Raw genomic sequence first — 144179 nt, 5'->3', positions numbered from 1 at the left:
TTTATAGCATTCGAAAAATGTAGCAGGATGCTAGCTTACCCTTGGGGAAATGAATCATTTTCCCTTTTATAGTGAGGAGATACCAATCTGTCTTCCTACATAAATTTTTATACTCATTTAACTGTTTTATGATGTGCTTTGAAATCATTTGGATTCGGAGAATACTGTACATGAGTCAGTACTTTGTGATAATATTTTCTAATTTATATATTTTTCTACTTTTTTAAATGTAGTTTTCAGAATTACCTAAAAAAAAGAAAAAAGAAAAAAGAAAAAGTGGCTCAGGACCACGCTCTACAAAACTGTGTGTTTAAAAATAATACATTCCATGCTCAATTGCATAGTAATTCTTAGAATTTTTAATGGAAGGAGTTTGTGAGCTATAGACCGAAAAATGATCAAAGAGCTATCTGAGCTAACCTTACTTCCATTAAGTCATCGTAATGGCCCCCAGCTCTGACTGTTTCTCTTGTTCGACTTCAGTCATCCCAAACCCGTCACTGAGTTTTCAATAGATTGGGTTATTTTCTTAAAGTTTTACTGATGAATGTTTTTCCCTATTTGGTGCCTGCCTTTGGAAATATAGCTGCAAGCAAGGAATACTCATTAACTCGGTTATACGTGGGGGAAGCGCAGAAGAAAGAAACTTCTCTTACTGATGTAAAGTCATTTTTGGAACTATTAAACCTCTAGAGGAGAAAATGATTTTTCAGTGCATATTCCATGCCTTGTAGAGCCTGTTACAAACATAGCCACTGACTTTTAAATGTAAAAACAGCTGGTAGGCATAATATTTAAATATTGCCCCAACGTGATGCCCAGCAGCTGTCCCTGAGTAGCATTTGAAGTGCATGACAGGTAAAGTTAGAGCAGTCTCCGGAGAGGCGTTCAGAGAGAGTAAACGGAAACTTGTTCTCTAGTCTGTTTCTCCTGATGAAAAGCAATGGCAGCAGGAGGAAAGGGCAGGAGAAGAGATGTGAAAGGTAGATTCTTCTGTGTAGGTGAGTGGATGAGATAATGAAGTAAGTTAATTTGGGCTCTGCTGACTTATTTATCTGTTCCTGACACTTTTCTCTGTACAAGCACAGAAAGCCACCTCCTTTGTGAGGTTTTAAATGAAACAATTTACTTGAAATAATAATAAGAAAAGAGCTTCACATGCTGCTTGCATTTAAATGAGAGTCTTTTCTCTACAGCATAGGTCTGTATAATTGACTGGTAACACTGGGATGAAAAGATCCCCATACTCTCTGGAAAAGCTGGGTTAATTCACTTGTGGTATACCATATGATGTGGATTGTTTTATACCTTTATTTAAAATGTGACCAGGACAGACTTTGAGAAGGATAATGTATAAATCGTACTTACAAAAGAGAAAAGCAATCCGAAAAAGCAAAACAGAGAAAAATAATATTGGTCTTATACAACTGTGAAAAATGCTCTTCCCAAAAAGTTTTATAATTTCGACTTTAAAACAGATTTGTAATTCTAACTTTAAAATGAATAGAGATTGGCTTTTTATAATATTCATATAGTACCATTCTGTATGGAATGTGGACTCAGGAAGGGCAAGGATTTTATTTTGGGACTGTTTTTCCTAGTGCCAAATATTCTGTGAGTACGAAGTGTTAATTTATGTTCTTGACATCATAGGGACTTAGACGCAGGCTTGGAGTTTTGAACATTGAGTGTACCTTAAAAACCATTTTGGATTTAAGAATATATCTTTTCTGTTTAAACCTCCAGAAGGACGTTCTTAATTTTTCCAGTGACTTGCATCACCCACTGAAAATCTCCAGTGTTAGAATATTCTTTATCATATGTAAGTATAATCACAGAATCACAGGACTCCTGTTTGAGGTTATTTCTTTGAGCCCAGGTCGTCCTTAGAGAGCCCACTACCTGGAAAAACTTAAAATCCTAGATGCAACATGGCAATTTTTAAAATTATATTCCAGTGTCAAATAACTTCTACAGTTGAGAACTTTTTTCTGCCCAAACTAAATTCATCTCCTGAAATTTTAAGCCTATATATCGGAATCTAGAACACACCTTGTACAAAGTTATCATGCTCTCTTTCTCCTGGTTCGATGGGATTGAAAAAAACGGTTTGGGTTTCACTTAAGGGACCAATTTTTCACCTTGACAAACTGCTGTATTTACTGACATTGTTCCATGGCCAATCTTAGAGTCATTCATTCAGAGATTTTATCACTTATGACTATAAGGGGGAAGAAAAAGTTATGTGGAACTATTGTTCCAAGAGCATCAAGTACTTGGAGAACAAAAACTGGAGAATAATAATTTCACTCAGCAGGCTCTAGTATACTAATAACAGCTGTCTAGGTGATTAAAATTCCACAGGACACAGGTAGTCATTTAAATGTAATGGGACTGAAGAAGAAAGTGCTCAGGGTGTTTGGTTAATTCCTTAGGATCTAGCCTAGACTTGTTATAGCTAATGTCCAATAATGGGACAATGTCCATTATCAGCCTAAAGCTTTTTCTCTATTTCCATTTTCAATGCAAATCTATCACGAACATATTAAACTATTGTTTAATATGTTTAATATAATTGTTGCATAATAACCCTTGTTTTTATTTACAGACTGTGCCTTGTTAGAGATCAAAAGATACATAAGATAGTGTTTTTACTTTTAAAATACCCTGCAAGGCACAAAATGTAAGTACAAAAGCATGTTTTTCACAATGTCAGAAGAAGTACAAAAATGGAATGGAAGGAAAACAATAATTATTGGAGAAAGATTAGTAAATCCAGTCACAAGGGGTGAATAAAGTGCTGAGCATACGGAATTGAAGAAGAAAAGATATTACTCTTATTAGAGATCTAACCATTTCGAAAAACAGCAGGAGCTGAACAAATAACTCTTAAAGTGACATGAATGAGAAGACATAGCCAGGTTTTTATAAATTATATTCCAAGTCTTTCTTTAAATTTATAATGACTAGTTTTATTACTTCAAGATTTAGGTCTACTGCCATATTGAATGAAATGAGAACAAAACTTTTTAGTATTTTCAGAATATTGTCTGGAGGTAGAAAAATAAGCAATAAGTGAAGACAAATGAGAAGAAGCATTAAATGAGTTGACGTGGTAATAGAATTTTCCTACTATTTTATAGTTAAAGCTGGTTAATATCTTTTGTATTGCTTGTTTGTCTTAAGAATAAATCATTTAATTTACTTCTCAACTAAAGGAGAAGTAAATTAAAATGTGATCAAAATGTGTACTTTCATAGTATGAATTCCCTAAAACTTTTATTTTAATTTTCATATTCTCAGTGAGGTGAAAGCAGTTAAGACATAACATGGGAGGGAGACCTGTTTGAAGTCGTGCCTCATTACCATGCTGAGGCGTAGTTTCCTTATCTAAGACGTTTACGATGTTTTGATAGAGGAAGATATAGCACGGGGATCTGAACAATTTACCAGATGCTTATTGTCACCTTGGTTGCCAGAAAATAGCTGTGATACAAAGAACAATCACAGCAAATGCACATGATATTTCTCACTGGGGACCATATGCCATATCTTATTCTGGTGAATGGAGTGAACTTAAGCTACAAAGGATCATTTTCCTCTGTAGTTTAAGGCCTAGTTTAGAAGCAGGCTGGTGGCCTCTTTATTTTCTTCCTCTGGTCTCCTGTAGTCTTATCTCTCTAATGGCAAGAGAAGAAATATAAAGGTGACTACAAGGTTAAAAGAACATTTCTTTCTTAAGCCCTACAAGAAGAGATAGCTTACGCCATCCAAATGATGGTTCTTTATTCTTGGACCCCACCATGGTCTTGCTAGATTTCCCAAGAGTGTCTCACCTCCTTAAGGAAGAATTAGGTCTCAGTTACAAGGGAAGAAAAAGGGGGACAAAAGGCAGCATACACACAAACTAAAACAGGTGAACAACGGTGCTACCTAAATAACGTATATTAAAGACAGGGAATAATCAAAATAAAGAAAGAATTCAGACCGGCCATTTCAGTTAGATGGTTGTTTGGCTGATTCAGTTTTTCATCCCGTTGTTATAGAGTGTCTTCCAAGTATCAGACAGTCCCTTCTTTATAGACTAAGACAGACAAGGAGCTTTTATTTATGGAGCTTACATTTTAGTGGAATTTGAACCAGTAAATGCATAGCTGACTAATGTAATTTTTTATTATGGTAAGAATTATAAAGAAAATAAAATAGGATACCGTGACAGTAAATAGAGAGGGGTTGAGTTAATGAACGTGTCACCATTTGGTGATATTTATTTAGTGTCTGCGGGGAGCTGAGCATTGCCCCTCACCAATTACTTCCTCTTTTATCAAAAGCTCTTCCCCTACTTCCTGATTGACTTCCATTTCTATGATACTGCCTGAGGTGTATTCTTGGTCTCCACCTTCACAGGCTAACACATGTGACTGGTGTCTACTCTTCTAGACTACTGGGTCAGGTAAGATCATATATAGAAAATTTGTTTATAACTCTATTTAACAAATATTTATTGTACACCTTCTACATGCCAGCCATTCTTCAGTGAATAATGCGCGCGCGCGCACACACACACACACACACACACACAGCCTATGGAGTTTACAATCTCTTCACAGATCTGTTGTGATTCCTCTTCTTTTTTTATAATAGGCAAATTTAAGGCCAGAATTCCCATACCAAAATCAGTTATGCTTTATTAAACTGAGGTTTTAAATATTTGTAAAGCAAGTGCTATATTTTATTTATTTAGAGGCATTTTCACCCAACATTCCTACACCTTTCTATTTGCTTTACTGTTAATCATGTTTGGCCACTAAGTGAAGTGAGACTGCTATTTCAATTTGATCGTTTAATGTTTTACATTTCCATCCTTCTGGTTTATTTCAAGATTTTATTTACAATTTGTCTATTTTTGAAGTTATTTATTATACTATAAGCGGGCATGAAGCTATCTCTTCCACATGTCTTATAGTTCTATCCACAACTCAAAACAGCTACAGTTAGGTGGGCCTATTTATCTTTCCTACTTTTTAATGTATTTCGGCAGACTAAGTAATATTGGTTGAAGATGTAGAAACATATATCTTCTGAGAAAATGGGTCATCTTAACATCTTTCATTTTGAGATGGGCATGCTGCCCAAAACATTCACAACAATAAAATTATTTCTTAACTTATAATGATTAATGAGCAAAAGGTGCCTTTTTCTCTCAGCTAAATTCTACAAATGATAGATCAAATAGAAGAAATAAAAGATTTTTATTTTTTTTATGACTCTGGTGGAGATTAGAATAACCAGAAACTGATGGTCATAGAATGTTCATTTTCCACTAGGTGAAAGAACCTCATGCCTCTAGCAACTTGGAAATTGCTCAGAGGCAAATGAATAGGACTCAGATTGCCTAGTTAAGTAATATCCAGGAAGCAAAGAGAATTTTTTCTTAACATTTACCCTGTGATAAGTGCTCATGATTTTTGCAGAGGAAATGAGTTAAGGGATGTAAAATTAACACTGTACTTTAGGATTTCCTTAAAAAGTATTTTGCTCACTTGTGAGAAAACACACGGTTTTCAATTAGGAAAGGAAATCAGAATAAGAAATAAAAAATGTCAGATAAAATAGTTAAAAACTAAAAAAAAATCTTTAAAATGAATCTCACATATTTTTTTCCCAGTGAGAACAAATTAAGCTATGAAATATTTTGAAATTCTCCTAAATCCATATTTTTTAAATGGGTAGTACATTTATGGTAATTCGAGATTGAGAGAAAAGATCCTTTTTTGGAGATCACAGTGTGACCAGGCACTTTGAGATTCTGGCTGTCAGGCTGCATAGTCTCTAGATAAGGTCCAACGGGTGCTCGACAAAGGAGCATCAGAGGGTAAGGACCGGGATGGTAGTGACAGAACATAGGAAAAGGGTGAACCGAAAAAATAATTCAGACAAGGATCTTTTTATTTCAGACAATGGTACCTATTTTGTAGTGTAGTTTTTTGGAAATATCATTTTCTAATCTTATGTGTCAAGATAAGCTGCTGTTGTTTTCTGAGCTTCTCTAGAGCTATTAGGCAGGTGTGCGCAAGAATTCTCTCTCTCTCTCTCTCTCTCTCTCTCTCTCTCTCTCTCTCTCTTTCTCTCTCCCCTATCTAACCTATTTTCTATTATCCACAGACAGTTCAACCAGGCAATAAACCTCCAATAGGCAGATATATGATTACAAAACATTATGTTTTAGTTTTAGCGACCATAGCATTAGTTTTGCTGATGTTTTTACCACTGTGATAACAACTATATTGAGAGGAGAAGTTATGGCCAATAACAGAGTTGTTGCTGAATGAGTTAGAAATTAATCAATCTGAGGGTCTGTGCAACTTAATTCAGAAACTGCTGGCTTTTTGTTTGAATTTTGATTTTTTTTTTCCTTCCAGGGTTATTTAGCAAAATTTTCCTACTCAAGGACAGTAATTAGCCCTTCCCTGTCAAAGATGGACTTTTCTGCTTCATTAGTAGGCTCAAGAGAGGAGACTCTTTGAACTAATTTTAACACTCAGCTGGAGTGAAGATTCAGTAGGGAAACACCTGGGCTGCTAAGGGATTGGGGAGCACTTCGGGGGTTTTCTCCTGAGGGCTAAAATACTGATGGCCGTGAAGATTTCTGGGGCAAGGGAAACAGCAAAATAAGAATAAGGAATCAATTCTGAGCAGCCAGAACCTTATTTCTCCTACTGGCCCAGGCAGTATGTGGCAATTCCTATGCCTAAACATGACTTGATGAATGCTTTCTCCATTTATCCCTATTGCAATTATATATGAAAGAAAGAATTCCATCTTTGTTCAAAGATATTGAGTTCCAGATTAAGATGCTCCTAACACCTAACTATTCAAAAGATGCTGCTAAGCAAAAATCATTTCTGTGAGAACATAGTAATAAATTAAGGCAAAGGGCAATTTCTATGTTTTTTCTCTTCCCCCCATTTTCTGGTTTGCTAGTGTAATGGGGCCAGCATATCTTAGTCAATGCTATCCAATAAAACATTTTTGTAATAATGGAAATATTCTATATCTGCACTGTCCAATATTCTAGGCACTAATCATATGTAGCTATTAGGCCAATGAAATGTGCCTAATGTGACTGGGAAGTCAATTTTAAATTTTATTTAATTTTAGCTAACTTAAATTTAGGTAGCTACATGTTGCTAGTGGCTACCATATTGATGGAGAGATCTGGGAGATAAAATAAAACCATGGGTGATGCATTTACCTTCATTGACTAAATTTATTAGATGCCAGAGTTAGAATTATTAAAATGTCGCATAGTATTGTTACTTCAGAAAAATGAATTTACTTTGCTTCCTACTTTTTAAACCAAGAAAGGAACACACATTTTCAGATAGGGTAAGCAGTTCATTGACTATGCTTTCATGAATAATTTTACTTCTGTTTTGTGTAGGAAATTGATCTCTAAATCACGTAAAGGGAAGCATTTGCTCCTGGAGAAAGTACCTCACGACACTCGGTAGCAATTGAACATGAATGGTCTGAAAGTTTTAACACCTCAGCTTTGTTCAGGATTAAATTTGCTTGCTTCAGTAGGTCAGGAAAATTGTCAAGATGTTAGGTGGTGGGTTTTAGGTGAAGTTTTCAGGTATGGTCAAACTTTGTATTCAATTATATTTGTATCAGAATTCAAATAACAGATATTTAATGTTTTTTACACTGATTACTTATTTTTCTAATGGGTTCTGTTATGTGATCTTTCACATTTATGTGTTAACTATATATGGCAAACCAAAGAGTCATCTCAAATCAAGAACCAGAAACATCTCTCAGGATGATAGAATATAGCTTATTTTAATCTTATGAAGATACCACCATTTTTTACACCATGTGAAGAAAGAAATAAAAGATGCAGATATAAATAAGAGCTATCGAAATGAGTTTCTATTCCTATTAACTTCTTTAATTATGCACCAAACATGTATTCTGCAGCTATTTGCAGCATTTTGGCATTGTCTAGTGATTATAGCTTGCATTTCACAAGACATAAAAGTAGTTTTTATGTAAGAAATGTGACAAATTATAATAGCAAGCATTGTGATAATTAACAATTAGGTCTTCTCCTTTATCCTCCCTATCATCCTCATTCTCCCTGTTGCCATCCAGAGAATTTACTATTGATGGTGTGTTGGAGTACTCCCAGTGGTTGACCAGAGATGGTTATATGCATCACTTCCTAACTCTGTGTTCAATGACATAATGTTGGGATCTTGATATTGGCCATGTTGGGAGTATTTACACCAACTAATTGTCAAATGTTACAAACCAAGGCTGTTTTATTTTGGGAGAGCTGGTTGTTAAACACTTACCAGCTATGGAGGTGACGATTTGCTGTTAATGGAAATGAGGAAAATTGAAAGTAATGTGGATGGGAGATCAGAGAACTTCGCTCCATTTCTAATCCTGTTTCCTCATTTCCATATCCCAAACAGGGAAATAAAATGTGTATATCAAAATGTTCCACACTTATTTGTATAGCCTTTATAGTAAGCTTTGGGTAATTACTTATGAGCCTCTTAGAGAAATGAAGCTCCCAGTATGAAGAGATGAAAGAAATTCGTAACGGAAATGAAAACATCCCAAAGCTGCAGGTAAGTCTTGCCATGGAACCCATCTTATTTAGCATCTTCCAATAATTACAATAGTTGCTGAGTCCTATTGCATTCATGGAGAATATTGAGATGAGTAACTTAAACATGACATTGTATTAGAGGTCATACGAATGAAATCCTTTAGGACTTTATGGTGGCAGCTGGAAAACAGAGAAAATTACGTCACCTTTCCCATACTACAAGTTTGGTGAAGTTCATTACATCCTATGCGGGGCTGTGTGCTCCTTTCTGCTATTAGATATAACCTATAATTTTAGTCTCAATTCTGATTTTGTTTTCTTCTACAATTGTATTTTTTTCTTATTTCCGCAGATTTCAATCTCCTCTTGACTTATGAAACTGGGAAAATTGAGGGTCTCTAGAAAAGTTAATGAATAGATTGTGAATATCTATGAAATTTTCATGCCCTCTGTTCCTTTTCCTTCTTGTTAACTTTCTTTTACAAATGTGTTACTACGGTAGAAAAGCCAGTCAATTTTGATGTAAGAAATACATAAAACATTGTTAGCCTTAAGATGTTTTTATAAAGGAGAAGTGAAATGGCACTCAAGGTTTCTCAGAGTGAGTTGTTACCATGCTTTCTACTAAAAGGAACTTATTTTTTTCTCTCTGCTTTCTTCATTTTGAACTTCGTACAATTTACTAAACCCTCCCATGTTGTTTTACCATAGCACTCCTCCTAATTGGATGAAAGAAAATCTTAAAACTCATATTTTCTAGAATATTTGGAAACTACCAGACAAAGTTACCCATCTTATCTGAATATATTTCATATATATTTCATAAAAATCTCTCTCTCTGGGCTGATCATAGAGAATCATCCTAATATACTTCAATACTTTCCATTATGAACTTCTTCAACAGTGGACAATCATGTTGGTCAAAAGATTTTGGGGTTGAGAGTGTGTTTAGGGAGGTGCAGTACCAAATTCTGAACCTGATTGTTTTGTTAAAGAGACTAGGAATGTTGGCAGGGCTGAATTAAATTTTCTTTGGAAGGTTTTTTTTCTTTGCAACAAGTTATCCTGCAGTGCTTTGTTTCCGATCAGGACTTAAGAGACTAAAGGAAAGGCAGAAAGAAAAAAAGAAAAAAACTTTGATAATTTATAAGACTTAAATAAAACAAAAACTGGAGATATTCCATATAACAAATACACAAGAGATGCATACTGAGAAAACATTTTGTTAGGTTTGGTTTGATTCCAGACAGGCTGCCTTAATAAGTGTTAAAGTGAATGCAAACTCTTTACACAACTACACTTATTCTAATATCTAAATGGCAAGAGTCAGAAATTCTGTGCTCGACCCCTAGCTCCTCTTGGGCTTAGTTTTTAAATTCCATGAGCCTTAATTTCTTTACGAAATTAAGATAACTGTCATACCTATTTCACAGACTTATTACTGTTATTATTTATTTTTATTTTTACCTCCAAGTCACTTGACTTACTTGTTTTCATATCTATTGCCATTATCCTAACCCTTCTGCCTATCATTTCTTATCTGGACCCCTGCAATAATTTCTTATTGGTCTTCCTTCCCCTCTTGATTTTCTCCACTTCCCATTCTACCACAAAGAAACCAAAGTGATTAAAAAGAAACAACCTGATCAGGTTATGTTACCTTGTTCCTAAAAATCTTTATCATAAAATCTAAACTCCTTTTCATTGCCGACAGGCACCTGGCTCCTCTTCTACTTCATCTTCTCTGGGATTTTCTACTTATTGTTCCTCCTGCTTCTTCCCACTTTCTGGTACAGATGGTTCATTGTCATTCCGTAGTCCATCTCAATGATCCCTCTGCACACTAGCTTTCTTTTCTTCTTCATCTAAATTGTCCTCTCCTATGTATTGTTAATCCTTATCGCAATATGTTATCTTTTTAAATTTTATTGTTTTTTGTTTGTTTGCTTATTTTCCCCCATAAGGATGTGTCACCGAGGTAAAGAACCTTGGATACCTTGTTCACCATCACATCTTCATGGCCCAGTGATCATGTGGAACACAGTTGCATGCATGATAACAGCTACATTTATTGAGAGCTGTGACAGGCACTCTTTCAAGGGTTTTACACACATATACTTCTATTTCTCACAATCTGTGAAGTAGGGTTTTATCTCATTTTATACATGGAAATTTAAATATATAGCCAAGGTCATTTAGTTAAAATTGGTAGAGCTGAGGTCACAACCAGGGAGGCTAGCTGAACAGTCTAAACCCTATAATTATTTTAAATAAAGTTAAATGAATGTTTGGTAAATAGTATGTGCCTAGCATCTAGCAAATGTTTAAAATAAAGCTATTATTAATGTTTTTTATGTTGGAATAATTTTATTGCAATATTGGAGTTGTAGTGATTAGAGTATGAATTAAAGCTCTCAGAAAGTTGAATGTCTGTCTAGTCTGTGAAACTTCTCTAGAGCTTGCTGTCTGTCTGTAATAATTCTGTGGCAGGCATATCTTGAATCAAATCAGCTGACTTGGTTTAAGGCTATCTCAAAAAGCTGTGTGGAATACAAATCTTCATTTTAAATGTGAGGATCTAATGCTGCTTGATGTTTTACAAATCTTACTTACAATCAGTGTTACATGTCTACGGAAGCCATAAAAAATATTTCAGCAACTGGAAGCCATTCAAAAGATTATTCGGAGACTGACTACTTTTAAATTGGAATCAGAACAAGTGCAGTGGCTGAGCAACAGAGTTGAAACTTCAGGGCCAGCTCTTTCTTTGATCCCTAGCACTATCTTTTGTTGGTGTTTGCTCATTTGACTCAAAACTGACCTTTAATAAAAGATTTATAGTAATGAAAGGAGGTGAATACTCATTTAAATTTAAAATGGTTGTACTGATTTGGGCTAAGGACACATCCAAAGAATAGATGACGTGCCAGGAAATAGAAAGAATATTTGGACAGAATTCTGTTCACAGAGTGGTGGGTTCTTTGCCTTAACTCTAATGGTTACATATGGGGTCCCGATGACTTTTGTCTCACAGGATTATTGTGAAGATTTGGAAATAATGTAAAATACTTGTGCAATGCCAAATACATTTACTAATAGTATTATTTTTCCTAATTCAATTATTAATATAAAAATATCTTGAGGGCTCTTTTTTTTTTAATTGTTAGAGACTCCTGGAGACCTAAAGGAATGTCTTGAAATGACTGAACTTCTTTTTAAAAAGAGAATAATATGCAAATTATTGTATATTTATGTATATATAGCAATATATGAGTGCTATGTGTGCAGAAGAGGTGTTATTTTTTTGTTACAAATCTCTAAGAAATTGTCGATGCCCTTTAGCCTTAAGAAAGGAGCCTTAAAAACCCCAGAGATTGGTCTGAATTTCTCTTTTGTTTGCATGCAGTCTTGCCTCGACCAAAAGAACTGCTTATTACATGAAGTTCTTCACTACGTAACACAAATTGATTTAATTCTGACTCTTTAATATGTCAGTGCTGTGTCTGATTAACTTGAGTACTTAATACCTGAAGATTTGTTTGTTTTGTTTTTCATGTATGGCAAGTAGAAGATGAAAGAGGATGAAAGAGATCATTGAAGATATATGCAATAGTGTGATTATAATTTATCACGAAGTTTCAACTGGATAGGAGGAGAAGTAGGACGCAGAGGTGTTCAAAAATAAAAGGTAGTGGTAATCATGAATTGAAGATTCTGGTGAGGCCTAAGGACTGTTTGAATTGAGGTGCTAGAGGAAGTGAGATAGAAAGATCCAAGGTAATGGTCAAAAAATGGTAATCTTAAAATTGAGATTATGGAGAAAAAATTGTTATTGCTGGTGATAAAGTTCAGATATGGCCATAGGAATGATTGACAATTCATAAATTGTGTGTGTGTGTGTGTGTGTGTGTGTGTTTTAATATACTCTATAGACAGAAAGATTAGTCCTATATTACCAACATTACTATATCAGGGAATTTTTGAACTGTGTAGAATTTCTGAAGGGTAGGTAACAAGAAAAATAGTACATGATTTTATCCCATCTCTACTGAAACATGGTTTTGATGACTAGTACTGATTTTTAAAAAAAGTATCATAAAGAGATCCATAGCTGATAATATTGTCTCCGAATCTATAAAAATGCAAAACTCTAAAAAGTTTTAATTTCAACTAACTTTCTCACACACACACACACACACACACACACACACACACACACTTCAAAGTTTTGTAATATGTGGTCACTGTGCAGATCACTGCCCTCTGGAACTTACACAATTCATAGACATTTTCATCTGTTTTCTAGGCAGTTCTCTTAGCAATGTAACAGTATCTCCATGAATACAAAATGATTTATGGATAAACTGGAACCATAGCTTTTCTGCTATTCTTCTGATCTTTGAGAGTCAAATGCAAAATCCAGTACCACAGACAACAAATTTTTATAGGACCAAGAGATGGCCTGGAATTACTTCATTGCACTTAAGTAGTTACATTCTGATCTAGATAATCATAGTTTATTCAGATCAATGGATTTCCATTATTTCTTGCTTGATATAACTGGTTTAAATTCAACTTTAAATAATCTTATTTGTTAGGAAGTTGTTGATTTTTAATTTTGCTTATCACAGTTAGTATTATTTCAATAATCTTTTGATGTTACCAATATGTGTTTGTAGTAATCATATTTTTCAGACCAGAGACCTATATTTAAGATAAAATTTGATTCAATTATCCCCTATCTCACAATGATGGCATTTAAACTTTTAAAAAATTCTCTCTCTGTATCTATCTATCTATCTATCTATCTATATCTATCTATCTATCTATCTATCTATCTATCTATCTATCATCTATCTATCATTTATCTATCTATCATCTATCATCTGTCTATTATCTATGTATCTATCTTCCTTAAATCTATAAAAATGCAGAACTTTGGTAATTATTTTAATCTCAACTAACCATTTTACAGAAGACTTGAGGCAGTATATGGCAATTTATACTTGGTATGGAAACTTCTTTGCCTTTCTTTTGTACTAAATTAGTGCTCATTTACCCTTAGGTTTAGACAGCCTTCTCCACCACTTAATTCTACTTTCAGATATAATTCTTTGCTTCCTGAGAATTTCAAGAGAAGTTCTGGGTCCATGACTTTAACTCTCCTTTTGGACCTCGGCTCTAGTGCCAGCCAGGTCAAGCTGGACAACAGTGCTCCACGGGGACAAGTGGCATAGTATTTATATTTATTTATGCTGTCATGTGTTATGTGAGGCTGAATGTAAATTAGTATTGGAATGAGAAATACAAGTAAGTAAAGTGATGCAGAAATTTAATAGAGAATTAGGATCTGTCAAAGATGTTTCTTTCTTTTATTTGCTTTGAGAGAATATTTAACTTTCAAGATCTTTTCTAACTTTAAGGATCAGAGAAGTCTTTATACTTGGAAACTTTCAACAGTCTTCCTTGATCACAGTCATAATGACTTTCCAATTGTTTGACCAAATTTCTGTTTTTAGTCTTAAAAAGCAAATAGATGGGAAAAGACAGAATATATTAAAGAAAAATTTTAACATTTTTTTTCTTTTGAGAAGAATTAATGTTACTTATCTACATGGTATGATTTCCAATTTCTTAAATCTCTGAAATACTTTCTCCACTAACTCCTCGTTGTTTGGTATTACCCCATTACCTTTCTTCTTCAAAGATTTAAAGCTTTATTCAGTTAAATTACAAATACCTATATTTCACCTAGCTAATCATTTTTAGCAAGTGTGATAGGCTTTGTAACTCCCTGCCCTCAGGGCAGGTTTTGAAGGAGAGCTCGTAGAAAGGGCGACAATAATGGAAACCCCTTAACTCTTCTGTTCTTACAATCAAATGTTCTCCATTGTACCAGCCCTTTTCCTGCCTGGCTTTCTTTCTCCCTCCTTCTTTCCTTTTTTCTTGCCTTTTTCCTGGCTACATTCCTGTGGAACTGATTTTTCATTTATAAAACTCAAAAAATTCTAGGATATGTCTGTTTCTGTTTGATTTTTATTTTTTGTTTTTAAACACAGTAGACTCCTTTAATCATCAGATCCATTTTTTTCCCTTGCATCTCATGAAAATTTCTTTTAGTATATAAATAAGCTGATTTCCATTCTTCCATTTATAGGGTAGCATACAGATTTCCTTAGCATAAAGCACAATAAATTTTCTTTTGCTGTATCATCACTGTCTGATATATCTATTAACTCTCTTGTAAGAATTTGTAATCTCTTTGTTTTATTCTCTGTGCTCATTTATACTCTAACTCAATATTTTTGCTATTTTCAAATTTATTATTTCTGTAATAGTATTGTTTTGTCCTTTTAGCTTTGCCAATTTTGTTTTTCACTTTATTTGAAGATCTTACCCTTTCATCTTGGGTGTCTTGTTTTATTGATTTCATGTTGTCCATGAGTTTGTCTAAAGAACAAACGATTCATTATGGAGATTTTTCCCCCCCTTCTTCGAGTAGTGCTTAATTCCATAATTGAATCTTTTGTTTTGTTTTCTCTCTCTCTCTTTCTTTCCCTCCCCCTATTTTGGTTTTACTGAATTTTCCTCCTTATTTATTTATTCATTTTTTAAAATCTAAAATTAAAAAAAAATTACACGTTTCTTACAATTAGAAAATACTGTAGAGGAGTACAAAGAAGAATCTCTTCTTTGCTATACTCACCCCCTAAAGTTTCTGTTGCTCATAGTCTTATGTGTATATGTCCATATTTTTCCTCCTGCTATTGACACATATGTGCACACACAAAGGCATACATATATATGCTTTTTTTCTTTCAAAAATATAATCATATACCATATACTCCTTTAAAATTAGTTTTTAAAACTTTGCTTTTTAAAAATTTAGTAACCTGCAATAAATCTTCTTCTAAAACATTGATCTAACTTATTTAAAAATATTAAACTAGCTGCCTACTATTCTATTTTATGGATGTGATAAATTTTATTCAATTATACTGCTGTTAAAGAAATCTTTTTTATTGCTGTAAACAATACTTCAACAGATACCAAAGTACTACGTTCTCATACACTAATGTTTATATATATATAGAATTTGATTCTAAAAGGGAAATTACTGGGGCAAAGAGCACGTGCATTTAGTTACTGATAGACACTCTTGAAGTACCTTCTAGAATGCTCATAACAGTTTATACTTTCATCAGCATAACATGTGAGTGGCTATTTCCCCATTTGCTAGCCAGTTTTAGATTCATCAAAATTTTATATTTTTGCTAATATCATAGAAGAAAATGATATAGCAAGTTTGATTTGCCTTTCTTAGGCTATAAATGAGAATTAGCAACTTTTCAAAGGTTTACTGGCATTTTCTCTTCCACAAATTATCTCCATATATCCTTTGCTCAATTTTCTGTTGAATTGCTTGTCATTTACGTATAAATTTATATTTGTTCTTTGTGCAAAATTCTTTGTTCTACATGTTGCACATGATTTCTCCCAGTCTCTTGTGTGTCTTTGGACTTTATGAAATATTTTCGTGATATTATAGCCTCATGGAGCTTGTTCTATGAAGAATCAAATATTATGCCTTAATCACATGTTATTTCTTGTATAGTTTATAGAACTTCTATGTAATACGTTACACTTCTGTTAATTAGACTCTTTTCCCATCTTACCTAAAACATGTTAGTCTTACTCTCTTGAATAATATTTGTTGGTTTCCACTTTTTATATTTTTGTAAAATAAATATTTTTTGTCCTGATGAATTTTAACATAATGGTAGGAATGGTACAAGTTGTATTAGGTAGTGTCTGAAACAGGACTGTAATATGTTTTTGCTTAAATAATGTTAGGGTGGAGCAAGACAAGTTCAGGATTTAAGGAGATAAATATTCAGAGAGGGCAGAAATGAAGATTTAGGTTTGGAAGTGATCTTTCAACATTTTCGAGTATTCATATCCTTAAGTCATGCACAGAAGACCAAAACAAGAAAACAGAGAGTGAGTGACAGAGAATACCTACGTTCTATTGCCAGTTCAATCGTATTTTCTTTGTTGGTATTTTGCTATGCCCTAGACTTTGTCTTTCTTTTCTAGTGAGACTCACAGTGATCTATTTATTATCTCTGTCTTTCTCTCTCTCTCTCTTTTTTTTTTTTTTTTTTGTTCTTTTACTCACTGCTGAAAATTTGGGTGTGTCATGTCTTAAGTGCATGTCATTTTAAAAATGGATATTTGTAAGGGTGAGAGCAGGTCTTGAGATAACTGTATAGATAACTTCACTATGGTTTGCATGTCTAATATATATATTGGACAATATGATACTGATAGTACAGTGTAGGACAACAAAATGCACAGAATTCTTTCTTCCTACTAATTTAGGTAGAGCTCAAATTTAATTCTTCCTTGAATAACTATTTAGAGGTTATCTCCCCCACTTATCTCTATGTGTTTAGCATCTAGCTGACAATATAAGATGGTTTATGATATCTGTTTAAATATGAGGAGTAATACAAATAATAATGGACATTAAGTACTGAGTATTCATCATATTTCAGGAGCAGTGGCAAGCAAACCTAGATATAAACTTCCAATAAACAAGAACGATGTATTTGAGGTCACTGTATCCTCTTTATGTAATTGTGTCTGCACAAAAAGAACCTTGAATTGCCCTTCCCTTATAGCTAGTGAGGTTGAGTATCTTCATTTCATACATCTGTTGGCCATCTGTATGCTTCCTTGGGAAAAGTATCTCTTCAGGTCCTCTGCCCATTTTTTAATTTGATTTTTGTTTGTTGTTGTTGTTGTTGATTTGTATGAGTTTTTTAAATATATATTTTGAATATTAGCCCCTTATTGGAGAGATTGTTTGCAAATATTTTCTCCCACTTGGTTGGTTGCCTTTTTGCTTTGCTGATAGTTGTTTCTTTTTTTCTGTGCAGAAGCATTTTAGTTTGACGTAGTCTAAGTTGTTTATTTTTGCTTTACTTCTATTGACTTTGGGGTCACACTTACAGAATCCCCTCTGAGACCAAGGTCCATTCAGCATTATTCACAATAGCCAAGAAATGGAAACAACCTTAATTTCCCTTGACAGGCAGTTGCATAAAGAAGAAGTGGTACATATATACAATGGAATACTACTCAGCCATAAAAAAATAAAAAATTGCCATTTGAAGTAACATAGATGGCTCTTGAGAGTATCGTGCTAAATGAAATGTCAGATGGAAAAGGACAAGAACAAGATTATTTCCCTTATATGTGGATTATGAAACAGAGAGCAGCAAACGAACAAACAAACTCATAGATGCAGACAACAGTATGGTGATTACCTGAGGTATAAGGGGATGGGGGAGAATGAAGAGAATAAAGGAGATCGAATATGTGGTAATGGAAGGAGACCAGATTTGGGCTTGTATGTACGCAATGAAATAAACAACGTCTTATAAAATCGTATACCTGAAACTCATAAAGTGTTATTAACCAATGTTACTTCAATAAATTTAATTTAAAAAAGAATATTGAACAAACTAATCAAATTATTCATTGACTTTTTTGTAGATAATTTTAAGTTTCTCATTTTTAACTTAAATCAAATTTTAGAAATATTATTATAACATTAGTTCTCTGAAGTATTTGAAAATACATATAACATTGGATTTTACTTATTGGATATTCAGAACTTTAGTATAGTAGGATGATGCATATTATTATAATAGAATAATAGTAATCTGTAACATTTATTGATTACTTATTATTTCAGACACTGTTGTAGTAATTTTGAAGGAGTAGATCTTTTAATCTTCATAATAATTATCCTTATTACTCCTTATTGGAGAGCAAGAAATTGAGGACCTACCCCCAATGCTCTGCTGCTTGTCACTAAAAATTTAGTATTCTGATTTTATGTTTTATAATTTAATTTTTCAGCATATAGTGGTTACTCTTTTATTTTAACAATGTAATGCATGGCACATTATAATTTTTAAAGAAACTAAAGGAAAAATATGTGGAGAATGTATATCCTCAATAGTATGTGACCTCTTTATAGGGACAATCATTGATTGAAACGCTGCACCAATATAGCTATTGATGGGGTGGCTACTTTGGAATAATAAAAGGATACTGAGGTAAGGTTATAGAAAATACGTAAAATTGATTCATTGCTTCATTCAAGTGATTATTACAAAAATTTTTATACTAGAAAAATTACAAAATAAAGCAAATGTAAATGTGGTAAATAAAAGAAAACTTACTCATGGATGAGGCGAAATAACCTTTTTTAAATGTTAAATTCCTGTAGGGATTTGTTGATCTAGAATATTGACATGTTATTCTGCTTCTTGAAAACCTTCTTCATCCTTAAATTATTTCCTACTCATTTTTACAATGGGTAGTTAGGAATTAGAAGGTCATGATACCTAGGATTTTAAAGACTTTATTTGAATATATTGATAACCTCAAGCATATCTATGTTTCTTCTTAGCTTCAGAATAATTTATTAGTTAACAATCACAACATCCTAGAGAGTTGAGATCGAAATGTTATTCTCACTTTGTAGGTTGCTGTAGGCATAGACTAGATAAGTGTCTCATCAGAGATCACTGGCAAGCCAGGGGCAGAGCAGGAATTAGAATGTCAAACTCTGAATGTTTCATCCTGGGTTTAGTGGAGGGCTTCTCACCAATTCCTGTGCAGACCCTACAGCAAATGGAGAAGCAAAGGTGAAACAGAATAAGTTCTGTGTGCATCTGCTTGAGGCTCTCACTGTGAGTTTCTGTGTGTCCAGGGAGCATTAAGAACCCAGGAGCCTATAAACTCACCTCCAGATAATAATGTGAAAATCCTTTTTTTGTTTTCTTTCAAGTTCAGATATTTCTTTGAGCTGACAGCTTCGTCTCCCTAGTTCACTGCCAAAGGCTAATACTGTGCTGAGCTTTATGGCGATATCTTCCTCACTCTAGAAAACAGCTAAAAGAAAATAAAATTACATTTTCCCTTCAGTGAAACCTATAGCTATGTTTACTATAGAAAAGTGCAATGCTTACTGTAAAAAGCCTATAATTTTACCATATATTCTTTAAAAACCAACTTATATTAGAATAAAAGGTATCAATCAGTTTAGTGAAATTCAGCAAACCTGGAAAGATTAATATAAAAAGAGAGACTGGAGGCAAACTTATAGTTCCAAAATTTTATGGCTTTATACTGAAAACAAAAAGTATTGCTTAATAGGTTTGCATATTGAAGACAAGCTCAGATTCTGGTGTTTCATAGTTTTTAAAGAAACTTATAAAAACGAATTGCTTGGTATTTTCTTGTCATAGGAAAAATGGCAAATTTAATTTATGAAGATTGACAGATGCAATAAAACAGATCAGAACATAGTCGTTTTACCTAATAACTGATATTATATTATGAACTCTTATCTCAACTCCAGACATTACTGCAAGCTACAGAAAGATGTCTCCAAATCTACAAGAAAGACACAGGGAAGAATGAGAGAGGTGATTAAAAATGCAGTTTGGTTTTCACTTATTAGAAAAAATGCAGAAAGAATTGAAGAAAATAAAATCTGCATATCTTAAACCAGAGTACATGTTTTGTTTTATTTTTATTAACATTTTTCTATTCAACAGCACACCTTACTAAAACAAAATCATTCTGCACATGCATTTTGTAATTATTTCATTTACCAACATAATGCAATGATTTCCTAAATTTTTCACTGGTGTTTGAATATGTGGTTTAAAAAGCTACATCTTAGCTCATAATTTTTGATACTATAATCCACTTAACTAATTTTACATATCCGATTATTTGGGTGTTTCTAATATTTACCTATGATAAATAATATCATGATTTTTTTGTGCATATATTTGTTATTTGATTATTTGACTTAAATGTGTCTTCATTACTGAATTTTTAACTTTTGATTAATGCTTTGGGTGGTTAGAATTTGATGTTTAAATTTTTCATATTCAAAAATATAATTGACATGTATTTGAATTCTCATGTAGCTGGTAATGCAGTCCTTTAATCTTCACATATAAGAAATATTTTATTTATGGATTTCTTGGTTTATACTATTTACCATCTAAAACTCTACAGATGTTGTCCCATTACTTCCTGCTATTTATTGTTATAGAGGATTCTAGAATTATTATGATTTTTTTTCTCCTTTGTAGGCAAACTTTTGTGTCTATTTAAGAACTAAACCTATGATATTTTCTCTACCCTTGAAATTATGAATTTCAACAGGATCAATTCAGGTTTTTATCCTTATTAATATTGCCTGTTCATCATCGAGACTCTTCTTTTTCTAGACTTAAGCTTTTCTTTTGTATACGAATTGTCTCATTGTAACTCAGATTTCTTAAGTTTGTTAAAATGGTTTCTTCTCCAAGAACACAAATTATGTTGTGTGTCATTTTTTCATCATGATTTTAATCTTTGTTCATGTCTCATGTATTGGAGGCAGCTGCTCAAATTTATTCTACTCATACTATTCAGTTTTCAGTAGTGTGGGCTTTGTTCTTTAGTGAATCTAATCCTGAATGATTCTAATCTCATGAAGACATTAATATTATTTCACTTTTAATTTATTTCTTTTTTATTTCAACTTACCTCCTAGCTACATTCTTTTTCATAACAATATGTCGTCCTAGCTTCTCATCTTTCAGCTCTTATTTCATAGGTCTATACTTTGAATTTTATTGTGAACAAAGGACAATATTTCTAAATCTCATTTACTGTAGTATCCTTGAAAAGAATTCATTCTTAAAGCTATATTCTTTTATGTTAAAAAAATTCTAATCTCCACACTTTTCACATTTTTTATTCATTTTTTGACTAGAAAATGAATCCAGCCTCGTATGGCTAATAACCGAGGATAATACATCAGTTGGAATTGTTTTAGGCTGGAAAAAGAAAGCACCACAGGGGCTTAACTAGATAGAGCCTTTTATTCTCACATGACCAGAAGTCTAGAGCTGGGCAGTTCAGAGCCAACCCAGCTGGTCAAGGAATTGGCTTGGGACCAAGGCTTCTTTAAGTTCCTAAATCTACAACCCTGCTGTGATTTTTATTCTTATGGCTGCAAAGGGGCTGTACCAATGCCATATCTATATGCCATATATATATATATATATATATATATATATAACACATATATATGTATATTTATATATATTAGGTATCTTGAAGAGGTTAAAAACAAGGAGAAAGAGGTGAGTGTCCTTTTTTTTCACATTAAAAAAATAGTATATTTGTGAAAGCTCTTCTATTTCTGTTTCATCTGCAAGAACTGTGTCACATGGCCACCCATAGGTGCAATGGAGTTTGAGGACATATTTATTTTTAGCCGATACAAACTCTCACGCATTCACAAAATTGGGTTTAATTAATAGGAAGGTAGGGGAAATAGATATTATGAGTGATACAGGAATTGATTCAGTTCCTCTCTTGGGCTATGTGAATTCTCTTCTCAGTTTTGAATCATGGGGTTAGTTAATGTGATCAAGCCTAGAAAAGTTTTGTATGTCCATTTGCCATTTATCTGTATTTGATGCTGAGCTCAAGAGACATACCTTGTCCTTTTAATCAGTGGTTATTTATATCTGGGTAATTTGAAGCAATATGCAGCTAAATTATTACCAATAATGGATGAAAAAATTACATACCATATACTCATTATAGGGTATGTGGCCACAGCACAATTTGTTGTAGTCTTTTTTTTTTTTTTTTTTTAATAATCATAGATGGAGACTAATATTTACAGGCTCAAAGGCCTTTGCCATTTTGAATTACTGGCAATACATCTAAAAAGAGACCTACAAATATAGGGATGCCTCTGGCCAGCTAAGAAAGCAGCCTCCAATGAAGAGAGCAACCTAAGTTCCTCTTCTCTGAAACAGAATATAAGCATTGCCTAGGATGGTGTGTCTTCTTTCAGATTCTGAAGTCTTATCACAAGCAGAAAACCTCCATATTTTGCAAATAGGATGTTATTTTTTGGCTAATGTGGGTTTTATCTACACAAGTGTTATATAGAGAAGGTAAAAGAGATTCAGTCAGAAATTTCAATATTGATTCAGATATGACCATAGAAAAGATCCAAAGTGTAGGATGAAATAGGAGTCCTTAATTAGGTGAGTGGGATCTGAAATTAAAAGAAATATGTGGATAGATTTGAAAGTATTATTAGTTAATTAGCTTCTGTGTGGCAAATAATAGAAAATATACAATGGTTATATCTATTGATACTACCTCTTTTATTATCTAATAGGACATTAAGATAGGAATATAAATATCCTGACTATAATATAAACTTTATGAGGACATTTCATATGGTTTGATCGTTTTTTTCTTTCAAACTTGTTTATTATCTCATTAAGAGAAGTAAATTGTCAATAAAATTTTGCTAAATTAGCAATACAAAATTGAATAAATTCAATTTATTATTTGATAAATTCCATTACAAAGGTACATATACTACGTTCTGGGGCACAGAATGGAAACAGAAGTCAGACCAGGTAATCTGTGGATGTAATGGCTCTTGTGCCGGGCCTTGCAAGGTAATTAGGACTTGGTCAGGAAGGAGAAGATGCTGAAGGACAGAGAAACAAACAGAACCAGAAACTAGTATGAGCAGGAATGCGGTTTTTAATGAAGAAAGTAATAAGAGGATAGAAAAGAAAGGCCCAGTCTGATTTATAGAGGCTCTTTCCCTGGTCTTTATTCTGTGGACAACATGAGGCTTTAAAGTTCAGAGAGAATGTATCAGAGCTATCTATGTAGGGTGAAGCAGAGAAGGAAACACTGGAGAGAGGAAGATTGTTTTAGAGCTCCTAACTGTTCTAACTCCAATAGTGAGGATGTAAATATGGTGCTAAACCTACACATTGTTTTAAGAAATCTTTAAGTGGTCAGAATTAGGAAAATTGAAACCTTTGTTATATGGCACAGTCTTTTTATTTTCTAGGTGTCACTTGCTTTTATTCATTAATATATTTACTTTTATCTAAAATAGTGTAATAAACACCTTGAACACAGAACCCAAACTAAACATAGTTCCCCACCTCCCAGCCATCTGGTATCACACTCTTCCTTCCTGCTTTTGGTAATCAATTTTTCTTTTCTCTTTTTACAGTTTTGTTGCATTTATATGTATTCCTTAAAAGACACATGGGTTTTTTAGTTGCTTTTAACCTTTCTCATTTAATATTATTTTTCTTAGATACATGCCATATTTAAACACATACATTCTTTTTGCATTTTAAATTATTTTTTTTTCTAGTTGTAGTGAACTTGATGATGACCTAATCATCAATCTGTTAATTCAGATTAACTAATCTGAATTATAGAATATATATAAAGTCATTTTATTTTTTATGAATTTTAGACAAATATATGAGAGGACTGAGTCCAAAATTAGTTTTCTTTGTCTTTGTCATGGCCATAAAATAGTGAAATCCATTAAATTCAACCTGAAATTAATTGAAATGTCTTTGTTACCATTTAGTTAATATCAGTAATGAAATATAAAAGTAACCTTTTTTTGTTTGTTGTTTTTTTGGCTATGCATGGTAGAACATTTCTTCAGATGCACCATAGTGAGACAATTTTAGTAAAATGTCATAAATTTGATGAATTTGTAGTTATCACTCTCCTAATCAGAACACACATTAAATATGTGTTACAGTAGTAAATATTGGATGTGCCAGTTACAACTGCATATTAAGATCATAACTGACTAATGCCTTAATCTCTCAGACCAGGCAAAGCTGAGACAATTTTGTCATATGTTGCCATTTAATTATCTATATATCACACAAAAAGAACGGTCCTGGGCCAGATAATTTATTTTTTCAGTTATTCTGCAGCTCTAGGAAAAATCTGGGGCATGATTAAGCAGAAATAATTATAATTGCCCAATTCCACAAGAAAGTATACAAATTTGCACATATTTTTCCAGCATTAAATCACATCATAAGCATATTTTCCCAGATATTTGTGTCTTTCCTGGACAGAGGGAAGTACTTACTCTTCCAGAATTAAGGGGATCAACTTATCCCAGTTTGCCTGGGCCATCCCCAATTTTAACACTGGAAGACCTGCATCCCAGTTGGAACTGTTCCTGTAAATGCTTTGTCAAGCCCTGGAATCATGGATAGTTAGGTCAGGTCATGTATCATTAATACATACTTTTCTGGTGATGAATTCAGATTTACTAGGTTCTCATTTACATTTTAATATAACATTTGTATTATGTCAAATTCATATTTTACAGTATGTATGGAAAACCTAAAATATAAATATTTAAAATTTATTCTTTTAACTAATCTGAATTATAGAATATATATAAAGTCATTTTATTTTTTTTAAGTATATAGAATAATTTGAACTAGAAAGACTTTCTCACTATGCTTTAAGGAAGAAATGAGAATGATGATTGGTATTTCAGTTGTTTGTATGTAATGCATAAAAATAATTTGTTCTAGAAATGCTTAGATCCTTACAATACTTACAAAAACTTATCCTCTCCTAGAGAGAAAATAAAGTGTAGTAGTTCCAAGCATATTGTCTGGAATCAAAACTCATGGATACAAAGCCTGGCTCTTCCACAAACTAACTGTGTGATTTATGAAAGTTGCCTAAACTCATGAAGACAGTTTCTTGATGTGTAAAATGGAATAATAATTAGTACCTTCCTAATGGTTGCTATGAAGAGTAAATGAACTAATGTAAGGTAGTCACACGTTATAGTGCCTGACATAGGAAGTTTTCAATATCTTGGCTACAAGTAACTGTAGGTTAAGCCCAGACTTGTGTGGGAGTAACATCTGCTCTATTTATTTATTTTCTGTAGTGGGAGTCCAGGCTTTAAAATTAATTTCTGGGGTGTGTGTGTGTGTGTGTGTGTGTGTGTGTGTGTGTGTGTGTTTTGGCTTTACCCTTAGAGAATTCCAATACATGTTTGAGAAAGGAATTCTAGCATCTCTGGCAATTGCTCTTTAATTGAGAGCTCAGGTGCAAATGGACAGCAACAATGAGGTAAATTATTTCTTCTATTAACCTATTATTTTATGGAAAAATTTTCTTAGGAGATGAGGCAATAAATTGTCTATATTTTCTTATGTTCACTCTCTTGTTGTAGAGATATTTTACTAAAGTAAACGTTGAGTTTTTAATTGTTCTCAGAATGATTTAATCAGACAGTGTTTATGTTCGGTCATAAAAAACACACTGATAGATTTGCCATCTGTTCAAGATAAAAATGAGATCCCCTTTGAAGAAATGGGAAGTTGATAGAATGATTTTAATGAATGTTTACTGTTTTCGTATCTGTGCAAGGGATTTATTGTGACAGCAACATAAATGTTGTATAAGTCTAAGGGCTCAATCTTAGTGTTTCAGTTCTTATTAAGTCTCTGTTGGACTATTATATTTTGAAGTTCTCAAGTTGTATACTGAAGTGATTTAAGGTAGATTTAGTCTCACCTGGAAATGTTCGCTCCAGTTAAGTTCTGTTTGGGATCTCTACTCACTTCTGCCTGGTTGCTGCCATCTAACTCAATGAGTCTGTTTATTGCTAAGTGGTTTTCTCCTTCAGAAACCAATCTTCCTTTAGATATTGTTTTTTATATTATGCTTTTATGAATTTTAGGCAACACTTTCATCTACTTAGAATCTAAACTGAGTCATCTTACTGCTCTAATGTTCAATAGTTTCCTCACTGATGTACATCCTAATAATATTTATTTCATGTTTGAATGACCTTGCATTCTCCTCCTTCCTGTTTCCAAAATGTGGGCCCATTATAGTATCCTACACATCTTCTGTAACTACTGTTGTCTCTTCAAATTGAAGTACACCATCCTAGTAAACACAGTAAGAGGTCCAGCCAGGGAACAATTTTCTAATTTAAGACTGTCACTGCATATTGTTTAGTTTCCCCTTGGATTTCCGATGTGAGGTTGTTATGAGAGCATTATAAAAGAAAAAAAGGAAGAGAAAAGCTTTTCCCCAAATGTGATATTGAGAAGTATATAAACTTGACCTACAATGTGAAAATTTAGTGCATTTTCTTCAATATAAAATGCTATTTGGCACAGTATATATTTCCCAGTGTCATGTTGCTACAGAATAGTTACCTATTTGTCAGAAGCTATTTGTCAGTTTTCTCAGCATCTGCAGGAGGTAAGTATGCTTCAGAATTCAGAGAAGGAAAATTGTGTGCTCACAGGGATTTGTGAAGTGCTTTACAAACAATAAGGCCTTATTTGTGAACACTTGCACAACCTGAATGTGCAAATTAGGACATTTGTTAGATTTCTTTTTCTCGGGACAGTTTAATCCATCTTAATTAATGATGGTGGTCATCATTATAATTTAGACATCAAAAATTTTCCAACATATTTTATCTTCTAACTATTACATTTTCATTTAAATCAATGTAATTTACATACAAAAGAAAACAAAGAGAATCAGGAACTATGAGGAGAAATTCTGCTAATGTGAATGTTAGGATATAGTAACATGTACATACTTGTGACAATGGCCTTGCAGATAGGAGAACAAGTCAACCAAGGTATACAAATTAGAGAACTTTTGAATAGAATATCAGACTAAATGCAGTTTTGGTAATAGAGAACGATAATTTTGCATGAAAAGAAATTCAGAGACAGACAGTGCCAGGGCTGATTTAATGCTCAGTGGTGTTAGGGCTTTGCATCTTTCTTTTTTACAGAGTAGAAATTCTGTGTTAGGAGGTCCCAGCAGACTTTCCTTTATACTTCACTGCTTATAATGGAATAAGATGCCTATTGCCAAACCACTCTCTGATAAGGGTCTGGGGAGGAAAGGGTAGAAGTGTGATAACTCGGGACCAATCATGATTAACACCATGGAGCTTCACCCCTCTGTGAGCATGTTGCCACCTCAACAAAATTGGAATTTTATTGAGGAAGCTGTGTTAAGGAAGATTGGGATGGGGTGGAGATGGTTGCTGAGAATAACAAATAGTGTTTGCTGCACAAGCCAGTCAAGAGCATGGACAGAAACCACAGGAAACTCTGACTCTGGGCCACACAAGCAAATAAAGAACGTGGATAGAAACAGCAAATGGCCATCTCTGACTACTTTACATATATTTTTTTTCAAATACAAAGACAGATTTAACTAATAAACATGTTTGTTGACTGGATGGAAGTGGCTTTAATTATTTTCAGGTTTATGTGTAATAAAAGTATTGAACATCCCTGGTTTTAAGCATTAACTTTTCTTAAGAGATTTCTATCTGGTACCATCAGATGACATGTATCTTCTTAGTAAAATTATTTACAGATGCCCAATAATGCATATCAGTAGTATGTTACAAATATAAACAAGGCTCAGAAGAATTTTTGGTAGCATTTGCTTACTCATGCAAACTAAAACTGGTTTATCTTTGATGCATTAATTATCTCTTGTTGAGAGAAATTAAGAGGATTCTCCAATTCTTTAGGAGAGTCAGGCCATCAAAGGAGCCCTAGAAACACTTTTCACTTTAATATTTATACATTTCCATGGGGGTATACTGTATACACCCTGTGTTGTAAGAAATAATCATGTGACTTAAAAATAAAGCTTTTCGATGATCAGTTAGGAATGAACATGGAATAATACTATGGAGAGGTGGAGAGACATATGAAAACAAATGAGATTTATAACATAATAGGCCCTGGAAGATGGAGCATGACATGCCACACAAAGTGCCATGTAAGAGGAGCTCCAAGGGAGGGGGCTCAGGTAAGCAGGTGAGGAGTCAAGGGAGAGTGAGGACCTGTGGGCAGATGCCTTTATTGGGGATTAGGGTGGAGCATTATTGGTGTGTTTGAATGTCACTAGGTTACTGTCAGGGGAGGGTAAGAGGGGAACTTATGACAGCACCAAACATCACACTGGGACACCTAGTTACCTAGGCAGCAGGCTCACAGCCTGTTTGTAGGGATGTAGAGGCATCAGGAAAATATGAAGTCATAAAAATTTATTATATGTACACCAATAATTTCACTAACTGTCCATTAGCACTATATTGTAATAGACAGGCTTTGAAGGATTAAAGACGGTAGGCTTTGTCATTCAGGGCCATGTGTTTCATGGCAAAAATAAACAACGAAATGATTATATTAGATAAAACTAAATAAAATAAAACTAAAAACTATTAATATACCTATGTGAATAGGTGAAGAGCTGTGATCTGGAGGTTGAAAAGATTTTCCATGGAGGTAAGCTGGGTCCTGAAGGTCAGATGTGGATGGGTGGGATGTAGTGGGGTAGGGTGTGGAGGACATCTCAAGGGAGTGAGGGAATACTAGCTAAGGTACCATATGAGGCTTTGTCATCCTTGTGGTTGCTGACATTATGATTAAAGTACCATCTCGATTAAAGTTGAATTTTCCTGTTAATGTTCGTAGGCTCGTGCAAAATAAGTTTAAATAAATATGCTGGGCTTGATCTTAGGGTACTTTGAAAGCCAGGGAGAATGCTTTTAATCATAAGTGTTCACGGGAAAATGATGGTTTAGGAGATTGTCTGAATTAAAAAGGTGGTAATGCTGAAGTTTGTAAGGAGGTAAAGAGGAGGATTTGTAGTAAAACTGGTATAAAGTGATGGGAATCTGAACTGCAGGGAGTAGTGGCAATAAAATAGAATGGAAAAAATAGATATAAAAGATACTGAAAAGAATGTGTCAATACTGATCAGTATGTATCTGAATAAATTTATGTGCATGTGTTATTCACTGTTTTATATGCTAGTGTGTCCCTTCATTTTCACATAAAATAAAAGGCTCTTGATTTGGGTCCATGATTCATATTTCAATCTGGGGATGTCTGACAGCTTTAATCATACTCATGACTTTAAAAAAAGGTAGCAAATCAAAAATAAAATTATGCTTTTATTTCATGTAGAAACTGAAGTAACTGTGCATTCAATGAGAACATAGGACACTTTCCTCTTCTGATTTTAGAGACCAAGCATATATTTCAGAGGTTTTTTTGAAAAAAATTATGCATAATTACACTCATGAAGAATATGCAGAAAGTCCCGTAAAATTGACCTATGTCATCTTATTCTTGTTCCTCAGAGTAGTATCTTGAAAAAAAAAATACAGTAGAAGGAAATTCACCTGGATTTGGGTGGATTACAATGTGGCCCAAAACGTTGAATAAAGTATCTTTGGGTTAGATTCTCCCATCTTTACTGTAATTCACAGTGAAGTGATGTTGATGGTTAAGTTAGTATGTTATAATAAGTTATAATTTTAAAAATTTGTGTTTGAAAATATATAATCTATATGTTAAATGCTTTAACATTTTTATTCCCATAAAAGGAAAAAAGGGAAATAACAAAAGTTCAAACAGATAAATCCAATAAACAATTCAAAAACAGACATATATGCCCAAGAAATGTTCACACAGCTCCATTTGAGGAAAGGTATGAGGATGTTCACAGAAATGCTATTCTACTGCATAAGTGTATTTTACTAAATTCTTACAGGAATAGTATCTCTGAATTACATAATGAAATTTTATCAATTCAGTCAAGACATATTTAATAAGCACCTACTATGCCCTGAGTTCTGTTCTAGGTGTTTGGGGCATATCAAAGCCCAAGACCAAGATTCTTGTCTTTCTAGATATTTCATTCTAATGATGAGAGAGAGAAAAACGAGAAACATAATAAGCAAATAGATTATGCTTTATGTTACAGTGTGGTAAGTGCTATGGAAAAAATTAAACTAAAGCCGAGTGAAAAGGATGAGAAGATCTGAAAGCTATGCAGGAGGAATTTGGGAGGATATAGTATTAAAATGGTTGTCATTGAGCAGATGAAATTGATGACAAAATTCAAAGAGAGTGAGGAAGTTGCCAAGAAATATTTGAAGGAAGAGCATCACAGAGCATCACAGAGAAAACAGCTTTGAACATAGTCCGTAAGGCAGTGAAGGTGCCTGCACAGCCAAGAGGCCAGTGTGTCTGGGAAGATTGGGGAAGGGGAAATAGAGATGAAGTCAGAGAAGTAAGAGAGGGGCTAGAACTTGCAGATTCTTGTGGAACATTGTAACAACTTCGGATTTATTATAATTGAAATGGAGAACCACTGTATGGTTTGAAGACGTGACATGATTTAACTAGTGTTTTAAAAGTCTCTCTCTGGCTTTCACATGAAGAATAGCCTTTATGGAGCTTGGACTAGAAAAAAAGATCTAGTGCAGCAAACCTTAGGTGAGAGAGGTTGGTGGCTTGTATACTGGTGAAAAGTGGTAAGACTTGATTGGATTTTGAAATTATTTTAAAGCTAGAACCAATAGAATATCTTGATAGATCATATACAGAGTGGGAGAGAAAAGAGAGAATCAAATAGGACTTAAGTAAGTACTTTGGCCTGAACAACTGGAAGGATCAGACAACTTGACAACAATTGAGATAGGGAAGGCTAAGAATGGAGCATATCTGGAGAGGAAAATCATGAGGATGATTTTAGAAAGGTTGAGTTTGAAATGCTTATTAGACATCCAAGTGGAGATTTGAACAGGTGGTTGAATATGAGTCATGAATTCAGAAAAGTATTTTAGACTGGAAGTACAGATTTAAGACATGCCAACATATCGATGGTACTTAAGACTGTAAGGCTGGATGTGAGTCCAAGGAAGGGAGAGTAGATAAGGAAGAGAAGAGACACTGGCTGAACACTCCGAAATTATGAGTTCAGAAATAAGAGGGAAGACTGGAAGTGTGTGATTAGTATGGTAGAAGGAAGTTCAAGCAAGTGTGGTCACCTGAAAGCAAGGATATATTCAAATGCTGATCAGATTGAAACAAAAAATAGTTATGTAAAAGTAACTTCTTATTGTCTATAAAATTGTCTTAAAAGATATTTTGGGGTTTTTTTTGCTAAATGAACTTTGCTTATAAAACCACAAGACAGACTTTCTATAGTAAAGAGGACCAGGGAAAGCTTGTTCTAAAGGATTAATAAGATTCCCTTTAAAAAAATAACAAGAATTTCACTGTACTATTTATTTATTTATATTATACTTTGTTTCATAAATTTAAAAAAAGAGAGAGAATTTGAGTTGACTTTCAAACATACACAAGGTATAAGGGAAGAAGTAATAAGATAATCATCTAAGGTCGAATGAAAGATTAGGGGACAAAAATGCAATGGAAAATTATTTTCCTCTATAAAAAGGTATCAATACTTTGGCTTGGACCTTCCAGTAGCCAGAGAAACTGAAAGAGAAACAAGAAGTTGAAAAAATCATTGTGTCTGTAAAATGAAAATAAGAATTATTTCTGGTACTGAAATCACAGAAAAAAATTTCTCTTGGGTCCTTATAAAAGGGTCTGTATGTTTTAATGGTGTTAATAACACCCTATGCTATCCACCAGTAAATTTCATTGCCCTATTTCTCATTATTCCTCACCTTTTAAAATCATAATATCATAGAGAAATTTCTTCAAATAAGTATGTGGGGAACCAAATAAGTTTTATTATTTTCTGGATAACATTAAATGTCTAAATTATAGTCTGAATCTTTCTTGTCTATTTCCTTTTCAGCCAATTTATATACGTGTTTAAAAATTATGTATATCTAGCTATGTATTTATGGCAATTGGGATGATTTGAATGTTTAACAAAGACAGTTTTTTAGATTTTTGTTTATCTTTCCTTTTGGGGGAAAAGGAAAGATGATAATGACAAGACAACATATTTTTAGGAAGGGAAATTGTGGCTTTATATATAAGTAATACATGTAAGCCGCATGCTTTCTTGCAGATTCAATGAAGCCTGTTTTTCTTATCAAGCTAGATTTTCCCACCATCTGCTGGACCTTTATGCTGAGAGTGGCAGCAATTCTTATGCCATGTTGAAGGAAGAAGAACAAATTCTTTTAGCTACCCAGCCATTAAATTATACAGATGGTCCCTGACTTAAGACAGTTAGACTTAACAATTTTTTGACTTTATGATGGTGTGGAAGTGATGTGCATAATAAATTACATGAGTTGCTCAACACTTTATTTTAAAATAGGCTTTGTGTTAGTCGATTTTGCTCAACCGTAGGCCAATGCAAGTGTCCTGAGCATGTTTAAAGTAGGCAAGACTAATGTATGATGTTTTGTAGGTTTAGGTGTATCAAATGTATTTCTACTTTAGATATTTTCTACTTACAAAGGGTTTATTGGGACACCCCGTAAGTCAAAGAGCATCTGTATTCTCTGTATTCTTATGTTCAGTAATGCTTTAAAAATGAGCATTCCTATTTAATATTAGTGCACTTGAATTTGATGTTTTACCATGTCTGTGAACTATTAGAGTAGAGAACCTAAGAATTCCCAGAAAGAACTTTTCATAGCTTGCTTTTTTTTTTTTGAGGGAAAGAATGTTATTGAGTATTAAAAAACACCTTACCAAATGCCTGATTTTTTTTTTCACCTGTTCTTAATTAAAGAATGGCTTGAGCTGAGATGACTTAAAGAAGTAAAAGAAATATAAGAAGAGACATTAAGTTTAATTATTATAACTATATGAGATTTATTGCATTTAGAGAAAACATAAAATTCTAAATATGTGATCATAGGAAACAGGATTAAATTTTTTAGTTGTTGGGTAGATATCAGTAGAGTCATGATATTTGCAAATATATATTTTAGTACTATTAATAATAATAGTATTTCAAATCATTACACAGACAAAATATTTTTCAGAGGGCAGGGGAACCATTTTGGGGAAGAAGCTGTATATAAATAACTCTTGAAGTAGAGAAAGATTTATACGGACTTTTGAAAATATCAATAACATGTTTACTGAAATGCACATTATAGAAGTCAAACTTTCTAAAAATAAATAAAATAAATACGATACCATTTCAGCAATAGTCATGACATAATGTTGAAATGCGTCATTAGGGTCTACTTGTATGCTAACCGCTTAGCATTTCATGTATCAGAGGCAGTTATGCAAACAATAACCATTCACATACTTGCAATAATAAATTTAATCCAGGAAGTAGGATAGAAGATAAATGCAAATAATTATTTAGTTATTTGTAAATTATGGATATAGGAACTGAGTTCATTGAATTGATACTGTCATTCAGTTGCTGGCGTATGATGTACCATTGGATAACAGAGAGCATTTCATCAGTATGTGATTGAACAGTATTTTATTACCTTTTGTTCGGCTCTTCTTTTTCACCTCATTGATTCCACATTTTCTACTTGCCCTCTTATTCTCTTTCTTTGGATTTCCTCAGTGGAGCACTTTATCTCACCCTTAAGTAGTTCTAATTGTTCTAGTACACAGTTCGGTGAGTTGAGCTGATCAAGCATTCAGATTGTAAAACATTGCTGGTGGTTAAAAAAATAGTTTTTAGATAAGAAATATTCCTGAATAGACATCGTCAAACATTAAAATACAGTAGAACTATAATTTCATATCATTTCTATCATCACAGCTAACACTAGATTTAGTTTCTAAGCTGACCTATCTTAAGATTAATCCCACTAAATCTATATTTAAAACTCCTATTTTTTTTAAATAAAATTTTGGCCATGTTTCATATCATACTCTCTGTACTTATGCAATTATTTTTTGAAGATAAACATGGAGAATTGAATTCACCTTTGAATTTGAGATTCAACCCTTCACAGGGATATTTAATTTTGGTTTTACTATATTACTCTTTGTGAAATCTGCATATTTGATGAGAATAAATTTTACATTTTAATTATAGTTAAAATAATTATGCTAACTGTTAAGTGTAAGTGTACTAAGTATATATAAAGTATATCACTTAATTTTCATAGCACAGATAATGGGTAAAGTCAAAGCAACTACTGCAAAAAAAAATATACTTTGAAACTAAAACAGGTTCATGTAAAGATACTTGAAATACCTACAAAGTATGAAAGGTCAGTGTAAAACAAATTGGACTAAAGAAGAATTTGAGTAATAGCTTACAAAGTGCTCAAAAACAAACTATAGGAGATTCTTAAATAGTCAAGATATGAAGCTAGCTAGAAAATAAACGAGACAACTTGTTCTGAGTCAATTTCAGGTTCAGCAATGAAAAAGAGTAGATAAATGGATAGACCAGCTAATATGCTTTTTATCTATATCTGTACTGAAAGATGTAAGGAACAAAGAGTTACTACTAAAATGTCCCTGAAAATTTTTAGATTAAATACTTTCTGTTGCATTTTAGATTTTAGCTACTTCACACTATTTATTTTTACAGCTACAATGAATATGATCTATTAATCTGAAACGGCACTCAGTATTCATTAATGTATAAAGTGAAGTTACAAAATGATCTCTAAAATGTCTTCTGGTTTAAAGTAATTTCTTTTATCTCTGGGGAAATGATGGTCTAAAATTACATGACATGTTTTCTCAGAACCAGCATGGAACAGTAAGGAACATAAAATGCTACCTTTTATTATATGAGTCTATATATTTATTTATTTTTAATTTCCCAGATATTTATTTAGTATCTTCCATCTGGGGATACACGGTACCTTTCTCAAGCATTTCAAGATGGTGAAGTCTGGTAGTGTTCATGACCTCTTCTGCAGCTAGAGCTGTGCGTTATCCCTTGTTCTGATCTAGTTATCATCTTTCAGTGAACATGTTCATTACTCCAGGGGTCTTAGAAGCACAGCTTAAGGTATATTGTGAAAAAAGGCTGTGTTGGATGATGTGATGTTCACGAGGCACTATTACTATGCAAATAATTGGACAATAGAATTACTGGGTAAGCCAAACATTTATTTTGAAAGAATAGTTCATTCGACTTATCAGAAGTTACACCATAGGAATGACATCATTTGACCAATCTCTATTTTGTTAAAGCATTTCAATGACTGCTATGCTCCTTGGCCTAGAATGTAATGCATATAGGAAAATATAGTTTAAAAAGTTATATTAAAGTTTAGAGATAGGTTGAATATATTACTTCTGCAAATTGCTATTTTATATATTCTAATTGTGGTATTCCACAACTAGAATGTAAGCATCATAAAAATGAGGATTTTGTTTCTTGTGTTCATTGCTCTATTTCCTAGGACCTGGTACAGAGCAGGTGCTCTCAAAAGTTTTTTTTTCAGTGACTGAAATGAAAATGAAAATTATTTTTAGCAGGAATTAAAGCAAATCAAAACAACTCCCATGTATGTTCAATGATTTAGTAGTAACAGAAATGTGAAGTAGTGCAAGGTGCTATAACTAACACTTGCATTTTTTGTGTATGTGAAGGATAGAGATATTTGGAGATCAGAAAAGATATCCTTTCTTCTACTACTAATTTTAGAGAAGTTGGATACAAAAATTTTTGAGGTCCAAGTATATGAGTTGAATCTCGTTGTCATTACATTACCCCAAACATTAAGATCATGCTTATCAATAGACTTAAGTATCGTCATATATGCCTAAGAAGTCAACATTCCTTTGTTGAACTGATACCATCACTTAAAGGAAGTAGAGCCTGAAACAGGTATATAGATGCCTGTGACTTATTGAAGAAATCCTATTCAGGGAAAACCTTAAGGAAGGAAGTGAAGCAGGAAAAGAGGAAAAGGGAAGAAAGGAGAGAGAAAGAGCCCACCAAGGGTATAGTCTTCGATGAAGTCTGTCCTTGGTCTGATACATGGATGTGGGGGGAGGGTGGACGCTAAGTAGGGGTGGGGAGTAGGAAGCTCAGAAATATGAACAGCACAAAAGGTAATGTAGTTGATTTTTTGAACCCCAGAATCATTCAGCCATTGACTGAGGGCTATGGTTGGGGAGGGGTTGGGGAGGACAAGGCAGCTCCTACCGACGGAGGGCAATTACTGGAGATAGGAGCAACTGTCAGTTCTTAGTTGCCAACATAATGGGATTTTACCCTTGTGCCCAGGGTAGGGTTAATGTGAGGTGCTTTAGATTAGTAATGGTCTTTTCAAATATCGGGACCAAAAGGGTTTGCTGAAGCACTATTAAGAAAATAGAAATTGTAGGAATTATAGCAGCAGGTTCTGACTTTGCCTTTGTTTTGACACAGGTTGTATTTCCTGTAAGACAATAAAGTTATAAATGATTTTACTGAATAGAGATGAAATTTCTTTATTGATTTATATCAAAACTCATGGCACCTCATATTTTATCACCAGTTGCTTTACTTCTGATTATAGCTCTGTCAGGTCACAGCTCATCATGTGCCTGAGGTTGGAATGCCCGGAAGTGACAGTTCTATGATAAGAATTTATTCTAAATCAAATGCAGGATAAGTTTCTGACAATGGGTTCTTGAGATGCTTTGAAAAACAATAGTTGCAGACATTAAGGTTCTCTGGCTTGTGGATTTTCCTCCTAGCAAGGAAAACTGAATTTTCATAAAAGTCTCTGTGTGGGTTTTGCCAGCTCCACAGAACTTGTATTTGCTTGATTGCTTTCGTTGCAATACTAAAAGAGAAATTTGGTTCATTTGAATGAATATTTACCATATATAAAATTCCGATGGTGCTAACAGTCAATCAGTGGTTGCTACTACACATTCTCAAAAGGGTGGATCCACAAAAAAGATTCATTTGGAGATTACTGCTATTTTAAGTCCAGATTTACCTAATTATTTTTCAATGCATCAAGTTTTCAAAAATAGTTGTAATATGTATTAAGACTTATGGGTCATCCTGTACTCTTTTTAAAGTCTGAAGTTTATGATATGACACATAAATCACAAATGTCATTAGTTTATATTAATTGCATAATAATTAGACATGAATTCTGTTTAAAATATTTTTAAATGATTTAAAGATATAACCATATTATGGAATGTTTAGATATTAGGTTAAACTATCATTTATAATCTTATTGGTCACATAATTTTATTGTTTATTTTGTCTTCTCAAATCATTTGTTCCTCATAATTGTAAATAATTTTATTTGTATAATTTCATAACCAGCATTAGCACTTATAAACATATCTCATGTTATATATTATCTACAACCACCATTTTAAAAATAGCATTTCCTTTTCTGAATAGAACCATCACATGTGCTCATTGCAGAAAATAAGAAAGAATAAAAAGTTAATCTTAGTTCTAGTAATCACCTGTTCCTTCCCCCATTCTTCTATCCCTGACCCTATGGCTCACAAGCTGGACCTTCGCTTTGAGTGTAGCTGACAAAGGATATTCCCCCTGATGAACTTTGTGGGCCCTAGGAAGGCTGGGGTCAGGTCTCAGGTACTTTTTATGAGGAAATTATTAGATTGACTCTCCTAATAATGTCTGAAGGTATATATTTTAGCAGCTCCACCTACAACCTCCTTATGTTGTTGACTTTACTTTGCCTTCTGTCAGAATAGGCTAATTCTTTTTTGATGGCTCTATTTCTATCACGCCTCTCATATCAGACATTGGGTCTTCTCATTGGTTTATTTCTTTAGTGTTACCAGGTAGAAAAGTGGAAGGTCTAATTGACTCAACTGTTTTCACTAAGTCTAATATTCTTCTGGCCATATTGTACTGATATGTATGCAATGTTAATTAATTTATTCTAAATAAGACCTTTAATATATAACCTAACCATAATCAGTTTGACTGTTATCTCTCTTTCTCTGAAAGGAGAAAACATTACAAATGTTCTGTTGAAAATTCTCAACACACAGGCCGATTCTTTGTTCTCCTTTTCCTATACTCTAAGTTGAGACGATGAAACTAGAATTTTATAAGTCTCTTAAATAAATGGTCATGTAGCTTTTTTCCTTTGTAGATTTGCCTATATGTGCTATTTTCTTCTTTTTAACTGTAGCGTTTGTTTATTATTGAGCTTTATAAACAATGTAAGTTTCTGGTACACAATAGTATACGGCGTGATAATTTGTACTCATAAATATTGTGAAATGATTACCACAGTAAGTTTAGTTAATAGTTCCATCACCTTGCATAATTACTATTGCGCATGTGCGGTAAGAAGATCTACTCTCTTAGCAACTTTTAAGCATATAACACAGTGTTGTTAACTATAGTCACCATTACACATATCTCTTGTACATTAGATCCCCAGAACTTATTCACCTTATAACCAAAAGTTGATGCCTTTTGAAAAATCCAATTTTTTCTACCTCTAAGCTCCTGGAAATCACCACTCTACCCTCTGTTTCTATGAGTTCAGCTTTTGTAGATTCCACATATGTGATAACACACAGTACTTTTCTTTGTCTGACTTATTTTACTTGACATAATGTCCTTTAAGTTCACCCACGTTGTTGTAAATGGTAGGGTTTCCTTCTTTTTATGGCTGAATAATATTCCATTGTATATATATGTACCACATTTTCTTTATCCATTCATCCATTGATAGACACTTAGGTTGTTTTTATGCCTTGGCTGTTGTGAATAACACTACAATGAACATGGAAGTACAGGTCTCTTCAAGACAGCCATTTCATATGTGCACTAACATTGTGGGGATCATTTTGTAAGTTATGTAAGTGCCTAATCACCATGTTGTACACCTGAAACCAATATAATATTCTATGTTAATTGTAATAAAAAACTTTTTAATTAAAAAGGGAGTGATTTCATTTTTTTGGATTTGCAGAAGTGGACTTGCTAGATCATACAGTAGTTTCATTTTAAAATTTTTGAGGAACTTCCATACCGTCTTCATCTCAGGAATATATATATATATATATAATGTATTAAGATTAATGAATACTTGTTGCTTCTATTCCATTTTTATGGTCTCTCTTTCAATGATGTCAAATAACCATTTTGTCCTCTATTTGTAACATATTTTCTCTTGAAGTCTTTGTCCTGTTTCAATGCATTCAGACTATTCTAGTAAATTGATTAACTTTGAACATTGGATTAAATCTTCTGAGGTGTTTTACTTCTATAAGGCTGTTTTTATCTATGGAGTTTCTAAGTTTTTACCTTTTTTCTTTGCCTTATTCAGCTATTATTTACTTTTGCTTTCCTAGTAAGTATCAGTAATAGTCTATTCTCTTTTTCTTCTTTAACTTTACACAATAAATATCCAGGCCCAATGTTGGATTTTGTTAATTTATCAATTTAGCTGATAGTTATTGCAAACTCAGTCAGAAACTTCATTCGCATCCTCCCACTGTCCCCAAGGGTGTTATTAAAATTCTTTTCTGGTGGATTTAACAAAAGAAATTGTTGATGAAAGGTGACATTATAAGCTCTGTGATCCAGTAGCTCAATAAAGGCATTCCAAATAAATTGACTTTATTTCAGTACAGTTTTGTTGCATAGCTAGTCAGGCATGAGTGACGGGGGAAGAAAGGAATAGGGGCCTAGCCCAGACACCCTCCCAAAGAACACCCTATTGGTAATTATAAAATTCTTCCTGCATCCTCAGAGACAAAGGATAGGAGGGTCATAATATATAGCTTGTTTAATCTGGTTACAGATGCCTTCACAGAAGGTACTACCGTAATTTGCCTACAATTTAAGCTTCATTACAATACTATGTTTATGCCCATAAGTTCATGAATCTAATTATAACAGATTGTATTCTGGGTAAGCACATGCGCACTAGGCATAGAGTTATGTAGCAGCCAGGTGCCCATTGAAATGACTTCACTTGCCAATCACCCAGGAATGCCTTTGGAAACACCCATCACAGCCCAGATATAATGCAGACATTCCCACTTCTGGTTCTTTTTTGCCCTTTTGGATTCTCTCTCCTTTTTGTGGCCTTTTTGTTGGTTACAGAGCTGTGCCCATGTGCCTCTTTGGGGGGGGGGGGCATACATCTTTCTCCATGTGCCTCCTTGGGGCATTCTTTGTCTTTCTAAAATATACTTTCAATAAAACTATTAAATCTCAATGACCTCTGATTCTTCACTCAACATATGAAGAACAGAGGGAAAATGCTAACTACCTTCTACGCCTTTGTTTTCCCTCTTGCTTTCCCTGCTGTTGGGATGACACCAAACTCTAATAGGCTCCAAAGGTGAAAGTTTGTTTTCCAGAACTCCAATGATGTTTCTTTGGCAGCGGTCAGCTTTCCATTTCTAATTCTTCACTCAGCTTTCATTCTAGGTGTGTGTGCATGTGTGGTAGGGGAGGCATAATGTCTGCTTTCTTCCTGGTACTACTGACCAATATGTCAGGAAATGTTCCACCATTGGTTCTCTTTTAATTTTATGTGGCTCCGTGTGCCTCTGAGTACAGTAGCTGTAAAAAAGGGTTGTGAATTGTCTTCCTTCTGTTCTATATTCATCCCATGCTCCCAGCATTCATATTTTAAATTAGAGACTTTCAAAGAATTTACTAAAATTTTCAGACCTCAGGTGACACTTTCTCAAAGACTGTGGCATGAAAATGTCATCTTGCCTTTTTATTCAGTGTTGCTGCAATTTCTTCTCGATTTTATTTTTCTTTAATCATTTCAGTAGGGATTTGAGGAAAGCAGTGGTAAGAGCTCTGTACCAATGTCATAGTTACCTAAAAGTACCCTAACTGCCATTTTTAATATCCACAGAATGTTACTGATAGATAGCCTTAGCATTTAAAAGTTTTTATACATTTGATTATGTTTACTATTAGTATAAATAATTTTTTTCTAATATGTGGAATTTTGATGTAACAAATTTATTTGTCTGTGTTGATCTTTTTGTGTGTGTGTGGGTATCTGGTAATTACTTGTTTCATGTTATTTCTTTAGATGGTAAACTGAGGAATGAGGTTTTATGGTTTCTTAATATAATCTCATACAGTCCGAAAGACCATAGGTCAGTTTGTATTAAGACAATGAGTTAGTTGTTTGTAGTTTCTGTTAAGATGGAAATCAGGCTACCAGAGTTCTGAAAAGAGTTGCTTTATTATATAATCTGACTTTTAAGTGTGGTGAACAGGCTCATCTGCCCCTCCCTGGCCTCCCCACCTGGGAGCCCCTGCTCATTCTCAGGTTATTATTTTTGGAGGAGAAAGGCACATGCCATTATTTCTAAAAGCTTGGGTTTGTAGGCTCCTCATCAGAACATCGACCACTGACCTCTTAACTGCAATGCTCATTATCAAACATGTAACACAAAAATTTCTATTCTCCCTCTGACATTCAAATTTGTGCAATTTCAATAGTTCCACAAAAATGAAATGCTATAAAGAAAATATCCTGACCTCTGTGTTAACCAGTCTTATAGAACAAACATAAAAAATGTACATTTCTTAAATCCCTTAGTGTTGAAGCTGTAGAAAGTAATAAATTGCCTTTCTAGATACTCTTAATTCTCCAAAGATTTTCAGAGACTCAGAATGCCCCTATTTTAAAACTTTTAAGGGACTTTTTCATCCATCTTCACAGGCTTGTGGCACCTTGTGGTATACTATGCTCTTCCATTTGATGTATCACCTTCTGCATATTGCAGTATATGTTTCCTGTACTAGTTACATCAAAATGAAAAGATTAAAAAAGACGAAGACTTTCCCTAATAGTTTGCTTATGTTCACATATAGTTTGTTGTTCATACCAACTTTTCCCATTTTTTTCTGGAATTATTTTACATTTTCTGTGGGCTTAGTTACTGATTGTTTGTGTCAAAACATGTTAGAAACCTCAATAATAGAAATTGTGGAACCAGAAAATATTTGGATGAAAACTGAATAATTGGACCATTGACCACATTCACTAAAGTAATTAGGAATGAGATGCACAATGTAAACCTTTTGTTTAAACTGATATCTAGATCCCCTTTATTGTGGTACTTGGAGTTGACAGAGACTAGAAAAAAAGACAATATTCCGCCTTGCAGATTCTAAGAATGTCCTTTTATTCTCAAAAAACTCCCAGCATTTTGTGAGTAGCACACGTACGCCGGCTTGTAGAACTATGTTTTTATATGAGTTTGTCTAGCCCAATCTCTCTTTATTAAAGTACCATTTGTTGCCCCATTTGGTCCTTTTGCTCTTCGGCATGACTGTAAGAAGTATTGATCATAATGCATGATACACATTGAGGCCATTGCCCTGGGGAATTTTTAATATTTGTTCCTCATCTTTTTTTAGGGATATTCACCTTTTGCATCATTTTTCTCCCTGGATTATTTCTTTCTTTCAGAACTGCATGCAGCTGTTATATAAAATAAACCTGAAACTGTCTCTCCGTTGGGATAAGACTCATTCCACTTTAGAAGTCAAACATGGTCAAAGGTAGGACACACATAAAAAATAATAGAATGAAAGGCCTTAGTGAGAAAACTTTTTATTGGTTTGTCTTTTATGCCTCTTTTCACCATCAGATATTAGGAGGTATAGGGATAGGATCAGGAGGTGAACCTAGGGAATAATGCAAATTATGGCTAGCATTTACTGTGGACTCATTACGAGCCAGTAATTTTTTAAACCCTTCCTATTTAGTAAAATATTCAGCCCTCACAAGAACTTGGCTTATTTTCCCTATACACTCTGGTCCAACACTCTCAACGATAGGAGAGAAGATAAGAATTCAAAGTCCATTGATTATTAGTAATGAGAATGTTCCTCTACCAGCTCCTCTCTCTCTGCATTTACTTGTTGCCATTGATTAAGAAGATAATGTATAGGCTGAGAATTTGAGGATTCGAAATTTTAAATCATGCTTTCTCTATCTCAGAGATGTTATAACTGTGAAGATAAAAAAAAAAAAATCTGCATCTCTGAGAATATATCAAGTTCTCTGCTTTATATAGAAAGGCTTCTTTTTCACATGTTATTGTAAAAGAAAACTCTTAACTTGATTGCAATCTTTAGCCCCTGGGACATACAGGTATAAGATCTCATAATCAATTTTACTACAGCTCAGAAATTGAGACCTTGAATTGTTTCTTCCCCTTTAGTAAGCACTAGAGGAAATTATTGAAAATAACTTTTTGTTTTAAATAAAGGTTTTCTGAATCTATTTGGCAGTTGAAGTCAGTTAAACGCCATTTCAGAACCTATAATCTATCTCTTTCTTAAATTTTCATTTAAAATATCACTATTTTCTCCCTACAATATTACTCTTATGTTCTCTACAAATGTTAATGTTTGTTTTTAGAAATGTTTGCGAAGGTCTTTATTCCAACCTCAAGATGAATGAATTGGATACAATCTAGCAGTTCTTTAGGTCCCATGACACTGATGCTCATTTGAGGACCTTTACTTAATTTGTGAGATACGATAGAAACATATTGTGTGAAACTACAGAAAGATATCTTCCTGTATTATTTCATCAGATCCTAAATTAAACCCACTACTATGCTACAAATGAGTATACATATTTGAACACATTCTCACAGTCTCTCACCTGGACTTCAATGAACAAACCTGACATGGGAAGTTTCAAATGACATTTGCTGACAAATGTGGATCACAGATAATATTTATTTTCCTGTGTTGTTGGACCAACTGTATTGTGTAGCAATCTATAAGATTCTGCTTCAGATGTGAGGATTTGAATAAATATGCACTTGACACTTGCAACCAATAGTTTTTAGTGCCTGGAATGACATGGAAATCTTCCCTTCCCTCTTGAAAATGGTCTTTGTAACAAGTAAAATGTGCCCTAATTATTAGTCTAAAATATTTTGTTGCAATATCTTGGTAAAATGTCAAATAACAGGAATTTTTTTGCTCAAGACTCTGGTTTCTTGGATTATACTTTAATGCTAAATTCTCACCCGTTACACTAGTCAGTGCTGTGTTGGCATCAGCTAATGCTAAGCTTTCCCTGCTGCCTGAAATCTAGTCTACTACTATTTTTAATATCACCATCTTTCTTTGCTTGCCTAAATTTAGAGAAACAGTTTCATCACTTACCAGATAGATTGAGAAAAATGTTTGTGACCCTTTTTGAATGGTATTATTGCAGGTATGTAGAAATTATGAAATGATTTAACACAAACACATGGGTTTTCTGAGTTCAGGAAATATTTAGTTGGCTTCTTTCCTAGAGGTTCTACGCCATGAAGGTACAATAAGATCAAGGTGGGTGGTAGGCAATTAGTATCTTCATAGCAACACTAATTGTAACAGTCTAAACTAGAAACGACCCATATGCCCAGTAGAATGTACAAATAAATCACTACATATGCAGATAGCGGAATAGGGTTCAGCAACAATAATGTAAAATGCAATAATGTAAAATGGGTAAGGCTGACACATAATGTTAAATAAAAGAACCCATAAACAGAAGAATATATATACTGTATTGTTCCATTTATATGTAGTTCCAAAAAAAGGCAAAACTGATTTTGTTAGAACTTGAGGCAGTAGTTACAATTGGGGCCTTCTGTTTGGACATGGGTCCTGGGGCTTGTGGTGTTGGAGTAATGCTGTCAATAGGTGTTAATAAGTGCTTATTTCATGGATGGATTCACTTTGCGAACACCCATTGAGCTGAACTTTATTATTTGTACATTTTCTTTTGTTTGTAATATCTCCACAAAAATTTTTACATTAAAAAAAAAGGTGATAATGAGTCAAAGGCAATGTGCTAAGCCTCAATACTATCTTTGCTGACATGTGAACTATTTTTATTTTAACGAATGTCTTCTTACTTAAAATAGATTCCTATTCTTATGTCATACGATTGACTTGCTTTCTAGTTTTGACAGCCTCTTAAGAGGAAAGTTGAATTAGGCCTAAATGGATAAGGGGAGAGAAAGGACTAATTTTTTAGGATCCCATCTATGATTAGAAATAAAGTAATAGCAGGAAACTACTAATTTATTTTAATAATAATGCTAGCACATCGGCCTTTATCTTCTGCATAATTTCTGATTTTTAAATTATCTTCCTCTACCTAAATCATCTCTTCTGACTAATATTTCACACATTTTCATTGTTAGTTTGTTAGAAGAAAGGATCAGTATGGCTAAAGAATAGTAACATATTGTTTTTGCAAACGACCAAGGAAAACTCACTTATTCATAGCTAATGTCTTATTGAACATGTATGAACGAACTTGCTTTTTTCCCCCAAGTAGAATAATTTGAGGAATATTTTAAATGGACTTTATTTTTTAAAGCAGTTTTAGATTTAGGGAAAAGTTTAGAAGCTAGTACAGAGAGTTCTCATATATTTCACACCTTGTATTCTATTATTAATATCTTACAATATTATAGTGCATTTACTACAATTAATGAACCAACATTTGTACATTATTTTTTAAATTTATTTCCTCCTCAAGACCACACAGAATGTACATTATTTTAAAGTAATGTCCATAGTTTATTCATATTTTTTTGTTTTTACTAAAAACTAAAGAAATCTGTTGTTTGCTCATTTTTTCAGGATCCTATTTAGGAGACTACATTACAGTTAGTTATCATGTCTCTTTAGGCTCCTTCTGGCTGTGACAATTTCTTAGACTTCCTTTGTTTGGTGATGTTGACGGTTTTTAAGAATATTGGTCAGATATTCTGTAGGATGCCCATTAGTAGAATTTGTCTGATATTTTTCTCATGATAAGACTAGGGTTCTGGGTTAATGAAAGGAAGACCACAGAAGCACCATTTTCATTTTATAATATTAAGAGTACATACTATCAACATGACCGATAACTGTTGATGTTAATCTTGTTTAATTGGCAGAGGTAGTGTTTGTCGAGTTTCTCCACTACGAAGTTACTCTTGTTTCCCTTGTCCTTGCTTTTAATAAGAAATAAACCACAAATTGAACTGCTTTCTCCTGTATAACCAAAACATAATATTTGAAGCACTAACTTTCTTGCTTTTAAGAAAATAGAATGGTACAGGATCAAATAGGAACAGATGACATGGTCATTAAGTTCTTTAAAATAATGATCATGTTTCTAGTATCATTTCTCCGTGGTGTTATCGCTTTTTTTTTTTTTTTTACTGTGGGAAATGATTAGAGGAGAAAATACTACCTGATATTTTGAGAATGTTTGTGTAATTGACTTCTCATTCACTTATTCTATTTGGATATGATTTTAAATTATGCACAAAACCTGACTAAAACATAGATCTTTAAAAATAGTTGGTGCTACTAATACCCTTATGGCAGATTTTTCATTTTACACAAAAATATTATCTTTCTACAAAAGCTTATAATTTTTGTATAACATCAGGTGAGTTACATTTTGGGATGATTTAACTAAAGAAGAGAGGGCAGTCTGCTAAGATAGAAAGCTCACTCTCTGCTATGTGGGAGGGGAACTTCTCTCAGTGTTATTTATATTTGGCAAAATTAGAATACTTGAGAAAAAATTCCAAGTGCCACAAACTGCTGACATAAAAAATAAAAATAATTATATAGGTTTACTCAGAAAAACCAATGATAAGGTTTTTAGAGTTGAATCAGAGGATTTTGAGTAAAGCTTTATGAATCATGGCATTAGACAACAGAGTTTATCATATTGTCATAGTAAGCTCACAATGATTTCTAATTTTATGTTTTAGTTTATATGATACAGCAGAATTCTTGAGACTAACTCTTTTAAACCTTTTAGAATAAATAATTCGATTACATTTAGAAATATATGAAATATACCTGCATAATAAAGTAATTCTTTAAAAATTATGTTTATTCCAAAAAACTCTATAAATGAAATTTATTTAGGAAAGATTAATTGATAGATTGATGCAAGTATGTGAAATAAAACTAAGTAATGAAAGATTAAGATGTCTAAGAAACACTGAATTGATTAGTAAATAGTATGATTAAAAACAAAAAGATCAATTTATTTTATATTAATAGTACATAATAGAATCATATGATTTCTGAGAACACTGATTCTAGCTAAGTTAACACTGTCAGGTTTAAATGTAGTACATTTACATCTGACTTATTCGAGTTGCCTGGTTTAGTTGTATTCTAATTTTCACCAATGAAGCTGAGGTCACTTTATTTAAAAGTAGTAGGCTTACTTCCGTAAGTATAGCTAGCAGAGTTATGCATGCCCTACTTGCAGTTATCAAATCTAAAATCTTTCAGGTGATGGAGTGTTGGTTAAATGAGCCTCTGTCAAATTTTAAGTTTTTGCTTCCTTCATCGAAGTTGATTGAGCTATGGCCAGTGATGCCTCAGGCTTACTTGTAGCTTAAGAAAATTTAGTGTTAAAAGAAAACATTCAGAAATGAGAATACTACAGTATAAGTAGAAAAACAAAGTTGAAAGGAAACACAGAAACCAAACATGTATATATTTGTATATATGTATACACATTATATATATGTATTACAGTAGAATGAGTACTAAATATTAAAATAAGGACATGCATAGAGTATCAATTTGCTTCTTACTTTCCAAGGCAAATTTTAAAGTAAATCATTCCCTTGGCTGAGGTTCATTAACATTTATAATATCGTGAACTAAAAGGAAAAAGTCCAGTTTTCTATAGCTCTGAAAACACAAAATAACATAGTAGAGAGTGTTCTAAATTTAGTTAATTCTGGTGCTTATCACAGATTTTTTTACCCCTAGCTTTGCTGTGATTAACGTCTTTCAGTTCAATTTGTTCATTTAAAAAAAATTAGTTTTGAACCAGATAACAAGTTTTGAATAAGTGGTTGCTATTGTTATGTGCCTGCCATATATAAAAATAGTTGTATACAATGTCATAGTTGATCCTCATTAGAATTGTATGAGATGGTGTTCTACAAATGAGTGCACTGAGGCTGAACAAGCCTGAGCACTTGGCTCAAGGTGACCTGGCTTGGATGTAGCCAAACACAGATTAGAATTCAGGATTGTCCTCTAAGACTGAGCTCTTTAAAATAACGATAACCTCTTCAGTGCCAGATACCGTTTTGGGCCTGAGGATACAGCGGCAAGCAAGAGAGACGTCTTCACAGGAGACGTCTGCTAGCGAAGTAGTCCCCACATTACTGAGGAATTCGCGGGGCAGCCACAAGCTCACAGGGACAACAAAATAGTTTAACTTTTCAAGGAAACACAGTGATGTCTGTCAGACACCATAGGAACTTTGGCTATGACTGTTCAGCAAACCAAACTCAGGTATTTACTTATTTTGGTTTGATGGTGCTGTGACTGCAAGAGTTAGAGAAACTCCGATCTAGTGATTTTTGGTAAGGGGAACGTAGTTGAGGGGCCTACAACATTAAAAAATGTTCATGGAAGAGAAGAGGTATTTAAGCTGCAGTATTCTATAATAAATTTACATGGTGATGTGAATGAGAGTGAGGGTCCTCTAGGTAGGGTGGAGGGTGAGGTCTTCTCTGAGAGGTGGCACTTAAATCCAAGGGCCGAGAACGAGGTGGCTGTGCAAAAGCCAGAGAAGAGCCCTCCAGAGCAAGAGGTCGACAAGGGGCTGTGGCTTGGGTGAGAAAGAGCCTGATTCTGTGTGGAAAGCAGTGGTGGCGGGGGTGGGGAGAGAGAGAGAGAGCAAGAGAGAGAGAGCGAGCAAGCGAGCAAGAGAGCTGGGTCACGCTGGCTTCGAAGGACACAATGAAAAGTGTTTTATCCAAAGTGCAATGAGAAACCCAACTTCTTTCCAGCTACACAATCCAATGAATCTTCATTTATTTGCCATAATTATTCTGGTTAATCAATACATAAAATGTAAGTCCACATATGTCTTAATTTACTCGTGTTTTTATAAATAGCTTCACACTTAAAGTACATTATTGTCAGTCTATGTTTACAGCCACAAATAATAGAAAATAATAGGTCAATGCTAAGGGAAATAACTATAGATGCTCAAGGTTACCTGACTTAGATGTGGCTGAAACCAGGAAATAAGAGAATGTTATTTCACTCAAATGCAAAGTTAGACAGGTTTTTTTTTTTTTTTAACTGTATAACTAATGAAGAAATATACTGTAGATTGAATTGTGTTCCCAAAAAGACATTTTCAAGTCCTAAACTTCAAACCTGTGGATGTGACCTTATTTGAAAATACTGTCTTTGCAGATTTAATAAAGGTAATGGGTGGTTATACTGGATTAGGGTGAGCCCTAAATCTAGTGACGTGTTTTTGTAAGAAAGCAATATAAAGGCGCAGAGATATGCACAGGGAGAACGCCATGTGAAGACTGAAGCAATGATTAGAGTGATGCATCTGTAAGTCAAGGGATACCAAGGACTGCCAGCAGCCACTGCAAGCTAGGAGAGGGGCATTGCACCAACTGCTCCTCAGAGCCTCCAGAAGAAATCAGCCTTGCTGACACCTTGATTTTGGACTCCTGGCTTCCAGAAATGTGAGAAATTAAATTTCTGTTTTTTTAAGCCACCCTATTTGAAGTACATTGTTATAGCGGCCGTAGAACTTAATATAGAATGCCTTTTTTTTCCAAATAAATTATTATTTCGAAAGTGCCAGGTTATTAGTGTGAAGACAATGATCTCGGGTTGCCATTTTCCTTTGCTTTAAATACATTTTGACTTTGATGCTAGAATTTGGGAAAAGTTTATTTTTGTATGTTAGTAACTATTTTCAGAGTATGACAATTAAGAAAGAAACATCTTTATAAGTTGTGTAACAAAAGAATAGACCCCAGTCATTCCGTTTAAAGTGCTATGAGTACATTTTAACAGGTAATATTCGTATTCTATTATCTCAAATGTTTCTCATTAAATGAATCATTGTTTTAGAAATTAGATGAGTTCATTCTTTTGTTTGTTTGCGTTTGAAAGTATAGTGTAGAGACAACACTTTGGTCTCTCCTTTTCTGAACATTCAGGAAAGATAAATGATCTCTCTCCAGATGCATTGTTAGCATTAAAGAAGTAATATAGTGGTTTTTTACTCTGTTGGGTTGTATTAGAGTCTCTACAGAAAATATATCCTGTACTCACAGGAAATATTGTTTTCAGTTGGTGGTATAGGAAAAATAGTCCTTTTAAAAACAGGGCCGCGACATAACCAGAAATGGCATTTGAAAACATGACCAAATTTTACATATTGCTTGGTTAAAGACAGTGTCAGCTACATGGATGAAATTCAGTGATGATAAGTCATTAGTGAAATGTGACGATTTTAACTTTTTAGACTATTTTTCACAGTGGTAGCACATCAGAATCATCTGTGAATTCGTTTTATAATATAAATAAATGCTTAAGTCTAGCTCTGAGATTCTGATACAAAGGTGTTGGGGGAGGCCTGGGCATGTATAATTTTAACCCTGCTCGACTGGTGGTAGGGGCCAGGTTTAGAAGTTAATTTTTAACCCAAAATATTTACTCTTCAACAGGCCCTGTCATTTATTTTAACATCTGGAGAACCACAATAAAAAATTGTGCCAAGCTTACCTCTAGTAAAATGAGGGCTTAGACAGCCAAGCTCTATTTCAATTTTGGGGGATAGTTGTATATCTCACTCATTGAAATATATTTATATCATGAATTAAATATAATTTACATGTAACATAATTAAGTCGCAGTTCACAGGATGACATAATGCTATGTCTGCGAAAATTATATAAATTAAAATGTTTAGCTTTAGTTATTTTCATATTTCAAAGTCAATGTTTTTCCAGATCTTAAATTGTTTTTCAGCTGCCGTGAAACTGGTAGTTGCTAATACCAGGCCAATAGGGCCTAATGGTAAAATAATCCTGGGACCATTAAAATCATCTCCGAAATGTAATCTAAGATATTTGCTGATATCTTTCAAAACCACTGTAGAGCTTCTTGCTCAGTCTGATTTAAAATATAATTAGTTTTCAGCCAAACTCTAAATAGAATATAATGGGCATAAGAAGACTTCTGGAACCTGATGCTGTGGCACTGTAAGAAATATCCTTAAGACACCAAAAGCTTGAGAAATAGTTTATTTTAAACTCCTCGCAATTAAAGAGAAGTCATCAGACATATGTTTAGGATGATTAGTCAGAGTTGCCAGAAATGGCTGTTTACAATGAGTAGGTCAGTGTATCTCACAGCACAATAGCTGGGTTCTAATATTAGACCAACCAGTAGTATGTGCACAGACACACACACACACACACACACACACACACACTCAGCTTTACACTGACTTGTTACTTTGGATATATTGCTCTGTGAGTCTGAAGGAACATTTATCTTACCTCAGCAAATGTCAGTTATGAGAGAGCAACTGTTTTATTGCTCCAGTGAATTCTGACATTGTTTTTCGAGAATCATAAAAACTGCTTATGGTTCAGCTAGAGGATTTTATGGACATTTTACTCAATATTGTATCATTTTATGTACTATTCTCTTAATTCTAAAATATTGGGCTATGCACAAAAAATACTGTTGTGCGATAACAAACAGATCAATTTAATCGACATCCTTTGCCTGGAGTATCTTTTCAGGTCTGAATTTTGAAGCCGGATGATGAATTGAAGAAGATACTTCAGAGGACAGTTGCACAGTATATCAAGACATGCTCTCTCTCTCTCTCTCTGTCATGAATACATATCTTGACATTACAAAGTACTTTCTAGTCAAGGTGATAAAATGTCTTATTGTTCTTACCTCTGACCAACTATGTCAATTCTGAATCTGATACTCCCTCTGTTGTTCCCTTATTGAATTCTGGCAAAGTTATCCAATATACCCCAGCAGACCCACTAAAAGTAAAAACTGGAGACTCTCTCTGATGGTATCGACATATAAGCAATTTACTGATTTATTTATTTTTAGCTGTAACAAAGGAGGATGCTATAAAGGCTGAGTTGTTGAAAACTTATGAGTGATTCTATCGCTTTTTTGGTGTGATAAGACAGCACCGTGTTGTGGCCAAACGTACAGATATGGAAAAGTTGCCTAGGATTGAGTCCCAATGTTACCCCTTGCTACTGAGCAAGCCTCGGCAAACATGCAAACTCTCTGTGCTGTACATTCCTCAACTGTACATTGAAGCTACTAACAGTACCTGCATCAGAGGGTTGAGTGAGGACTCAAAAGACTAATGACTGCTAAACACTTAGAGCAGTGGCTGGCACCATCAGGATCATTAATTTGCTGTTCTGCAATTACCTAAAATATACTTTTCATATCCATGAAAACAACTTTTTTGCCTTTAATTTTCTTCCTCTTGATTTTAGTTGGTAAAAACAAAATTTGAAATCACAGACTTATTTCACTTATGAAAAATAAACATAAATATAAAAATTAATTTCTGGTTGTTTGAGTTCAGGGAGAAGATAATGAGTATGTAACTATAAATGCGAGTTGGGTTTTGGACTGAAGTAAAAAAGTATCAATCTAAGAAAGCTTGAGGAATAAATAAGGGTATTTTCTTTAAAATGAAACTCATTTTTTGAAAATTTATCAAAATTAAATTAAAAAGTTGTTCAGTAGAGAGAGAAGTGAGACAAAATATTAACAAACAAATAGCTATTAGAGATCAGTTATGTACTGAGAAAATAACTCTATTTCCTGACAATTTGCTGAGTTTTAAAGTTTTGCGTTTTGAAGAAAAAAATAATCTTGAACTTAATAAGTTTAATTATATCATTGATTTTCTGATTTATTAAAGTAAAACCTGTACCATGTCAAAAACATGAAAATATAAAAAAAATTACAAAAATGCAATTTGCTTTATAGTTTTAATACTCTGGGATAAACACTGTTAACATTTTGAAGTATTTTCATATGATATTTAATACCCCCTCACAATGTGGATCTCATAGTTAAAAAAGAATGTCATAACCTAATTTTATTTACGTAGTGTCATTAGAGAAGTTGGCCAAATACTCTACATAAAGATTACTTTTAACAACTGATTATTAATCCTCTATTTGTCTTTATTATTTTGTCATTTCTCTTTATGTTGGACATTTAGACTTTTTAATTTTTATTATTGTTAATAAAATTGCAGTGAACGTTCTCTTATGAAAAGCTTATATCTCATTTACTATTGTTGCTTTAAGATAGATTTATTGGAATAGATTTGCTGCAACAAAAGTGTTAATGTTAATGTTCTAGAGACAGATAATTAGCTTGCTTTTCTATAGTTTGTTCCAGTTTACACTTAAACCAACAATTTAGGGTAATGTACATCTCACTAAAATCATCAGAACAGTAGGTACTATAATTTTTTAGAATTTTTTTAACTTGATAGAAATATGTATGTTGTTATGCACTAAATGGTTTGCCTCCCCAAATTTGTATGTTGAAATCTAATTCCCAGTATTATGGTATTTGGAGGATGGGCCTGTGAGAGGTAATTAAGTGGGATAACATGAGATTTTATTACCCTACTCAGAACAGTGTGAAAATTAAAAATTATAAATTGTATATTTCTAGAATTTTCCATTTAATATTTTCTGACCATGGCTGACCACGAGAAATTGAAATAGTGGAAAGTGAAACCGCAGATAAGGAGCGGCCACTGTATTATCTTTTGCATCCAAAATTAATGGAATTTAAAACTGGCTACTGAGATTGCCTTAGCAGGCATGGTGGCAACTCCAGGCCCCATCAGTTACCTTCATGAGAAAAGAACCGCAATGTTAATTCACTAACTGGATTTTCAAATAAAGTGATTAACTTCAAACAAAAAAAATTATTTCTGTGTATCTATCTTGTCTTATTGAAATCCAGGCAATGTTAAAGATAGATTTTGATAATAGAAACTTTTCTTATCCCTCAAAATATGATTCTTCAGTATGCCTTTGTTTATGGTTTGTTAAAAAAATATTTTGTATCGTGATTCAGATGTATTTCAGTTTTGTTGTATATCACTTAAATAATCAGGAATATTTGTTGAGTTAAAATACATGTCTCTTCAGCATCTTTTAAGATGATTCTATCCTTTTTATTTTAATCAATTAGCATGATCAGTATATTAATAGTATCTTTTGTTATGAAATTGTCTTTGCAATACTAGAATTTATTTGGGAATTATTATTTTAATGTATTGCGATATTTGATTTGGTAATATTTTACTCAGTCTTCTTTTTTGTTTCTATGTTCTTAAGTGAACTTGACAAGCAGTTAGTTACTTTTGTTGGTGTTTTGTTTTAAGAATATGCTTCATGCAAAAATTAATTGAGATGATTTTCTTAGGTCTGCTCTAAGTTCTGGAAAACAAATATGTACATAAAACTGTCCAGACCTTGCAAATTTTGTCAAACTAAATTCTTTTCACGCTTATTGTCTTATTGTTGAACCATTTGAGTTAGAAAATTCAATCATCTTATACATATTTCTTAATGTTTTGGTTTAGAGTTTCAGAAAATATGAAACTTCTAACATCCCCTCTATCTAATTTATCGCTTCTATTTTTCATTTGTTTTCCCTCTCATTTTACTTGATTAGAGATTCTTTGACATCCTTTGCTGTCACCACCAGGGCAAAGAGGAAGCCCTAAGTAACAGCATAGTGTTTTCGCTTAGTTTATTGTAAATCCCTTTCCATTGGAAAAAGAGGATTTTGGAACCTTTTGTTAGGGTTTCTTGGTATGTGAGTTTAAGTTTTTTAAAGGTGGCTTTGCTGTTTAGCTCTCTTGGACTCATTGCCTCTTTCACTTTCATTCTAATCCCATATGTGCTCTCTGTAGCAACAATTTATTCAAAATTTGTGAGTGCATAGCAACCTTGTTAGTTTTCAGTACTGATAAAAAGTTTTATTTATTTTTTTACATTTTCTTGTTGCTGCTATCAAACCTCTGTGGTGGGGAGTTGGTTTTGTAGTACGAGTTTTGTTATGAGTATTTGATGCTTTGCTCTAACCATTTTATCAGTATTTCCACATTTAACTTTTCAAAACAATTCAAATAAATTTTGGGGCATAGGGTTGATAGTAGAGAAAATGAAATAGGCATTAAGTGAGTCACTTAAAATAGTCAGGAGGCTATTAAGGAATTGGGACCAGAGCACATCTTGTGCCTGGGTCCTCAGAGCTGCTACTAAGTTGCAAAACCTGTTGCTAAACTTAGCTCAAGGCTAAGCCATAAGCAGCCTGGAGAAACAACTGCGACATGAACAGATATGGACTTTACTTCCTTCCTTGTAGTTTTTGCCGCCTTGGTTGCATATTGGAACTAACCGATTCCTGTAAGTCTAGCCAGCAATCCTTCACTTCCATGAAAGTGTTATAGTTCATGATTTTTGACTTTATAAACCCTTCTTTCTTTGTTCTCCAGTTTGAGTTGCTACCTGAATCTGTGTCTCCAGGGTTATAACTCTTTTTACTCAAATGAATACATTTTGTTCTTTATTACAGGATGAACCTCTTCTTTAAGAGAGTCAAACTGTTTTTACCCAAGTACCCAATTTTTCCAGCACAACTTCCTCAATAATCTTATTCATTTTGGATTGATGGTGATGCTTCTTATATCATGTACTAATTTAGTATATTATAGCTTCATTAAGAAGTTTTTTCCTCTTTATTTTTTTATAAGGCATATGATAATTTTGTAATGTGCATCCCATTTCAATCTGATTTTAAATGACAGACTCCTTTGCATTTTTATAATATATTTTATTGTCTTTTTCTAAACATGAATCTCTCCATTAGAGTCCAAGTCCTTGGAAGGGCTTACTCAAGCCAAACTTCCCTATGCTCACACAGGGCCTTTCAAGTGATGGCTGCTTGTGAAGGTCAGTTTTAAATGTCAACGTGGCTAGGCTATAGTACCTGGCTATTCAGTTAAATACAGTGAAGTTATTTTATAGAGGTAGTTAAGATCTACGATCAGCTGACATTTAATAAAGGACATTATTCTTGACAATCTGGATGAACTTCAGCCAATCATTTGAAAGGCCTTAAGAGCACGACTGAGGTTTCACTGAGGAAGAAGAAACTCCCAGTGGTGTGGACTGCAGCGTCAGCACCTGCCAGAGGGTCCAGTCTGCCCTGCAGATTTTGACTTGCCAGCCCCACATTCTAGCAAGCCAACTCCTGGTTTTCTTTCTCTCCCTCCCTACCGCTCCCTCTCTCTCTTAGAAACCTAACTAATATAAGTGCCTATAAATATTTCTTCAGTGACAAAGAATATTTTTTCTCTAATTTTTTTAAAAATTTCACCTATGTAGTCTGCTGCATAGAAAGTCAAACAATTTAAGCAGGAAAAAAAAAGGCGTTCCTCCTCCCCCTCCCCCATTCATTATAACACCGAGTTAACATATGCAAATACCTTCTCTCTGTACTGGGCAGCAGGAAGACAAAAAGTGTGTTATGTCCTCCCAAAGCAAGATGATAATCACTCAAAAAGAAATAGAGATTATTTTATACAAACTCTATTGAAATGTATTTACTGTGCTCCTACTGCAAACTTCCTTCTACAATAGTGAAATGCTGAATAAGAGAATGGGGATAATCACTTTAGCGCAAATTCCTCTCTATTGGTGTCTTCTCTCTCTAGCCTGGAAGCTCATGGAGGAGAGTTGTTTACATCATTTATGAAGAGAAGATAAAGCGTATGCTTTACTGACTCACAGAAATAGATTTCTAAAAATGAGTTTCGCTATTTTCTAGGGAACACAATTTTACGTGAGAAACAGTTCTCAGAACTGAGATGCCATTTGCTTCTCTTTTTAGATTAAACACCAGACTCCTGTGGATATGCTGTTTGCTCTCCAAGTGTAGAGTTGCATTAACATGTAACCATTCTGAAACTCACTGGTATCACCTTCTTACACTAAAAAAGAAAAAAAAAAAAGACTCCAGCAATGCTGAAAATTCAAGCGATTACTCGATAAATGCAGGCACATTATCAGAAATTGTTACCACTAGTGCCACACAAATGGGTATACAGAACATTCATCTTGTTCTTGCTCTCTTCCTAGGGTTGTAATGACATTCTGAAAACCTGTTTAAGAGATGATTATTAGAGGATAAAATCGATATCTCTACACTTTTATCAATCTTCAAAAGATATCAACTAAAGAAGAGTAAAAGAGTTATTAGCTCTACTCTGCATTTTTCCCTAAGCCTGACAATAAACTATTCTTGCTTCAGAGAAAAAATCATTAGCATCAGCCCAGGTCGTAAGTATGGCATGATACATTTCTTTAACTATATTGATGCAGTTTATTGTTTGGCTTGGTAATGAATCTGTTTTACCTGACCCTTTTGTTTTGTGTGTGTGTGTGTGTGTGTGTGTGTGTGTGTGTGTGTGTGTGTGTGAAACTTGCTATATGCTAAATGTCCTATTAATTGAATATAGCACATAAAATAATGCATTACTTCTTAATTTGAAGAGAGGTTTTGTTTTTTTTTCCCAATTCTTCTGCAAGTTATTTTCTATACTATAAACCTTTACTCTGTATTGTTCCTATATAGGATAATTAGAGTTGGTAAAGATAGAAGAATTTAAAATTTGTGTGTGTTGGGGAGAATTTTTTAAACACATAAAATATTAACTATATTAAAAATGTCATTTGTAGATATTCTATTGGTTAAATTCCCCACAATTTTCATGTCATTCTGGAAATGCTGCAGGGTAAGAAGGCAGTTTTAATTGTCCGTAATTTTAGATAGGAAAGATAACGTAATCCTTCGAACGATAGGCAGGCAGCCCAAAGTATCAAATTTAGATTTGGTCAGAAATGCCCATATCCCAGAAACATGCTTATGCATGTGTACATTCACATACACTGTGCTATTCAGTCTAAATTAGAAAATTTAATTTTAGTCACTTATTAACTTTGGTAAACCTTCCCATTTTTTTCCCCCATGAGCATCACTTCTATGCTTTATCTACAAACTTTTTCTTGAATTATACTACAGTTCCAGAATTTTCTCTTTAATAAATTCAATAATCAATATTTCAATATCAGTGTATTACATTTGTCAATAGCTTTAACTCAGCCACTTATTCTTCCTTCTTTTATCATGTGGCTTCCATATCAATTCTTGCTCATAATTTTCTTCTACTCACTGATTACTCTCTGTGTTATTTTTTCACTGTAACATAACAAATTACCACAAATTTACTGGCTTAAAATAACACTGATTTATTATCTTACAGTTTCTGTAGGTCAGAAATCTAGCTGAAACCAAATCACCTGGAGAGCTGACTGGGGACAAATCCACGTTCCATGCTCATTTGTGTGGTCAGAACTCATTCCTGTGGCTGTATGTCAGGTCCCGATTCTTTTGCTGGCTGTCAGCTTGGGGCTGCTCTCAATCTTACCGTCATTTTTAGGTCCTTGCTATGAAGTTTTCTTACATATACCTTCTTAAAGCCTGGCTGTGGGATTCTTCAAGGCTAATAGAAACCTCTCTTTATATTTCGAGCCTCTCAAAGTATATCTTTTGAGGTGGCCCAGACTTCCTGCTAAAGTGCTCCCTTATTAAGTTGGCCCACATGGAATGACCTCCCTTTTGATTAACTTTCAGTCTCCTGAAAGGATCTCGATTTTATCTATAGTGTCTTTTTACCTTTGTCATGGGATGTAACCTAACAATGGGAGTAAAATCCCAGCAGATTCAAAAGTGTCACCTGCAGTCAGAAGTTGGGGACTATGCAGGCTATGTACGCCAGTGTCAGAGCCAAGGCCGAGCGGCTCAATCGTGTCGACTACACCAATTGTCAGAGTCCGGGGTATGGCTGACCTGACCCAGAAGGATCGATGGTGTGAGGCCCAGTTGGACAAATGCATGAGGAGCTGACATGAGGATGAAACAGTAGGCACTAACTTTATCGTGCGGAGCGCACTTCAGTTGGGAAGTGCAGTTCTATTGGGGGGTGCAGTCTGTTATTGCACTGGGCACACAGTCTCGCGTGTACTTCTCCTGCTCCCCTTTCTTGTGCTCCCCTTGTGCTCTCCCCTCCTGCCTGCTCTCCAAGGGACCACATGGCTCCTCACATAGCAGAGAACAAAAGTGGCATTCAGCCGCACATGCTTGATACAATAACCCGAAGTATGTTTACATGTTTTCTAAATCTGGGGCCCTATTCTGAGCCGTGGGCCTGGATTAGAGCCAGGCCTTGGACCAGCCAGACCTTGGGCCAGTCAGGCCTGGTCCCCACAGCCAGTGAGCAGGAATCTTGGGGTCCTTCTTGGATGCTATCCACCACATTCCTTTTAAGTCTTCTTCTCTGAAACTTTCTCATTGATCCAAACTCTTAGTGCTCTATTACCCCAGGGTTCAGTCTTTGAGTCTCTCCCTGCCCCCTGCCCCTCAGTTCTGCCTCCTGATGCCAACCCCGCCCCCGCCATCTTTGCTTATTCCTTAGATTATTATATTGGTCTGATCTTTTTAAATACTATTCAATGCTTATGAGTCCAACTTTACATCCCATCTCCTACTTCTTTAAGTCAGACTTACATATCCAACTATGTATTTGACTTGGATGTATAATAGACATATCACTATAAACAAATCAAAAACTGCCTTTTATCCTTCCTCTCAATTCTGCTTGTTTTATGTTTTCTTTTATTTAACTCTTAATTTTTGCCAAATTCTATCAAATTACACTACTAGCCCTTTTTTGGGTCTTTGCTTCTCCCTCAAATCACTCTTCCACATCTGCCTTATAGACTTTCAATCCTAGACTAGTCCTTTCATATCTTTGTACAATCTTTTACCTCAGGGGACTGAACATTTAGAACATATGTAGGCTGGCATTTGTGCCATTTTGGTCTCCAATTTCAATGAGGCCTGTGTGCCTCTGAGGAATGTTTGCTTGAGTTCTCTCTCTCTGATAGTTATCATTCTTTTCACAGTCTGTGCATTGGTGAAAGTCCACCCAAAACAAGAGAAGCCTTTTCTCCTAGTACCTAGTGTCCCCTACATGTTTGCTTGTGTTCAGGAATACTCATTCGACTCTTCTGTCAAGGTCTCACATAAGTAATTCTTCAATTATCCCCTATTTCCTTTGTATTTTTAATGTTTTCCTTGTCAGTAACTCTTTCTCCTACCTCATAAATATGTATAAATTTACTGTATCTAAAAACAAAGAACAGAACACACTTTCTTGTCCTTGAATAACTTTATTTGCTACTTTGATTTTCTTATTCACTTCATAATCAATCATCTTGAAAGAGCGATTTTCTTTACTCTTTTAATTTCCAACTTTCCCTTTATTGCATGACTCTCCAAAACCAGTCTTCTACTCCCACAATGACATTGAAGTACTCATTCTCTAAAGTCATTAACAACTTCTAAATTGTAAAACCCAATGGCCGTTTCCCACATCTCTCCTACTCCCATCTGACTATATTCTGTTACTTCTCTCTTCTTGAAGCGATGCAATTCTTTGGCTGCAGTTCTATTTCTACCTCTCTGACTACATTTCATTTCCTCAGAAATTTATTTCCTCATTTTGTGTCTCTTAGTTTTTTGTTTCTTGACCATTATATCCTATTATTTCCTCATTTATTCTCACAGCTTTAACTATGTCAAATAGGCTGATGATCTCGATACTTGAATTTACTTTTTAGATTGTCTCATAAATTCAGGATCATTATTTCAAATCTAGATTTTAGACAGATCCCCAAATCTTAATTAGACCCCTGCATAACTCCTTGTCTTCTTATTCCCCAACTACATTGGCCCTTCTGTAGTGCTGATCTTGACTTATTTACCTAGTCACAAAACCCAAAATTGCTGGCAATTGTTTTCATTTTTAACTTATTTATTCACCAAACAGGTACTTTTGAGTGTCCATTGTGTGTTGTATTTGGACTGTGCTAAGTGATAGTATAGTACATCAGTGAGCCAAAGAGATGTAGTGTTTCTGCCATACTGGAGCTTATATTCTAGTGGAAGAGACAAAAACAAGTAAACATGCAAACCAGTAACTACAACTTTGGTAATTATTCTGAAGAAATAATTTTCTCTGTTAGAGACTAGTGGTGAAAAGGCTGTTCTAGATAGAGCAATGAGGAATGGCCCTTCTGGGATGATGAATTTGAAGGGTGTGGTAAGAGCCTTCTTTGTAGGTAGGACAGCATGTGCAAAGGCCTAGAGGCACACAACTACTTGGCCTGTTTCAGGGCCTGACAGGTCTAGAGAAGTAGACTATAATTATTCCATTCAAGAGATTATCCAGACTTACTCCAGCCTGCCTTTCATGTTTATGTAAATTAAATCTTTTAAAAAAAAGCTCAAGACTCTTCTCTCCCTGCCATCCCACATCACCCAGAAGTTTATGCCTATGTGGTTTCAATCAAACCTCTCACAGTTCCTTAATCTCTCAAATTCTTCCTTGTGCTCTCTGGGACCCATGATTAATAATTAGCCAAATATCATGTATCTTAAACCTCTTCTCCAAATGTTCCTTATACCATTTTGCTTGAATTGAAACCAGGTTATATTCTGATTCTACTATTTCTCCTGAGGTCCTAAAATGATGACTGCCCCCCCACCCCACACACACACATCTTGAGTATAGTGGAGGGTGGACGGGGAATAGGACTAAACTTGCTCCTCATGGCAACTCTGTCCAGTGTTCCTCCCTCCTTCCTAATCATATCTGCCCATAGTCCCTTTGAAATTCATGTTATGAGCATGTATAACTCTTAATTCTTCTTTGCTTCAGTTATTTCCAAAACTGTTGAGGCATAGTTTCTCATCTCCAATCAACATCTACTCCAAGTCATATCCTAGTCATAATGGATTTATCTTTCATTCATTCTTTTAGTAACAGTTTGGCTCTTTCTGGTGCCAAATTTATCAGGAGTGTCTTATTAGATTTCTCATGACGCATTAGAATCTTTTTTCCTAGCTCATGCAGTCCAAAGGAGAGGGGAAACATCAATATTACTCTAATTTTGCAGAAGTTTTCAGAATGAAAGCTGAATTTCACACATTCACTTTGCTTTTTAGTTTCTATTTTTATTTCATTTTAGTCCTCTGCAGTTTCCTTACTATCTTTCTAGCTTGGTAATATATGTAAATATACTTAATTTTTTTCTGCACACACACACACACAAACACACACACACATACATTTTTACTGACAAAATGTATATTGGATATTTATTTTCTCTACTTATAAATGATTAAATTACATTTTAATTTCCTTCTTTTAAATCCATGTATTGAATTATATTAATAAAATGTTATAAGAGATTAATAATATTTTTCTGCAAACAAATTAATGATTTAATTTATCACCGACTACTCAATTTTATTATTGATTATGACCTATTTATTCTGTTTTAACTAAAAATATTTACATTCATGTTAGAACAGAATTACGGATGGTCCCTGACTTAACAATAGTTTAATTCAAAATTTTTTGACTTTACAATGGTGTGAAAACAATATGCATTAAGTAGAAACAATACGTCACATTTTGACTTTGATATATCCTGGGCTAGCTATATGCAGTGGCAGCAAGATGATTTTGCCCAACTGTATGGTAATGTAAGTGTTCTGAGTACATTTAAGGTAGGATAAGCTAAGCTATAATGTTCAGTAGGATAGATGCAATAAATATATTTTCAACTTATGATATTTCCAACTTACAATGGGTTTGCGGGGACATAACCCCATAATAAGTTGAGAAACATCTCTATATTGTTCCTCAAAAAACAACTTCATGAGATCTGCAACAGATTTTTATGACAGCAAGATGATTTTATGCTCATGGAAGAAACTTTGGCTGTAAGTTTTTATCGGGAATCTACAAAGTCATTTTTATACATTACTGTAAAAATGTCATCTAATGTACTATGCTGTGGTGATGTTTATTTAGTTTGTCCTATTATTCTCTTCCTTCATAACACTAAATAGAGTTTATTGCTGGAATTATTTCTTTATGGTAAATTATGGTGCACTTCCCAGTGTTTTGTTCTGACATAACTCTAGAGTGCAATTCAGTAAGTAGTATAACTATGAGTACTCTCAACGCCTCATCTGAAAGAGCCAGATTTATAACCAAAGAAGCAGCCAGACAGAGTTTTGCTGAGTAAAAAATTCAAACTTCTTAATAGTATGTAAAAACAAAAAGAAAATAGACTATATCTGATTGAATTCAATTATTAGTGGGTCTTATTTTTAGTTAAATCTACAAGAGTAATAACGTTTGGATTCTTTAGAGAAAAGACATTAAATAGATATAAGTGGTTGCGAAAACATTGAAATAAACGATATATTTTTTTTCTCAGAAAAAAATGGAATAAATGTATTTGGGAAGATATATAAAAATAACAATTTTACCAAAATTCGAAGTAGATATTTGGAGAAATATTTATAAGATTTCTTATTTTAATAATGTTTTCTACTACCAAGTATATAGTCTAATTAGAAATAATTCTACAATTAAGGGATGACCTTAATATAAGAAAATAATACTAAGGCAGATGGTAACTTCACTTAACATAGGTATAATTTTGTAATGCATATTAATATTGAATCTTACCTGAAACCAATAGACAATTGTATATTGATATACATCAGTAAAAAAAAAAAACAAAAAACAAAAAAAACCCAAAAAAAAAAACACAACAGAAAAAACTAACAGATAATGCCAAATGTTGTCAATAATATGAAGTTAGGGTAATTCTCATACTTTCCTTTGGGAATACAAAATATGACAAAACCTATATATTTTGATGATTTTTAAAAATGATATTAATGTGTCAAACCATATGACCCAGCAATTCTTCTAAGTAGTTATCCAAAGGATGTGAAATCACATTGTCACAAAAGATTTTATACAAAAATTTTCACAGAAGATTTACTCATGATAACCAAAATCTAGAAAGAGCCCAAGTATCAGCAAGACAAGGAATAAGCAAACCAAAATTAATAAAAAATATGATATAATGGGATGTGACCTTATAGTGGAATATAACTTATGTAATGAAGTGACATCTGTAAGATGGTAGATTAGGAAGTCCTGGACTCTTCCCCTGCAAACAACAATTCATTGACAAATTCCCTTGATGAGAAATCCCAAAAGTAATTGAAAGACTTCTGTACTCCAGATAATGCGAACCAGAGTCCCTGAAGCCAGCAGGGAAATTTAGGATACCCTCTTGCTGGGGTACCTGCTCTTGGGACAGCACCATATGACCAGGAAGAAACTCTCTAGTTCCCAGGTTTTCCAAGTCGAAGAAAGGGGTTCGTCTGTATGTTTAGGGTCCAAATTTTTGCAAGGAGCTCCTCACTCCTCAGAGAACTGGCTTTTGTCTTGCCAATGATGGCACTCCTGGTTAATCCAGCACAGTCTAGCCACTTTAAAGAGGACAAAGATATCAAGTAAGACTGGTAGACACCATAGATCCTCTGCTTCTGTTCGACATAGGGTAAGAGGATAAAAAAAACAAAAACAAAAACAAAACAAATGGGAAAAAAAAAAAAAAACCCAGCTCTTAGCTTCCCATAGGGTGAAAAAAGTTGGCCCATGCTTCTCATATTCCTGTTTCTCCAGGGCTGTCCAAAGAATTGTCATCTGTCTTGCCAGTCATTGAGCTCTAATGGGTCTAGTACAGTCTCACTGCCTGAGGGAGAATGGAGATGGTGTTTGGATGGTTGGTGCCATAGCTCCCCATCTGGCTCAATGCAAAATCAGCAGCCCCAAAACATAGCTACCTGCTTCTCTCTGAGGAGAAAAAGAGTTTAGAGGCCCTCAGAATCTCTGGTTAGGCTGATTTATGGGTATTATCTTCTGTACAAGGTCAGTCTGTGAATGATTGGGAGAAGTGTCTGCTTTGTGTACTGCATATGTGCTATAAGAGAAAGTCAAGCAAAATCAAGAACCAAGCAAAGATGTTCAAAACAAAAGAACAAGATCAATCTCCAGAAACTGGCTCAAGTGAAATGGAACTATATGGTTTAATTGATAAAGGATTAAAAATAACTCACAAAAATGCTCACCAAAGTGAACAATGCATGAACAAAATGAGAATTTCAACAGAGATTAAAAAATATTAAAAAGTTACAGAAATCATAGAGCTGAAGAATAACTGAAATAAAAAATTACTAAGGGAGTTCCAAAGAAACTATTTCAAGCAGAAGAAATAACTGGAGAACTAAAAAACAGTTTTTTTGGCAATAACTCAATCAGTGAAGCATAAAGAAAAAAGAATGACGAGAATGAAGAAAGTTTAAGAAACGTATGGAACACCATCAAGTGGACAAATTTATGCATTATGGAAATACCAGAAAGAGAAAAGAGAGAACAAAAAAGCTGAGGGCTTATTACAAGAAATGCTGGTTGAAAACTCTCCGAATCTGGGGGGAAATGGACATCCTGATCAAAGGAGCCTAAAGAATACCAGAGAAAAGAATCCTAAAGAAATCTATAATAAGAAACACTGTAATAAAATTGTCAAAAGTCAAAAACTAAGAGAATATTGAAGGCAGCAAGAGAAATGCAAATTGTCACACACAAGGGAACTCCATAACACTATGATAAGACTTTTTGGCAAAATCTTATCGGTCAGAAGGAAGTGAGCTAATAAATTCAAAGAGCTAACAGAAAATATGTGCCCACCAAGAGCACTATAAACCATTCTATAAAAAATAAAGGAGATAAAAACTTTCCCAGGCAAACAAAAGCTCAGTTTATCACTACTAGATATACTTTACAAGAAATACTAACCAGAGTTCTACAAGTTGTAATAAAAGGACATTAAACAACAACACGATAATGTAAAGAAAATATAAAACTCATTGGTAAATATATAGACAAATTCAGAGTACTGTATTACTGTAATGGTGATGGATAAATCAATTTTACTTCTACTAAAAAGCTAAAAGATGAAACTATTAAAATAACTATAACTGAAAATATGTTAAAAGACACAGTTTAAACAGCTATACATTGTGATAACTAAGTGAGTGTATGTGTGTGTGTGGGGGGGAAGATATTAAAGTGTAGAGTTATTGTATGTTATTGAACTTAAGCTGTTATCAGATTAAAGTAGACTATTATAACTATATCGTATCTTATGTAGGCCTGAAGGTGGCCACAAAAAATATTACCTATAAAAGTCATATTAAAAAATTCAAAGGAATCTAAGTATATTTATACAACAAAATCAGCAAAATACAAAGGAAGAAAGCGAGAGAAATAAAAATAGATGAAATTACTGTAAAAGAACAGAAAATAATTAGTAAAATGACAATGGTAAATCTATTTCTATTAATAATTATTTTAAATGTAAATGGATTAAACTTGTCAGTCAAAAGACAGAGTAATAGAATGAATAATAATAATAATAATAGTAATAATAAAGACACAACTACATGCTGCCTGCAATAAGCTCACTTTGGATTTAAAGACACACATAGACTGAAAGTAAAGAGATAGGAAAAAAAATATTCCGTCGAATGGTAACCAAAAGAGAGGAGCAGTGATTGCACTTATATCAGTCAAAATAGACTTTAATTCCAAAACTGTTATAAAAGACAAAGAAGGATATTATATAATGATAAAAGGGTTAATTTGACAAAAAATATAACAATTAAGCATATACATATGCATCTAACATTAGAGTACCTAAATATATAAAGTGAACTGACAAAAATGATGGGAGAAATAGGTAATAATACAATAATAGTAAGAGACTTCATTATCCCACTTTCAATAATGAATATCACGTCCAGACGGGAGATCAATAACAAATAAGGGACCTAAAAGACATATACAGAACACTATAATCACAGCTACAGAATATACATTGCTCTCAAGTGCACACAGACATTTCTCTAGGGTAGATTACATGCAAATCGCAAAACTAGTGTTACCAAATTTAAGATGATCAAAATTATACCAAATATATTTTCTGACATAATGGAATGAAACTAGAAATTGTTAAAATTGTAGAACTCAAAAATCCACAGATATGTGGAAATTAACTCACTCTTGAACAAATCACTGGGTCAAAAAATTTTTAAAAATTAATTAGAAAGTACTTCAAAACAAACAATAAAAGCACAACATACCAAAACTTATCAGATATAACAAAAGCAGTACTGAGAGAGAAGTTCATAATAATAATTGCCTACATTAAAAACAAACAAACAAATATCTCAAATAAACAATATAACTTTATGCCAAGGACCTGGAGAAAGAAGAAAAAACTTAGTCCCAAATCAATGGAACTGAGTATTTAGCAGATTAGAGCAGAAATAAACATAATAGAAAAAGAAAAATTAAGAAAAAAGCTAATGTAACTAAGAATTAATTTTGAAAAGGTAAACAAAATTAATAAATCCTTAGTTAAACTAAAGAAAAAAAGAGAAGATTCAAAGAAATAGAATACTAAATGAAACAGATACATTATAATGGCAGCCACATAAACAAAAAAGCTCATAAGAGACAACTATGAACAATTATATGCAACAAACTGCATAATATAGAAAAAATGGACAAATTCCTTGAAACATAACATAAAGAAAGTATAAACTCATCGATGAAGGTAAATATATAGACAAATTTAGAATACATAGATTAAATAATAAAGAAATTTTAAAAATCTGAATAGACTTGTTACTAGTATGGAGAGTAAATCAAAGATGAAAACCTCACAACAAAGAAAAGCCCATGGCAAAATGGTGAACTTACCAACGTTAAAAAAATAATTGATGCCAATTCTTCTCAGACTCTTCAAAAAAATTGAAGTAAAGGGAACATTCCCAGCTAATTTTATGAGGTTAGCATTACTTTGATAGCAAAACCAGACAAGAGATCACAAGAAAACTATAAGTTAACATCCCTGATAAATATAGATGCAAAAATCCTCAACATAGTACTAGGAAATCAAAGTTAATAGCACATTAAAAGGATTATACACCTTGAACAAGTGTGAGTTCTCCTTGTAATTCAAAGCCGGTTTAACATGCAAAACAATCAACGTAATATACCATATTAATCGAATGAAGGATAAAATTACATGATGATCTTGATAGCTGCAAAAAAAATATTGACAAAATTTAATACACTTTTCATGATAAAAACATTCAACAAACTAAGAATAGAAGGAAAGTAACAATATAATAATAGCCATGTATGAAAAATCTATAGTTAACATCATATTCAATGGTGAAAAATTAAAAGCTTTTCCTCTAAGATCAGAAATAAGTCAGAAATACTCATTCTTACCACTCTATTCAACATAATACTGAAAGTCCTAGCTCAAGCACAGTCAAGAAAAATAAAACAAAACAAACAAAGAGCATATGAATCAGAAAGAAGTAAAATTGTCCCTGTTTGCAGATGACAATAATGTTATATATAGAAAACTCTAAGCAGTGGTGCCCAACCCTTTTGTCATTGGGGGCTGGTGCTCCAGTGAGAATTTAATGCCTGATGATCTGAGGTAGACCTGAGGCGGTAATGCCAGTGGTGGGGAGTGGTTGTAAATACAGATGAAGCTTTGCTTGTGGCCGCTCATCTCAAGCTGTGCAGCCCCAGCTGGGGTAGGAGATTTGGAGATCTCTGCTTTAAAGATTTCATAAAAACCTGTTAGAATTAAGAAATGAAATCAGTAAAATTACAGTATTCAAAATAAATGTACAAAAATCATTTGTGTTTCTATACACTATTAACAAACTATCTAAAAAAGAAATTAGGAAAACAATCCCACTTAAATAACATGTAAAATAATAGGACGTGGTTCCATAGTACAGCATCTGCTTTACATGCAAAAGGTACTGGATTTGTGCCCCAGCGGAGCCACAGTCCATGGTCTATGGCCATGCCACCCTGAATATGCTCGATGTCTGATCTCAGAAGCTAAGCAGGGTTGGGCCTGGTTAGTACTTGGATGGGCGATCACCTAGGAAGACAAGGTGCTATAGGCATAAATAATAATAAGTAAAAAAACAAAACAAAACAAAAAAATTCATGTAAAATAATAAAATATTGAGGAAATAAACTGAACCAAGGAGATTAAAAACTTGTATACCGAATTATAAAACACTGATGAAAGAGATTAAAGAATATATAAAGGAATGGGAAGATATCTTGGGTTCATATTTTTTAAATATCCATACTATAAAAAGAAATCTATAGATTCAATACAATCTCTATCAGATTTCTATGGCCTATTTAACAGAAATAAGAAAAACAATTCTACTATTCGTATGGAACCACAAAGTACCATGAATCCTGAGAAAGAAGAAAAAAGCTAGAGGCTTTATGCCTCATGACTTTGAAATATATTACAAAGCTAAAGTTATGAAAACAATATGATACTGGCATGAAGATAGATACATAGATCATTGGAACAGAAAAGACAGTAGAAAGAAATACATCCAAATATGTATGATCAACTGATCTGCAGGGTTGCCAAGAGTAGTCAATGGAGAAATGATGGTCTTTTCAATAAATGGTATTGGGAAAACTGGATATCCGCATGCAAAAAGAAATAAATGTAATTGGACCTTTATCTTACACTATACACAACTATCTACTTGAAAAGGATTAAACACTTAAAAATAATATGAAAAAATGTAAAACTCTTAGAAGAAAACATAGGAGAAAAGCTTCATGACATTGGTCTCAGCAATGATTCCATGGATAAGACCAAAAACACAGGCAAGAAAAACAAAAATTAAATGCATGGGACTATATCAAACTATAAATCTTCTGTACAACAAAGAAAATAATCGAAAAAAGAAAAAGCAAACTATGGAATGGGAGAAAATATTTTCAAACCTTTTATCTGACAAGGGGTTAATCTCCAAAAATATAAGAAACTCCTATAATTGAATAACCCACTTAAAAAATGTTCAAAAGACCTGAATAAAAAAATTCTCCAAAGAGTACGTAATACAGCCAACAAGTATAAAAAATGCTCCAAGTCATTACCATCAGGGAAATGCAAATCAAAACCACAATAAAATATCACCTTACACTTGTCCAGATGGCTATTATCAAAACAACAACAACAACAACAACAAAACAACAATAGAACCGAAAGACTAAAGCGTTGGTCTATTTGTGGAGAAATTAGAACCCTGAGTATTGCTGGCAAAACTGCAAAATGGTGCAGATGCTATAAAAACTGTACAGAGGTTCCTCAAAAATTATAAATAGTTTAAAAATATGATCCAGCAATCTCAAATTCAAAAAATTCGAATCATAATTTGAAGAGATATTAACACTCCCATGTTCATTGCAATGTTATTCACAATAGACAAAATGTGGAAATGACCTAAATGATGTTCATTGGCAGATTAATGCACAAAGAAAATGTCAGATCACACACACACACACACACACACACACATCATATGTATATGCAATATATCATATATCATATTATCATATATATCGTATATATCATATACATATGATTGATAATATATATCATTTCTGATGATAATGATTTGGAGTATTTTTTATATATATGATCTATATATGTCATATATCTTATTCGATACTATTTGACCTTAAAAAAGGATATTCTGCAATATTTTACAACATGGATGGAACTTGAGAACATTATGCTTAGTGAAATAAGATAGTCACAGAAAGGCAAATACTGCATGATGCCACTTATATGAGGCATCTACAATTATTGAATTGTAGACTAAAGAATTAAATGGTGGTTACCAGGGGCTGAGAGGTGGAAGAAATGAGATTACTAATCAATACGTGTAAAGTTTCAGTTAAAAAAGATGAATTAGCTCTAGAGAGAAACAAGATTGTATTTATAGTCGATACTAGCGTATCATACACAAAGATTTAAGAAGGTTGACCTCATGTTACATGTTCTTACCATAATAAAATTTAAAAAGGAGAAATTACTGATATACTCACAACATAGATGAATGACACAGATATTATACTGACTGACAGAAACCAGAAGCAAAAAAGGTTTTAATGAATGATTCCATTTATATGAAGTTCTAAGACAGGTGAATGATAGAGATTGAAACAGTAACTAATTTGTAGGTGTGTGTGGTATTCACTTAAAATGGGCATAATTTAACTTTCTAGTGTGAGAAAAACGTTCTCTGTTTTGATAGCAGTATAGATTACATCCACAAAACAATCATACACATTTTGGAAGAACATATCCAAGCAAAAACATTGATTGAAAACCTTACAATGGATGCTATATGGGGAAGCTACTGGAGTACAAGAATAAAGGGTGATAATTAAATAAAGTAAGATAGCAGCCTTACGCAGATCAACAATCATAATGTGACCTGAAATGATGGCTATAGGCAATTTAACTCTTTGAGTAAATCAATAAAGTAAAAAAATAGTTTGTCATTAGTGCACACTATAATTTTTCCAAGGACCTTTGCTTTCATGCTACATATATAGCTATAAGTTGATTAGATACCTGAATAGAGTGGCATATGAATTATTCCTGCCTTACTTCGGACAGGCGGAACACTCACCAATGTGGTTACACACACACACACACACACACACACACACACACACACACAAGGTTTTTGTTCATATTGTTACACAGTAATTTAACGAATACTTTTATTTTATATAGTGAATTATCATTTCAATATTTTAAAATGATAGCAATTTTTTTTTAAAAAATAAGTTTTTAGAGCAGTTCTAGGTTCACAACAAAATTAAGAGGAAAGTACAGGGATTTCCCACATACACACTGCCCCCACATACATAGACTTCCCTATTATTAAGATCCCCAACTAGAGTGTATATTTGTTATAACCGATGAACCTGCCTTGACATATCAATATCATCCAGTACCCATAGGTTCATTCTTGGTATTGTACATTTTTCGGGCTTGAACAAATATATAATGATATATATCTATCATTATAAAATGATACAAAGTATTTTCACAGCTCTAAAAATCCTCTGTGCTCCATATATTCATCTCTACTGCCTCCTCTAACCTCTGACAATCACTGATCTTTTAACTAACTTCATAGTTTTGCCTTTCCTATTATGTATATAGAATCATACAGTATATAGCCTTTTCAGATTAGCTTCTTTCATCTAATAATCTGCACTCAAGTTTCTACCATGTGTTTTCATGACTTGATGGTTCAGTTCTTTCTAGTGTCGAATAATATTCCACTGTTTAGATATACCACAGTTTTCCGTTCACCTATTGAAGGACATCTTGGTTGCTTCCAACTTTGGGCAATGTTATAAAGTTGTTATAAATATCCATGTGCAGGATTTTGTGGAACCATAACTTTCACCTCTTTGGGGTAAATACAAAGGGGAGCAATTGCTGGGTTGTATGGTTAGAGTATGTTTAGTTGTATAAGAAACTGTCAAACTGTTCTTTAAGGTGACTGTACCATGTTGTAGTCCCACCAGGAATGAATGAGAGTTTCTATTGCTCTACATCCTCACCAGCATTTGTTGTTCTCACTGTTTTAGATTTTGGACTGTCTAATAGCCATAAAGTGGTATCTCATTGTTTTGCAATTATTTTTTTTTATAGTCATATACTTTATGTATTCTCAACTTCCTGAAATGTTTTATAGAAATTTTATTTTGTATTTTATACTTCTAAAAAAGTATTTCAAACTATTTATTTTCAAACTGCATATATATGGCTCCCTCACATCACCCACTCAAAGATATTTTCATTCTTTTCCCAGGTATAAGACTACCTCTTCTTTAGCCTATATTAGAAACAAGCAACAAGAAAAAGGGTTCGAAGAAGAAAAATGTATACTTCAATTAGATACTCTATCACTAGCAAAACTGTTGAGGTGTTCTCAGTATTGGCTTGCTTGTTTTTGCCAACCTATTGGCTTTTTCCTGGTGAATTTCATAGCTTTATTCTATGTACTAGTCTATTCTTAAACACTTGTTCTGAGCACTAAGTACTCTAGATGGCTCTTAATTGATCTTTGCTTAAACCATTTATCTTACTGATACAATTTCTAAGCCTCTTTTTACTTTTATTTCTCTACTAATTATATCAAGTAGATCTGAATTATCTTTTAAAAGGAGTAAATGTAATATCATTGCATTTCCTGATAGCTATTCCCATTGCACTCATTACATTATTACTTCTGGATGAATAAGCTTTATTTTAGTATGTGAATTTTAAAGAGGCCATTTTCCTCCCTTTTGCAATGAACCAAGTAGCAAGATACAGACCAATGAAGTTAAAGATTTAATAAAATAATGAAACAAACAAAAATTTTTATCTTCCTTTTTCAAAATCCCTGCATTAAACACTGAATGTATATTACAGTGTGGAGGACTCAGCTTGTAATATTTTCTCTACTATTAGATTGGAAACACAGACTCCATTTGTATGGAGTAATTTCAGAATATGTTTGGTGGTTATATTTTTACTTTATTATTTTTTTCTAAGAATATATGACTACAAAAATACCTTGTGGTACATTGTCTAAAATCTTTGAAGGTTTACCTAGATCCACTCTGCTCTTTTCTGGCACGAAGAAATGACTGGAAACTATAAAAAATTTGAAGAAGAAAAGAAGATTAAAAATCACAGTAAACATCTATGAGTACTAGGGTGAATGAAAATGCAGTGCAGTAAATTATGTGCTGGAGCTCACAACTGACCGGGTTCTACATGACCAAATAGCAGCAAAGATGGTCAGGACCTGAAGTACATGACCCTTGCCAGGAAATGGAGACAGTCTTAGCTATGAACATAGACCTGGACATAGGACCTAGCAATAAAGGTTTTCAAGATAAGAATTGATTAAGAGGGTATTGTAAAAAGTAGGATTCTAAGTCACATAGTAATTTGGGAACTTTTATGATATAGCTAGAAGCTAAAATTGTTCTTGAATTCTTTGAATGGAAAAAAGAATTATAAATACTGATCCATGCTGAAAAATAAAAACTTGTTTGTCAGATTTATATCTCTGCAATAAGCTTTGAAGAGTTATTTGTAGATAAAAATTACTTGCAGATATCCAGACTTCATAATTTGTTTGTTATTTGCCCATGAAATACAACCATCAATCACCTTTCTAATTGATAGTCAGCAGAAACCACTATCCAGTCTGAGGTTTATAGGTGCCAGCTAGATGAGTTTCTGAGTTTTATTGGTTAGGCATTAGAGCTTCGATTTGATATATCTCCTCTCTTTTAGACTTCAGGATAATTAATATACAGACTTACATAAATTCCTTGTCTTTTCATATGCAAAAGAGATGTATTACTTTCTTAACACTCAAGAAAACAATAAAACAAATTTAAAATGGAAATACAAAGATAAAAAGAGCACAAGACAAACAGCTGAATATCACCAGAATTATAGTCAAAATTAGTAAACTGGATCAGAGAATTGTTCATCATAATAAAAAAGCGAGGTTTTATACCAGAATATTGTCATGAATCTTAGTAAATTAAAAAGAATCAAGAGAACAGAGAAATGTAAACTATCGAAAAATATAATATGAGAATTAGAATATAAGAAAGAGTATATTAGAACATAAATGTAAAGAAGAAGAAATAGGAATGAAATTAGATAAATTTTAATGCAATAATTTAGGTTACTTGATTACCTTGTGATCTCAGGTCTCTAATTGTTTCAAAATTCTAATTTTATAATTTTCTCAGCAGAAGAAGAGGTAGTTTTACCAGGGAGAAAAGTGGTGGTGATAGTGAAAAATAAGAATGATCACTAAATTTTGGTTGATAAATTGTGAGAGATTAATGTTAGAAAAATGAAATAAATGAAATTCAGAATATAATAATCCTGGAGATGAAATGGCAATGGTTTAAAGGAAAGAACAAAGTCACAGTTAAAATACATGTAACACACCTCACCAATCTATAGGCTGTAGCATAACTAGTGGTTAGGAGCCTGGGTTCAAAACTGGACAGCGTGGTTTTGAATCATGACTCTCCTTTCTACCAGTCATGTTGTTTTGGGCAAGTTTCTTTTCTATGCATCGGTTTCTCATCTTAAAATGGGAAAGTTAATACTATCTACTTCACAGGACTGTTATAGACATTATGAGTTCACCCATAAGATATGTCACTACACTTAAAGACTTAGAAAGTGTTCGCCACTCATTTTATTTTCATAATCATTTAAATATATCTACTTAAAAAAAACTAATGTAGAAACTTAGAGAAGTGGCTTTCCCAGGGTAAACCAACATTAATGGAACTTGGACTGAAAACTCTGTGCTCTTAATCTCCAGAAAACTGATTCTACTCTAGGCAGTTTTGGCCATTTTCCAAATCTTTAAAAATCAGGGCATTGGTTAATTATGTTCTGTATTCACTTCTAGTGATAAAATTATGTGGTCTAAATACAAAATAAATTTACAGACTGAATGAACTTACATTTAATTTTCTGTGGTAATTCACTTTTAAATTTTATGTACTTAACCATATGCTTATGTAAGGTAAATAATTTTCTTTTGTTCAAAGTCAGAGGAACTACAGGTAGTTCAATGTCCTAATAATGATCCAAAGAGCTCCTATTTAAACCTAAAATCATGTTTCTCTACCTTGCTCATATCCTACCTGCCCTAAGAGAAAATTCAGTTAATGTAATCTGTCACATGAGGAAAATAAACTATAGATTTTTACTAGCATCCAACAGCTAATATCCTTAAAATAAATAGTGCATTAGCCCTTTCTTCATGTTTATGCTTAAGGCAGCCTTATTGGCTACTCTTCTGTAAGACATATTTTATTCTATATTTTAAAGTTTTAAAATAACAGTCTTCTAGCTGTCAATAGATATAGTTTATGTTCTGCACCATACAAACATAAAACAAGTATATTTTGATTAAAGAAAAAGATAAAAACTTAGCATAAAGCTTAGTTAATTACTACTCGGTAGTAAATATGCATGATTTATGATAGATTTTCAAATGAAGTATTTTAAATTAATCAGAATTCAAAGTTTTCACTCCATCTGTATACTATCTAGCTCTAGACCTCTCCTATGACAATACAGTAGAGTATGAGTGAATAGATCTTAAAGTTAACATTAGCCATGCAAATACTATGTCATCAACAATCATTAAATCCTTTATCGATATAAGGACTTCAATTCCTCCTCCAAGTACTCAAATTTAGCATTTTACATTTTATATCTATAGGCTGAAAATGTACTATTATGTAATTAAATATAGTGAAATTACTTAAATCCCATTAAATCAATTTGAAAGTAGAACACTAAATGCAAGGCTGATTAGAGCTCTTAACTTACTGGGTGCCACTATTTGAATAGCCATTCACCAAAAGAAAAAAAAGAAACAATAAAAAATATGAATCAAACAAAGAAGATTTTTAGAGCATTATTTTAAAATTTACTACATATTTTACACTTTTTTTTTGCAATAAATTGCTATCTGAATTAGAGTTCAGGATGATGCAAAGAACATTTTAGTATTATGGGTTATTAAGAGACAATAGTGAAGGATAAAATAATATGCCACCCAAAAATATTCCACTTTAACATAAAGATTATTTTGAGCTGAAAGCAATTGAGAAGAAGCAGATACAAGGGAAGCGTCCCTCTATTTGCCTAAGAGCAGGATAAAAATTTGTAAAGGTGTCCCTCTCCCTTCTTTCCCAGAGATGACTCTAGACCTTTATTAGCCCAGAGATAGCACTAGAGGAAACCTTGCTAAAATTAGTCCTTATCTACCATGAGTTTCCCCATATATTTCCCTTCCCACAATTTACTGTCCTTAGATGATCAAACTTATTTATTTTTTGTTACTTCTCTAAAAAATTATTATTTTGTTAAGATGCTTATATAAATTCAAGTTCTAACCACCCTTTGGAATTACTCATCACTGAGTGTGCCCATGTGTATGCATGCTCATGTTAATAAACTTCTGTTTGGTTTTCTCTTGTTAATTTGCCTTTTGTCAGTATAATTGATAGGACCCCAGCAAGAGAATCTATGATGATAGAGGAAAAAGACACCCTCTCTCCTCTGAAACAATGGTAATGAAAACAAAAAGGCTGGGGATAGTAAATCTATGTTTTTAACTTTGATTCATGTGCTGGGAGGGAGGAACAGAATCCCCCTTGCCTGCCCCAAAGCAGGCAGAAATGAAGAGAAGAAATTAACAATTTAGTTAAAAATAATAAAAAAGTGAGTGAAAACATCCTAAATGCTGGCTTCTTGAAAGATTTATAAAATAGATGTATTAATGGATTGACTAGTTGAGGAAAAAAAGAAGAGAGAAGATGCAAATAAACAGAGAAATCACTCATTTATTCATTTATGCAGTTATTATTTAAGCACGTATACTGTGCCAGGCACTCTTCTTTGTGGTAGGTATATGATAGTAGAAAAAATAATACACCAAACTTTATGCCCTCAAGAAATTTAAATTGAAGTCGGTAGAGACAAAATTAAAAAAAAAAAACCCCGACAACTATGCAGTATATGAGAGGAGATGAGTGTGATGATGCAAAGTAAAGCAGGAAGGGGGAGGGAGTGCTAGTTAACGATTGTGATTCTAAGTAGGATGATCCAAGAAGGACCAGTTGAGGGAGTGATATTTGAGCAAACGCTTGAATGAAGTGAGAAAGTGAATCAAGTATACGGCTGGGGGAAGAGTGTTTCAGGAAGAGGAAAAGGTAACGCAGAATAGATTAGAGGAAATTACCAGAGATAGAATTATAGATAAAAATAATAAAAGCATATTATGAATAAATATATACCAGTGAAGTTCTAGTGAGATAGATGTATTTCTAGACATTGTTGAAAATAGTTAGAATAGACAGATGGATTTCTAGAAAAATATAAAATGTCCCCAATATGTGAGACTGAAAACTCAGAACAGGCCAATGCATTAAAATAACTAAAAGAAGTTTCTCCATGAAAGCAGAAGCCAAAATGGTATTATAGATAATTTCTACCAAATGTTCAAGGAATATTTGTATTGGTTTGCTATGTCTGCCATAACAGAATATGATAGACTAGGTGGCTTCAACAACAAAATTTATTTTTTATAATTCTGGAGTCAGGAAGTCCAAGATCAAGGTATTGCCAGATTTAATTTCTCCTCACCACTCTCTCCTTGGCTTGCAGATGATCATCTTTTTGCATCCTCACATGACCTTTTCTCTCTGTACACACACACACTCCTGATGATTCTTGCTCTTTTCTTCTTTCTTCATCTTCTTATAAGGGCACCAGTCCTATCAGATTGGTGCTCCATCCTTATAGCCTCATTTAATCTAAATTACCTCTTTGAAGACCCCATCACCAAGTACAGTCACATTAGGGGTTATAGTTTCAACATATGAATTGGAAGTGTACAATTAGTTCATAACCATATATATTTCCTACATTTAAAAAGTTATTCTATTAAATTATAAAAAAGAGAACTTTACCCAAGTTATTTAACGAACTATGTATTTTTTAAAAAATAATTAATTAATTTATTTTTTGAGTGACATTTGTTAATGAAATACAATAAGTTTCAGGTATGCGATTTAACAGTAGGGCATATGTATGTTGCATTGTGTGTTCCCCTCCCATAATTAGATTTCTTTCTGTCACCACATATTTGACCCCTTGACCTCATCTACCTCCCTCTTTCTCCCTCTCCCCTTACCCTCTGGTAACCACTAATCTATTAACCATGTCCATTAGTCTCTGTTTGTTTGTTTGCTTCTTTTAGGTTTATATTTCATGAATAAGAGATATCATGTGATTTTCAACTTTTTTTGTCTGGCTCGTTTCACTTAGTATGATTATCTCATGGTCCATCCATGTTGTTGCAAATGGCAGTATTTCATCTCTTCTTATGGCTGAATAATATTCCATTGTGTATATGCACAAGATACAGCATCCATTTATGATCAAAACACTTAACTAACTCAGTATAGAAGGAAAGTACCTTAATATAATAAAGGCCATATATAACAAACATTCAGCCAACATTACACTTAAGGGTGAAAACTAAAACCCTTCCTTCTAAGATCAGGAATAAGACAAGGCTGTTCACTGTCACCACTGTTATTCGATATAACATTGGAGGACCTAGAAAGTGTAATCAGGTAAGAGAAAGAGATAAAAGGCATTCAAATAGGAAATGAAGAAGTTAAATTGTCATTATTTGTGAATGATGTGAAACTATGTACTTTTGATTCCCAAACTGGATAGTAAAAATTAAAAAATCAAAATATTTTTCTCTATCACTTACAAAATCTTTGAAAAGTTTCTAAATAAGATATTTACAAATGCCATTCTACTGAATATTCAAGAGTCACCATTATGATCAATTAAGAGTTATCTCAGCAATGTAAGAATTATTCAACATTAGAAAACTCATCACTACATTTCATCATATTAATAAGCTTAGAGAGAAAAATCATATAATGATCCAATCCTGAAGAAAAATTATTTTATAAATGTCAATATGTGTTTATGAGTGAGTTTCTTAGATAACTTCTTTAGCAGTTAATGCCAGGCATCCATTTAAGAGAGAAAGTTTAGATACCTTCCCTTTAATATCATGAATAAAACAATGGTGCTACTCTCACCACTTCTATTCAACATAGGGAAAAGTTCCATAAAAAGCTGTAAGGAAATAAAAGTAAACTTGTTATTACAATAAAAGCAATTATTAGAAACCCAGGTAAAGCAACAAAATCAAATAATCAAATCAAACAAAATCAAACATAATCAAATAATTAGAATAAATGTTACCAAGATTGCTAGATACAAATCAATCTATAAGCATCAATATTTATTCTACATTTGTAATAACCAACCACAGAATATATTACATAATAAGATGTGCTCACACTATCAAATAAACCTATATAGCATCTAGGAAATATCAGAGATTACATATACTTCTATGGAGAAAAATTTGGAACTCTATTAATGTATATAGAGAGATAATCTCTACAAATTAATTTTATAAATTAAAAGCAATTCTAATAAAAAATTCAGCTGAGTGTTCTTGGAAATTATTAGTTTAGTCTAAAAATTTATCAGGAAAAATAAAATTCTTATTTCATAAGGCAATTATGAAAGAAGATAAAAAAGAGTAACTCAGCCTAAAATTGTTAAAATAGACTGTTACAAAGTCATATGAATAGAAAAAAAGTATTATATTAGTATAATAACAATAAGAACAAATAGATCAATGAAATGAAGTAGATAGCTCAGAGGTAGCTGAGCAGAGATATTTTTCTATTGAAACTTAATTCAATAAAGTTATCAACACAAACACTGTAGAAAGGACAAACTGTTGAGACTATAATGCCCAGGATTAGACCTGAGGAAATACAAAGATGGAGTATGTGATAGAATAATGACCCTCAAAGATGGCCATGTCATAATCCCTGAAATCTGAGAATATATTACCTTACATTGGAAAGAGACTTTGACTTTTGATTAAGTTAAGAATCTTGAGATGGAGACATCATCTTGGACTACCCAGGTGGCCCCAATGTAATCACAAGGGTCTATAAAATATGGAAGAGAGAGAAAGAAGGTTAGAGTCAGATTGATATTTGAAGCTGCCACAGTGCTGGCTTTGAAACTGGAGAAAGAGATAAAGAGGCATCCAGGAGCTGGAAAAGGCAAGGGAGCAGATTCACCTTGTTCCAGAAAAGATGTAGCTCTGTCACACCTTGGTTTTAGCCCAGCGAAAACCATTTCAGACTTCTGACCTCTAGAACTTTAAGATACTAAAATCTCATATTGCTTAAAGCTACCAAGTTTGTGATGATTTTGTTACAGTAACTAATACAGAAGGGAACTAATACTGAAGGCCACTTCTTAAAAATGAAGAAAACTGCTTGAGTGATGATAAGAACCATTTATATTATGTTTACTATAAATATAGATATAAAATAGAAAGTTTAATATATGCATCTATATCTTAAAGGAGAATCAAGTTTAAAAATACAAATGTAATAAGAGAAATACATACAAATTTTATTGATGCGTGCAGAGTGTATACATGTGAGAGAAACTCAGTTGTAACTCAAAGAGTTGATTAGAAGCTGGAGCTTGTATAGCATCTTAACAAAGGGTGATAAATGTATAGAGAAATGAGGAGATGAAAGAGGCTTTAGGTTTAAGAGGTGGCCAACTATGGGAAGGAAAATATATGGGAGAAACTGACTGAAGGTAAGCATTGTATTAGTAAGGTTTGCTCTCGATTCTTCTTGATGCTATCTTTGGGCTGATAAGAGTTTCCAATGATCAAGAGTTGTTTTGCCTTTCTTGGTACAAGACAGAGGAGGGCAGAGAGCTTTTTCTCCTTCAGCTGGGTCTCATCTGCCTTTGGCTCAAAATAATCCTAATGTCAAAGTGACACATTTTGGGGCAGCTTATTCTGATTCCCTGCATTAGGAAGAGAGGATGGTCCAGGACAAAGCCCTGGGACATTTTAACATTTAGATGTCTAGTGTAAAAGGAACAGAAAAGGAAAACAGAGAGAGTTACAAAGAGAAAATAAATTCAGGAAGAAGGAAGGGTTCAAAAGCATTGAATGATGCTGAGAGGTCTCATAAGAGAAATAGAAGAAGATATTTTTGGACTTAAAACAAGGAAATTGTTCCTGACTTTTATAAAACAGTTTTTTTTTTTTTAAGGATGATTTTGGGAGCTAGATCCAATTTACAGTGAATGGAAGATGAACACTTAGAATGTGTGAGTGTGGCCATCTCTTGAGAGATTTCTGCATGAAAAAAATAGCAAATAGGATTCAGAAAAATGAGATAGTGATTAAAGAGTGATGCAGGTTCATCTTCCCTTTTAAGATGATATTTGTATTTTTAAAAAGCACTATAGATGTAATGTGGATAATAGGTTTTATGGAGTTGTCAAAAATATCTAGATAAAAAATAAAAATGTGGGGTGAATAGCTGGAGACCATAGTATTGTGGAAAATGATATAAATGGAGACCTTTCAAAATGAAGTCACGGATGCCATCCAAGAGAAATTGCCTTGCACGTTTTACTCCTCAAACTCTTGGAATGTTTGAGCTGGGCAAAATAAACTTCGAACTGGTCCAAACCAACATTGTATTCCAAACAACTATAACACTAACAGTAAAGCAGAAACCCTGACAATGAGCACTGAAAATTTAGAACATTCTTTAGAATTAGCACCACCATGTATAGCTAAGGAATAACTTAGCTTATCAGCACCAATAGAAATTCTTCCTTCGATTCATGTCATTATTTCCCTTCCCTTTCCCATAAAAACTCCTTGTCTTCATCCCATTATTGGAATACTATTTGAGTTTCTGTCTAAATCAAGGCTTCCCAAAATTGCATTTCTTTTTTATTTGACTTTTGATCTACAACACTTTTTGCCTCTCACTTCGGCTTCTTATTTTTAAGTTAATAGTATAATCTTGGTGAAAATTGATGGTGACATTCAGTAAGATGCAGGTAGCATTGAAATTGGAGAGAAATAGGCAGGAGATGGAAAAAGGCTTTAGTAACTAATGAGATTTTTAGAATGAGGAAATTATGATGACTCTGTTTCTGGCCTGGGCAATTTGGTTTATGATGATGCTATTTATTTAGGAAGAGAATCATAGCAAAGAAGGTATTGGGTGAAATAGGAGGAATTTATTTTGGATCAGAAAGATAAAATATTATCACTTCAGAATAAAAGTTATCTTTTGTCACTTACCGACTATATATCTTTTTAGTTATAAATGTTGATGTTTGCCTTCTATAGGGACCTCTGTACTGACCTAAATCTAAGGCTGTGGTTGTTAATCTTTGCTGTTGTGTATACAGAAAATCTGAATACATACAAAATAAAAGCAACAAAAAAATTAAAAAATAATTACATTAAAATTAAAAACAAAAAATGTACAGAAATTCAAGACTGTGTTTTCCTTATGTCAAAGGAAGTTATTAATTGATGGCATTATAAATATACTCTTTATTCTTAAAATATCATTTTAAATATCTTAGAATTTATAATGTCAACAGATATAAATGCTGATGTCCCAAGTACTTCATGTAAGAATACATAACGTTCTATAAAACTTGGTATAGCACCAGTATAATAAAGTCATTTAAGAGCTTTAGTAAATATATTTTTAATGACCTTTTGTCTCTTACGTTAATACATATTCCTGGCTATTAAGTTTAATTGTAAAGTCAAAGAAAATAAAAGAAAATTGCCCCATACTAAAGTTAGTAAGATTTAAAGGTGAGTTCTAGTCTCACATTTAACCTTTTTTTTTTTTTTATAGCTAAATGTTGGGCATGAAATGCACAACTTAAAATGTGATTTCTTTTACAAGAAAGAAGGTTAAATTAGGAGTCAGGAGAAAAGAGTTATTTTCATATTAGTAAGTAACTTCTAGTTTTACTATGGGACAGTGTTAATCCCTATGACACAATTTGAACAGTGTGATAAAAACTTACACTCCTTTGCTCTCTTTAATGCTGGGATTTTGCAATGCTGCCAGGAAAGACGTTTAGGAGTTTTATTTCAACTTCATAACATCATAGTAGCCAAATCTAGTTCTCAAAATAATTAAAATAGACTGAATTGTGTTTGCCCACAGAAAACTGGAATTTGTGTACATCGTAGAGATTCCTTTTACATTTTTCCCTACAATTATGAAAGTCATGTCTTACTTTGTTAAAAATTTTGAAAATGAAAAACAAATAGAATGAAGGCAAAAAATGATGTATAATTTCTAATTCTGCCTTCCTGAGATGCTGGGTAGTTTCTTCCTTTTTTTGCTTTTAAAATGATTAAAATTAGATTATATTAAAATTAATACTTCAGAAATACTAAATATCTTAATATATTTATATTATTTATTTTTCCATTTAACAGTATATCATGAGTACTTACTACTTTCTTAAAACTTCTTTGAAATGCACAATTTTTAATTATTGTAGCATATTCACCTCTTTGGAAATAATAATTTAACTAGTGTTTGCTAAATTTGCTTTTAATTGTTAACTTTTACAAATAATATTTTAGTAAATAATTATGTTAAAATGTTTGCTTAAATCAATTTTTCTGTGATGAATTTCTGGGTAGTGATAGATTTCTTAAAGAATAGTGTTATATTCTCTAAGTCCAATAAAGAGAAATTAGAAGAATGTAAGCATTTAAAATATTTAGGTGTATATCGCTCCTTTGAGTTATAGCATATGTTAATTCTTATAAAACTCATAAAATGCTTTTTGGCCTGTGTTTTCGAGTTTCTAACACTTACTAAGGAAGACAAATTAATTCAATACAAAAAAATATGTTAAACTCAGGAGTAAAAAAAACACACACACACAAAGCTCATTGGGAGAGAGGCTTTTTATGGTGTTGTAATCATAAAAGAACTAGACCAGTGAGCTGCAGACTCCTATTTCTAGGGGCTAAAACAGAAGCAGTTTAAAGAATGGAAGTGCGGTGATGTAGAGCTGGATAAAACTGCTATGGGCACATTCTGTTCGTTCAAGTGGTACTTCAAAGTAAGATTCCTCTTAAAATGTTAGTGAAGTTTAAGTTCCAACGAATAAATTATTTCCCAGAATTATTAGCTTAATACCTATTACCAGCCATCAGCCATCTTGATTCATTCTGTGAGAATATCTGTAACACAAAGAATTGAGCATTAGAGCTTCAGATTTCTGGCATAGTCCTTTCTTTGTCCACTCTATTCCCAGTGGACAGGTCTATACTTACAAAGTTTGATGGTTAAAAGTAATTAAATCAGTCTGTATAGAAGGGTTAAGATACATTATTTCTCATAATAGATTTCTAGCTGTCTGGAATGGGCCGAAATTAGAATATTAGAATATAAATATATTAAGATATTTAGTATTTCTAAAGTATTAATTTTACTCTAATATTGAAATAGATATTCTTTGGTTAAGTGTAGAAAAACAAAAAGTGAAAAGATTCCTCATGATTCCACATCTTCAATATATCAGACATAGTTACTGCCAATATTTTGATGTATATTTTTTTCTAGTATTTCCCTCCAACCCCGACCCCCCAAGTCTTTTAAGTATACATTTGATTATTCACCTGAGGATTTGTTATGCCATGGTAAAAATACTGAAGATAGATCAACAATTTTTTTCTTCCTCATATTACATGTCTATTATAGATCAGCTGGCAATATATCTTCAATATCTTGAGTTTAGAATTAAGGCTGATGAGTAGTGTCATATGGGTTGGTGCTGCTCTTATGGGGGACAAGAGAGAGACCAGAAACATAGCTAGTCTCTTCCACCTTCTGCTTGGAAGTGACTCATGTCACCTCTCCTTGCATTTCATTGGCTAAATCAAGTCATATGACCAAAGAAGCAACATAGAGTATGCTCAAGCTATAGTGTAGATGTAGGGATTTATAAATTAATGCTTTATCCAGTGGTTTTTGAACAGCTTTATTGTGATTGATTGTTCAAGGCCAGTAGCAACAGTAATGTTTCTGCTATAAAGAATCACCAAAGCCAGACAGTCCCTTACCGTATTCCTTTATGTTCACATTCACTTTGAAACTTTATATTCTTTGTAAATAATGCAATAATCGGACCAACAATTAGCATGAATAAAGTAAATTTGAATGTACAATATATTTTCTAAAAATAATTTTACCACGTAAAGTAATATTTTTTTCTTTTGATTACTTCATTTTTAATCAAAACATTAAAAGAAAAAGAAGACTAATCTTGGAGTATAAGTCTAAATTATCAGCAACAAGACTAAGTAGGAGAGACAAATATGTCCATAGTCTCAACGTTTTCTGTGTGTGTTTATACATCAAGGAGTGGGGTAAAGATATAAGCCATTCTGAAAGGATTTACATTAACTATAGACGAAGGGGATGAGAGAAGGTGAAGCAGGGCTCGTTCTGGGGTAGGTGCAGCAGAATCTGCAAGGAAGAAGTGTCCGCTCCTGAGGATTAGCTCTGGCAGCAGAATGGAAAGCCCATGTGTAAATAAAAAGCAGAGGATCTTGGGTTTCTATGGCTTGGGGCTGTTCTCTCTTTTGGATAATCTCAGAAATAACCACCTGGAAATACATCCTAAATTCCAACAGATAACAGGAATGTGAACAGTCTTTCATCAGAGCTGGTCCACAGCTATTAACAGGCTAACTGCTCTGTCTCTTTCACTATCTGGCTGCTATAATTTAATTTAGAACATCCCCCCCCCCCAAATTTTTTTTCTTGTCACCTTTATGATGGTTTTCGGAACTGTGATTCAAGCAACTGCAACTCAAATTATATTTGAAGAGCTAGAGACAGGTTTCCTCAAATACACATTGCAGATCCAAGTTGGAATTTAGATATCTTAGAATTTTAAAATCTATCTCTAGTTTTATATTTACTTGTGTTTAAATAAATTTTTTACATTAATTATTAGCTATAATTTATAATTTAAAATCCAATTTTAAATCAAAATTTAAATTAATTTAAATAACAAAACTTTTCTTCTAATTTTTCTATACTTTAAACAGGCTAGGCCATTCCCTGGAGAGCATATTAATTAAATTAATAGTTGAAATACATTCTAGCAGGGCAGTAAAGTGGAGAATTAGAAAGTGTTTGAGATTCCTTCCAGAATTCTGATCTTATACATCTCAGAAGATCATTCTATAATCTATTTAGATTCTATTGCAGCAATGTTGTCTTTTATTTTCTGTTCATAAACCTTCTTATAAGTTCCCAATTTATGCCAAGACTGCAAATTAGTGCAAGCTGTAGCCTGCCTCCAGCAATCAACACCTAGGGAAACTATTGAGGAAAACACAATATAGTCTCATTAAATGGGAGGAATTCCTAGGCAGGAAAAAGGCTACTTAAAAGTGGTGTGTGGCATGGCAGGTAGATGTCTATCATCTGTGGCAAAGGGCATTGGTTCAACTGTCACAGCACACATCAGAAAAGATCGATTTAAATAATATCTTCGTTTCCCCCTTGCCTTCCTTCTTGTCATGGAATTTGGCAATGGTCATCAAAACCTCTAAAGGACAGGATCTGGAATGGCCCACACCCCTTCTGGACATTGCCCCAGGTATAAAGTCAAGGCCAGGCAAACCTTGATAGGATGGAGAATTGGGGAAACTAACTGTGAGCACTGAACAGCTTTTACTTTTCTTTTTTTCCCCAGCCATTTCCCTCTAAACTTCCAGAGCTGATGGATGACAGTCTAGAGAGATGCCTTTTCCTCAGTGTTTGAAGGTAGAACATTGACCTGAAGCCAAATGGGAGTGATTAGTTCTGGTTATAGCAACTTGAACTTGTCACCTGAAAGCCCATTCTTTCATCTACACTTCATCTCAGAAGACTGATCTAGGCTCTTTTTTCCGCTCCTCCTTCATTCATATTAAGAGGTAACATGTCCCTTTAGGGATCAGCCAAAATAGCAATAATAATAATAAAAGCTAAAATAATTGGGTTTAATTTTTTAAATTAAAAACTGTAAAAATATAAAATCCTCAAATTAAAAACTACAAATTGGCCAACATATTAGCAGAAGTATTAAAATTGATGAGTTAGAATTTGAAATAGACTTAGTAAATATGCAAACAGAGACAGGGAAGATATTATCAATATGAAGCAAGAACAAGATGTGATAAAAACATTAGGAAGAACTATTAGATATTAAAAAGTTAGTCAAAATAAGAGAATAATAGATGGATTGAATAAAAGAATGAATACCACTGAAGAATGAATTCATCAATTATAAGATAGTTTCCTAGAAGGAAACAAATATGATAGAACAACTGATAAATATGGAAAATAGAAGGTGGACAAACATTCAGAAAATAGGAATTTTTGAAAAAGAAAAAATAAAAATAGTCCAGGTAAATTTCTAAGAATTAAAAGAAAAAAACTCTTTAAAACTGAAACATCCAATGCAGTGTCAAATGATAGACTCTAACTTTTTGTAACTCTTTGAACTTGTCCTCTGATTCACTGGATACTAGAGTTAAAAATCACAGTGTGTGTGCTACAGTAATGATATCCTGCTACTCAGTTCTTTAAAGAAAGGTCCGGATAAATTAAAGATCAGAGTCACCCAGATGAAAAACAGAAGTTGGCTGATGAATCCAGATGAAATTTAAAGTCCAGCCCAAATTGTGAGATTTCTAAGAATTACATGAACTGCAGCGACCGAAGGTGATCATTCCATTATGAGAAATGAATTAATATCACTCCCATACACTGATAATAGACAAGAAGCTTAGAGACTAGCAGGACTAGTGGAGTTTTGGTGTAATTATGTTTATTTGATAATACTATTGGCCCACCGCACAAAGTCACCAGGAACAAATCTGAATTTGAAGAGGCTTTAGTAGAAACAAGTGTTTAAGATATATCAAGGGTGGTGGAACAGATATTTTCACTAAATATTTGTTATTCACCTGCTCAGTTAATACTTGAAGTGTATGTAACCAGTACATATGCAGATTGCAGGAATTTTCAGATATTGAATAGGGTTAGTTACAGAAGTTCTTTTGTAGTTTGGCTCAAAAGCTGCCTGAGCTGTTTTTCAAATATTGTTTTAAGAGAAAAGCAAGATTGTTACTGAGTATTGGTTGAAACCACTTCTATCACTGAAGGCCATCAGAAAATTCTAAGAACAAATGTACACATAAAGCCTTAGGTGATATCAAAGAGATCTTCAACTAGGAAGAATACAACACAACACAGTTTGTGCACAAAGTAGAGATGGTATGTTAGACAAATTCTGAGAGGGAAAGTTCAGAAGGAGTCTAATGCTTAAGTTAGCAGTTGCTTCACTAAAGTCTTAGCCATCAATCAAACCTTGACAAATTTAAAAAAACGTATATGCGCACTTCAAAGATATTGTGGGTTTTGGTCCACACGACTTTAATAAAGAAACTATCACAATAAAATGAATCATAATCTTCTTGCTGGTGGAAGATTGTGCCTTCAATTTGGAAAAACACCACAATATATGTGAAACACTATAAAGCGAAGTGCAATAAAACGAGGTATGCCAATACAAAGCATATCCTTAGATCATATGAGATCAAACTAAAAATTAAAAAAAAAAAAACAGGTAGACAACTGGAATAATTACCAAATAACTTTTATTAAAGAATATACCTCTAAATAACCTTTAAATCAAAGAAAAATTTTTTTTTTAGAGAACGGCTTCCACAGTTTAGTCTTTGGAGGCTGCCGTTCTGTGCTTCTTGTTAAGAGGAAAGGTGTGGAAAGAAGGTTGAAGGAAATATGGCTCATTATTCAGTTCATATTACTAACCTTGGTAACTAGGAACCTTGCTCTGCTGCTGCTGCTTATGCTGGCTTCCTCTTTGGAACTCTGCCTTGAAGAGCTTCCACCTTAGCCTTAGCATGCATGGACAGGAACTTCTTCTGCACTGATTTATTCATCAACTCAATACTGTCCTCTTTTTGTTGCAAGAAAATTGTCTGAGCACAAAGTAATTTTGATATACTTTACATACCCTCGCATCATACTTCTGTGATAGATTCAATCTATTGTGTACAAATTTTACTGTTGTTTTCTCTTCAGTTGAAGCATAACACACATATAGTAAAGGCTATTAAATATATTAGTTGTAAATACACTAGTCATAAATTTACAGCTCAATAAGCTTTTCTATATGCATACACCTGTATGACTCCACTGTTATATTTTATATACTGTTATATACTCTACACTGTTCTTTTGTGCTATTTCCCAGTCAGTTATTGCCTTATTTCCACCTACATACTGACTTCTATCACTTCAGACTAGTTCTGTCTCCTCTTGAACTTTGTATAAATGGAATCATAGATCCCATAATTTTTTGTACTTGTTTTTTTTTTCACTCAATGCCTGTAAGACTCATCCTTGCTATTACAAATCAATATTTTTTCTTTTTATTACTGCGCAGCATTGCGTCGTATACCACTATTTTTATTTAAATTGAAAATGGAGAACAGGAGTTCATATTTGCTCAGTCCACTAAAGACGAAAAGATTATATGGTTCTCACAATATAATACATCAAATCTGTCTTATGTTGTATGAGGTTATATTGCCACCCTGAAAGGATTGTGAGTTACTTGAGAAGAGGAATGCGTATTGTTGTATTTTCTGTCTTTTAAAAGTATCTAACATAGTACATACTACATAGTAAAAATTCAAAAACAGAATATTCAAAAGGAGAAACTAAGTAAATTTCTGCTGCAAAAATATAGATGAAATTAAAAATAATAGCAAGTTATTTTCCTCAAAGACTAAATATAGTTCCTCTGATAGCAAATGGCATAGCAAATTAAAGATCTTATTTATGTTTACTGGTTTATATCTATGCCCAATTAACATCACATTTTGGGGATTCGCTTAAAGTCTAGCTGCATTGAAAAGAAACATTTTGAAATTTAGCTTTTTTCCCCAATCTGTATTATGGAAACTTTCAGAGAATGTGTAATTTACATAAGCACTGATGTAGTGAATTGATTTGGTAGAGAAAAAAGTCTAACATTGCAGTAAGAATTGTTATTACTGACCATTCATAATTATTGTCACTAAAATTTTAGATTATAAGATGATTTAAATTAGCTTTTCTGTGAGTGAATTATTTTCATAAATTAATTAGAAGATTAATTGTTATAGCATTGGATGATGCATTTGCATTTAAGAGAATATAGATTCAGTAAAATTACATTTCATTTTGAACATATCCTATACGATGGTAGAATTTGATCTTTAGAGACAAACTGAGGGGAAAAATAATAAATGTTCAAAAATATCCATGAAATATTATTTGCCCCCCAAAAAGCAAGATAGCCTTCTGCTTTTGCAGATTATGCTGTGATTATGTCCTTTATTAGTTTAGCTTTTTTTTTTCTCCATATATAAATATATCAAGTAACTAGTATTTTCGTAGTAGCTTTTTTAGACACAAGAAGAGATTTTAGTTACGACAATATATACTTGCTCCTAGTGCATTAAATTCGGGCACGTTGAGATCTGGAGATGTGCTGAGGAAAACAAAATGCTATTAAAGTTTTTGTGTCTCTGTGATATCCCCAGGGAGATTTCTCTTAGTTGAAAAGTTAGCTTTCACAAAGCTACTTACAAAGCCATTCAGGCCTTGCCTCCTGTTAATAGAACTTCAGTGGAAATAAAACCCAGTACAAGAGGCAAAGAACCAATGAGATTTCTATTCAGATTTTCAAAGGGCTAAAGTATAAATCAAATGTTGAGAGGAATGTGAAAAACGTGTACCATTTATTAATAATTGGGAATTCCCATGATGTTTGAGGGAGGATTTGACACAAAAAAGGGAATACTTCCCTTGGTGGTGGGCTGGGCTCTCATTCCTATGGCCTTCGAAGGAGATAATTTCATGTTTATCTGTGACCACAGTACGCTTCAATGGCAAACAATAATATGTGGGTTGGAAGAAATTCTTCGTGTGAATAATTAATTATTCAGAGAGAAGCTGTAGGATTACTTCGGAATATTGTAACATTTAATTGTAAGTAAAATTTTATCTCCCTTTTTGAAAAGATGAATAAAACTTTTAACAAAAGATTAAATTAATTAAGGATAAAACTACATGCAGTTTCTATGATCAGAAGTTTCCTTTGGTTTTCCAGAGACCAATACGATATTTGAGATTCATTGTAATATCTTGTATGCCAGGAATAGAGCTAAACGGGAACCGATCTGGACAGTATCAATTAAATAGTAAAGACGTAGTTGATTCATAAATAGGTACAAAGAAGAATTGTGTTTAGTCAACAATCCGTATTAACTTTAGGCAAATTAATTTGCTTCAGTGTCATCTGTAAGGATAGACTCCTAAAATTCAGGAGAGTTTTGCTAAATATGAGGTAAATATTAAGAAAATCTTTAGACAAATACTTGAAGCATAAAAAACTTTTCAATTGTTTTCATTTAGTTCTACACTCTGCAAATTTTTGTTTTGTTTTGAAATAGATACTTTTTATTCACAGACATATAATGAATGCTAATTTAACAATGCTTTGTTAAAAATGTAACTGATTTTCTGAAACAAACAATATAAGATTAAACAAAAATTCTTTAGGAAAGTGTCTTTGAATGAGAATGATTGGGCTTCTTGTTTTAAAAAATGGCTTTGCCTGGAAAACGCTAGAATATGTTTTGGATCTGTCTGAGGTTAATTATCCTGTGATAAATGTTGGCAATTTTTCACATCAAAACAATCTCTATCTTAGAAACTCTCTATTTAAAGTTATCTACCTTTTTCAACCAATTGGAAATATGTTGGAATTTTCCAATAATCACAGTCTCAAAATAAAAAAATAAAATAAATAAAATGCTCATCACCCCCTTTAAAAAAAAAAAAAACAACTGAGCAAATCCTTATGGCTCTGAGAGTGACTTGGATGGAAAATGTAGCTTTAGCAACACACTTACTAAAACTTTGGTCTATTAGTAAATGGATCCTAAATCACAGGCAATTTGGCCATCAATTATTCATTAATAATTCATTAAGCTAAAAGCAAGTAAAATTCTGACAAAAGTCGCAAGACAATAGTTTATGTACCAAATGCAATGAGTGACACTATCATGTTTAGATCGAGTCTAATAACATTAAATTTTTACATGCCAGGAAAATGGCTTCATAACCATGAACTGCTTTCCACTTATAAAAACACATAGAATAGTTGGATTTTAAAGAATATTCAGTTTGTATATAAATCTTCATTTCTGTAAATAATGTGTTTTTCTTGAGACTGTGATTTACAGTAATAGGTAAAAATGATGTAAAAATAAACTAAAATTGTAAGTATAATTGACATACAATGCAATACTTTGAGAAAATTAAGTAAACCTAATTCATAATCATGAAATAAGAGGAATTCTTGCCTGCTGAATTCCAGAAATTCATTAAAATTTATATTTTAGTTAAGTTGTGTAACATAGTGAGTATATACTTAGACCTGGGATATAAACCTGCCTTGATTCAAATTTTTCCATTTACAAGATGTATGGTCTTTAGCAAGTTACTTATCCTTTATGTTGCTTTGATTCCTCAACTGTAAAATGAGGATAATAGTAATCAACAACTACCCTATGTGCTATGGTGAGGATTTCATAATTTTACAAACAAAAGTGTATAGAACACTGTTTGGCATTTAGTAAACATTGAACAAGAGTAAGAGAGAATCAGTACTTCTTTAATTTTTTGGAGTTTCAGTTCTAACTGAACTCTGAATAGGATTTTAATTTTCCTTTGGATATTTTAGTTTCTTGGAAACCCCCTTATAAATCCTCACCTCCAAAATCAACTCAGTCTGCATCTGGATTTCCTTGATAGAAAAAGTGCTCTAGTGTTAAGTGTGTGGCCTCTGGATCTAGAATCTTTGTTTTCAATTTCAGTTCTGCCAATTCACCTTGTATAATCTGGACAAATTATCTACATCTGTTCCTCAGTTTCTACATTTGTGAATCTGAGAGAGTAGTGTTTATTTTATACAGCTCTTGAGAGAAATGAGTTTATAAATTACTATAAAAGTACCTTATGCCATTTGTACTTTAAAAAAACGAAACAAAACAAATACTTTCATTCTATACATGCTTTCCTTTTTCTGTTTCATAAACAGCATGTCTTTTGTATCCTACTGTAGGAGAACAAGCTGATATTTCTTTCAATTTCTTATTTTATGTGAAAGTGTTTTCATAAATCTGATCTTTACTATCACTGTTTTTCATGGTCTAGTCTTCATATAAATACTCACTTCTCTTTGAGAGGGAAAAGATTTTTACTGGGCCCAGAGTTTTTTGTTGAGGTATCATCAGAAGATTTGTAGGTCACACTTGACTTGTTTGCTCTGCTCCTGACTACTCAATCTCTTTATAGATTTATGACTAAACAGAGTTTTGGTGTTTGTGCTTCTCCATACAACAAACTATAGTATTGTGAGGCTTTAGTAGAATCTCTCTTGGCTCTAATAAGTACTTCTTTGAATGTGTGAAGAAACTGAAAAACTCCAATGCTTGAAATGAGATATTGTCAAGACCCTTCCTTATGGTTAATAGTAAACATCCTTTGTTTTCCATGAGTTTCTATATGTGACCTTAAAATAGGAACTTCTACTGTTCATAGGGACTACACTTCGCCTAACAATTTGAAATTAAAGAAAGGGTTTGGTCCATACAAACACGGTCCATACAGACTCTTATTATGGAACAGGCTGTCCATGGTATCCAATATTCTTCACTACTTCCCACTATAAACTTGTTGGGGCAGTTCTTCTCTTCAAGGAGAAAACACACCATTGCCCATGTTCTCTGTTGGTGAACACAGGTTATTGGACATTTGGCCACATGACTGACAGATGCATGAGTTAGTGAACCATGGCAATGTCTCTATGCTTGAAGTCATATAAAATAATTAAATATTAATGAACAAGTCCTGGATAACGTTCTGACGCAGATCAATATTTAAGTTAGCGACAACAGGATAAAAATATTTGATTTATGGTTAGGCTCAGATGCAGTTTTACTCAGGTACAGTTTCTGATGAGACAGGAATTCCTAAAGAGTATCTAATATGAAAGACTGACAATTTATGCTCAAGTATGGCAAAGAAGGAAAAGAAGCCTTTGCAGAGGGAAAAATAGCTCACTACTATTAGAGACTATAACTGTTCAAACATAGATTTCTAATAAAAACAGAAACATGGGAGAATTTGAAAAGAATTACAAGAACAGAAAGAATAGAAATATGGGATCTTAAGAAAAGTTAAGCTGTTTACCAACATGTGCCTTCATGAAAAGAAATTGGTCATTTAGAATATTTAAATTAGTAATCATTTTTGCACACCAGTTATCTATCAACAAATGAGCCAGGTAGTGGAGATGCAGTGAGCATTATTGGAACTGCCCACCTCCCATTCTCAGCCTTAAATGAGACTGTTGTTTCTGCTGGATTTGCCAGATTTCCTCCTGGGAATATGAATGCTAAACAGACATTAAGAAAAAGATTAATCTGTTGGTGCTAAGCCATTCTGACAATAATCAAAGTTTATGAGTTCTACTAGTTAAAGCACTGCCTTATTCCAGTTCTTTCTAAGACCTAATTATTTTATTAGCATTTCCTTTGATATTGTAAGCTTCTCAGTATCTTTTTAAAATAGATTTCCTTTAAGAAATCATTAAGACATAGCCAGAATCAGTTTGCGAAGAACCCTAAATGACGCAGAGCCACCGAATGAAGTTTCTCATTATAGGATCCAAATATTCTATGGGATTAGGCACGCTCTAATTAGCTATACAATTAATATTTTAACCATTAAAATCATATTCTACAGGAATATTATTTACGTTTAAGCCATCATAATATGGTTTTGCATTTAAATCATCACACCGTATCATTACAATCTGGTACTAAGTAAAATAAGAAGTTGGATGATGATAAAAACATACATTAAATATCAATAAAGTTAATTTTGTATAAAATATGTATATACTATTTTATTGATATTATTAACAGGAAAGATATAATAAAGATCACACAGTTCAGAACATGTGCTATATGAATAAAAGAAATGGGGGATATCAACACAAAATTTACAAAACTTTTAAATACTTATTACAACTTTACAGTTACGGATAAAACTAAACACATTTAGAGATAATATTTGGGTCATTGACTACATTTAAGAAAACAAACAAACAAACCTGTGAGTATTTCCCAATGATGCAGGATATGGAGGAAGGTAAATATTCTTTTAAAATAAAAATGATATAAAATTTAGCTGTCCATGAAATATGATTTTTTATTATGTTCATTAAACTTAAGAAAAAAACCCTAGAGCTTTATATGTAAATATGTAAAAAATATTCATAGGGAACAATGCAATGTTTTAAGGGACTGATAATTTGGAATATTAAGGTATTCTGATATTTCTGGTACAATTATTTAGAGTAATGAAAGCATATTTCATTTGACTTTCGAAGTAGTTTAGAAAAATAATCTTCATAGTATTAGTGTAAAAAGATATTAGTGTAAAAACATGTATGCTCTGTACGGCTTTCCACCAGTTTAGTTGTAGACAAACAATTACTTGCTTACTTTTCACTGCTAACGATCTTCCAGTCAGGCTAGTTATTGTGTCCTTTCATCATTTGCAATGTCCCACAAATATCTGGGAAGTTTATTTAGCCCCTGGAGAAGGAAAAGGCCTATAATTTCCATAGTCACTGCTGGTAGAGCTGTACTGTTTCAACCTCAGTGGCACCTTGAACTTTTGCAGCTCTCCTTGTTTATCATCTTTGAGGTGGAGATAAGCACATCCCTGAGGTCTAGCTATCTCACAGGCACTGCCTTGGATTAGTGCAGCTGACTCAGATCCAGAGACTGAAAGCCCTCTCTTTTCTCTGTGTAGTGGAAACTTGCATCTCTGTTGTGAAGACATTCCCTCTGCCCCCTACTGTTCCAGGTCTCCTAACATATTCTCCTTCTCTTGCTTAGGCTTTTATAAAAGACAGACTTCTTCGGGCTGTACTTGCTTTTATAGCTGCCAAAACCTCTGACTCAAGAAAGTAAAAAGCCTGGCTATGAAACTAAAATGAAAAGAGTATGTAGGTATGAGAAAAATTTAGGAAGCAAAATGAAATTTAATGTCTCAAAAATAAATGTAATAGATTTTTAATGTATTAGAAAGGCAGTACTTAAATGCAAGGATTTGAAAATGTATTGTGTAGTCATTCAGTAAAGGTGGTTAAAAGTTGAAAAGTGAGGATTCTTAATTGACTTCCTGGCTGCTGACATCCATATTCCTTTAAATGTCAAATTAACCTCCTCCTTTAAACATAGGCCAATCCCTCCATCTGGAGAAATCTCTGCTTAATGTTAACATAAATTGCTAGATAGCTTTATATATATGTACATTTTAACCTCTGGTTAATCTTTCATTTTCTGATCAGTTAATTCTCTGGGTTTGTGTTCATAGAATTCATCCTTAGATTAGCATGATTTTAGCCATATACCTACAACACCCTTCATCATTTGAGATATTTGGATTGGACTTCGAAGAACATTTCAGTCAATTCTGCTGGCTTTGAGTGCTGGGAATGGCAGAATGGTAAGCTAGAAAATAATTAACCAAAGTTTCTTATCTACCGTTATTTAAAAGCCCTTCATAGATGGCTTCACTTTACCCTTTTTCTGGATAGTTAGGTAAAATATTAATCAAAAATGTAAAAGACCATAATGGGAATTTACCAATTTCAAGGACATTGCTGCTAAACGAATCTGGTTTGTGTTTTACTATTGTGGGCTGGTTGTAGTGCTTAGTTTTTTTAATAGATGATTTCGAAAGGGCGGCACAGATTTGTCTTGTAATGAGATAAGCAGATATAAGGTCAAGAAGCCACTGCCAAAGAATTGTTTGTTGATAATTAAAGACAGGTTTCCCTGTTCCAAATGGTATGTAGGGAATTTTCTATGAACACCAATGCCAGTAGAATGAAACTAAAAGTGAAATTGGTAGGTCAGCAATGCTATGCCAACATCAAAATAGGTAGAAACATACTTCATCTCTCCTTTGTTATTCACATTTTATCCAAAGATTCAAAATCCATAGCAGACAAAAAGCAGAGTAGCCATTCTTCTGACGCAAAGAACATATTACTTATTAGGCCTCAAACCCCATATATCACATTCTAGATTTATTAGGTAGGGAAAGCTCTGAAAAAAATAATGTGAATGGGAGTGAAAAATTATAACTATACATACATACTTTATCCAAATAATTAATCCCATGCAACTGAGTAGATACAGGAAGAATCCTGGTAGTAGACGGAAGAGAGGATTTTGAATTTTCACTATGTTCAGAGTATTTTAAATGTTAGGAAGAAATCTTCTTTATAATACAGGAGTGGCTGTTAGAGAGTGGTAAGTGTAATAAAAATTATACTTTCCAACTGCATGTTCAAGAAAGAGATTTGAAAAACACCCAAGTGGTTACAGAATGGGACAATGGAAATCACGTGTTCCACCTTTTGGCAAAACGTGTGTCTGGATAGATTTGTACTTGTTTGAGGATAAGTATAAAGGAAAATACCATATTGGAACATAAAAGGAACATTCTACAAGATCTGGTTAAGAGGATGCATTGGTTTTCTGTTGTTACAGTAACAAAATACCACAAACTTAGCAACTTAAAGAAACAGAAATGTATTATCTTACAGTTATGGAGGTCATAAGTCTGAGATGAATCTCATTGGGCTAAATTCAAAGTGTTGGCAGAGCTGTGTTTTTTCTGGAGGCTCTAGGGAAAAATCCATTTCTTGCCTTTCCCATCTTCTAGAGGACACCTGCGTTCCTTGGCTCATGGCTCCTTTTATCCATTGCCAAAGCCAGCGTACAGCTGAATCCTTTCCATGCTGTTATTTCTCTGATTCACTCTTCTCTGCCTCTCTCTTTCACTTTCATGACCCTTGTAATTACATTGGATCTGCCCAGTTAATTTGGTATAATCTCCCCATTTCAAAGTCAATTAGCAACCTTAATTACATCTGCAATCTTAATTTTCCTTTATCATTTAATCTTAACTTATTCATGGGTTCTGAATATTTAGTCATAGATATATTTGGAGAGCAAAGTATTTAACACTGATTGTAAATTCAAAGGTCTATAAATTAAAAATTAGAAGAAAATTTCAGAAATTGAAATTTTCAGGTGTTCTTTTTATAAGCAAACAACTGTATACAATTTGTACTAATTGCAAGTTTTACTTCTCTGATTTTTATTGTTTTATTATGTCAGCTAAATTTTCTGGAACAATAGAAAATAAAAGTGATGATGACAAAAAGGCAAAAAAAAAAAAAATACCCAGAGAAAAACCTAAAAAATACCAACAATGTAAACATTCGATGAGATGTCTGGTTTTCAGTTCCACATATAACAAGCTTCAAAGTTGTCCGTTGGTGTTAACAAGCAAAAAGCTGAAACGCCTGAAAAATTAACAACTCTTCTAACATTCATAAAACAGATGAGGACACAGCAAAGTGTTGCCCCCAAAATTAGAGAGATAGACAAGCGAATACACGGAGACTTAAGAGCAAAAATCACCATGGGAACAAGTGCCAGGGTAGGGAAACCTGAGCTATGATTGATGAAATGCTGAAGACCTGCTGTGTTCAACTTTGAGAACCCAATCATAGTGGTGATCCCACATTTTGTGAGATTTACCTCTAGGTTCTTATTGGTAATATCATGGGAAAAAAATTCTCTTGTGCTTTGGCAGGGTGAGAGGAAATATGCCAGAGCACTCTGCTATTCTAAAGAAGGCCCATTCTCAGGAGATGCTAGTTAACCAGGGCCCAAACTGCAGGGTATTATGGGAACCCAACTGGATTTGGAGAAGGAAAGTACCCCACTATGGCCCTTTCTAGCTATCCTGTCCCATGTAACAGGGTCGGGGGGGGGGGGAGAAAAATAACAGAAACACTGTAAAGCTTGTGGTTCAGAGACATGGGATCACTGAAAAAACCCTCCCTCCCAAAAGTTATGACCCATAACTAAAGTTCTATTCACAATATTTCTTTTACCCAGTATATCATGTCTGGTTATCAAGGAAAAAATTACAAGGCATACCAAGGAAAAAATTACAAGGCATACCAAAAGCAAAAGAAACTCAAAAATTTAAAGACAAAGCAAGCATCAGAACAAGATATGACAGGGATATTGAAATTATCAGACTGGGATTTTAAAACAACTATGATTGATATACTAAGGGCTGTAGTGGATAAAGTAAAAAGCATGCAAGAACAAACAGATGGGCAATTTAAACAGAGGGATGAAAATCTTAAGACTGAACTAAAGGGAAATTCTAGAGGTCAAAAATACTGTAACACCAATAAAGAATAAAGACCAGAAATGGCCAAGAAAAGAATCTCTGAGTATGAGGATATCTAAATAGAAACTACCAAAACTGAAATGCAAAGAGAACAAAAGCTTAAAAAAAAAAAAAAAAAAAAACAAACAAACAAACAAAAAAAAAACAATATTCATGGGCCATGAGAAAACTACAAAAGATACAACATATACATAATGGAAATACCAGAAAGAAAAGAGAGGAAAGAAAATGGTAAATATTTAAAGTAATAAAAACTGAGAATGTCCCCAAATAAATATCAGGTACAAAATCATAGATTTGGGAAGCTCAAAAAAACCCAAGCAGGATAAATGCCAAAATCAAAATTAAAAGAAACAAACAAAAAAACTATACCTATACATATCATTTTCAAATTACAGAACATCAAAGATAAAGAAAACATCCTTTCTTAAAAAATCTTTTCTTTCTAAGGAAAAATTCACCTAAACTGTAGAGCAACAAACATGCAAATGACAAGAGAATGGAGTGAAATATTTAAGGTGTTAAGAGAGAGAGAAAAAAAAAACACTGACTAAGAATGCTGTACCCTGTGAAATTGTCCTTTAAAAATGAAGGAGAAACAGACTTTCTCAGACAAATAAAATTTGAAGAAATATTGCCAGTAGACTTGTCCTGCAAGAAATGTTAAATGAAATTCTTCAGAGAGGAGGAAAATAACATGGGACAGAATCTTGAATTTATATAAAGAAGGAACATGGAAAAAAGATTAAGTGATGATAAGATAAAAACTCTTATTTTTATTAATCAATTTAACAGATAATTAAAAGTAATAATACAAACAATGTATTCAATACACATCTATTAGAATGCCCAGAATCTAGAACAGTGAAAATATCAAGTGCTCACAAGCAGGTGGAAAAACAAGAACTCTCATTGCTAGTGGAAGTTAAAAATGGTAAATCACTTTGGAATACAATTTGGCAGTTTATTACAAAGCTATGCATATTCTTACCATATGATCTCATAATCATAATCCTTGGTGTTTACATAAAGTAGTGAAAATTTATGTTTAAACAAAAATCTATACATGGAAATTTATAGCAGTTTTATTTATAATTGCCAGAACTTGGAATAAACCAAGATATCTTTTAGTAGGTGAATAAATAAACGAACTACAGTACATCCAAACAATGGAATGTTATTCAGCACTAAAAAGAAAGGAGTTATCAAGCCATAAAAAAAGATGGGTGTCTTAAATATATGTTACTAAGTGAAAGAAGCCAATCTGAGAGGGATGTTATATACTGTGAAGGTTACATACTGTATTATTCCAACTATATGACATTCTAGAAAAGAAAAAATTGTAAAGATAGCTAAAAAATTAGTGGTTGCTAGGGTCCTTGGGTGGTAGGGATGAATAGGTGGAACACGGAGTATTTATAGGGCAGTGAAAATACTGTGTATATTATAATGAAGTCTACATATCATTATGCATTTATCTAAACCTATAGTATGCAAAACACCAAGAGTGAACCATAAGGTAAACTATGAAGTTTGGGTGATTATGATGTGTTAATGTAGATTCATCAATTATATTAAATGTAGCACTCTGGTGGAGGATGTTGATAATGAGGGAGGCCAGACATGAGTAGGGCAGTGGGTATATGGAAAATCTCTGTGCATTTCTCTTGATCTTTCTGTGAACCTAAAACTGCTCTAAAAATAGTTGAAATATTGAATAAGATGACTAGGTATATAATATATAAAAATAAAGTTTTACATTTATATGTAAAACAATATTTCTTGAAGCATTATTATGATAGGGAAAGGCTTGAAACAACCTATAAAGTTTTTCAATGTCTCACAATTAAATAACTGATGATAATAATTTTTTTCCCCAGATTTAAATATAAATACTTCTAGTTTGCAGAATTAAATATATGCTGGAATTTTGCTCTAGAACTAAATTTAGTTTAGAAATAGGAAAATAGAAAAGTATTTTTGTAAAAACTCAAGGCCATGAATATACACTTTCAAAAATCAATCAATGTGATATATCACATTAACAAAATGAAAGATAAAAATCATATAGATACAGAATAAGCATTTGACAAGATCTATAGCATTCATGGCAAAACCTCTCAATAAAATGGGTATAGAAGAAACACACCTCAACGTAATAAAAACTGTATATGACAAAACCTCAGTTAACGTTCATTCAATAGTGAAAAATTGAAAGCTTTTCTTCAAGATCAGGGACAAAAGAAGGATGCCCACTCTCCCTACTGAAAGTATCATAGTACTGGAAGGTACTGGAAGTCTTAGCCAGAGAAATTAGGCATGAAAAAGGAATAAAAGGCTTCCAAATTGGAAAGGAAGAAGTAAAACTGTCACTGTTTGCAGATGAAATAATTTTATATGTAGGAAACTCTAAAGACTTCACCAAAAAACTATTAGAAATAATAAACAAATATAGTAAAGTTGTAGGATACAAAATCAATATACAAAAATCTGTTTCATCTCTATATACTAAAAATGAAATATCAAAGAAATGAAGAAAACAATTTTACAATCACAACAAAAAGAATAAAATACCTAGGAATAAATTTAAACAAAGTGAAAGACCTGTACATTGAAACTACAAATTATTGTTGAAATAAATTGAAGAAGATAGAGAAATAGATATTCCATGTTCATGGATTGAAAGAATTAATATTATTAAACTGTTCACATTTCCTAAAGCAATCTACAGACAATGCAATCCCTATCGAAGTCCCAATAGTATTTTTCACAGAAATCAAATAAAAAAATCCTCAAGTTTATGTGGAGCTACAAGAGACCCTAAAGCAATCTCGAGAAAAAAAGAAACAAAGCTGGAGTTATCACACTTGACAATTTCAAATTGCACTACAAAGCTATAATAATCAAACCTGTGTTGTATTGGCTGAAAAATGGGCACACAGAGCAGTGGAACAGAATTCAGAGCTTAGAAATAAACCCACACGTATTTGGATAACTCATTTATGACCAAGGAGCCAAGAACAATAAAAAAAGGAAAATGTCTTCAATAAATGGTGTTGGAAAAGCTGGACAGCCACATGTAGAAAAAATGAAACTAGATCATTATATTACACCACACACAAAATTAACTCAAAATGAACTGAAGACTTGAATGTAATATCTTAAATCATAAAATACAGAGAAGAAAAAGATAGGTATTAAGCTCACTATTATAGTCCTTAGGATGTTTTTGTAGATTTAACTCCAATGACATGGGAAACAAAACCAAAAATGAACCAATGGGACTACGTCAGACTAAAAAGCTTTTATGCAGTAAAGGAAACAATCAACAAAACAAAAGTCAACCTACTCAATGGGGAAAGATATTTTCAAATTGTACATCTGAGAAAAGGTAAGTATTCAAAATATATAGAGATCTCATACAACTCAACAACAAAACAAACAACTCAGTTGAAAGATGGGCAGAGCATCTGAGCAGACTATTTTTCCCAAAGAAAGCATACACTTGGCCAATGGGCACATGAAAAGTTGTTCAACTTACTAATTATTAGGAAATTCAAACCAAAACCATAATGAAATATCACCTCACACCAGTTAGAATGGCTATTATCAAAAAGACAATAAGCAAGTGTTGGAGAGAATGTGGAGAAAAGGTCACCCTCATAATTGTTGGCAGGTGTGTAAATTTGTATAGCCTCTATGGAAAACACTATGAGGATTCCTCAAAAAATTAAGATTAGAACTACCATATCATCCAGCCGTTCCACCTCTGGCTAGTTACCCGAGGAATACGAAAACATTCATTCGAAAAGATATATGCACCCTTATGATTACAGCATTATATACAATAGGCAAGATGTAGAAACAACCTAAGGGTCCCTTAATGGATGAATGGATGAAGAAGTGGTATATGTATACAGTGGAATACTACTCACCCATCAAAAAGATGAAATCTTGCTTGCCATTTTCGACAACCTGGTTGGAACTTGAGCATATTATGCTAGGTAATATAAGTCAGATGGAGAAAGACAAATACTATATGATTTCACGCATGTGTAAAATATAACAAAGAACGAAGAAATAAAACAAACAAGCTCACAGATACAGACAACAAATTGGTGGTTACCAGGGGGGAAGGGGTTGGGGAAGGGTAAAATGGGTAAAGGGGATGAATTGCGTGGTGGTGGTTGGAAACTAGATCTTTGATGGTGAGCAGTTTGTAGTGTATACAAATGTCAAGTTATAATGTTGTATACTTGAAGCCTGTATAATGTTACAAATCAATGTACCTCAGTAAAAAAGAACACACACATAAAAGGAAAATTAAAAAAATACGGCTTATATAGAGAAGCAACAATAGTCATAATTCATGATTCTGTTTTAACTGTATAGAGGTGAAAAATTAATGTGATATAAAATTTATCATTATCAATATCAGTTAGAAATAACATTTATATAATACTGTTATTCATGTTCAAACTACTTTTATGTTGTCCTATAGATCATTATGATTGATGAATTTTAAATTTAAAGTAAAGAAAGAAAATACAGATCTTTGTGTACTAAAGAAACACTTTAAAAATGACTAAGAAGAACAAAATTTTAGAAATAGATTTTTGCATTTAATAATTTGGGTTTTAAAATTTGTTAGAGGACACTTGTCTTCAAGAAGGTATCTTTCTTACAGGAACTGTATCACTATTTTTTATCTGACTTTAATGGGATGTGCACTCCTTGACAGGAGCACATCATATTCTATGGGTTCTGTGTAAATGAACTGCACTTTGCTATGTCTGGAATTATGATTTTGAGGGTGTATTTTTGAAACCATCATTAGTCTAGATGTGATAAGTACCAAGGTGTATTTTGGGCTGTACTCTTCTCCATGATTTCCATCAGTTACACTACTCATTTCTAATTGTTTGATATAAAACTAGCAGTTTTTCCAGTCTTATGTAAAAACAATGGAAATGTAGATTCAAGAAAAATCCCCAGATTGCCCAGCACACCAGATAGTCATTACAAGCCTGTCCTGTTTGTTTATTAATTCTGAAACTGCTACCGACTACAGAAAATAATGTCTTATGTTATTTCTAAGAATTATATGCACAATTTGTCCTTCGGAAATGTTCTACAATAAGATAATTGCTGTAGTTAAATAGAGACCAGTGTCCCTGCAGCTTTTAATATGATATTTTGTCCTTCATGTTAGCACCGAAGGAGCAGTGGATGTGTCTGAAAACAGTAGTTATTGAATAAAGATAATAAAGGTATTTTTGCTAGAGCACAGGTTTGGTGGCTGCTATCAGTGGTATAATGCTTGCTAAATCTTGATATATGTTATTACTACAACTTAATGAAATAAGCAAGATAATTCCTTTGTTCTGATTTCTATGAGAAAATGCATGACTGGGAGCATTCTAACTTGTTTTAAATTTTTTTTTTTTTTTTTTTCTGAGAGGATCGATAGTTCGGTCCTTTTAATTGTTAATCAGAAAATATGCTTGGTAGAGTGTCAAGTGGGCATAAGTGAAGACAATACTCCTAAGAGAGGTGAGTAACCAGCAGAGTTTACAAGAATTAAAGTTGACATGGGAGCAAAAAGAAATGTTCACTGAAAGAATTAAATATGGCATTTAGAACCAAAAAAGTAAATGTGTGCGTGCACACACACACACACACACACACGCTCCCAAAGGGTAAATAATTTTTATATTTTCTGGTTTTTTTTTTATCTGCTGTATCTCTGGTGCTTACAACTTTCACATCAGACAAAGTTGCTCTTTGAGATTCTACGTACAGTCATTTTTATAGTCATTTGTATAGTTATTGTGCTTAAATGGATTTTTAAAATATCAGAAATTCTAGGATTGAGATTGAGATTTCCCTCTGTTTCAACAGGTAAAAGTGAGTCAATAAATAAAATAAAAACAGCCACATTTTAATTTTCAAAGATAGATAGACTTTTTTTCCATGTTTATCAACTCTGAAATCAGGATACATGTTGGTATCAGTAACATGTCATAAATGAATTGCCAGTGTAAATTGTTGGTGGAATATCAGATAAGAGTACATCTTACAACTGATGAAGTCTTAGAAGTGATGAAATTGGGTATTTTGTTAGTGTGTAATATTTCTTTGGTTTGCAATTTATTAATATTTTTTACTTCTTTTCTGTGGCTGCTGATGTAGTTGCCTGGTGATTTATTTCAATTTGAGTATTCAGAGTTTGAAGGCAAACTCATTAGCCAAGTAAGTGCATATTCATCTTACTCAGGGTTAAGCATCAGATGACTAAAATCTTTTTCTATGATCTCCAATAGATTTCAATTGGTCATTTTATGGAGAATTATGTTTAAGATGTTTAGATTGTATTGCTAAATTTAAAAATTATCAACCATTTCATTAAATTCAATGAGGTGGAATTAAGTTTATATAATGATTGCCTGTATATCTTCATGTGCCTTTTATATACTATTCTCTTGTTTTAAGCTTATTTAGATTCTATATATGCCTTGATTCTAAAGGGGTAAGGAAGGATGACTGATTTTGAAGGATCAGATGAGAAATGAGCACTGAAAATCTGAAAGCTAAAGATGTGCATTTGCTGAAAAATTTTAAAGTGATGACATTATTTCAGATGGAGCTTTTAATATTACCTCTTTTGGGTGTAAATATTATTGCATTTTACAAAAAATTATGCATTTATAATACAAGTTAATTATATAATATAATTGGCAGTCAGCAGATAGTCTCCATTGTTTTGTTTTTAGGAACTCTTTTGTTAAAATACATTGTGCTTCTTCCATGATAGATGCCTCAGAAATGTTTTCCTGATCCAAATTGAATTCTTGCTCTGTGTTATTGCAGTCACTTCTTTCTTGGCCTTCTATAACGATAAATCATGCACGTTTTCGTTACTATATTTCTCTGTTCATCCCTCGAGATCAAATCAAAGTTATGACAGAAATGCGGAGCAAACAGCAAGGAAAGTTGCCTGGGATCTAGAGGAACAGAAGCACTACAATTAGGGAGAGAAATAATTAATCATCCTGCAACTGTAGAAGTTAGGAGGGGGTGAAGATGCAAGGCTGCCTGTCCTAGAGCGTCTGAGTGCAAGGCCGTGGTAGCCTCAGCCAGCTACTGCATGCACCTCTTAAAGGGACCATGTGCTGGAGAGGACTTTCAGAGTGACAGACTTGCTCACTCTGAGCACCAGCTCCAGGTTGGCTGCTTCGGGGGCACCAGGGACTTACAGGGGAACACTGAGTTGTCAGAGTGAGGACCCAGGGCGAGGCTTTCTCCCAGACAGAAGTGCTAGTGATATCTATTGTTCCTCTGTTGAACCCTCCTCATTCCCAGTGTGGAGACTCAGCACCAGCCATAGATGAGATGTCATCAAACTGGATAACAGAGGTCGCTCTGCCCAGAGGATTCCCTGAAACTCCTCATTTCCCAACTCACAACCTTATCCAAGCCACATCCAGGTGTATCCTTGGAGAGTCAGGTGCTCCTTGCTGAGCAGCGCCTCGACTCACACTGGTGGCAGCTGACTAGGGTGTCTGGTATGGCCTCTTGGGGCAACTATAAGCATAACATCTGTGTATTGTTTGCTGAATCTTAACAGATGGCTCTGGAGGAGCACAGGTTGGGGCTAAACTTGGCCTGCAGTTGAACCCCTCTCAGGACCGTGCCACTAGTCATCTACTACACAAAGCCATACTAATAATACTAGGAGACTTAGGAGCTTTGCTGAGTGCATAGAAACAGACACAGAAAGGCAGCCAAAATGGGAAGACTGAAAAGCAGAAACCGTATGAGAGAACAGAACAGAGATCCAGAAATGATGGAGGCAAACAATCTAACAGATGCAGAGTTCAAAACACTGGTTATAAAGATACTCAATGAACTCAGAGGAAGTGTAGATGAATTCAGCAAGAACTTTAACAAAGAGATAAAAACATATAAATAGAAATGGAAATTATAAAAGGGAATCAGTCAGAAATGACGAACACATTATCCGAGATAAAGAGTATATTTAATGGAATAAAGAAAATGAATATAGAAGAAGATCGAACCACCGATTATAGGCTGGAGAAATCAAGGACAGTCAATCATAATGGCAAGAAAAAAGAAGCCGAGATTATAATAATAATTTAAAGAGCCTATGAGACACTATTAAATGTAAAAATATCTGTGTCACAGGGGTACTGGAAGGAAAACAAGATGTTGGAGGGCTATTTGAAGAAATAATGATGGAAACTTTTCTAATCTGATGAAAAAAGTAGACATATGACCCAAGGAAGCTCAGAGAGTTCCAAAAAAGAACTCAAAGAAGCCCATACCAAGACACATCATAATTAGAATGCCAAAGGTTAAATACAAAGAATCTTAAAAGCAGCAAGAGAAAAGCTGTTAGTTACCTACAAGGGAGCACCCATATGACTGGCAGCTGAGTTCTCAAAAGAAACTCTGCAGGACAAAAGGGCTTGGCAGAAAATATTCAACATGACAAAAACTCAGAATGTACAATCAAGAATACTTTAACTAGCAAAGCTATCATTTAGAGTCGAAGGACAAATAAAGAGCTTCCCAGACAAAAATAAGCTAAAGGAATTTATCAACACCAACCTAGTATAATAGGAAATGTTGGAAGGACTTCTTTAAGAAAAAAAATATCGTGTATCAAAAATGGGAATAAAGAATGGTAGTAACTACATTCCTATCAACTAGTGTATCAAATGGAAAATAATTAAGTGCTCCAACCAAAAGATAGAGTGGCTGAATGGATAAGAAAACAAGACCCCTACATATGCTGCCTACAAGAGACTCACTTCAGATTAAAAAACACACACAGACTAAAAAGGAGGGGATGGAAAAAGATATTACCTTAATGAACCTAGAGGATATTGTGCTGAATGAAATGGGTAGAGAATAACAAATATCGCATACTTTCCTGTACATATGGAATCTAAGGAACAAAATGAACAAAGGGCAACAACAAGAGCAGAAATAAACTCATAATGTTTTGAGGGCTACTAGATCGGTGGGGGGTTGTGGGGGATGGCAAAAAAAGGCAATGGATAGTTGCAGAATAGACATGGAGATGTAGAGTGTAACATGGGAAAGATAGTTAATAATGTAATACATAAGAGGGGTTCTAGATTTAATGAGGTGATCACTTTACAAATTATGTGGATCTCTGATTACTATAATGTACAACTGAAACTAATATATTATTGTATTTCAACTATAATTTTAAAAATTCATTGAATTAAAAAAGGGTACCTTTTTCTATTTGTTCTTTCAGTTCTATCAGTTTTTGCTTTACATATATTGGAACTCTGTTCTTATGAGTATACATATTTACTATCATTAATTTTTTTGATGAATTGATTTCTTTATCATTAGGTAATGCTCTTCTTTAATCTTGATAATATTTTTGTTCAAAAGATTATTTATTATAATATTAATTAAACCACTTCAGTTTTCTTTTGATTACTGTTTACATGATACATACATTTTTTCCCCTCACATTTTACTTAACCTACTTACATTTTATGTTTAATTTTTTTTTCACAACATAGAGTTGCAACTGCTTTTTAAATCAGCCTGACAATCTCTGCTTTTCATATGAGCTGTCTAGATTATTTACACTCAATGTAATTATTGACCTGTTTGGACTTAAATCTACTATCATACTGGTTTTTCCTTTTTTCTCATGTTTTTTCCCCCATTTATACCTTCTTTTTGATTAATTGAGTAATTTTCATGATTTCATTTTATTTCTACTATTGGCTTATTTATTTTATGTCTTTTTAACTTTTCTAGTGGTTGCTCAAGGGTTTATAATATACATCTTTAATTTACCACAATATATCTTCAAGAAACGTTATGTAACTTCACATGTAGTATATAAACTTCACAATTCGCTTCCATTCCTCACTCTTATCCTTTGGGCTATTGTTGACATACAGTTTACTAATACATATATTCTAAAGCCCACAATATATGTTGTTATTTGGCTTCATAGAGTCAAATTTCTTAAAAGAAGTGAAAATTAGGGAAAAAAAGACTTTTTATATTTACCTTCATTTTTATCATCACTGGCAGTCTTTATTACTTTGTATAGAGCCATAGTCCTTTTGCCTAAACAACTGAATACTATTTAATTTAATATTTCTGATAATACATTTCAGATGGCAATGGGGTCTTTGAGCTTTTCTATGTCTGAACATTTTTTTACTTCACATTAATTTTTAATGATTTACTTTCCATGTATAGAATTCTGAATTAATATGCTTTTTTTTAGTACTTTAAAGATTATTTATAATAATAATTATTATATTTTATTATTTAATTATTATTATTATTATATTTGTGTTTGCAAAGTTTTGAGCAAGAAGTCTGATATCATTTTTTCTTTTTCATTTCTATATAATGTTTATTTTATTTTCCAAACTGCTTTTAAGGTTTTATCTTATTTTTCAGCAATTCAATATAATACATCTCTTTTTTTAAATGTCCTTTTTTTCAAGTTATCTAAGCTTTTCGCATCTATGATTTGATGTTGTTTACTAATTTTAAAAAATTCTTGGCCATTATCCTTTTGAATGTTTCATTTGCCTTATTCTCTGTTTCTTCTTTGATACATCATTACATGTACATACATATATTGCAGACTGTTTGGTATTGTTCCACAGCTCTTGAATACTCCATTTGTTTTTTTTTTTCTTTTTGTGTTTTTCAGCTTAGACAATTTCTATTAACCTTTTATATCAATGATTCTTTCTTCAAATGTCTGTAGTCTCTTCATAATCCCATCAAAGGATTTCATTTTTGATATTGTGATTTTAGGTAAAGTGTTTCCATTTTACTGTGTGAAAAATAATTTTTAACTCACCTCTTGATTTCCTTATTGATTTTTTTTATTGCTTAATAATAAAATGTACATACATATATATACATACACACATTTGTGTCATGTTTTGGTTGAATGTCAAACATTGTGTATGGAAGAATAGTAGAAATTAAGATAAATTGTATTTATACCCACTAATACGTACTTCTCTTTGTCGGGTGTTAACGTACAGAATTGTGTCAGTCTAGTTATCAGTTGAGCTGGGTTTTATTTTTGTTGTTTCTATAGTCACTTTCACTGTACCACACCCTTCAAATTCTTTCCACAATCATCTATTTGTTCCTGTGCTTGGTATGGATTCTGAAACGCTGGAGGAAGTTTCTTAGTACTTCTGTTTCACTTGCAGCTTTCATTATTCCCTGCAGTCTCATCACATATGAGGACTTCTCTCTATGCTCACACTCCTACGCCAGCAATAAACCATGGTTTTATACTTATTGCTGAGCTTGTACTGGGAGAATGAGGAACCAAGTCTTAGGGCCTTTGAGAATGGTTCTTAGAAGCGTGGCTTTCTCAGTGTTTCTGACCTTTCCTTCATCTCTCCCCCATTGTTCCCATGAGTGCCGCGTTCTATCTTGTATTGGTTGGAGGAACTCTGGAAGAGAGAGTTTTCTATGTTTCCCCAGTTGTTAGAAGTTCTTTTCTTATATTAGTGCAAAATTATGGGTCCAAAATGATTTCTCGTGCCTCACTGAGGGAAAGATAACTTTTGATTTCGTTTCCACAGAAGGAACAAATATTTTCTTAGGTGCAAAAGATGAAATGATTCCTTGATCCTTCTCCAGAGTCTAAAAGCCTTTTCTTTGTATGTGAAAAGAGTTTGGGGAAGTAGTGGTACTGTGTGACTAGAACCCAGTGAAAGCAAATCACCACCCCAAAGCCAGTTTCTGAAGGCTTCTTCCTCTGGTATCCAGCTCTGTTCTTAATCTTTCTTGTTAAGAGGTGAGAAAGGAGAAGAGCTTGCAAATATGTACATACTCTGTCCTCACTGAGCCCCCCAGTTATTCAAAATTATGCTAAATTACATTCAGTCTTTAAGTGATCACCAAAATTTTAGCTGTTTTCTTCTTACCTGTTTCTTTTTCTTTTTTCTTTTCTTTCTTTCTTTTTTTCTTTAATGGCAGCTGCTCTTTCTCGTGCACTGCCAAAGGTGAAACAATTTGCATTCCTTGTCTCCTAGAAGTGGGTTACCATTTTTTGGAATTCAGTTTACTTTGTTACCTTGTGATCTCGGCAATCTGATGGACTCAAGAAAATTTAGGATTTTGTAGATGATTTGTTTTTTTTTATATTTTCTTGTTCCTTTTTATATCCTCAGCAGAAGGAGAATGTTATAGAGATTTTTAATATTGGAGACAGACTTTAAAATGTAAACATTCAATAATTTCAGACTATGATAAGGCTTCAAGAGAGAACAGGTCATTATGATTAAGGTTAGGTTAGCTCATGAAGTGGCAAAGCCAATGTTATAAATAGTAGACAAGAGGGGAGGCTATGAAATGAGGCCTGAATTTGAAGCTTGTTTAATGCCGTTTACTCCAGGAAATTTTGGATAAGCAGTTGTAGTGGTCCCTGGTTAGATAATAGATATAATCTACAACATACAAGTTCCCCTCTTCCTAACTCAAAAATGGCTTCCTTGATTAATTAATTATAATTTATTTTTTCTATTAATAATAAAGCACACAAAACTTATCAAGTATATATTGTCAAAAATAAACAGTATCTAAGCACATACCATTTAAAAATTGAAACTCCAGGAGTATCTTGCAACATTAAAAGTGAACATTTATTTATACATAACAGCATTATCTATGATTCAGATCTAACTCCATTACAAGTCGATTAATATAATAATTTTGGAATCTAATCAAGATATTATATTAAAGATATTTATAATGATAAAAAATAAAGCCTTTCTCTTTGAAATCCTTATGTAATGAATGACTGGTTTAGTTAACCTAGCTCCTGAAGAAGGAAAAGAAAGGAAAGGAAAAAAGGACACTATGAGACACTATGACTCCTTAATTAACCAGTTATAAATATTTTCCCAAAGATAAATGTTAGAAAGCACTCAAAAATGGAGACTTTTACTATGATAGGAGTGAGAATGGGAACATTTTGCTACTACAGGACATTTGAACAGAACATTATATTTTAAGAGATAAGAATATATGTTCAGAGGATGGAAAGTAATATTAAATACTTTTATTCTTAGGTCTCAGAAAATACATGGAGACTAAGGTAAATCTTAAACTGTCTAGCTTTTCCAACTCTACCTTAATCTTTTCAATTATCACTAGTTTGTAACAATTTCCCCCATTTATCTCTGAATTATTTTATGTAACTTTAATGTTGCAAGGAAAAATAATAGAGAAAAAGTAGTTAAGAAGGAGTAAAGAGGACAGTGTAAAGAAAACATCTCTTCAGTGACCATAATAGAATGCTGTACTATGGATAAAGTATTCCTAGTTTTACCAATTTCAGACTGTACTAATAGTTGTTAGTATTTATATGGTGTGGCAGAGATTGTAGTGTTTTCATATGCATTGTTTCATTGAACCTCATGCAAATACTTGAGATTTGTATGGCCAATAGATGAAATAGTTTGTGGAAGGAAGTACAGCTAACCCATAGCAATGTAACTAGAAAGTAAATGAGCTGCGACTCAAAAATAGGTCTGATTTCAGATCCATGGTCTTATCATTATATTGACTACTACTCATGTCTCTAAACAATGCCGAATTAATTTAAAAATATATGCAATTTTATTAAAGAACATGAATACCCTGAAGACTCTACAATACTAATATTTTAACCTTCATTTTAATAGTGTTAGGTGAAGAGCATCTCAGTGGCTTCTAGTTTTATTTCTGGGTCTTAAGCTACAAAGTACTTCTAATATCAGATAGCTTTTATTATTACACCTAAATTTTTGAGAAATAGAATAACTCCTCAGAGTATTCCTGGAAACAGTCCACGAATACTCTAATTTTAGTTCTAAACAGTAAGCATCCATCTCTAGTTCCAGATTAGTGCATAGCAGAATTAGGAGTTTATTAAAGCATCAGAAAACTTTTTATGCCAGCCAGATTATTTATCTGGTGTCAGTACTGTCAGTAACAAAAGGGACAGCATTTGTAAAACTCTTAAGAAAGGAGTAGTTTGTAGATAGGCATGCTAATATTCATCGATATAATGGATATTGGAGTTTTCAGAGACTCAGCTGGAATTATGACAGATTCTATGAAAAAGTCACTTCATTCTGTAGCAAATTTTAGTGCCAAACCTTACCAAAATGAGTTTCAAAGCCACAAGATTTGAAGATAAAATAGAATTTTATGAAGATGTTAAAAAGTCTTCTGAAACCAGAACGCTTGCATTGTTATACCAATCAGAGAACTTGATTGTGAGGTATATAAATAAAATTTTGACCATTTACATAGAGAAGTAAATTTTCTTAAAACATATTTTGGTAGTCATATAATATACAGAATAATTATCTAGTTAGGCTCAGGAACCAAAGGAAGCTTCAGGAGCCATCCAGTAGAACTTCCACTGGATAGTCCTCAATATTGCTCAGCATTGCTGCAGGACTTTTTTTCTTTTCTTTTCTTTTAATTTTTTTAAAGAGGTAAAGTGATAGGATTTATCGAAGTGCAGAGTTACAGCTCTCTCTTGCAAGAGGGGTAGAGAGGGTTCTTGAAAGTGAGATGCAGGATTCTTGATGCCACCATGACTGAACTCAACAGTTTAAACTACCCTTGAAATGTATTATTTCTGAAAGATTCAGTCTTGGGCAGGTACATATAGTTGGTTGAGCCTAGATTTTATGCCTGTAATCCTATGGTAAAAGAAGAAGGGTATCTGATGCCTAGTTTATATAAGTTTTAAATAAACACATTCCCTATGTATATGAGCAAAGATTTTTATGTTTTGCCTACTGCCAAGATTCCTGACTGATCCAGTGGTGTTTGTTTTATAGTTGTTGAAATATTTTCACTTATTTATTCTCCTTGGAAAAAGGCCTGAAGTCTGAACATAATTTCAGCAATTTTCTTTTGGCATCAAAATGTGCTATAAAAGGCGATGTAGTTCTTTTAAGGAATCTATCATAATTCTCGTTCTGAACATTGTGAAAAGTTGCTTGATAACAAAACAAGACAAAAGATGAGTTATACAACTATTGTCTAACTGCATTTCCTAGCCTCTTGCTATCCTTTATATTGTCCAAAATTTATTTTCGCTTTACTTTGAAGGGAGATGAATTTGGCAGAATTTTCTGAGTTTATTAGAAGTTTGAAGAAAGAGACAAAGAGACCTGATGAGCGAATAACCAAATAAAATTAAAATTTGAGTTATCTTAGGCTTCTCCAAACGAAAGAGCTTGCTCTAGTAACTGAAAAACAAACAAACAAACAAAAAGCATTTTCCAAAGAATTATATTGTTAAGAGACCTTTTACCCAGGAGCAGATGTTTGGAGTGGGGGTCAGAATAACATGAGAAGCAATGAAGCCTTATTCTCTCAAGAGTCAAGACTCTGTAATAAACTGATTATGTTTGCAATAAGGAGACACTTTGAAGTGATTCAAGTGAGTTATACAAATATAAATTATTTAATATTTCTCTTTATTTTCTTAAGTATAAAAAAGTCAACAGATACACACATCTTGTATTTCCTAAACATGATATTTGATTTATCTCACATTTACTGTGATTGGAAGAATAACATTTTTCAAAAACGAAAAGTTCAACAGATATACTTAATGAAGGGAACAATACTTTAATTAAGTCAACACAGAGAAATGCTTGCTTAATATAAATAAATGAAAGCAGATTTTATTTGCACTTCAGACATTAGTATGAAGAATTATTTTCTGAACTGATTTTATTGAAAACTTCCAGGAGAAATTTTTCAATGAAGTATTTTCTTCTGACGTTTACTTCTTGCTGCACCTGCCCCAAATCTTAATAATATCAGACATATATCTCCTGACCAAAGAATATTTCTCATAAGTATTTGAATATTAACATCTCTTTAAGTTAACTGTATTTAACAATATGTAGTTACTTAAAAGTAAAATGAGGTTAAAGTATAGTTAAACTTTATTAACAATCTATAGTAGCTTGGTTAGGAACAAATAAAGTAAACTATTGAGGGTCAATAAACAATGTACTTAATAAGTGAATCTTATTCTTAGAAACAAAATATTTGAGTAATCTTTGAATATTTAAGAAGCCCTTTCCCAGACTAACTTTCCAAAACAGTGCTTCCTCTTTTCTTTTATTATGTAAGGCGTGCCACTTTAGCATATCTGCAGGTAAGACATACTCCTAGCAGTGTGCACAAAAGACACTAGAAAATCTTGGAGAATAAAGTGAAAAGCATGATTAGGTTGTGAGATAAAGTTTCATTAAAGAACTCATTTGAAGAAATGGCATCTCCCCTCTATTACACATGAATTGCTTCTAGACACTAAATAATCTCCCCCTGTGTGAAAAAAAGCAAATCAGTTGTGTCAATTTTGTGAACATTCATCTTTAGTTCTTTAGAGCAATTAGAGAAACTAGGAAGGCTGCCCTACTTAAGATGAAAGACATGAAAAATCTCTCCTTTCTCCTTTTCATAAATTAGAATGTATTTAAATGAAATAGGACAAACAGAATCTCTTACCATGTTTAATATTTTTATCTTCAGCTTTCCTTCTCAAAGGAAAAGTTTGAGTGATATAAAATTTTAATGCCACATATGAATTTTGAAAATTGTAAACCTGTCAGTCTTTATGCCAATCCCACCTTAAAAGTCATCATCTATAAGATCTTATCTATTTATCAAATTAATTCTATCTTAGAGATGTGAGAAAAAAGTTTAAAAAAAACATATAGGGCCTTGATAAAATAAAAAACATAATTATTGAAAAATTACTCTGAAGAGCTGGGCATGTAAATGAAAGAATCTTTACACTGGCAAATGACTAGACTTGTTGTGGTGTTAGTTATAGAGCTAACTATTTAAAGATGAGTTTTCAGCAATAATTATACTCCTTTTAAATGAGAAATAGAGGAATGTAGTCAGTCATTGTTTCGTGGCAAGATTACAAAACAAATTCTAGGCTTAATAACATTAACACCACTTTACAAAAATCTTATTGTACTTTTAGGTTATAAAGATGAGTTCAATTCACCTGTAAACCTAACTCTTTGTTTTACATCCTCTTAGACTTGATATTTGCCTTCAAGGAGAAACATAACAAGCAAATTAAAAATTTAAAAGCACATGAAAATGATACTTTCTGCCAGGTGGAATGAAGTTACCACATAACAATATGGTAGAATCCTCTTTATAGGTAGTAACTGAAAATATGGAAGTTCTATTATTTGCTATTTTTATTCCACAGTAATTATTTTAATTTTTCAGTGAATTATTTCCCTTGAGAGTTCCCCTTGGGTGCTAAGCATTTGAGGAAACAAACTCCTTTTCAGAAATGAAGCCCCAAATTCGTCCAGCTCTAATTTTTTGGGCAATTCTCCTAAAACATAGTATAGGGCCTCTGCTCTTGGAAACAGCTATAAATTCATGGATCTGATCTAATTCTCAGATTATTTAATTGTGAATTGGAAATTCAGTGAATTCACTTGTAATGCTCTTGAATTTATATCTTTATAAATGTGATTTAGAGTCCCGGTAGATTTATGTCATTATATAAAAATTGTTCTTCAAAATTCTCATTGAAATTTGGGGAAAATATTAATTGTGGCCTGGTAAAAAAAATAGAAAACAGAGTATTTAATCTAAACCAGGGATTTATTGAAATCAAGCTTAAAACAAACTGGAAATACCAAATGGTTGAAATAACTGACAATTCTACTGTGATCTATTAGGACCTACATTATAACATGAATGAGGCATAAATGAACAAAGATGATTAAATATTTTTCAAATAATTATACTGTATTAAAAACTAAGAGGGATGATTTTCATAATATGTTGGTCATTAGTAAAAACATAATTGACGTTCACAAAATGCCATATTTGAGCAGGCTTGCCTTCAGCGTCTGGTACATAGTAAGTAGCCATTAATATTTGTCAAATGACTTATTTGATTTAGTTGCTATAAATAGTAAATATGTGCAATATAGCCTGTGGAACTCTAAGCCCACAAAAAATTCAAATAAATTGGAACTAGTTTGCTATATCAACAAGGTGTTTGTTTATTTATTTATTTATTTATTTATTTATTTATTTATTTAATATTTGGCATAAAAACCAAACTTCCTCAGGTAACTCAACAAATAAATACCGAACATACTTCATGAATCCAGGACTTAATTACAAATGGTGGAGATTAAAAAGAGGTAAATGGTGTAGCTCTTATTGTTAGGTTTGTTTCTTGTTGAACTGGTTTCAACACTGAGTTACCTTCTAGATGGAAGTCTCTGGAAATCTCTGGGACTGACCAATGACTAGCAGTTGTCATTGGCATTAGGGAAGAAGCAGAGGCATAGAGAGTAGACAGTCCGAATTTGAATCTAATATCTTAGTTTGATTAACCATTCTAAACTCATCTTTCTTAACTGTGGAATGTGTATTCTGCTATTAGATGAAGTATTGCACAGATGTTTGTTAGAGCTCATTGGTCTAGGTATCATGTTCCTCAAGTCTATTTCCTTGCTGAACTTCTCCCTAATTCTATGTATTATTGAAATCAACTATGATTGTTGAGATGGTTTTAGCCATCTCATTAGAAGAGTCTTCCGGTATCTGGAAGCTGTTGGAATTCAGAGTGACTGGTACAAGTGACAGATTTACTTGTTTTCAGGAAAATGTCTGCCAAATATGCAATTTAAATAACCATAGTTTTATTGTCAGTGGTTTTTTTCAAGTAAAAATATATTTTTTTCTATGAAAAAGTGGCTACTTCAGCTGCAACTTAAAACTATCATACAAGTGCTTTCCCTAGACATAATTGTTACAGCAGCATTATATACACACTTTCTAATTTATCACACAGAATATTTAAAAAAATGTTCAAATGCTGAGGTTCAATAAAATTGTTAATATTTTATTGATATCACCACAAATATTCTTAAATAAAGTTAGCTTTTTAATTAATTAATTAATTACTTTGTGAATGCATAGAGGTGAAGAACATAACCACTACAACAGTTGGCTGCCATAAGATTTGTTCTAAGGCTTCAGCAGTTGTACCCACTAACTTTTTGTATCATTAGCGCAAAGTTAAGCACACTGGAAAAGGCAAGTAATTTTTTGGTATTAATACAAAAATAGTTTTGTGATAATAGATCACCTGAAAGTGTCTCAGGTTGCTTTTTAATTTTGTTAATTGTTTTTCTTGCTGTGCAGAAGCTTTTTAGTCTGATGCCCACGTGTCTACTTTTGCTGTGTTGTCTGTGTTTTGGTGTTATATCCAAGAAATCATTGCTAAGACCAATGTCGAGAAGCTTTTGCTCTATGTTTTCTCCTAGGAGTTTTATGGTTTTAGGTCTTACATCTAAGTTTTCAATTCATTTTGAGTTAATATTTCTGTATGGTATAACATAAAAGTTCACTTTTGCGAAAGAACTGAGCAGACATTTTACCGAAGAAGGCATACAAATGGTCATATGAAAAGATGATTGATTACAATCACTAAACATCGGGGAAATGCAAGTCAAAGGTACAATGAGATACCACCTCACACTTGTATGGCTGTTATAAAAAAAAAATCAAAACTTCAAAATATAACAAATGTTGGCAAAGAGATAGAGGAAAGGGAACCCTTGTACACTGTTGGTGGGAATGTAAATTGGTGCAGTTACTGTGAAAAGCAGTATGGCGGTTCTTCAAAAAATTCAAATTGAAGCTAACATATGATCCACTAACCCCACTTCTGGGTATGAATTCAAAAGAATTGAAATTAGAATCTTGAAAAGATATTTGTCTTCCCATGTTTGTTGCAGTGTTATTCAAGATAGTCAAGATACGGAGACAATCTAAATGTCTGTAAACAGATAAATGAATACAAACAACAGCTTTAAAAAGAAATAATTCCTCCTTTTTTTTTGGTGACAACTCAGATGAATCTAGCTAAGTGAAAGAAATAAGCCAGACATAGAAGGACAAATATTACATGATACTGCTTATATGAGGAATCTAAAATAATCAAATTAATATAATAAAAAAGTAGAATGGTGGTTGCCAGGGCTAATGGAAGAGGGAAATGAAGAGGTACAAAAGGTACAAAGTTTCATTTTACAAGATGAATAAGTCCTAGAGATCTACTGTACAGCATAGTGTCTATAGTTAATCATACTGTATTATATACTTAAAAATTAGCTAAGAGGGTAGATCTTAACTATTCATATCACAAGAAATAATTAATAAAGGGAGCAGGAGGAAACTTTGGGAGGTGAGAGATATGTTTACGACATTAAATTGTGTATGTTAAATATGTATAACATTTTGTATGCCAATCATACCTCTCAGTGAAGTAGTTTTAGAAACATCCCTTAGGGAATGAAAGATGGTTAAGGATTGCCTAAAGAGAAAAGAATATAAGAATTCACTTTCTCTAAATATTTCAGCTATGAACATGATACTACTTATAGTCATATTTGGGTTGACTCGATTTATTCTAACTTTTATAATTACAATGCAATCAAATTAAACAAAGAATATCCAAAGACAGTCAGGGAATGACTGAAAAAAAATTCTGTTAGAAAAAAGCCAAATAAATTCACCCAAACAAACAATATTTTAAATCCCTGAGCATCAGAGAGAAAATATCAAAATTGGGTTAATTTGTGACCCAGCAGTCAGGAAGCTGTGTGCGTATACAAAGTTAAAGAATCAGCTTCAAGACAAGTGTGAGGTAGGATTCCTGATCATTTCTGGTCAGAGTCATTTCACAAGGGATCAAAGATATTAGATTCCAAAGGTAAAGGGGCAGGTCGGAGAAAGAGACTCCTAGTAAAAATCACAAAGCACAAAGTAGAAACAAAATAACACTAAACAGATAGTACACGGACAAGGTTGCTTTACTAGGTAAGTTAATAATGTGGTACTTTGGATGAGCTCAAGGCCTTTTGCCATGTTGGTAGGGCCACAACTCTGTCCTTATTCTGCCAGTAATTCCCTGCTGGCATTAATGTCCTGATCAGGGACAAATATGTTATAAAACATTTGTCATTCTACAAAGCTATCATAAATTCAAGTTAATGAAAAGGGCATTACAGGTCTTCTTGTTCAACCCTAGGAATTTATAGATGAAAAAAAATGAGGTCCATGGAGGTTAAGAGCTTATAATATTATAAATCGGGACTAGAGCTCAGGTACCCTTTTTGTTTCATACAGCAGCTTTAGTGAGTGTCATCAAAGATTCTTTAAATAGAGAGTATTTCCATCCCATTCTAGTTAAATAGATTTTTTTAAAGGTAAAATTTATACAAAATGGCATTTTTACTGCATCTGACTCAGCCATGTTGAAAGCTGATGAGCTGTGAGCATATTGTTAATCAACAGGAAAGAATTTGGATTGTCTTTTATGAGTTATACAGTCACAGCATAAATAAGCTTTTGTTCTATATCATTGCCATTTTTAAGCTGAAATAATAGATATTTATTTTTGGTTTCTTTCTTCAGTCTTTTATTTAATCAATCAAAAATGGCTATACTTCTTTTTCCAGAATTGGAACTCTGAAAGCATTCTGCCAAGATTTGAACACCGATTCTTCCAAAAATCAGATATGTGGCCTTGGGTAAAGCACTTAATTAATTTATATCTCAGGTACCACATCTGTAAAATGGGAGTAATAATAGGATGTGAAAATTAGATAAGTTATATAAAGATTTAATACAGTATCTGCTAAGAGTTATAAATATACGTGACAGCCATTGTTACAATGAGAACCATTACTATTATCACCACATTTTATGCATTTCTTTGAGAGAAAATAATATAATTTGAGATACTGCTTACATTCCATATACTTAATGTATACTAGGATGATCCAAACACTTACAAGTTAGTATTCCATGCTATTTCTGCTGAAGTATGCTATAATTAATAATTTTGTTGTGAATCTATTTCAGAAATCAAAACATGATAAATGCCCCCTGGGAAGAACACGGTAAGGATATATGCCACATGTGATTAGGAATAGAAATTTATTTTAATTTCATTGCCATAAAATGTTGATATCCATTATGTAAATTTATTCAGATTAAGGGTTCATATTCAGGTTAATTTATTCAATCATCAGGTTGAGGGTTGATCTTTGTAAAGCTAAATAGATCTGACCTCTCTAGACTAATATTCCTATTTAAAAATATAAATCTACAGTTAATGTACAAATGTTGACAATACTAGAAATTTTTCAGTTATTTAAATTTAAGCTATAAATATTTTGACAGTATTTACACAATACAGAACTTAATCTACAGCAAAACTCCAGATTATTATATTAACTTGTTACTTTCTAATATTTACAAGTGCTCCATGAATTTTATTTTTCTAGTAACATAGTTATTTAAACAAAGATTTCTATAGTTCTCCAGCCAAGAGGACCTTAGTGAATTATCCAGAGAATTATAACATTAGCAGAAATATCTGTTAGTTAAATAAACCAAGGAAAAGAATAGAGAACATATCAGAGCCTTTCTTTTCCTCAGGTACCATTTAGACTACATGATCCCAAAGAAAGGCATCAAGGACTTTAATAGGACACAACTAACATGCCACAAATATGTAAGAATTTGGTCACAATAATTACAAATTATATTTTAGAAAAATATTAAATGACATAAGTAGCTCTATAATGCAGATAAGAAGTGAAGCACTTCTAGGCATTGTTACAAGCAATGAAGATTTTAACACAATAGGAAAAAACAGGATTTACAAATGTGTCAGATTTTATTCATGTTTCTCATGGCACCTTAGCTTCAATAATAACTCAATCAACCTATCTTTGAATGATTTTACTTTGAAGATGATTGTATATTTAAATTAACAATTTTGGAATACATATATTTGTCAAGAACAGAGCCAGTATTGAAAACTTAGGTTCTTTTACCTAATGTTTAACTTTGATATAAGGATGCATAATGCAGAACACATTTCAAGTTGATTACAGAGTCTTAAGCTGATCAAACTACCACAATGGTGACTTTGCCTAATGAAGGTACTGTGACTCAGACTCAGAAAGCGTGATGCAGACTTGAATTCTCTAGAAACTAACCGTGTGTTCCAACTTAGAAACCTCAATACTTTTCAATTTTAAGATACTCAGGTGACAATAGGAGAATATTATACTACTATTCTCATCAGAAAGACATTAAAATATTACAGGCATTAATTTTTCTGTGTGTATATCAGAAGAAATTCGCTTTAGGCAAGAAGCTGTGGGGAAAAGAATTTAATTGTTCAATGCTTGATTTGTTCTTTAAAAAGGATAACAAAAGACAATCGGCAAAAGTGACGTTTTAAATCCATGCCAGTTTGGGGACATCCAAAAGTAGCAAGTTAATAAAAAATCTTTGCTGTTTAGTTATGATTCCATTGATAATATCTGAACCAAAGTTTAGCAGAAAATGAAGCTGATGACTACAGAAAAAGAGGCTAATTTTCTGGATTGCTTGTCACCTTATTCTTTAAAACTGTCAGTTAATAAAAGATTTCTGCATTTTCTTCTTTTTACTCAATAAATTTTCCTACTGCTTCAAATATAAGTTACTGCTTTAGAAAGATTTTTTTTCTCATAATGTTCTGTAAAGACTTCAATGGTCATACTTTGGTAACTGAGCAGAGTACATATAGTAGTTAACAAGGTGTCAGAAGACCTGGATAATGTACAATTTATTTCTCTAAAGTTTTGGATGACTTGGGACAATCATTTCAATACTTTAGGCTTTAATATTTGTCATTTATAAAATGAGAGATAGCTAAATTAATCAACTCTAAAATCCAAAGGTTATGTTTTTAACAATATATAATGTTTTTAACATAAAATTTATTTCTTTATGTTTTTACTAAAGAATAAAGTCTTTATATGAGTGTGTAGAACTCTTACTGAAGGAAATGACCACAAATATCTTTAAATTTTGTTTCAGGTTTTTTATTATTTTATCAGTTTCCCACTATCTAAGAGCCTAGACCTTCCTTCGGAGGGCAAAGTTTTGCTTTAAGGCAAAGTTATGATTTCTGTGGAATGACTTTTTAAATTTGGATTCATGGACATTAGAGGTGCCAAAGAACAGTTGAGCAGAGGTTGCTAATAACAAGCTCATGTCTTGTTCTCAATTTCAAAGACTACTGGACAAAGACTAACCTAAGTCAGGCAAATAGTGTTTGTTTTTGTTCCAATTGAAGGGACTTTTCTTGGCGGTATCCTGAGAATATGCCGCCTTATTTTGACATTTTGATCTTGATAAGGTTTGTCCAGTTTAAAATATATAACTTTGCAAAGATAAACTGCAAAACCCATGCTATATATTCTTTTCTATAAAACCATTCTTTGAAATGGAAAACTTGAAAGCCTATATATTAAAGAGTTATGGAAATTAAGGAAGAATATTTTAAACTCACCTTATCTATATATAGTTCCCAGTACTTCAAAGCTAAATATCTATGAAAATAAGAGATGGGGCTGCAGTTTCCAATATATCATTTTAGCATGCATACTTGAAGTAATATGCTTTTCTGAGGAAGCGTTTACTTAGTGTCCTTTCAGTCTGAATGTGTTTATCTCGATATAAAATCAAGAGGAATGCAACTTTTTGAAACTAATCTGAATCATGTCTTCATCCCTTAAGGTATTAAATTTACTAACTGAAGTTTTATAATGCAAGCACTTGGTAAAAAGAAGCTAAGCTAGTTTTTCCGAATTATTTGAAAAATATGGGTCTGTAACAGCTGTTCATAAAGTAATTTTGATGTTTATTTCAGTGTTTTTCTCCCACTCCAAAAACATAGTGCCCAACCAAATATATTCAGCTACTGGATACCTTATCTTATTATCTATGAGTTAATTGGAGCTAGAATTGATTTCAGATGACTTTTATGCTAAGCAGAATTCTCGTGAAAACAAATTTAAAAAAAAAACAGAAAAAGTGTGTTAAGGTTGTGTATTAAAATCTTTGATATAAAGCTCCTAAGCCTTCTTTCAATGTGCACTAAATAAAAGAGCTAGTAAACTGGTGGTTGAAATGTTTCTGTCAATAAAATTGATGTCATTTCACATTACTGGTATAAAGGCTCACCCCTTGTTACAATCAGAATAAGCAGTTAATTTGAACTTGTCAATGCAACAGTGTATGTTGTAGTTCATTGATTTATATGATGACTAGTAAAAGATGCTTATATTTTTCACGGGCAGACATTTTAAATTTTGAGGTCTATAGAAAAAATTTTCACATAAATCATATTAGTTTTTTAGAAAGAAAAAAATATGTATAGCTTTTTTACAGTCCAATTTTATGATAGCAATTACTTTAACATTTCATAATTTAAATGTGAAATCATTATTTAAAAGTTGTTTGCAAGAGTATTATTGGTTGAAGACATTTATTCAGCTCTTACAAAGTTTCTATAACCTTGGAATCATCACAATATATAATACGACTTTAGAATCTAATGATTTTCTATTGAGTGTATTGCTGTGAGTGTTAGAAAATGCATTCATTCTGAATATTATCTTGGCTACCTTACTGAGAAGCTGCAGTATTGTTTGTTTGTCAAACAGCTTGAAAAGCTAGACAATACTATTAGGAGTAATATGGAAATAATAGGTAGAGAGATTATTCTTACCTGCTGCTTTGTTATTTGGTAAAGTCACGGCAGTAATGGTTTTTTTTTCTTTTCTTTTTTTTAATCCTTTCAGTCCTAATGAATTGCCATAATAAGATCTGCAGATTGCTTTTTAAAAAATCACTGTATAATCACAGCAGTGGTAGAAAATTCATTTCAGAAACACAACTTCCAGTCATCCCAGTGAAAGACATTTGTAAAATGATTTGAGAAATGATGAACTTTTCTTATATTAGACAAATGAATTTTACATACTCCTCATCTAACCATTCTTTCAGTGAGTATTGCTTTCTTGTATAAATGCAATTTTCTATAAATGCTTTTGACGTCTTGTTCAATTGAACACTTTCTTTTTATTTCTACACCCTTGCACATTTTTTGTATTTCCTCACATAAAATAAAAATATTAAGATTGTTTTAGTGGTTTCATAGAATAATTAATATAGTAATCTCCTAGTTATTTGATTTATGGCTTAAGAGGGCAAATGTGTAACATCTTATGAATGTGATGAGGATGAGAGGTAATTCTGCTTACTGTCCAACTGCTCATTGATATTATCACGTTTCCTAACTACACTTTTTAGCCAATTAAAAAGTCACGAGGTTGGACTTGCATTTTAGAACAGAAATATATATGACTTCTTTTGGTTAAGTTCAAGGAGAGAGAGAGATAAAGTATATATTTTTTATTTTTAGTATACAATTCTATTATAGTGGATAAATTCCATTTTATCATGGACTAGAGGCTGGGGTAGAGGATATAAAAATAAAATTGGCTGGAGTGTCATCCAGAGTAATAACACAGATGATATGAGGCTCAATAATCCAAGACCAAGAGAATATAGAGACAATAATTTGTTATGTTAATTTTAAATTTGCTGTTACATTAGTCTTTCTCTAGTCCTCTCCACAATAAAATCATCCCAAAATAATGCCAAAATAATTAATAGTTTATGAAGATCTGGTTAACTCTCTAATCTTGCAACAAGAGCAGAAGTAGAGGAGGAACTAGAATGTGAAGATAACTTCCCCTGCTTCACATGTCACAATATAACACCTTTGCTTTCATATTCCAAAGGAAAAAACAATAGTAAGTCCTAGCAACAGAAAAAAATATAAAACATGAGAGTATATACGAGCACATACATATAAAAGTGAAATTCAAGTAGCATTTAATTTTGTTTAATGACAGTATGAATAATGACAGAACGTGCTTTCTAAAACCATAGAAATAGTATAATATTTCCTTATTCACCTCCTGGTAAGAGTTACCTGTATAACTTCAGATTATATCTCTCCAAGCATAATACTTCTTTTAGTGGCTCCTGTTGTGTTTTGTAGAAGGAGAAAGAATATTTAGAAACTAAAAATTGAAGGCGAGTTATTCTTACAGTAACATTCTGAAGAACACCCAATCGAATCACCCACAAAGGGCAGCCATATCTCCCTCCAGTTCCCAGATGGAAAGCTTTTTTATTTTTCAATTATTTTCTTCAACTTTATTCAGTTAATTTGTAGTAAGTAGAATAGCAATATTGAACTGTATCCTGACACCAGTGAGACCTTTATGGCATGTCCGGAAGGTGTTCCTTCCAAGGTGAGGGCTGATGAAATAGGACATGACCCTAAGTGAAAGGCAGCATCAGGGAGACCGCTCCATCTTTCCAATTTATTTTTTCCTGAAGGTGGGAGACTAGCTATTTGACTCATGAAATATGTGGCTCCTTCCTTGTTCTCTTTTCTTCGAGGATGGACTATGCTAGTTTGGCTGAGTTCACCTTTCAGTTTAAGTTCCCATGAAGTAAATAAATTAGGCCAGGCTAACCTATTTCTTTTCTCTCTTTGTTGTAGCTACTATACTTTTCCCAGCATGTATTAATTCAGAGTCCCACAGTCACCACAGTCTCAGGTTGGGTGTGGAAAGCAATAGAATCCTCCATCGTTGTTAGGGTCCAGTCTGGGTTTTCTAATAGCTTTACCATAGATCCCTGTGATGATTGACAAGTTGATCTGCAATTCTCTTTGTTCTTTGTTCTATTACTCCATTGCACTGAAACTTTGAGGTGAATAAGGGTGTATCCGGAGGGTAACCCATAACTTTGTATATTAGCATAGGAAGGTCATTATAATTGAGGATAATTCCTTCGCCTGAGTATTGTCTTGCATTGATATGTTTGGCATACTTGGCTATGGGCAACTTTTCTGCTGATTATCAGTGAACTTATGCTAGAAATAATGGGATTTATGTTTTAAAAACCAGCCTTTTAATCACATAGAAACACTGTATCAGTCTTAAAACTCTTCATTAGTGAATTAAGATTTTAAGTAGGTAATAGTGTCATTAATTTTAATAAAGTTTCTTCTTTACTTGCAAATGCCAATATACAACTGACTGTAATAAATTGTGGTACTCTGGAAGCTCAATAAATATTAAACTAGAAAATTCCATGAGTGTAAGGTATGTGTTTGAATATGAATATGTGCTTGCAACTTATATTAAATTGGTATAAAGAAAGATTATGCTACAATAATATAGTTATTAATTTTTAAATGTTCTTAATATTATAGATCCTCAGCCAAAGAGGTTAGGAATCCCAAGCTGTAAATATATCCCAATTCCATTCAATTTATGGAAGTACACGATTTTAAGAAACAATTTGACAAACAAGTGATTATTCCTAACAGTTAAATGTTCAAAGACTAACTAAATTTATGACTAACATTCTCTAAGTCATCTGTCCATCTTCTAAAAAGCTTGAGGTCTTCTGTAATTATTCATTTCCATTTCTAGAAGAGTTTATTTTTCTTTTTCTATAGTTATCAAATGTCAGTTTAAAAATTATTTACTGAGACTGAATGTTACAAATTAATCAATAGTCTCACATTAAATAACTTTTTCTTCTCTTTTTCTTGGCACTTCCAAGGTGCTCAGCTGCTTTAGGGTGAAGCCGAACACCTTTTTCCCAGCCACTGGATGTCAGAAACTCATTGAAATGGATGATGAACTCAAATTTTGTATCTTTTATAGAAGTGTGTGGCCACAGAAGTTGCTGCTAATGCTCTGGGTGAAAAAAATGGAAGGGTTATGTGGTTTGAATCAGTGGCGGGAATGACAAACAAGGTTTCTTCATAAAGTAGGGTGTCTTGACCCATGGCCATGTCTACCTGCTATCGAGTAAGGAGCATTCCTGTTATAGACCACGGAGGACTGGAGAAAGAAAAAGCAAATCTGTTCAGGGTTGTATTGTGGATGCCAATTTGAGTGTTCTCAGCTTTGTCATTGTAAAAAAAGGAGAGAAATATATTTCTAGTCTCACTGATATTACTGTGCCTCATTGTCTCGTGCCCAAAAGAGCTAGCAGAATTGGCAAACATTTCAAAAAAGGTGATGTCTGCTAATATGTTGTAAGAGAGTCCCTAAACAATGAAGGTAAGAAACCTAGGATCAAAGCAGCCAAGATTCAGCATCTTGTTACTTCGCTCGTCCTGCAACACAGATGTTGGTATATTGCTCTGAAGAAACAGTGTACTAAGAAGAACAAGGAAGAGGACGCAGAATATGCTAAATTTTTAGCCAAGAAAATGAAGGAAGCCCAAGAAAAATGTCAGGAACAGATTGCCAAGAGACATAGGCTGTCTTCTCTGAGGCCTTCTACCTCTTAGTCCAGCTGAAAACGAGATTTTCTAAGAATAACAAATAAATAAAGTCAGACATAAAAAAAAAAAGAACTTTGTCTAATTTATCTACATTGTTTGATTTTCCAATTTCTTGTGTTTTAAAAATTTTATATATACATTGCATTAATATTATTAGTACAATATTCCAAATATACTAATTTTGTTTTCTTTTCCAATTAGATGGTCAATGAAGGAAATTAGTACCAGTTCATTTAGAGCATCAATTTAGCACTTACATATCTCAAAAACAAAACCAAGAAATTATGGATATGTGACAAGGATAAGGAATAAATGTGGACAGTAATTCAAGACAACTTAGCACACAGAAATTAGTGGAATTGAGAACAAAAATTATTTTGGAGATTAATGACATCTGATGTAAAAAAGGGACACATGATTGTTTATTTTGCTCTTGCCAGGTAATAAAATGGAATATACATATTTTTAAAAGAGATTTATTGCATGAGATTTAAAACTTTTCTGTAAAAGAGTATTTCTCATATATATTGACCATCTGCAACAGCTAAGAGTGAAATATTAAAGCATAGTCATATATATGCATTCTAAAAAGATTTAAAGTAACTTGTAAACCATTCTTGATTCCTTTCTCTATTTCATACTCAATGTCATTTAATTCACTAAATACTATTCCAAATATTTCTCAGATAGCGATTCTGTGTCACACTGTCACATCATTATCTTTCAAGCAATCATCACCTGTATCATGTACAACAGCTTCCCAAGTATTCTCCTACCTTCTCAGTTCTTGTCCAATTTATTCTTCCCATTGTAAATAGAGTGAATCATTTAAAAATCCAAATCTGAAAATAGCTTCCTTTATACTCATTTATCGCCATTGCACTCAGCACAAATCCAAACTCATTAAGCTACCATACAAAGTACTATCAACCTTTACTCTCTAACACTGATGGCTTCATTTCTCACAGTTTTAATTATAAAATGCAATATAATTTATTAAACTTTTAAAGTTTCTCATGACTCCTCATATTCCTGATATTCTCCCTGTATCTTAATCTTTACCATTATATCTTTTCTGCCTACAACATTTTCCCAGCCCCTTAAAATAGTCAAATATCCCTATCAAGATTTCCTTGCAGAAAACTATCCTCATGTTAAAAGGTACTTTAGCAATCCCACCTATGAGCTCTTCTAGTTCTATGTACTTAACTCTGAAAATGAACTAATTGGATTTCATAGCAACTGCTACATTAATGTCTGACTCCTCTTTTACACTATAAGCTCCAAGTAAAACACTGAAGGTTTTCACTGATGTCGAATGGAATTGGATTTGTCTTGGATTCAGAGTCAGATTGTGTAGGTTACTGGCTCTAACTCTCAAGAGTTCTGAGCTGTATGTTGCACAGATTACTTACACTCTATGATTGAATATTATCATCTGTGAATGGAAAAATAATAGTGGCTTATAAATTTTAAATTTTAAATAGGTTAATATACATTGCTAATAACAGTGCTTAACATATAGTAAGTTCAAATATCTATAAATACCATATGTTTTATTATCTTCCCAGTGACTGCTACAGAATACATTATATATATAATATATATAATAAATGATTGTTAAATGAGCAATTTCCTCATTGTGAAGTATCTTGGTTTTGATTTGATATAGATTTTAAGTTCTGGAGAAACTAAATAAATGAATTAATATGCAAGTAAGACTAATCACATATTAATAGATAGAATAGATAGTCTCATTCCATATTTTTAAAGGCTATAAGAAAATTAAAAGGTTATATAAGTGCTACAGAAGAATATTAAAAATTTATATGTGCTAAAAATTGTGATAAGAAATCTATATAATATACAGTTTTCATAAAATAAATAATATGTAAATACCTTAGGAAGATTTTTGCCAATAAATTGATCATTATACATTAAGATATAGTAGATTTGATTAGGTAATGCACACAAATGTCTTTTCCATTGTAGTATGCATAGTAAATAGGCATATCATAATTCTTTGTTCTAGAAGATTTTACAAATGCAGTGGGACAACTATTCATGCAGTTAATACTTGGAATTACCATTTTCATCAAATTTGGGAACTTTTCAACCTCATTTTTTCAAATATTTTCCCATCCCTTTCTCCCCTCTTCTTCTGGGACTCTCATTATATGTTGGTATGTTTGGTGCTGCTTCACACATCTGTGAGGTTCTGTTATTATTACTCATTCTCTTTTCTTTTGGCACTTCAGACAGTATAATCTCAATTCACTCATCTTTAAGTTCACAGATTCTTTCTTCTGCCCACTCAAAACTGTTGATGATTCTTTCAAGTAAATTTTTCAGTTAAATTATTTTACTTTTCAACTCAGAAATTCTATTTAGTTTTTTTCTTTTACCATTTTTTTTATTGATGTATTTTATTTGGTGAGACAGTATTCCTATATTTCTTTTAATTCTTTAGACATAGGTTCTTTTAGATTTTTTTTAACATGTGTACTTTTTAATTTAAAGTATTTATTGAGTAAGTCTAACATTTGGGCTTCCTTGGGGAGTTTTTTGACTGCATTATTTCTTGTATATGAGGTGTAATTTTCTATTTCTTTGCATGTTTTATAATATTTTGTTAACAGCTAAATATTTTATAATGTGACAATTGTGGAAATCAAATTTCCTACCTTCCCCAGAATTGTTGTTGTTGCTATTTGTATGTTTTGTTTGTTTGTTTAGGAACTTTCTTATAATTCTATGAAATTGATATTCTCTGCCATGTGCAGCCACTGAAGGCATGGCTCACTTAGTCTGTTGTTCAGCAAATGATTGATTTTCCTTAAACCAATATTTCCTTGAAGCAGCATCTTCCACTCTTCTCAGAAGGGGTCTGTGTATGTGAGTTGAAGCATGCCTTCAACATTCAAGTACTTTAAAGATGTGACTTATTCTTCATTTCCTGCATGTTCAGGCCCTCAATTCAACTACAGGTTAAATCCTAGAGAGCCCATCAACCTTCTTAAACCCATCACAGGTGAGAGATTAGGGCCTTCTCATGTCTTCTTGGGTATGCACACAACCACCCTTCATACGCATTGGGGCTATCTAGATTCCCCAAAATATTTGGAGCTTTTCAAAGCCAATTATGAAATCTCATTCTCCAGATCTTTTTTTTTTTTTTTTTTTTTTAAGCTTAGAGGCCACCCTCTTGTTTGCCCTAACTATTAACATTGCCTCACAGAGTGTTGTGATGTTAAGCAATTGTTTCCAACAAATATCCTGGGACTAAGGCTTTTCCCATTGGATGTACTCTGAATCAGGTCAAATAATGAGAAGCTCTGTTAATAGACCTTTTTCAGGGAACTACCTGATAGATAAAACATATGGAATTGGGCTTTCTGGAAAGCTTCAAACCCAGTTCATCACCTCTAGGAGCTGCTACACTGCTTGTTTTTGTCGTTACCAGGGCTGCAAGGCTGCTAGTTTTTAAGGTTATTGTGGTGCTGGGCACAGAGAGATTGAGATAGGGCAAGTCAAAATGTGGTAAGGCTCTTGCTGTTCTTATGGGGATTTAGCTAGGAATTTTTTTTTTTAAAGCTCTTCAGATTGTTGGAAGATTTTGGCTAATGTTTAGAGTTTTGAAAAAGTTAATTTTGGTAATTTTTACCAGTGTTATTGTTTTTCCGGAAGAACAGATTTTAGAGGTCTACATTTTGAAAACTGTCCCTCTCTAATAGTTTCATAACTTTTTCTTTTACTTTTACAATGAGAGATGACACAGGTGTTAAACCTATAAATTTTTGAAAGCAGGTATTTGTTCACTTACTGAAGTTTATCTTCTCTACTCCTGGATAATCCTTTTTTTGAACTCCATCTTCAAATAGCTCAACGACTATCTATGCTCTGAAATGCTCAAGGCCTGTATAGATGTTTTAACTCAAGTTGTTTTTTTCCCCCTAAGATGCCAGAATAAATCCATGGGATCATATTTGCTCTTGGGTAGCCTTGTTTCACTTTATCTGCAGTCATTTGGTATTGATACAGTAAAGCTTTTGAAAATATGGTCAATGCCTTTGTATTCTTCTAACAAATATATGTATTTTCTAAGCCCCTGTATGGTTACAAGGATTTAAAAGATATTATATACTCTGTAGCAATAAACACATTTTTGGTTTAAGTCTGTTAAACACATTTAAGAGGTCTGATGGGTTCCCCATGATTTCCTTTTCACTGTTTTTTATTGCAATCTTGCAACTGTAGGCTTCAGTAACTACAATGTTATCACCATAGCTCACTGATGTATGGACAGCAGATCTTTCAGAACAATAATCATCATTTGGATGCAGGCATTTAAGAGTAATTGTATTTTAAAATAGAAAACTGCAATTTAGTAGTTCAGTGATTGGTTAAAGCAGGGTTAGCATCACCAGGGAACAGATGCATAATACTAAGTGAATAAAGCATCAACTCTCAGTTGAGTTCATAATCTAACTTAGCTTATCTCTTCCTTGTAGAGTGAACTCATGGGGAGAAATGCACATTTGTTTTACTATGCCATCTTTTTGAATGTTTAATTGAAACATACAAAAAATCTAGACCAACCCACATATAAGTGGCCAATCCTCAGCATTTTCTTAATTGATAGAAAGTCTGATAAAAGTTTTTGCATCAAGGCTGAGTCACTCAACTCTGTTTCTCAATTACTTTCTTGGCAAGACAAATATATTTTTGTATGCAGAAACTGGTGTCGTATTTAATTATCTCTGCAGATACAATGTGTCAATACAATTTTAATTAAGAAGTTCTTCATGTATCTTGGAAGTAATCTGTTCAGTGACTCTTGAAACTTTTAGCTAACAAAGACATCTTTAGGCAATGTTTCAAATTTCTTTTTCCTTCTTATCTTCCCTCGAACAGACCACCAGAGTTCCATTGATGATGTACATTGATTCTATTTAGCTACAAAAATTACATATATTAATCATATATTCCTCCATGTCTATAATAATGCTGTCCATATGAAAGAAATCCTCCTTTGTTTTTATAATAAAATAGTAAATTCCAATTAAAAATCACATTAAAATTGTTCCTATTCACTCATACTTTTTTGATTATATTTGTTTTCTGCAATGTGTATACAAATCTACTATTATTTTAGACATGATCTGTAATCTTAGAACATAATGTAACTGAGTGGCAAATAAATCAGAGTCATGCTTTTGCCATTTTAGGATAATGTTACAACAGACTGAAGTAACTCCTAACATATTCATAATATCAAGAGGAATAAAATGTTAAAGTATTGTTAAAACTATTAAGTACAATTCAAACATAAGATAAAATGACTAACTTAAAGCTCAGTATGCTTACTGAAACCTGTAGGTTTTATATAGAAAATGGTATAATCTTGAGCAGATAGCTATCTATATTAAGAATAGCAGAGATTTTAGAAAATAAAATAAGATATAGGTTTTGATTATATTTTTGAGGTAAGCTGAAAGAAGATAAAAATTGCATTGTGCTAAGAATAGGTAAAGTTCCCAAATATATGACATTTTCAAAAATGAATTGCTCAATGCAATCGTTAAGGTAATAGATTTTCCATAAAAATATAGTTATTAATATCTTGGTTAAAATACATATTAATTTCATATATTTTTGGCTGTTCATTTTCAAAGGCAATAATTGTTGTTAACAACCTTTTAGAGAGAAAATGAGAATCCATTTTGGTCCCTTAAAATACTCTAGAGAAAAAAAATGCTTTTATAAATATCAGTAGGGCATAAAAGTTAAACTAATGTCAAAGAAATGATCATTCCAGTAATGAACTAAATGACAGTTTAAGCTCATTTATTTCACAAGACAATTAATACCTTTTTTTTATAAGCTATCATATCTTTACTACTAACAGTATATCATTTTTATGAGGTCTCAGCTGAATACATGTTTCTATTTTTTCTCAGATTTTCTTTGCTTTTCAAAAAGCTACTATTGACATATTTTTGCCTATTCTGCCCTCATTTTAAAAAATACAGATAAAAACTGCTTATCACACCCCTTCCCCATTGAAAAAAACTTGATTTCTCATAAAATATAGAGAATAGGAAGTTTAACTTGGGGTAACTTACTAGAAAATTTAAGTGTATGTTGTCTGATTACCATTTCTTTCTTGATCTACTAGTGTGATTTTGATTAAATTTACCAAAACATGCTTGGAGGTGAGAAAAATTAAAAAAGAAAAAGAAGAAGAAAAAGAAAAAGAAAAAACATGATTGTCCTATGTGCCAAGATTCTATATTCTAGTCTATATTGGTTCACTAAACCCAAACCAAATATATCACCAATATAGCATTGCCTTAGTCAGGTACCAAACGTACCCACAGTCTCTACATTACAGTGTGAATATAGGTATTTGTGTGGGGTTTGGGGTAAAGATGGGTATGGAATAGAAAGCAATAGCGGTCTTAATTGATCTTAATATATCTTAGTTTTTGGAAGTGTACAAATACGGCCATGTGAAAACACCCCTTTAGAGACTTGAAATTGGGTTCTCCAAGGAAATTTAAGATAATTTCATGGTTAATCTTCTTTTATAAACTACAGAATTAAAGATTTTTTTAAAAAAGTTGCTTCATATTCAAGTCCCGAAATTCAATAATGGTAACAGAATTTTTCACGTAACCTCTGTAGCTAGAGTTCAAGATCATTTGAGATTCTGTTTGTAATTAGTTCAATCTATTAGTTATACTATTAGTATTTGTGCATTAGTATTAAAAACACTAATGTAATTAGTAGTATAAATATTATACTAAAAATATTATGTTAGCGTTATTAATATTAGTGTGCTAACAATATTAGTGTTATTAGTGATAGTCTCACTCAAGCATTCCTTGTAAAAAAAAAAAAATAGCTCCAGAGTAAACTATGCTGGCATGCTGCAGGTGTTTTCACTTTCTTTTCCATTTTTAATTACAATTACTCACACATGTCTGCATCCCAATACTAAATACTGCTCTGAAAGAGTTGGTTCTACTCAAAGAACCTGCTGTCCTTTCATCATTGAGCTATGGTGATAACACTGTAGCTACTGGAGCCTATAGTTGCGAGGTTGCAATAGCAAACAGTGAAAAGGAAATCCGGGGGAACCCATAGCCCTTTTATATGTGTTTAACAGACTTAAACCAAGAATGTGTTTATTGCTAAAATCTTTCACAAGTCTTAAAAATTCTGGCTATAGGTGTTCAAAGAAGTGTTTTTCTAATCTTCACCCTCAATACCATATGTGCTACAATCTCATATTCAAAAAATCATGTGATAATGTGTTTAAATGAGTAAGTTCACATATGTACTGCAGGCTGAATTTCCTTATAATGAAAATAAAATGGTTGTATGGAAACCATTATAGCATGCTAGAAAAATTGCAGGCTTTGAAGCTAGAGAAACATTAATTCAAATTTCATTTGAGTTTGAAATGTTCCATATACTAGCTACTTAGCCTTATCACCTTTGGCAAAATGAAGAAAATAATGTTATCTAATAGCTTTACTTAGATCACTGCCACAGAATAGATGAAAATTAAATATAATTTCCCTTTTCTTTCTTTACGTTAGGAGATAAAACGATTAAACATTATTTTTCTAATCTAGAAATAATTTAAATGTATGATACAAGGAGATTATAATTCATTCAACCTTTAATGTTTCTTATTCTTTCATTAAATTGAAAAAGTAATAATAAAAAAGCTATTCCATTTTAACAGAGGCAAAATTGCAGATATAAAAAGAGAAACATTCTTCTCATGTACTGTGAATTAAGTTGCTACCCAGATAGTATAGAGCTTGGATTCAGAAAACATTTTGAGAAACCCAAAGCTAATCCTTTGGGAGAAAAAAAAAAATCAATGATATATTGTAGACTAGCTACTTCGGTTATCATTCACATTTGAAAACCATGTGGAAGAAGTAAATACCACTTCAATAGCTCAAATCTTACAATCAAATGTAGTGATGAAAATGACATCTCTGAGAGTTAATGAAACACTAGGATGTCTTTATTGTGGAAATGCTCTAGAAAATAAATGGAATTGAATATCACACTGTGTCATTAAAATGTAATTTTCAAAGTGGTCAGCAAATCACATACCTGAATTTGTTCTCAAATTTCGAGCAAGAGAACACTAATCAGAACACGAGATTCTCAGAAACAATTTTGTATGGTCTTCATTAGTGTATAGACCATTGTTCTAAAAGTATATAAGGTCCTAAATAAGCTTAATTGAGTATATAGGCACATTCTTTTTTTTTTTTTTTTAGGATATTTGGCATACTTTATTTTTTTGAAGTTTTTTTCCCCTTTAATCTCAACAATTAATACTGTTTGAAAAGAGCTGGTATGGTGAACCTTGAAAGTTTCTTAAGACATATCCCCAATACCATGTAGCATATATTTTTTCCTGAAAAGTACTGAGGGAAGCATTTATTGATATTTTACAAACTTTCCTATTTGTCCCTGTACAGATCAGAAAGAATAATGAGTTAATTTAGGTTATTAATTGGAACCATTGCAGAATATAACATATTATTGTTTTATTTTAACCAAAAAATGTTTTCTGCCTAAAGATCATAATTTTTTTAGACTTCTTAACTTTTCCCTTATTTCAGTCATCAGGAATTGAGTTCTTTTTTTTTTTTTAACACAAGAACACAAGTTTTACACCGAGAACAAAAGGTTTTAGTTAAATAACATTTATTTCCACAAATGTTAATGCATATGTAACAAAAATTAAATGCATGGCCGAATTGAGATTTGATTTAACTTTGCAGCTAAGGGTGCTATATAGTGCATGGAACGTAAATATGAACTTTATTCCAGTTCCACATGAGTGTATGTCAATGAACCTTTAGATGTCTTTTCAAGGAGATGGAATCATAAATAATAAGATTTGTTTTTGGCTTAGCGACAACATATTAGTAAAATTCAAAGAAATAATGAACAGCATACTTTCAAATTAGAATCAAAGCATTTATCTGTACTTGTCTAAATTCACAGGAAACAAACCAACCACATGCAGTTGTTACTACATTTTGTTTTTTATATACATAATAACATCCTTTTATTATTTTGTCTCAAATTGTTTAAAGGAAACAAGCCCAGCTTTAAATATGTATCATTATCAAATATAAAGGAAGATGATTTAACTCACAGTAGCACCCCAGTGTGTTAGTTCCTCCACTTCAGCAATCCAAATATGATTTGGAGACGGTCATACCTTTTAAGGTAAGCCTTTCTGCCTCATTTCATTGTATTCTTGATTATTGGATGTATTCCTGCTCTCACACTACTTGCCTCAATTTTATCCATTGTTTTAGTTATTCTGATTCCACAATAACTTGCTCCTAATCACTAGCTTATTTTCATTCCATAGTTGATTTTTTTTTCTTCAACTCTTGTATATTTATTCCTTTTCTACTAGTCTCTATTTATCCTTACCAGTATATCCTGGGATTTCCTGGTCTTTTTGCCATTGTTTGAATAATAATTAATTACAAAATAATTTACCAGATTATAATCAAATAGAAAGTAATTTCTCTATTTCTTTTAGACTGTCCAAGATAGTATGATGCCAATTAAAGTAATCTTGGTATAATTTGCAATTGGCCTTGCTGCAAGAATATTAAAATGATAAAATACTGATGATTCAATGCACAACTATAGAGATTTCTATAATTGTTTATATGGCATGGTTTTTTACAGACTATAATAATTATAAGTTATCTCTAAGGTGTACAGTTAATTATGAAGTACCTACTCTCTTCTAAGCATTATGAAATAGTTTGAAGTTACAAACAAATAATGACAGTGAATATGTCTGACTTTAAAGATACAAAGAGTTTGCTGAGGTTTCAGTCAGGTAATAATTAGTGAAGTATAGCTCCCCTATTTTGTTCTCTCAATTCACTCTAGTTAGGCTTTGATCCCATAACTTAATCAAAACTGCTGTTAGCACTGACATTTGTGATTTCATGTTGTTAAATTTAACCCTACACCCAATCTTAACAAAATCATCTGGCAGAGCTGGTTATCCTCCACTCCCTAATATGATGAGTTCCTCATTTGTCTTCCTGGACACCACAGTCCTTTCGTTTTCCTCCTCTATAACACAGCTTTTATTCTCAATTGTTGGTTTCTCCTTTTTTCCCAGATCCCTTCATGTTGGATCGCTTCAGGTCTCAATTCCTATCCTCTGTCTTCCCTTCTCTTTTCTTCTTCTCTCCCCTTCTCTTTCTATCTCCTCCATTCCCCTTCCCTTTCCATCCTTCCTATCCCCTAACCTCCTCTTTTTTTAAAAAATTATTTTTTAATCTATGTGTATTCCCTTGGTGATCTTAAGTAATCTCATGATTATACATATTAATTCTGGGCTGATGACACAAATTCATGTCTCTAACCCAGATTCTTCTCGTGAATTTCAGACTTATATAACCAACTGGCAATTCAGCATCTTTAGCTTGATTTCTAATAGAAACCTCACACTTAATATTGCCAAAATAGAATTCCTGAGCTTTCTCCGAAAGCCTTTTCTATTTATTGCCTTCTCTATCTCAGTCGACAGCAATTGAATCTTTCCATTTTGGGTGCCCAAAACACTGGAGTCATTCTTGAATTTTGTCTTTTTCTCACAGTCATTACAAAGGCCAGGGCACCTGGTGGCTCTTCAGAATCTGACCACTTCTTATCACCTCCACTCCTGTCGCCTTGATCTGAACAACTGTCATCACCTACTTGGGGCACCGTAGTTTCTATTCCTGCCTTGTTATATTACAGTCTATTTTCAAAATAGAATCAAGAATGATTTTCCAAAATAAAATTAGATCTTTATAATCCTGTATTCAGTGTTTCCTTCCCCGACCAGTCTATATAGAACTTAATAACATCTGATATTCTCTGAATCGTATTATTTGTTTTTTCTCTCTTTCCATTCACTAGAACGTAAACTCCAGTTGAGTGGGTGTTTTGTCTGTTTTATTTACTGTTTTTTTTTCCTCTTAGAGAAAAGACTGGCACATAGAAGTTACTCAACAAGTATCTGTAGAAAAATAATATAATACAACAAAGTAGAGGAAATCAACAGGGTCTTCTGATAGCATATGAGACAAACACCAAACCTAGACATTAGCCGAAGCAATCTAGAAGCAGAGAATAAGTCTGATTTGTTGGGTTAAAGGGGTGGTGCTTGCCTCTATGTATTTTAGGTAGAGGGTACAGCAACTGCAGTGGCCTTGCAGTTGGAGAAAGTTTGTTACCTTGGAGAAATTGTGGGAATAAGGCTTCAGAGGGCATAAGGTGAATCAAAAGAGATCAAGTAGGAGAGTTAAGCAGGGGAAGAAGAGGCAGGGTATCCTAAGCTACTAGAAGTCATTCTTTGAGTGCAGTGGGGAAAGGGACAGTCCATCCATGTAAACATTTTAAGTCAAGGAGTACCTCATTACATCTGAAGTTCAGAATGGTCAGAATTGCTATGAAGTAGAGGCTGAGCTGGAGGAAAGGCAACTTTGAAAGGAAATAACTCTAGTACTAGGAGGAGATGATCACAGCTTTAATTATTGTATTTCCTATACATATTCTTAGATATTCTCATTAGTCTCATTTAACAAAACTTGTTGCATTTCTTGTGAATGAGTTTTCTCATATTCCTTTACATTTGCTTGTTTAATGAGTGATGTCGTGTGTGTGTGTGTGTGTGTGTGTGTGTGTGTGTGCGTGTGAGAAAGAGAGAGAGAGAGAGAGAGAGAGAAAAGGAGTAGGGTGGGGGGATAGGGAGAGAATGATAGAGCGAGGGAGGGAGGTAGAAAGGGAAAGAGAGAATGTTTTTTTTTTTTCATTTTAAAGTGATTTTTTTCCCCTCCTGTTTTTATTTCACTGGCTCTCATGCTGCTAGTAACATTTTGGTATTTAAAACACGCTCATCTTTTTACACTATCTAGAGATAGATTCGTCCATATGGCATGGTCCTGGGTTTCCATGGTAACTGTAAGGGAAACTTGCACAATGTCTGGAGCCCTTGATGTCCTGAAAATAAAAGAGAAGGGTGTCCTTAAGTTCCTTGCAGCAGGAATCCACTTAGGGGGCTCCAACCTTGACTTCCAAATGAATACATCTACAAAAGGAAAAGTGATGGCATCAACATTGTAAATCTGAAGAGAACATGAGAGAGATTCTGACAGCAGCTTGTGTATGTTGCCGTTGAAAACCCCGCTGATGTCAAAGTCATATCCTCCAAGAACCCTGGCTAGTGAGTTGTGTTTCAGAAGTTTTCTGCTACCACTGAGACTGCTCCTATTGCAGGCCCCTTCACTCCTGGAAACTTCACTAATCAGATCCAGGAAGCTTTCCATGGTTACCGATCCCAGGGCTGACCACGGGCTTCACACAAAGGCATCTATCTTATTTTAACCTGCCTACCATTGCTCCCTGTAACAGAGACTTTCCTCTGTGCTATTGTAACAGTGTAAAAGTGCATGTCAATAACATCTTCCTTGTTCGCATCTCCCCTCTTTATTCTGGCGGTGACTACTTTGGAAAATATGTTGCTATGGTTATTAGTATCAATTCCTCAGTAAGTCAGCCCCAAGGACAGGGCAGAGAGTGATACCTCCAGGTGCCAGCTGCCTAGGAGAAAATAGCTCCCAAGGCTCCCAAGAACAATAAAATAATATTGCCGCCGCAGTATAGATAACAAAACTAACTGCCAACATCTGCTTCTGTTAACCTGCTTGCTTGCTGGAGGCGGTTTTGGGGCTTTTTAAGCTATCCCCTCTGGAAGCTCGGGGCTGATTCTCTAGTGGGGAGAATCAGTCGCCATCCGGCTAATAAAGGCTCATAATTAATCTCAATTGGCTCCGTGGGTCTTAGATTTGAACACACCACAACACTATATGGACACTGCCATCCTGCGCAGCAACAAGGGGGCTCACTCTGAGTCTGTTGTGGTGAATGCTGGCCTGGTCGCGCTACGCATGTGCAGCATCATCTCGCGAGAGCGCTGCAGGAAGTCCCGCCTAATCTCTATTTCTCCTGAGATCCTAAAGAGGTTGAAAAGCAAGAGCAGGCCACTGCAGAAAGAACTGTGACTCAGCAGAACTGACTAGCTGTTAACAGTGCATGGACTGTTCCAGTTCTCGTTAACAGCTACTCAATTTAAGGTTGCAGATGGAGGTGAAGGCACGCACGAGTCCTACTGGAGACTGGAGCACTCAGCGTGCCACTGAAGACTGGTGGACAGTTCTCACTGCTCAGGCCACTGAAAAGGTAGGAACAACCACTGAGTGGTCTATTTTCACACTCTTAAACAAAAAATGTAAATGTAGTTGATGGAAAATTAACAGTTTCTAAAAAAATCAAAACCTTCAAACAATATAGACCCTCTAGCGATTGTAGTATATATGAATTGCTGTAGAAATCTCTCTTCCCCAAATTTCCTATTGAGCCACCTTAACCGTTTTTTAGTTGTTATACTATTTAGATTAGAAAAAAGTCTCACTCAGTGTTTGAGTATAAAATTTGTTAATACTTGGAATAATTGTATTTTGTTTGCTTTGCTCGGTAATTAGATTAGTTAGTTTAGGCTCATCTGTCTCCCTTTCTAGAATGAAAACTTGCTTTCAGTTTTTGTCTCATCCTTGAACCTAGAAGAGCACCTAGTAAGTGCTTGGTTCAAGGAGTAAGTTTTGGCTAACTAAATTACTTTTTTAATATTAGGAAATTGCTTTTGAATCATACCTTTTTTGAAACAAAACTATGCATTTATTATTTGAGTCTCAAAGTATAGAAAATAATAACTACTGCTAGGAAAAGCGAGTCCTCGAGGAATAAAGATTAAGGCAGCACTTTATGTTTACATGTGGAAACATAGGGAACATTTTCAGGGTTTCAGCACCTCTGACAAACTCTCTAAGTAATCTAACTCCACTGAGAAAACCTGGTAGCCATTACAGCCTGGTTTGCTCATCTATAAAATAAAGGGATTAGATCTCTCTGCTCTAAAATTCTATGCTTACAGGACCAATTGTACCAAAATCTGTGCCTGGAATAACACATCTATCACAGTTCAGATTTCTCTCTTGGACTATGACTTTGGGACCAGTATTTACATTTTGTGGTTCTTTAATTTTTTTCACATAAAAAGTGAGGTTTAAAAAGATAATTTGTTTCAAATATCTGTAAAATTTGATAACATTGATACTTCTTGAATTATAGTAATGTTTAAAGCTATAAAAATGAATTAGTTGCAGTTTCTTGGTGTTTCATTGTGGAAAAGTTAGGCAGTTAAACACTTCTGCAATATACAGGGTTCTCAGAATCACTACATGTGGGGCCTGTAATCCAAGACACACTGCAGTTTATGAGGTTAGAGGGTGGTATGAGATTAATTATAATTCAGATGCCCTAAGATGTTGAAATTCAAAGATCAGTACACTTGAACCTTGGATTCTTATGTCTCCTGTTCCAGTGGTTACCCTAGAGATTTCAGTATGGGTTTATTCTACTTAAATTCATATTTTATCACTTTCTGGAATACTCAAACATCCTACAACAGAGTCAGTCTAGTCCCTTTCCAC

General features: G+C 33.1%; 2 pseudogenes; both read left to right on the top strand.

Moving 5' to 3' along the window:
* Positions 1-58949: 58949 nt before the first annotated feature.
* LOC107502695 lies at positions 58950-129570 on the top strand (annotated as a pseudogene).
* On the top strand, positions 69135-69250 carry LOC118609808 (annotated as a pseudogene).
* Positions 129571-144179: the final 14609 nt, after the last annotated feature.

Source organism: Rousettus aegyptiacus, unplaced genomic scaffold (assembly GCF_014176215.1).
Source record: "Rousettus aegyptiacus isolate mRouAeg1 unplaced genomic scaffold, mRouAeg1.p scaffold_m13_p_11, whole genome shotgun sequence".
NCBI classification, from domain to species: Eukaryota; Metazoa; Chordata; class Mammalia; order Chiroptera; family Pteropodidae; genus Rousettus; species Rousettus aegyptiacus.
The sequence above is the reverse complement of the archived record's forward strand: the minus strand, read 5'-3'. Positions and strand labels throughout refer to the sequence as shown.